A 139,839-nucleotide genomic window follows, 5' to 3' on the forward strand; every position below is an offset into this window, starting at 1 on the left:
GCCAATCAAGAACCTAGATCATCTGACTTGAAACCACCTGTTGTTAACTCTTATACTAGACTTCCTCTAAGGATCCATCTCCTGATCTGCCAACAGATGTTTTGAGTTTCTTACTTCAATCAAGAGCTGAAGTGTAGAACAAAAGTTTAAGCCAACCCTTTCCCTGGATGAGCCTGTGTTCTGTTGGGGGCAAGCGAGCATAAGAGGTGAACAGGGAAATCTGGGAAATCAGAGGGGTTTGGTGAAATGTGGAGGAAACAGGATTAATGATAAGAGATCTGGAGGAGGTAGCCTTGAACTATCTTTTGTTTGAAGAGGCTATAACCAAAGTGCTCTGCAAATTCAGAAGTTATACATGAGTTGCACATCTGAGGATTGGTGAGGTTATGACTTGTAAGAGCTCCATAAAAGTGCAGATTCCTGGGTCCTGCCTGGTAGGTGGTTAAGTGAGTGACAGGATGAGGCAGGTCAGAAGCACTGTCTTAATCTGTGTCCCTGACTCTGAGGAAGTTTAGCAAATTGATGTTTACTAAATCTGAGAGCAAGGGATCAATAGCTTTCCCCTACTGCCATAGTTTACTTGTAGCTTTTACGTTGTGAAGAGAGTGACTTCCCAAAATGTGAGCCTACCTGTGCTAGGTGTTTGTTTTGTTTTCTTAAGGATTTAATTTATTTGTTTCACAGAGAGAGACAGCAAGAGAGGGAACACAAGCAGAGGGAGTGGGAGAGGGAGAAGCAGGCACCCCGCCGAGCAGGGAGCCCGATGTGGGGCTCGATCCCAGGACCCTGGGACCATGACCTGAGCCGAAGGCAGACGCTTAATGACTGAGCCACCCAGGCGCCCCTGTGCTAGGTGTTTAAAGAGGGAAAGAAAGGGGAAGACAGAAGGAGCCTAGATCTGTTCAGGAAGTCAAGGCTCTTACACAGGAGGTTGGTGAACGAAGCAAGAGAATCCGCTATCAAATGCTGGACTGTACAGTCGAGAACATAAGATAAAGTGTTCGGGGTGGGGGGGATAGCATTGTGGGCCAACTCAGGCTTCTTCCTATTTGAGTGCTATTTTTTCACCTAACTTACTGCCTCTAGCATTGGTCCTTCATCCTGACTGTCCCTGTCAGCTGGGATGGGACTCCTGAGGTAAAGTGTGTCCTGACACCCTCAGCTTAGGAGGCCTACCATTGCCAATCTCCATGTCACCACGTGCAGGTAAATGACAGATTGGGACCAGTTCTTGGGAGACTGGACTATTTAGTATTGTAGATTGAGGGAGATGAGACTCCTCTTAAAAGCTTCCCAACTCTAGGGACAAGCAGACACGCATATGGAAACTCACAAATCAGAGACCTGGGGGGAAGTGGGCCAGGAAGAAAGCCTTCCTAGAGTGACTGAGCTCTTTGGTAGTTTTGAGGTCTCACCACTCAACTCAAGCCAACTCCTAGCTTCCTTTTGTGAAAGAAGGGGCTATATTAGATGATACGACCACAGGCCTTCCAACTCGTAAGGGGCTAGTTCTTGTAGAGGAACCATCAGGCCCTTCTCTGGTTGGGTCAGCTCCCACTCCCAGTCCCTAGTTTTAAGCTTGTTTTCAAAGTCTCTTCTTTCAAGCTGCTGCCACTTCCCTATATTGTCTTAGGTCCCTTCCCACTTGGCCCACAACTTGGAAAGCAGGTCAAGTTTCCCCTGTAATCCCCAGGCCAAGGCCTAGGCCTTTAAAGCTTCTGTGCTACTCCATGTGGAGCTGACAGGGTGAGTCAGAGTCAAGGAATGAACCAACCAAGGTCCCAGAGTTCCCTGCTGAGGTTCTTAGATTTCTCTCAGGGCTTGGTCACTACCCACAGACCACCATTCTCTTACCAAGAGCAGGAGCTAAAGCTCCCACTAGGGAGGGAAACATATTTTCTCTTGGGGGGTATCTGCCCTATAGTTACCATCACAACAGTTGTGAATATTAAGTGTTGTGGATTGCTACTCTTAACTGACCACAGAGAAGACTGGGTCTTCACTACAAAAGAAGGATAGCACTCTCAGAAACCTGTTGAAGTGTTTAATCTCCCTCCACCACTTACCATCACTTTTATAAAAATCTATTTAAGCTAAATCTGGCGTGCTGCAGTCTTTTTTTCTTTCTTTCTTTTTTTTTTTTTTTTTGAGCATAGCAGACACATGATGTTGCATTAGTTTCAGGTGTACAACAGTGATTCAACTTCTCTGTAAGTTATGCTGGCAGTCTGCAGTCTTAAATACCCATATTTTTTCCAGCTAAGGCCAAGATGGACATAGCTAGCCACACCAGAATCCTAGCTAGGAGTGTTGGATGGAGATTGGGAGCAGTGATCCCTTTTCAACTGTTCAGGGTTATATGCTCCTGGAGTCAAAAAAGGCACATTGCCCCTCCCAACTCCAGGCTCACTTCCTTCTACCACCACCCCCACCCCCCCATCAGAACCTGGCTACTTCTCTATGCTAATGTAGTTGTCTAAAGCCTCAAAACTGGCCAGATGCTCAGCTGAGCCTAGGTCAGCCATTTCATCCTGTGGGGTCTCCTTTGCTTCCTTGACCTTGAATGAATACCTTATTCTATGGCCAGCAGCCAGTGGATATATGGAGTCTGATGTTGAGGACAGATATTAGGTTGGAGATGTCAACTTAGTTTAGATAAAAACTGGAGGCCTTGGAAGTGGGTGAGAACAGAAGGAGGAGAGCAAGAAGAGAGGAGAGATTTGGAGTTACCAACGTTAGGGAGAGGATAAAAAGCCTGTGAACAATTCTGATTAATAGACTGAAGTAACAGAGGACGTGGCCAGGCTGTATTCTCCCAGCCTGGTCAGTGGAAGGGAGCAGTTAGGATGAATGAACAGGATTCGGAAATGTAGGTTTACTGGTGGTCTCAGGGCAGGGGCTGACAGGGAGGTGGTGTGAATGGCAGGTGAAAGAGTAGAGACTGCAGTGCTTGGGCTGTCTCCAAGCACAGCAAGGCCCACATTTATCTCTTCCACATTAGGGCTCTGAGTAAGATTGCAATAGGACAAAGTAACCTGATGCTTTGAAAAAAAAAGTCACCAAATAACTGACATACAGAAGAAAACATTTTGAAAATGTAAAGCCAGGTAAACTGGGGAACATATTGTTATACTTATTTTTTATTAATGCTCAGTGAAGGGAAGACATTTCATGGCAGTGAGTAGCAATCTTAAAACCCACTAAAAAATTCCAAGCCTCCAAACTACCCAGAAATTAGGAATATGGAATATGTACAACCTAAGCCAGTTGGTTGCCAGAGAAATGGTTTCTTCATATAGTGGGATTGTTGGGTCTTTTAGGCCAGTCCTGGGCTCTTCTCTCAGACTGCAACACCAGGGACTTTGCATGTGAAAGGCCAGGCAGAGAGGGAATGGTGAGGAGTTAAGGGAGAAAAAAGTCTGTGAAGCCCTGACTAAATGCTAGGCATACTTTTTTTTTTTTAAGTAATCTCTATGCCCAGTGTAGGGCTCGATCTCACAACCCCAAGATCAAGAGTCATATGCTCCACAGACTGAGCTAGCCAAACACCCCAGGCATACTTTATTTTTAATTTCACAACAGCCCACTGAAGTGGGTATTCTTTTTTTATTTATTTTTTATTTATTTTTATTTTTTATTTATTTTATTTTATTTATTTATTTGAGAGAGAGAGAAAATGAGAGATAGAGAGCACGAGAGGGAAGAGGGTCAGAGGGAGAAGCAGACTCCCTGCTCAGCAGGGAGCCCGATGTGGGACTCGATCCCGGGACTCCAGGATCATGACCTGAGCCAAAGGCAGTTGCTTAACCAACTGAGCCACCCAGGCACCCGTCTTTTTTTTTTTTTTAAAGATTTTATTTATTTATTTGACAGAGAGACAGCTAGAGAGGGAACACAAGCAGGGGGAGTGGGAGAGGGAGAAGCAGGCTTCCTGCCGAGCAGGGAGCCTGATGCGGGTCTCGATCCCAGGACCCTGGGAGCATGACCTGAGCCAAAGGCAGACGCTTAAGGACTGAGCCACCCAGGTGCCTCTGAAGTGGGTATTCTTATTCTTAGTTTATAGATAAAGGAAATTGAGAAGATAAATAACTTGCAGAAGACCTCCAGCTAGGAGGTGACTAAATTGGGATTCTGACCAATAGTTTGAGCTTTTCCCCCCTGAACCTATAGGGCGGTTTGGATTGGGAGTGAACAAGCCTCAGATGCCCCTCACCTGCATATTCCTAAACTGGCAATGGTCTTCTATAGCTGGCAGAGGTTCTGTCAGCGGGGTACTGGCACTGACACCTTTTTGGCAGAGTCACTAAAGTGCAGGCCCTAAATGTCTCAGTCACCACCTACCATACACACCCTAAAGAACTAAATGAGTCCTTTTTGTGAATGACGGTGTGTGCATGCATGCACATGCATGATGCTTGTGAGACAGGGTGTCAGTGGGTGTGACAGTTTTGAGTGGTGTTGTGAGGTAAGGATGTATGTATGTATGTGGTTGGGAGAAATATCTTGCTTCTTTGAAGATAATTTTTTTGGAAAGGGCCAGAAACCATTTAGAACTATCTGGGGACAAACTGCTCTTGGAATTAGGGAGGTAAGCGGGGTGGGGCAGGAGGGAGGCCGTTTTTCTCCACAAGTCCCAACAGGATCATGGGCCCTAGTGTGTATAGAGACAGCACAGGGGGGAGTGGACAAAGCTCAGGCTTTGGGTCCAGACAGACTTGACTTGGGCAAGTCATTCTACTGCTCAGGTTACTCAACTATAATTAGGATAATAATCCCTAACTCATACAAAAGAGGCCTCCTGGGAATCAGAACCTGGCTTCCCATTGTGACTTCTCAAAGGAAGGCCCTCATCAGTACCCATTCACTGTTTTGTCCTGATAGAGTAGGGGAGGGGGAGGGTGGACGTAACCCATACAGCTGGAGGGTCAGTGTCACCAAAACAAATACTCACTTTCCCAAAGAGTCCGGGACTGGTTCTCCTATGTAGGCATCACTGTACTGAGTCAGAAACAATAATCCCTGGACCCCTTCCAAGGGGCTCCCGTGCCTGATTGCTATGGGCACTGGGTGCTCAGAGTGAATTAGAGTGGCTATCCTCAAGGAGCTCTGTTCAGGAGGGTATTGCCACCAGGCTGATGCACTTTGGAGGGTAGGGAGTGTCAGCAAAATCTGGTTCTCTGAATGGGAATAACTACTCTGGTTGCAAATGTTCCATAATTTCATCCACAGTATACCACTTGCTGTTTAGGACAGTCAAATGCTTGGGCCTTTGGCCTCCACAGAAGCTCAGAACTTTACTAGGTGTATTAAAGTACATTTAATCGTCACATTTGATCTTCAAAACAGGGCAAGGATTGCTGTTACACTCTTGTATAGGACAGGATGCTGATCCATAGACAATAAGAAGAGACTAAGTGAGAACATAGGATTCAACTTCCAGACTAATGTTTTCTGGTCTACTACTATGCCTCATCTCATATTCACACAGTATCTGTTATGCCTTCATCTAGGGCAGAACCTCTTGGAAATAGAGTAGAAATCTGAGATGGGGCTCCAGACATCAGAGGATCTCTGTTCTGAATTAGAAAAACTCGGTTCTCACCCTAGGGACCCCCCCAGTCTGAATATGAACCTCAACCTCCATGGCCCTGCTAGGTGGTGGGCCTCCCACTGAATACACAGTCCCCATCTCCTGGCCTTTCCCACTCCACACCCTCTCCTTCAATGATTCCATCAACCAAGCTACCTCCCAAATTCTAGTCCCCACTTCACATGGGATGACCCACTGCCCTTCCCAAATCAGTATTTCTTCCCACCTGTCCTCTCTCCTTAATGGCAAGCTTCCCTCCCTATTAGAAAACCCCCTTTCCTATGGATCCTGAGTGAGGGAAGGGTCCTTAGAGCCTGTCTTTCTACTCCAATTCCCACCCCCGTTTCACATGAGGGAAACAGGCCCAGGGGAAGAAGTACTTGCCTAAAAATATATCACCAGTCACTGGCCAGGTTAAGTCTAGAACCCAGATTACCCAACCTTTAGCCTCGAACTCCACTACCTCTTCACATACCAGGCCACAGACTTCTTTCCCTCCATCACCCAAACTGAATTAATCACCCAGGCCCCTTGAGTCTTTCTCAAACACATCTCTCCTTTTTAATTTTTTTTTAAAGATTTTATTTATTTGACAGGGCGAGAGAGCACAAGCAGGGGGAACAGTAGAGGGAGAGGGAGAAGCAGGTTCACCACCAAGCAGGGAGCCCGATGCGGGGCTTGATCCCAGGATCCTGGGATCATCACCTGAGCCGAAGGCAGACGCTTAACCATCTAAGCCACCCAGGCGCCCCTCTCCTTTTTAGTTCTTTTTGCTTCCCATTGCCATTGCTCTAGTCAAGTCCTCATTACATCTCACCTGAATTGTTGGGACAGCCTAACTAGCATCAGGCCCCACTCTGCTTACAGGACTCTAAGGCCCTTCACATTCTGCACACCCCACATCCGCCACATGAACTTCCTTTCCTGGATGCCTCAATCAACAGGTCTTTCTTGCTCACTCCGTGTGTTCTGGCCCTAGGCTCAGTTCTGTTGAACACAGGTAGGGTAGCCTCTTTCAACTTCTGGTTGAAAGGACAAACAGCAAATGATTCAGGGAAGGATCTGAGTCAGAGTTTTTGACTTGAGGGCTACTGAAGACTTTCTGGATTGGGTGGCTGGGAGAGAGAAAATAAATTTTCCCTTGGCTCCACCATGTACCCCTCCCACCAGAAGATGTATCTCTGTTGTCTCCAAACCCAGTATTACAATAGCCTTTGTGCCTCACCTTGCTGCCTATAGGCACCCCTCACTTAACCACTCTCAGAACCAACCCAGCTACTGGGATATTGAGCATCTTAAACCATAATTCTGAGCCTGTAGCCTGTGACTATGCTGCTAGCACATTATGTTGTGCGAGTCTAAGAATTTTAACCAGGTATCAAAGTCTTCTGCTATTTGGTTCCATCTTTCCAACCCTGATTTTCATTACTATAGCCACACTAGAAGGTCCTTAAACAATGTTTTCCATTTACCCCTTTGTGCCCTTTGTTAAAAATGACTTGCCCCCTTCATTTCTGCCTGATGAAAGCATTAAGACCCTACTTGAGTGCCAGCCATCTCCTCCATGAAGACTTTCCCAGTTTTCCTCAGCTAGGAAGAATCTCCCTGCTCTGAGCTCCTATTTATATACACATTTCTGCCTTGCCTTACTTAGCTCTTGCTGTAGCATCAACTCGGGTAGGTCTGGAGCCCTTGAAGGGTATAGAGAGAGCATCTCATCCAGCCTCTGTAATCGCACTCAGAAGCAGGTGCAGGATGAATGTGTCTGCCTCACCCACGGTAGGTGCTTAGACAAGCGCCTGTTGCCTGAACACAGGACTCGCCGCTTACACCACTCATGTTTAGGTAGCCACCTAACAGAATGGGCTGGACACGGTTAGGTTACACAGCCTGGGGAATTGGGCCATTCCAGCCAGTCGTTAGGATGTCCCTACCAGCCTCCGCTACCCAGCTCCAAATGGGGTGTGAGTGCTAAGGAAGTGGGGCCGGGTAGCCCCGCTGGCTCCTCCTCCGAGTCCACCCTGCGGATCTCTGAGTCTCAGGTGTCCTTCCAGTCCAAGGATCTCAAGAAAGTCGAAGGGGCGGTACCGGAGAGATAGGGGCCTTTACCACGGATGCGCTTCCCACTCGCGGCTAGTTTAATTTATTTATTTAATGTTTTTTGGAGGGAGGGAGCATTCAATGAAGGGGAAGAGGTGGAGCGAGGGAAGGAGGCGGGCCCAGGCTGACTGACGCTAGCGCCGGGGAGCCAATGGCCGGTGGGGGGCGTTCCCCCCCATTCAGGACTCCTCGCCTGGCTCGGAAGGTATGTTAAACAGCTGCTTTTAATTTGGTCTCCCCAATCTCGGGCGTTTGGGGGGCTAGCTCGCTGGCCAGTGGCTCGGGCCGGTCCGCCACGGTGCGGGCGCCGCGGGCCCCGGGACGGAGCTAGGGGAGGCTCGGAGTCCGGCGGCCGAGGGAGGCACGGGGCAGGCCAGGAAGGAGCGCTCTTGGCGCCGCCCGCTCGCCAGTGTGTGTGTTTTCCAAGCCGGGCCGGATTCGTGGGGAGGGGGTCGGCCCGGCCCGGGGTCGTCAGTGCGCCGGTCGTGCTGCCTAGTTTATTTCACCGAGCAGTCGGTTTCGGTAGGTTTCGGCGGCGGACTGGGTAAGGGGCGGGCAGGGGGAGATTCCCTCCCCCCTCGCTCCTGGAATGCCTTTTAAAAAATTATTGTAAAGAAGAAAATAGGGGATATTCCGTACGCCGACTGGAACCGAGCCTGAGCTGCGGCGCGCGGGCTCGGCAGGGGGCGGCGGCCTGAGCCCGGCGGGCCAGGCCCACTGAGCCCGCGGCTCCCGGAGTTGGTTGAGAGCTGGAGTTAGCGAGCGACCCGGAGCCGGCGGCTTTCCCCGCTAACCATGCTGTGCGAGGGCGGCAGCCACCCGGAGGGTTTTGTTTCGGCCCGCAAACTTGACGGAGGGGGCGGTGGGCGCGATCCGGTGAGGCGCGGGCGCCGTGGGCCGCGGTTGTTACGGACTCTGGGGGCGGGGGCAACGCCGGACTTGCGGGAGGGGCGGCCGGGGGCGGGGGAGGCCACCGGAAAGAGCCCCCAGCGCCTGGCCACTAGCTCCGCGCGCCGGTCTGTGTTCTCCGAACTCCCGGGCCGTGGCAGTAGAGCCAGCATTCGGCGCCGGAACCCGCCAGGCCGCGAGCCCGCGCGGAACTCGGCCTGGGGGTGTGGAAAACCTCCAGGAACTCGGTGGCGGCTTCGACCCGCGGCCCCAGCTGATCCCCTTGCAAACATGGAGCTGCCTCCTTCCCCGCCCACCCCAAGCCAGCCGCAGCGGCGGCGGCTGCTCCCTTCTCCTCCCCCGGCCGTGCGGCTCGCCCGCTGATGGGGCGGGGGCGGGGGCGCGGGCGTGTGAGCGCGCCCACGAGGGGGTGGCCTGAAAGGGGCAGTGAAGGTCGGAAACTGGGAAAACAGTCTCCACGCTAGGAATCGGGAAAAGGAAATGCATCAGCGGGCGGGGAGGGGCGCGGGGGGCGCGCCTGTCAGCCGGGATGGCGGCCGCGGGCTGGAAGGCGGGGCGCCGGCGCTAACCGCCGGGGTCGGGTGGGGCGATGCCGGGAGAGGAGGCGCCGGGGCCCCGGCCCACGGAGTGCCGAGTTGCCCCTGCCTCCACTCCTTGGCCTAGCCTGTTTACTATCTACTCCAGCAGCCGCCGCTTGTGCAACCCGCCCGGAGGGGAGCTGAGGGGCGGGGCCTTTCCCTCTCTCTTCCACCCACCTCGGGCTCCTCCTGAGGGCCCGCCTTCTCTTGTCTTCCACTGGCTGGGCGAGACTCCCTTTTTTCCTTCTCGGTTCTCGACTGGATGACATTCTCTCGAGCTCCGCCTATCGGAGGCCGGGCTGGAGTTTAAGTTGCTAGGATTTTTTTCCGTGAAGGGCGGAGGGAGGATTCCTACGACTTACGTGAGGCGCAAGGTCCCGCCCCCACTCCTGATTGGTGAGATGGTAGTCTCCGCCCCCTCCGCCGGAGCGAGCTAGGATGGGGGGGAAGTTCACCCCCTGTTCTCCGCCCCTTCCCCTAGCCTGTGTGCGCGCTCGGCACATGTGTGAGTCCCGCCTTGCTCCTTCGAACTGTCCTCCCGCCCGGAAGTCCCGGGTTCGGAGTCCTTGGCGCGGGGAGTGGGGGGGGAGGGGGCGAAGAGAGCTGAGAAGGCACACAATGATTCCTCTAAGGCTGGAGATTCTGGTAGCTTTGCGATGAAGTTAGGGGTTAACGGCATGAGTGGATTTCGGGGCCCTCGGCTCCAGGGGTTCTGCAGGGGTGGGGAGGAGGGGTGGGATCTGGCCTTCCGGGCCAACTACTAAAGTTCTGACCCTGCGGCCTGGCTATTCTCGCGCCTCTTGACTTCCCGGAGATCACCCTGAATTTAAGCTTGAGAACGCCGCGGACGCCGGCAGCTTGGCCTTAGGTGGCTTTAACTAAAACTCTGAGCAACCTAAGATTGGCCTGGGTGCCTTAGGCAAGGTACAGGGTGGTTCATCCCCTATTGACAGAGAAGTCGGGGGCGGCCCAACCCTGCTTGGATTCGAAGTGGTTCTTGAGGTCCAGGTGGAGCGTCGTGTGGCACCCAGTCCAGGGAGCCGGGGACGGCCCAGAGTGAAAGGTACCGTCGATAAGTTCTGCAAAAGTGCCGCTTCTTCCTAACCTGGAAGAGATTTGACTCGAGCGTCGCTTTCGTTGGTGTGACCTTTTTTTTAGAGCTCCGTCTTTGGGCAGGGCTTGGCTCTCATCTTTAGCTACTCATGGAGTTCACAGTTCACTGCCTTGTCCTTACGGCTCGAAGCCATCCTTGGAGTCAGGCCCACCTGTTGCCAGCGCTGGTTTCCTTGCCGTCTCCCCTGGATTGCGGAGGGAGGACAAGATAGGACCTGGGAGCGGGTTCCCTGGGGCCTGCCACTTGGGGACTGCCACGGCTCTCGGGGGAGTAGCCTTTTGCTGGAGAGCGGGAAAACTCTAGTCCCGCCCCCTCCTTTCCTGGCGCTCCTTGAGCGCCCCCCAAAGCAGGGCCAGCGTCCGTTCTCCGCCCCATTTGGTGAATAAATAAAAGCAACCTAGGCATTGCAAGCACTTTGTCTCTGTGTGTTTGAAGCACTATAACCTACACAGAGAAGGCCTAGGGACTGCCATTAACACTTGTTGGCCAAAGGAGTAGGTGAACAGCCATTCTTATCTTTTGTCACCAACTGTGGAATTTTTATTCTTTGTATGAAGTGTGGGGTGAAGGTTCATTTATGCTGTGGCCTTTTTGGTCTCCTTATTCAGTTCGAGTCCGAGTATGCCTCCAGATATACCCTGGAGATCGCAAACGCTTTACACCTCACGCTCCGCCTTCCGGAGGCTTGCCAGGGCGGTGGCTGTTAGGGCCCTGCCTTCATTTTGGTTATCTCCGCCCTCTTAGGACTGCATACTCAAGTTTAGGGATTGTCGGTGTTAGAAGTGTGCAGCCAAACCTAGCTGCGGACTGGCAACCACTGGGACTATTTTTCGGCTTGGGTCTCCAGCTCTTAATTCTGTACGTACTGAAAGGAGCTGTACGGATCCGGTTGCTCCGGATATTTGTGTTTACAAGGAGGCAGCGTGCGGAAATGTAAATTGTAGAGAGAACTGGATAGGATGAGGTTCTTTTTCTTTCTTTCTTTCTTTTATTTTTTCTTGTAAGGGGTCCTCCACGGTGGTGTGTTGCTGCCTCTCCCTTTCAAATCCCAAGGCTTCGGATCTCAGCTGCTGAGCTCCGCGCCCCCTCCTGTTTCGGGCCCTGGAACTCTCTGCACTTCAGTCTCTAGTGTAAACATTCCACAAAAGGACTGCTAAGGTTCAGCCTCCTCGCGCGGGGCGGAGTCAGCTCCTTTCTAGACGGGCGTCCTGGCCAATGGAGGCTGCTACCGGCGCCGAGATATCCAATCGGGTGGTTGGGGGCGGGGCCGGCCTCACTTACGGACATTTTACCCCACATCGGTTACTTACCTTCCTGGGGCAGCGAGAGAGCCAGGGGTAGCCTTCCAATGCGATGACCGGCGAGGGCGGGAGCCGACTTGTTGGGCCTGTGGCTGAGACCGCACGGGGCGGGATATGTGGAGTCCTCCAATGAGACGTGAAGAGCTCCCCTGCTTCCTCCAATAGTGTTGAGGCGTGGGGGTGGGATTCAGCAATTCGCCTCCAATAGGCGGGGTTGAGTTAGGGAAGCTCCCCGCCAATAGGGGCGTGGAGAAGGTGAGCGGCTCCCCCTCCCCTCCCAGCCGAGGGGGAAGGGGCGGGCAGCCGGCAGGCAGGGCACAGCGATTGGTTAAACCTTTGACGGGCGGATAATGCGGCCTGTGGTGGAGCGAAGTTGAGTCTTCCCTCTGCGGGGCGGGCCGGGGGAGTGGGCGGGATTTCCCGGGTAACAGAGAAGCGGCCGCGGCGGTAGAGGCGGCGGAGACGGTTTCTCCATCTTTCCCCCCCTCCCCTTCCCCCCTCGGAGTTTCCCTCCCTCCCTCCCTCCCTCCTTCCCAGTCTGGGCACCGGGGCCTGTGACCGTTTCGTTAGCGGAGAGGAGGCTGCCAGTCCGCTTCGGCGGGCCTGTGCCTTCGCCGTTCTCGGGGCCTCCCTGCTGAGCCCGAGGCTCACGCCGAGAGGGACACGCAGTGAGGAGCGGCCGAAGCAGCTTTGCGGTGAGAGCACGCCGGGCCAGGGTCGGGGCGGGGAGCCTGGTGGCGGGTAACGCTGGACTCGAGGGTGTGTATTTTTAGGGGGGCTGACCTCCTCGGCTTCCCGTAGAGCAGGCGGGCGGGAGGTGTGTGGATGTGTGAGGGGGGTGGGGGGCGGAGCGGGGTAGCTCTTCGTGCGGGAGGGGGAGGAGAGCGTAGTCCCGGTGCGCGCGGAGGGGGCGGGCTCTCGCGCCGCCGCTCAGGGGCGGGGCCGGCGCGCGCGTGCGATTGTGGAGAAAGGGGCGGGGCCGGCCCTGGCTAAGTGCTGTTTGCGGTCGACCACCCCTCCTATCTTCCCGAGGTGGGCGGGGCCTCAGCTGGGCAGCCGCGCACTGGCATGCTGGGGTTGGGGGACGGGCGAGGGGTCTCCCGCGTGTGGTTTCGGGGCGCGGCAGGGAGGGGGCGTGAAGTCTGCTTTCCTCCGCCTTCTTGGGATCCGGTTGGCCGGAGGGGCCGTACGGAGCGGCGATGCCACTCCCCCAGGCCGTCCTCCCCCCTCCCCCCGGTTTCCGCCTCCTTGGCAAGTGAGGCGGGGTTCGGGAAAGCCCGCTGTCCGGTCTGGCTTGGAGTCGCGGCGCCCAGATCTGCCCCGCCCTACGTCTCCGTGGGGTGGGAGGGGCTCCCGCCGACTCTGAGCTGCGGAGGTGTCAGGACTTACTCTTATGGCTCGGCCATGCCTTTTGCCTGGGGCAAGAGGGCTGTGTGCCAGAGCTGTTGTCTGTCTTAGCTCCACGCAGCGTAGATGGCACCGTTCAGCCTTGGAGAGTGGGAGCATGGTCACCGCCGCTTGTAATTATTGGGGCGAGGTGCTCAAGGTCCTTTCTTGAGGGTGGCTGCTCAAGTGGCTGCTCGTGCTGTGACCATGCTTCCGCAGCGGTGATTGTGGGGGGAGGGGCGGAGAGTCATCAGAGACTAGAAATGTGGCCGGGGACAACCTTTCTTGGAGTTCCCTTAGGTTCAGTTACTGTGGCTGTACGGGGCGGGGTTTCCTTTGAGCCAATAGGGTGGTGGGTAGTTAGACTTGGCCACTGTTAGGTGCCTTAGGACTTCAAACCCAGTTAGCCAGAAAAAGTCTTTAACTAAGCTGAGATTGAGAAAAGGAAGGGTTGGATTTACATTTTACTATTTAAAACTATATGTTTATAAAAGATGGTGATTTTAAAAAAAACTCAGACTGAATAAAATACTCTGATTTCTTCCGCTCTTGCATTTTTGAATGCTTTCATTGTACATACAGGTGGTTCTGCTATGTAAGCTTAATTTCACAAAGAAGTAAGTTGCAATTTAGGTAATTAGAGGTGTTCTTGAAAAATCTTCTCCTGGTTTTATGTAATTCTGTTAGAACATCTAGACCATTTCTATTTATATTCTATAAAACATAGTGTTCTTGCCCTGTTTTGTTACAGAGAGGGTGAAGTCGAGGACTAATGTAGTTTCGTGTATGTGACTTTCGTAGCATTGCCCTCTGACCTGTATTGGGGAGTTGCCTTAGGACATTTCATGTTTAATGAACTATTTAATTTTTTTAAGTTTTTTTTTTTTTTTAATTTAAGTAATCTCTATACCCAACATGGGGTTCAAGCTCAAGAGATCAAGAGTCACATGGTCTTCTGGCTGAGCCAGCCAGGCGCCCCATAATGAATTATTTTAAATGAGGTTTTTGCTCTGACTTGATATGTTCTCTTTTCTTAAGAGAAATTACATGTTTTTGATATTTTTTCATGAGAATATAAACACGGAGGAATGTATTTATAGACTAATATCTGAGCCATCCCTCTGGCTGATACCTGAAGTTAAATTCTAGATTTGTGCTTTGTTCAGGTGGGACTGAGAGCTTGATGTCCTGCCCTATATTCGTGTGAAGAGAGTAAGTCCCATCTCAGTTAAGGAAGTAGCAGTGGCAAAGGTAGCTTTTTCATTTGAGTGATAGTGACTGTATTAGAATTGGTGTGGAGACAGAAAGCCTGGGTGTTTTTTCTGATGTTATAAACTGCCAAAGATAGTGGAGAGGAAGGTTTGGTCAACACAAAGTTGTTCCCACCATTTCAGTGCTGTCTGCTGGGAAACACGGAAGACCTAAATCATGCACTTAATATGTTGTCTCTTGGGGCACCAGGGTCAGAAGTCCCATATATGCTTTAAGGATTCAAGTAAGAACCTGGATGTACTATATTAGGAAAGTTTTTATAAATGCTTCTTACCTTTCCAAATAGCAGTATGGTATATACTATAGTTTTGTCAGAGTTAAGACCCTAGATAGATTGGCATTTTGTAATTAAGAAGGTTTTACCCTAAGAGTAAGGGGTTTTTGTTTTTTGTTTTTTTTGAGGAAAGAGGTATGTAGTAATTTGATAAGATTCTTGGCAAAGCATAGTCCTGTTTACATCTTAAGTACAGACAAGATAACTGGAGATCTTTTCAAGGCAGATGTTAATGGCTGCGAATTTTAGTCAGAATTAAAAGATTATGTCCATGTCATTCAGTAATCTAGTGAAGTGCTTTAAAAGGCTTTCTCGGGACGCCTGGGTGGCTCAGCTGGTTGGGCGTCTGTCTTTGGCTCAGGTCATGATCCCAGCGTCCTGGGATCGAGTCCCGCATTGGGCTCCTTGCTGGGCAGGGAACCTGCTTCTCCCTCTGCCTGCTGCTCGCTCTCTCTCTCTTGCTCACTCTCTCTGACAAATAAATAAAATCTTAAAAAAATAAAATAAAAGGCTTTCTCCTTCTTCTCATACTACTAAGAGTTGTTAAGCTTTACTTTCTGTAGATTTTCCTAAAAATGATAAGTGATAGTTAACATGCTTTTTATTTTTTAAAAAAAGATTGAGAGAGCATGTGCATGCAAGGTGGGGTGGGGGGAGGCATGGTGGGGGGAGGCGCAGAGGGAGAGAAAGAAAGAATCCTCAAGCAGACTCCCTGCTGAGCACGGAACCCAATGTGGGGGCTCCATCCCAGGACCCTGAGATCATGACCTGAGTCGCAATCAAGAGCCAGCCGCTTAACCAGCTGAGCCACCCAGGCACCCCATTAACATGCTTTTTAAAGCTATACCCTCTGTCTACATGAAAAATAAGAACTTTCATTTTTTTCTAAAGATTTATTTTTTAAAAAATTTAATTTATCCTAGAAAGAGAGAGAGAGCACACACACACATATGAGCTGGAGGGGCAGAGGGAGAGGGAGAGAGAATCTCAAGCAGACTGCGTGCCAGCTCAGGTTGAGATTACGACCTGAGCCAAAACCAAGAGTGGAAGGCTTAACCGACTGCACCACCCACACACCCCAGTAAGAACTTTCATTTATTGAGCCCTTATTATGTCCCAGGCACTGAGTTAGGCACTGTACATTTATTAATCCACTTAATCTTCATGATAACCCTGTCTAGTGGGTACTATGAAGTCCTTGTTTTAAAGATGAGGAAACAGTGACCGAGAGATTAGAACTGTGGTAAGTGGCCATGACAGATGTGAACCCTGGTGTTCTGGTTCCAGAGTCCCTGCTCTTAACTCTACACTTCATTTATGTCTGGTCTAAGGATAGTAAACAGAGAAGGAGCAGTGTGCTGTTAAAAACAATTGAGATAAAACATATATAACAAAATTTACCGTTTTAACTATTTTTAAGCGTACAATTCAGTGGCATTAAGTACACTCACTTTGTTGTGCAACTGTTACAACTATCCATCTCCAGAACTTTTTTCTTTTTTAAGATTTTATTTATTTATTTGAGAGAGAGAGAGAGAGTGAGATAGAGAGAGCCCAAGAGGGGGTAGGGTCAGAGAGAGAAGCAGACTCCCCGCCGAGCAGGGAGCCCGATGTGGGACTCGATCCCGGCACTCCGGGATCATGACCTGAGCCGAAGGCAGTCGCTCAGCCAACTGAGCCACCCAGGCGCCCCTTTCTCCAGAACTTTTTCATCTTCCCCAACTGAAACTGTACACATTAAACAACAGCTCCTTTATCTATCTATCTATCTATCTATCTATCTATCTATCTATCTTTAAACATTTTTGGGGGGCTCCTGCGTGGCTCAGTCGTTAAGCGTCTGCCTTCAGCTCAGGTCATGATCCCAGGGTCCTGGGATTGAACCCCGCATTGGGATTCCTGTTCAGCAGGAAGCCTGCTTCTCCCTCTCCCACTCCCCCTGCTTGTGTTCCTGCTCTCGCTCTCTCTCTCTGTCAAATAAATAAATAAATCTTAAGAAAAAAATTTTTTATTTTAGAGCATGAGTGTGTGCACAGGGGTGGGGGCAGAGGGAGAGGGAGGCAAAGGGAGAGAGAGAAGCAGACTCCCCGCTGAGTGCAGAGCCCCTCGTGGGGCTCGATCTCAGGACCTTGAGATCATGACCTGAGCCGAAATCAAGAGTCGGTCGCTTAATCGACTGAACCACCCAGACGCTCCAACAAACAGCCCCTTTAAATCTCTCCTCAGCCCCTAGCAACAACCATTCTACTTTATGTCTGTGTGAGTTTGACTACTCTAGGTATCTTATATAAGTGGAATCATACAGTATTTGCCCTTTTGTGTCTGGCTTATTTCACTTAGATAATGTTCTCAGGGTTCATCCATGTCGTAGCAAATGTCAGAATTACCTTCCCTTTTTTTTTTTTTTAAAGATTTTATTTATTTATTTATTTGAGAGAGAGAGAGAGAATGAGAGAGAAAGCACATGAGAGGGGGAGGGTCAGAGGGAGAAGCAGACTCCCTGCCAAGCAGGGAGCCCGATGTGGGACTCGATCCAGGGACTCCGGGATCATGACCTGAGCCGAAGGCAGTTGCTTAACCAACTGAGCCACCCAGACACCCCAGAATTACCTTCCTTTTTAATGGTGATTAATATTGCATTATATGTATATATCACCTTTTGTTGATTCATGTATCAGTAGACATTTGGGTTGTTTCCACCTCTTGGCTATTGTGAATAACGCCATAAAGAAAGAACATGGATATATAAATATCTCTTCAAGTACCTGCTTTGAATCCTTTTGGGTATATACCCAGAGGTGGAATTGCTGGATCAAACAGTAAATCTGTGTTTAATTTTTTGAGGACCTAGCAGTGTGCTTTTGAAAGCAGCTTTGAGCGAAAAAATTGGGACTCAGATTCTAAAGGGGAATTGAGTCAACACCCATTTCTTGACCACCTTCTTAAGTAGCCCTGGGCTGACACAGGAAGAGTCTTTGTCCCGGAAAAGTTTACATGCTTAGAAGGAAAGGCAAATATTCACATGATGATTTTACTACACATCAGTGGAGATTGAGTGCCGTAAGAGTGAACTACAGAGAGCTGAAAGGAATTCAGAGGAGGGAGAGCCTACCTTGGCTGGAGGAGGAGAGGACACTGAATGAGCAACAGGAGGGTGAAGCCTGAAATCATAGATCCAGTTGAAGCAGGTTGTTAAATGAATGACCTTAGACATCTGAAAGTACCCCCAGAGAGTGCTTTGGGGTGTTAGAAGGAATGGCATTATGTTGAAATTCGCACATGAATTGTAGTCTCTTCCAGAGTTTGTGAATCCTGTTCTCTTCAGTTTACAGACCTGATTGCTTCTACTGCTTTGGAAGGTGTTTAAGAATCATAGTGAAGAAATAATGGACTTGGCACGTATGTCACTGTTACCCTGTCAAGCTCAAGATATATTAATATGGCCAACTATTGTTTACTAGTACTTCCTTTCCTTCACATGTCTTCCTATTTCTACTTCAGTAAGTGAGTAGAAGAAGTAATATCTTGGGACTTTTATCTTTTTCTGGTTACAGCTTAAGTAAATAATTCTGGATTCTTTTGTTAAGGTTAAGGTTATCCAGCAGCATACCCAGCAGGGTAGTCTGTATTCTGCCATTATTGCATTATATTCTTTACAAATATTTCAAAGAATTTTGGTTTTGTGCCACTTTTTTTTTTTTTAAGTAGGCTTCCTCCAACGTGGGGCCTGAACTCATGACCCAGAGATCAAGACCTGAGCTGAGATCAAGAGTTGGATGTTTAACCGACTGAACCATCCAGGCGCCCCCTGCCACTTTATTTTTTTTTTTTAAGATTTTATTTATTTGAGAGAGAGAGGGCAAGGGGCGGGGAGGGGAGGAGCAGAGGGAGAGGGACAAGCAGACTCTGCTTAGCACAGAGCCCAGTGTGGGGCTTGATCCCATGACCCTGAGATCATGACCTGAGCCAAAATTAAGAGTCGGATGCGTAACCAACTGAGCCACCCAGGTGCCCCTAAATATAAATTCTAATTGTATTTAGACAATTATCTGTCTTAATTGTCTTTTAACAACATATTAAAAATACTGAAAAACCTTGGCTTCCTTTAATTATGTAACTTTCTTTTTGGGTCTCTTTCTTCAAAAGACATGCCTAGTGAGATTTGTTCTCATATATAATCAAACGTATAGAGGTTTTTGTCCCTATGCGTTTGTGGGGCAACTGGTTTTCTTCAGCAAGAGCTGCACCAATGACTTAGTCCATCTAGACTGGGACTTAACTTTAGTGATAGCCTCAGTGCCTAGGATAATATTGGCACATAATAGGTGATAAAAAGTATACAAACTGAACTCAAATTGCAATTTAAAGTTTGTTAACTAGAGGCTACATCTGTTTAGTTGCAATTAGCTTCAAAGTTAGGCATTTATTAGTAGCAGTTTTGAAGGCATACATCTCTTTTTTGACCTTCCCTTCTCTTGCTTTTGTACTACTCACCATCTTTCTGTCTTGTGTGTCTGCATTTTATTTGTACTTAGAGAATCATGGCTGCGGGTGCTTCCTCAGTCCTGCTGATATGATATCTTTGCTGATTTGTGGGCTAATGAAGGATATACAGGTCTATAGTCCCTAATCTGCAGCTCTGAAACACAAGAATTTTTGTTTGTTTGCTTTTTGATAAGTTTGGTTCCACAACTAACTAAGGGCCACCAGCCTGGTCTAGGCTGTCTCACTTGATGCAGAAATGTGAATGTGCTTAATTAAGGAGAGTTACCTCGTATACTCTCTCACCTTTTTCTAAAATCGAAACGATGCTGATAACTTCCAAATTTCTCTAACCGGGGACCTCTCCCCTGTACTATAGACAAACATAACCAGTGGCCCACTTCATATTTTCTCTTGGATATTTATTAGGCATTTGACTTCTTTTTTTCTGTCTTTTTTATATTTGATCTTCAGCAAATCCTATTTGCTCTATATTCAAAATATTACCCGGAATTTGATCACTTAATACCACCACCACCACCCTACTCCCAACTATAGCAGTGATCACAAGTACATCTCTAGCTTGGATTATCAGTTACCTTAACTGTTCCCTCTGCTTTGTTATTCAGCATCTCTTTAGGCTGTTCTTAGCACAGCAGCCAGGTGAGTCTTAAAACTTAACTCAGATCATGTCACTTTTCTGCTTAAAACCCACCAGTGGCTTCCCATTTCAGTCTGATTATTAAGCTTGGGTCCTTATTATGACCTCTGAGAAGAAACACAATATGCTCTTTACCTACTACCCCCAACCCCATTACCTCTCTGATTTCATTTTCTACCAGTCTGTCTTTCCTCCATTCTGTTCCAGTTATACAGCCTTTTTGCTGTTCTTGGAAAATATTAAGCACATATATGCATCAGGGTCTTTGCATTTCCTGTTCCTTCTGCTTGTAATGCTTCCTCACTGATTTCCACATGGTTAGCTCTCTACTATTTTACCCAAAAGTTACCTTATCAGTGAGGTATTCTTTGGTCACTTGTATCTAAAATTTCAAAAACCCTTCTTTTTCTTCTTAGCACTTGTCACTGTCTAGTGTTCTGAACACTTTGTGTACTGTCTTTTTCTCCCTCTTCATGTAAACTTCATGAAGGAGGAGATTTTTGTTTGGTTTACTGCTATATCCCCAGCTCCTAGAAGAATGCCTGGCACATAGTATGTGCTCAATATGTATTAGAGGGTGCGTGCATGAGTGAGTGAATGATTTGAGTTCTACCATAGACAAGACTGTATGCTATGCACAGTGGTGGATACAAAGCTGGTTAAAGGTGTACATGCCCAGGCCTGTGTGGGGGCAGACATATAGCTAATAGGATAAAGACAGGATGAGGTTAAGTGACACATCTACCTATCCCATTAACTGTCTCAAGTCCTATTCTTTTTTGAGAGAGAGGAAGAGAGTGCGAGGCAGGGAGGGACATAGAGAGAGGGCAAGAGAGAGAATTGTAAGCAGGCTCCACACTCAGCACGGAGCCCAAAGGGGGGCTTAATCTCACGGCCCTGCGATCATGACCTGAGCCAAAATTAAGAGTTGGAGGCTTAACTGACTGAGCCACCTAGGCACCCCTCAAGTCCTATTTACAATGCTTTCTTGATAGCTGTAGCTAGCTTATCTTCTGTTATTTATGCTCAGTCTGTTTTATACCATTCTCAGTTAATTTAGAGAAACCTTGTTACGGGGCGCCTGGGTGGCTCAGTCGGTTGGGCATCTGCCTTCAGCTCAGGTGATAATCCTGGGGCCCTGTGTCGGGCTTCCTGCTCAGTGGGGAGTCTGCTTCTCCCTCTGCCTCTCCACCTCCCCCCTGCTCGTGCTCTTTCTCGCTCACTCTCTCTTAAATAAATAAATAAAATCTTAAAAAAAAGAAACCTTGTCACATAAACTAAATGTTCATATCCTTTAGAATAGGACTACAGAATGATTTCCTTCTTTCCTATTCTCATACTATTAATACTTAAATTTTTTTTAACTTTTCATTTTGAAATAATTTTAGACTTCAAAAGAAGTCGCAAAAATACTGTAAAGAATTGTTGTATAACCTTCACCCAGATTTCCCAAATGTGTTTTACAAAACTGTAGTACAGTGATCTAGATCAAAAAGTTAACATTGATACAATTTTTAATACCTTTTGAATTGAACTAAAGTTTCCTGTTCATTTTCTGCCTACAGAATCAGTATCATTAGGACCCAATTTTAGTTTTTGAGTTTCTTTTTGAGCAGTACTAACTACCTGTAAAGATTTATATTTCTTGACTTTATTCTTTATTGTAGGTCTTTAAAAGAACAAAGAGGGCCACCTGGGTGGCTCAGTCTGTTAAGTAGCTCCCCCCGCCCCGCACTCTCTTGCTCTCTCCCCCCCCCAAAGAAAAGGAACAAAGAGAGAATTTACTTATTTTCTTTTTAATGAGATAAACTCATTTTAGCTATTACCATTTATATATCTGAACTATATTCTGGGATCTTAATGATCTTAGTTTTCCTATAGCTTGAAACATTTTGGTATTTCATCATCCTAGGAATTATTTCATCATTGCTCATCAGTTATTCCCTATTATGCTAAAAAAAACTAAAATAATAAGAAAAGGGAAGAATGATGGCATTGCCTAGAAGGATAATGCAGTGGTAAAATAAATCATCATTGTTACACTTCAGTTTTCTTACTGCTTTGCCCGAAGCATTACAGCATCTTCCAAGACAGTGTACAAGTTGGGAGATACCATCTTAAACAATCAGTAAGACATTAGCATCTGGGGAATCTGAGTGAAAATTATATGACCATTTTTTATACTATTTTTACAACCTTTTTAAGCTTTCAGGAAACATATTTGGTAATCCTTAATTTTTTTTTTTTGCTTCCTGTAATGGCAAAAAGAAGAAAACGAACAGAGGAAGACCCCTCACACCAGAGGAGCTAGCAGACAAATGCAGTCCAGCAGACAGAAGCAGGCTAGACGGGGGTGATGATGGTAAAATTGACTGTGAGCCAGTTCATAGACTGTGTAGTCTTTAGATGACAATATGATGAATTTTCTCAGAATGAAGAACTTACACGTGCACCATGTATTTTTGGGGGGCGGGTAAGAAATAATGATATCCTCATCCAGGTAGTCATTCAGCAGGAAGGACTTCAGAATGAAGTATTTCACCATGAATTAAAACCATTTCAATTTGCTAAAAGGGTATACGATTGTATCCTTTCATCTTCTAGGATGTTTATGCACCAAAACTGACTTGTGAGTGGACATTTGCTAAAGGCAGGTGTACAGAGGTGATTGGAAGGAAACAGGACATAGAAATGAAAAAACAACATTGGATCGATTGTTCTAATTGGTGTTTATTAGCCTAAAACTGAGAGTGCTTGCAGTTATGGAGCAAAGAAGGTGATTGTCCTTGCCAATAAAATTAAGAATTAAGTTCTCAAAGTACTGTGTGTGGTGATGCAAAAAAAGAAAAAAAAAATCCCAAAGTGATGATAAGCTAGAACTTTACTAGAGATGTATCTGAAATCAAAATTTACCGAATGCTATGTTCCAACTTCATGTTGTGATAGTTGGTGACTACTCAGTTGCGTTTTAAAGGATATTGCCTATTTTGGGTATTTATATCTTCAAAAGCAGGAAAATAGGAAATAAAAATTAGGATTTGCTATTCAGATTCTTTTTTAAAAAATTCATTTATTTTTATTTTGGAGAGGGAGAGAAAGAATCTCATGCAGACTCCCTGCTGAGTGTGGAGCCCAACCCGGGACTTGATCCTACAACCCTTCATGACCCCAGCTGAAATCAAGAGTCAGATACTTAACTGACTGACCCACCCAGGCACCCTTTTTTTTCCTTAAGATTTATTTATTTAACTTAGAAAGAGTGTGTGTGCACAGGTGCTTGTGGGAGTGGGGGAAGGGATTAGGCAGAAGGGGCAGAGGGAGAGATACCCAAGCAGACTCCACGGGTGGGGAGCCCAAAGAGAGGCTTGATCCCACCACCAGGTGATCACGACCTGAGCGAAAATCCAGAGTCCAACGCCCAACCAACTGAGCCACCTGGGTGCCCCTAGGCGCTCCTTCTATTTAAGTTCTTAAAGTTTCTAATAAAGTTGTTTTTCACCCAAATGGTAAATGATAAGTTTTTCTGATACACCAAGAGTTCAAGGTAAATCACATGAGAGATATTTTGAACCAAGATGACTGTTCTGAGCTACCTTGCTAAAAATTGTTGTCATACCACAGTATGACATAATCCCACCAAAGCTCACAAAAGGTATGTACCAGATGGGGTTAGCATTATATTAGATCCAGGTTTCTCAACCTGACACTATTATATTTTGGCCAAGTAATTCTTTGTTGTGGGGGGTTATCCTGTGCATTTTAGGATGTTTGGGAATTCATGAGATGCCAGTTGCACTCCTGTCCCCTAACTGTGACAACCAGAAAATGGCTTCTGACATTGACAAATGTGCCCGGGAGGGTGGCAAACTATTCTGGTTGAGGCCCACCTTATTAGAAGAATATAAAACTGATTCAGGGAGGCTTGGGTATTAGATCTTGTGTTTTAAGAAGAATGGGTTGTTAATTTTGTTGAGCTATTAGTCTCTGTAAAATGGAAAATCTAAATAGATTGCCTTTTTCATTTATTCTGGGATACTTTTCCTTTTCTAGCAGATCTAAATCCAGAAGTGGATTTTTTTTTTTAAGATTTATTTTTAATTACTTGAGAGAGAGTGTGTGAGGGCACACAGGGGGAGGAGCAGAGGGAGAGGGAGAGAGAGTCTTAAGCAGACTCTCTGCTGAGCTCGGAACCCCATGTAGGGCTTGATCTCACAACCCTGAGATCAGGACCTGAGCTAAAACCAAGAGTTGGATGCTTAACTGACTGTGCCACCCAGGTGCCCCTCCAAAAGTGGATTTTTGGACAGGTTTTGAGGTTGACTATGGTGGGCAATTGCACTGGATTGAAGTACCTAATTACATTTCACTATATGCTTTGATAAAAATCTATTTGCTTTTGAAGAGAAACTTTCCATTTTTCCACAATATTTATTGATGTAAACTGAGCAGGACACATTTTAATATGATTTTATGTGATGCTGACTGCCTATAAGAGAATAATTTCAGAGGATTTTTTTAATTACATAAATAAAGGAATTTAAAAATGTGGCTAATTCAGGGTAACAGTACAAAACTAAGAGGCACTATAAAGGGTCAACCATAAATTAAGTGCATTTCCAAAAGAAAGTTGTATACTTAAAAGCCTTCAGATAGAGCAGTTTAGTTTGTTCCATGCACTCTCTTACTTTGAGCTTATCTTGACTTAAATTAATTCTGTTATCTATATTTAAGCCAATTTATGAATTTATTTGTTATTTATTATTTATTTTTATAAATAAATAAAGCAGGGCTCGATCTCACAACCCTGAGATCAGGACCTGAACTGAGATCAAGAGTCGGATGCTTAACCTGCTGAGCCACCCAGGTGCCCCTGATTTGTAAAATATAATCTAAATGAAAAGATAGATTTTTTAAAGTTGGATTTTTCCATTTGGATTTTAATAAGCATGGAGAACTGTCTGAATTTCTAAGAGGCCAACTTTTCACTGTAATGAAAGACATTTTGGGTTGTAGAACTAGAAAATTGGTTTTTATATTTATCGTTCTGAAAGGGTTAGCTTTTACTTCAGCCCTTCTAAAATTTGTCTGAAATGTGACACAGTGACTTGTCAGTTGTTCTACCCTATTCCAGAAGACTGCCCTGCAATATCAGAATTATCCTGCTCTGCTTGCTTTATTTGGGAATTATGATTTCTTCGCATGATGATTTGGAGCTATCCCCACTTTTTATTATAACACATGGCCAGGTGACTTTTTAATGTTCTGCTGCCATTGTTTGTTCACATTAGTCCTTCTTCACTAGTTTCTGTCCTTCAAAGTGCTTTTTTCCTTGTTTAAATTCTATCTTCATAGACTAGAGTTCTGATAACAGGGTAAGCTCCAAATCTGAAACAGTTGGAGACCATAGTAGCAGATGAAAATCATGTCAGCTGAAGCAGGGCTTGAAAGTAGCTCTGTGTCTGACTCTTGTGGCTCCATTATTTGGCATTCGAATACTTCATAGTCTGGAATTTCACTGTACCTCTCTACAAGCAGGATACTATTGTCTGTCCAGTATTTCTACTCCAGATTGGTCATGCATTCCAAGGAGAAAGAGTCTAGCTCCTTGCCATGTGACCTTGAACAGGTCACTTAATTTCTTTTGAGTATCACTTTCCCTCTAAATAGTGTTCTGGGTGTGCCCATCTGACAGGACTCTTGGGAGGAGCACATTGACTTACAGCAGTCATGTTTGGAAGATTCGTTGTGGCGCAGGAAATCTGTCCTATTCAGTGCTGGTCCCTCACATAAAGCACAGGGTCTGGCATGTGTAGATTCTTGGGAATTATTTGTGGAGTAAATGAATTGGCAAAGACTGTAAATGGCTCGTTATCACCTGTAAGTCCAAAGTTACTGTAATATTTTAATCTCATCCTGTGTACCCCCATGCCCTAATTCATTCCTAATTTTCAAGATAAAACCAAACACTTACCTTCTCTGTAGAGTTTTTTCCAGTATACACATTTCTACTCCTTACCAAATTTTAGTACTTATTATAGTATTGTACCACTCATGAACTGGTTTGTTTTGTTAGCCTTTCCTCCCAACATTTTATTAAGAACAATTTCAAATACACAGCAAAGTTGATAGAATTTTATAGTGAATACCCATATACACACTAGATTTTATATTACCATTTTTATAGTACTTGCTTTGTCATATATGCATTCCTCCATCTATTAATCCAAACTATTTTCTCGATGTGTTTCAAAGTAAATTTCAAACATTAGTACACTTTCACCTAAGTACTTGAGCATGCTATCCTTATCTAGAGTTCAGTATTTGTTTATAGCTTTTTCCTTCTGATGCAAAATTTACAATGAGATGCACAAACCTTAAGAATACATTGTGTGTGGGTGTTGAAATCACACTGTATATATTCTGTAGCTTGTTCTTTTCACTTAATAGTATGTTTTGGAGGACTTTCTTTATATAGGAACCCCAATCTTTCTAATTGCTACGTAGTTTTCCCAATATGGATGTATCAAGTTCAGTTATTGATAGACATTTGGATTTTTCTTACTTTGCTGCAGTAAATATACTTGGCAGATGTATAGGATAGACACCTGGAAGTGAATTGCTAGGTAGAAGGGTATGACCATTTTAAATTTAAAAATTTAATGGATACCACAAGTTGCCAACCACATAGTCCATGCCAATTAAAACTTCTGCCAGTAGTATTTCCCTATACCCTCACCCACACTCGATATCATCATTTTCTTTTAATTTTTGCCTGTTGCTTTGGGGGTAAGTATCATTTTACTTTATATTTCTTTGATTACTAGTGAGGCTGTATATGGTCTTCCCAAGTAGTTTTTAAGCTTTTATAGGACACCTACCACCTTCTTATCTGCTCCCTGAATATTTGCTAATTGAAAGAGTAAATGCTGCCAAAGCCTTCCCACTTTGTTGGGTTGAGGGTGAAAGGATGAATGAGCTAAGTGTGGGAGAGGTTAAAGAAAGCTGAAGTTGCTCAGTGCATGTGTGTCTTAAATAAGTAAAGGGACTCTTCTCCCTTTATTTCTTATTCTGTGAGAGGCAGGAGATACTGAGATGGTTAGGAATTTAGGCTCTGGAGGTAGATTTGGTGGATTGATATTCCAGCTTTGCCTATTAGCTGTGCAGCCTTGGGCAGTTTACTTAATCCTTATATTTCAGTTTCCTCATTTATAAAATAAAGAATAACAGCACCTTACAGGGTTGTTGTGGGGATTATAATAATATTTATAAATTGTGTAGAATGGTCCTTGGGATTCATTATATACTAAATATTATATTAACTGACTCTTGTGGCTCCATTATTTGGCATTCGAATGGGCCAATTAACTCTTTATTAACTCTTATTTTTTTCCCTTCTTCATGGTCAGTATTTGAGTGTGTGACGTGGTAGGACTGTGAGGAATGCAGACAAAGTTGTAAAGGTAGGGACCTTGAAGAAGCTTTGGATGTTGGAAAAGCCCTGAAAAGACCAGACTGGATTCCTAGCCAGAATATTACTAGATTTTTTGTGTCCTGCAGGAAAGAAAGTGTCCCTCTACAGAGGAATATTATTAATAAGGGATTCTGGAATCTCCTTAGTGTTAAGGAATGTTAGAGTCAGAAATAACCTAGAAATGATCTTTTCCAACCATGTCATTTTAGTCTTTTTTTTTTTTTTCTTAAAGATTTTATTTATTTGACAGAGACAAGCGAGAGAGGGAACACAAGCAGGGGGAGTGGGAGAGGGAGAAGCAGGCTTCCCTCTGAGCAGGGAGCCTGATGCGGGGCTCCATCCCAGGACCCTGGGACCATGACCTGAGCTGAAGGCAGATGCTTAACGACTGAGCCACCCAGGCGCCCCCAACCATGTCATTTTATAGTTGGAGAAACAAACTCACACGGAATGAGGAAGTTGTTGAAATGTACATAGCTCCTTAAGTTGGCAAGTCTAGAACCATCATCCTCTTACTCCAGGCCTACTGCTCTTTCATGATAGCATTTAATTGTTGAAACAATTGATATTTTAAAAATTAGACCACAATTATAGTACTAGGTTTTGAGAGGAGTTAGAAAGAAGCACTTGAATGTTTTTGTAGCATGTGAATGTGTCACTGATGTTAGGAATGATGGTATTTGAGAAGAAAACTAGAGAATAAAGAAGGGAAAGGTGTATTTTCGTGTTTTTAAATTGGAGGTTATTTTTCAACTCTGTAGTCCCAGGTTAATTCAGACTATGTTATTATTTAAACTTATGTCTTTGAGTTATGATACACTGTCCACTGTGGGGCCTGTGTGTGCAAGCATGCACTTAAACTAGCCAGTGATCATCTTCAGGATGAAGTAAATAGTTGGTTTTGGGAGTTGAGCTTATAGTAAATTTGGGCGACTGGTCCTAAGTTGTACACATCACATTGGGGTGTGAACTGGTTTGCATATCGATGCTTTTGGTTTCTGCAGGTTTTGTGGTGCATCCCTGAGCATGAGCGCAGAATGAAGCGACGTTTGGATGACCAGGAGTCACCGGTGTATGCGGCCCAGCAGCGTCGGATCCCTGGTAGCACAGAGGCTTTTCCTCACCAGCACCGGGTGCTTGCCCCTGCCCCTCCTGTGTATGAAACAGTGTCCGAGACCATGCAGTCAGCCACGGGAATTCAGTACTCCGTGACACCCAGCTATCAGGTAAGCTGGAACCCAGCAAGGGACTCAGTGTAAGGGAGGGGCATTGGTGATTACATCCAATGAAAAAAAAATTGTATTAAGCATCCAGTTAGATACAAAATTATATTTATGGGGTATCTGTAAGTAAGATATAACAAATAACAAAAACAATGTATACTTGGGTACTCACCACACAGGTTTTTAATTTTTTATTATTTTTTAATTATTTCTATTTTTTAAATGTTTTTAAGTGATCTCTACACCCAGTGTGGGACTCAGACTCACAACCCCGAGATCAAGAGTTGCACGTTCCACTGCCTGAGCCACCAAGGAGCCCCTTAAAGATTTTATTTTTAAGTAATCTTCACACCCAACTTGGGGCTTAAACTTACAACCTTGAGATAAGAGTAACATGCTGTACCCACTGAGCCATCAGGCACCCTTATATTTTTTTCTTTAACTCACTTTTTTTCACTCGGTGCGGTTCCCGAGACTTACCCTTTTTTTGTGTGTAAATAATTGAGTCATTTTCACTCTTTTATGAATTATATGAATATATCCCATCTACTTATCCATTTTTCTTTTGCTGTACTCTCAGGCTGTTACCAGATTTTTACTTGTAAAGGTGCTGTGTGACTTTCTCCTGGTGCAGTGGGGCTCACAGTGGCAATCCATGACAAGATAAGCTTGCACCAGAATTTAAATCAATGTGCTACTTTTTTTTTAATCAAAAAAAAAAAGTGTTGCCATGGGGAAACAAAGGCAGCTGAATTAAATAGTGTGCTTATTAGTGAAGCAGTTGGTTTACATTGTGGTGCAAACTCCTTATCTTCTTGCAGCCCGCTCAGCAGGTTTGAGGGCACATGAAGAAGAGTTTTTCGGGTATCTAGGAGAGGGATTGCTGGGTCATAGGGTGTGCGCGACTTCTCCTTTAGCAGGTAATGTCAAATTGTTTTTCAGAATTGTACCAATTTATATTTCCACCAGCATTGTGTATTCCTATCATTCCATGCCCTGACCAGTGCTGATCTTTCATCTCTTATCTCTTTACTCTGTTTTGTAGAAATGGAAGAAATTTGTTTTTTGCCTTTTTAATTATGAAAGTAAATATCACCATGGTTTTTTTTTTTTTTTTTGAAAAATGATCCAAGATGACTTCCTTCTCTGACCCTTCAGACTTTAAGCCATTCGTGATTTCTTGGGTATCTATAGTCACCTGCTTACCTATCTAGATACATTTCTCTTTTTATGTAATTTGAATGATACAGTATACACTGTTCTGCTATTTGCTCTTTTCACTTAATATATACTGGACAACTTTCCACTTAAATACGTATGTATAGATCTAAGTAGTTTTTAAGAAATCACTGCATTTATAATATTCCATTCTAGGTCAGTCTGAATCATAATTTATTTAACTGGTCTGGAGAGACCTTCTTCAACCTAACATGTTAGTGACTTTTAAAAAGTTATGGCTGCTACTGGGAACATAAATTAGTGTAACCTTCCTTGAAAGCAATTTGACAGTTGTGGCAGATTCTTTACTTTTTGACCTAGCAATTCCATAACTCCATAAATTTCTCAGAATTTATTATAAGAAAACAAGGAAGAGGGGAATCCAGGTGAAGTAGGAGATCGTGATTCCTTAGGTGTCATTCTTTATCAGGAGTCCCCCTTGCAGTAGTACCATGCCCTCCTATGGGACTGAGGGCCACAGTCAGAGGACTGTTGCAAATCGAATCTTTAAGTTAGATCTTGGAAGAAAGAAAGGCTGCTTGTTTTTCTTGGGTGATTACTTTTATCTGAACAGATTGATGACTGTTTCCTATACTTGGGATAGTTGCATCTATTCATATATTAGAAACTATAATGTGCTCATATAAAACTAGTCATCTCAAGTATTTATAAGCTCCAATTAAGCCTTTTAAAAAACTGCTCAAAACGTGTATGTTGGAATATAGAAGCTCAGAATAATAACCCTTCTTGCTAGAGATATATTAGAGCTTTCAGAATTGTCCAAATAGTTTCTTTTTACTCCTAATGTGTAACTATTGTTTGTGGGGATTTGTAAGTAGTTGTCTATTTCCCACCCTCCCCTCTGTCCAGGGGAATCTTTTAAATTTGTGGGGACTTCAAAAAAAAAAATTAATCCTCTCTTACATTGTAGTATACAACTTCCATTGTTTAGATTAAGCCTCATGTTGTTTAGTCTTCTTATTTTGGAGACGTGCAAATCAAGGATATTGTCCTTCCTTAGTTGTCTTCTGTGGTGATTAACAGTTCTGAAACAGGAAAATAAAAAAAGTTTTGGAAATTTTGTGTAGCATTTTTCGCAATAGAAATGGAAGGAAAGGAGCTTGTGCATTATTTCACTCTAAGCTTATAAGAGGATGAGAGAAAGAATAGAAAATAATTACGTTTGAGGCCAAACCGCTAACAATTTGGAAGAAAGTTTTGTTTAGCAAATAAGGATAGGCAAAATAAATAGGGATAGAAGTAGAAAATAAGGATAAGCAAAATAAAGCAAAATAAAAGTCTTATCTAATTCCATCACCACAAGATAAAATGCTAACATTTTGCTATATATTTGTCACCTAAGGTTTAAAATCTTTTTATTGATTTATAGATACTGTTTTCTAAAAAAAATAAAAGTTTAAAACCATATGCAGCACATGAATACATTCAACTCAGAGATTATGAACATTTTATAATGTGAAAATATATGTATCTATATCAGTGCTATTCAAAGTGTGGTCCACAGATGGCTGATGTGCATACTTTCTTATTAGTCTGTAATGACATGTGTATAGAAATTGAGAGTATTTAGGAACTTACAGCGATTTGGACATAGTAATTTTGTAATATATCTGTAAAATGTGGGAATGGAAATTATGGGCTTACCTCTTTTTCATTTCACTTCTCTAGTAATTCATTTTTACCGTATTTTATAAAAGTAGTGGCCCATGATGGATTGGAATTGAAGAAAAAAAACAAACAAAACGGGTCCTTTGCCATAGATAGTTTGAGAAGTATTGAGCCATATAATTTTTTAATAGTGGCAGAGAATTCTGTTGTAATATGGGTGATTTCATTTCACCAGTTCCCTTTTGTGGGAAATTTGGGTTTCTAATTACTGATGGTCCCCGACTTAGGATAGTTTGACTTCCAATTTTTCTTTTCTTTTCTTTTTAAGATTTTATTTATTTATTTGACAGAGAGAGAGACAGCGAGAGAGGGAACACAAGCAGGGGGGAGTGGGAGAGGGAGAAGCAGGCTTCCCGCTGAGCAGGGAGCCCGATGTGGGGCTCGATCCCAGGACCCTGGGATCATGACCTGAGCCGAAGGCAGACGCCCCTCCAATTTTTCAACTTTATGATAATGTGGAAGTGATTTATAGTAGAACCCATACTTGGAATTTTGACTCTGGGTCTTTTCTCAGGCTAGCACTATGAAGTACTGTACCCTCGTCTGATGCTGGGCAGTGGCAGCCTCCGCTCCTGGTCAGCCACGCGATCACGAGGGTAAACAACCGATAACCTCAGGCCATTCCAGTTTTTCTCTCTTAGTATAGTAGTCAACATATTACCTGAGATATTCAACACTGTCTTATAAAATGGGCTTTGTGTGAGATGATTTTGCCCAACTGTGGCTACTGTAAGTGTTCTAAGCACATTTAAGGTAGGCTAGGCTGAGCTGTGATGTTCGATAGGGTAGCTGTATGAAATGCATTTTCGACTTAGGATATTTTTAGCCTAACATGGATTTATCGGGACGTAACCCCATCGTAAGTCAAGGAAGAGCTGTAATTCTGTGTGTGTGTGCAAAGGTACGCATGCATGTCTTCTAGATGCATCTGGGGAAGAATGTAGAAGCCTTGACGTTTCTTGTCTGCCTTTTGTCGCCCCAGGTTTCAGCAGTGCCCCCGAGCTCTGGCGGTCACGGGCCCAGCATCACAGCGGTTCACAGTGGCCACCATCACCCGGCCGCTGTGCAGCCCCATGGAGGCCAGGGGGTCCAGAGTCACGCTCATCCCGCCCCGCCAGTCACACCAGTGCAGGGACAGCAGCAATTTCAGAGGCTTAAGGTGATATTCAGCTCCTCTTCTTCCATTAAGAAGTTCTGTCTCTCAGCAGGAAGCATTGGCTTCGGTCTATTAGTAGTGGCATTATAACTTTTAACATGCCAGACTAGGGGTTGAATCACAAGGAGTTTTACTTTGTTTTTGTTTTGAAACCTACTTAGATTTCCCATTTTACCCTCAGTGCCTGATCCAGAGAATTACATTCAAGAAATGTTTTTGGAATGTATGAAATGCATGCTACTCAGACGTGTCAGGATAGAGGGACTGTTTTCGTACACAATAAACAAGGTCCATGTTTTTGGATACCTCCTTTTGAACTCTTAGTTCTTAGTACGGCAGAAGGTTTTATTGAGTGTGCACATGGTTGGCTATGGTCCTGTACAGTTACTGGGTCCAGTATTACCTTACGATTTAATCTTTTTATCCCTGCTTATAAATAGCTGAATGGGCTGGCATCTTCCAGTCCATCCTTAGTAAAACACATGCTCCTTTTTTGGGAACCTTTATAAAGATTGGGGAAGACTATAATTGTGAATGAAGTGTCAGTGTTTTCATCTGTTCTGCTGAGTATGTGCTGTAGGTTTTCAGTGCTTTTGAAATTCATGAGGCATCTGTGGAGAAGTGAGGCTTGTGTTCCCAGCTAACCCTCTCTCTGCTTACTGGAATGTTACTTTTCAAAATAAGTGATTGTTGGAGTAAGTGTTCCAGATTTCAGTTTTTCTAATTTTACCTTTATATAAAATTTCAAATCAAGTTGCAAGAAATACAAATTAAAGAACTATAAAGAAATGGGATGTTGGGTCTTCATTTGGTCCTATCAGCCTAATTAAATAGTTTCCAGGTAGGAATGAAGAGCATACCCTTGAAGGACACTTCCATGTGTAGCAAACATTTCGGCCCTCTCTTTTCCTTGATACTTAATGTAATTCTCCCTGATCCCTGCCCACATTGGTTTGAGTTCTCAGGGACTTGTTTAATTTTGGCCTAAGGAAACTAAGTGCTACATAAATATAAAGCATACCAAAACTAAACTATATAGAGGGATTTTGTAAAATTTATTTTGTCTATATTAAGTAATTAAGAGTTGACTATACTTAAAAAAAAAAAAAAAAAAGAGTTGACTATACTTAGGCATAGTCTTTAAAGAGAATACAAATTATTTGGGCCTGAAACTTCACTCTGGGCTCTATCTTTGGGAAGATTTGTGTAAGCTATATTGATGTTTTTCTTAAAACATTTTGCCTGTCTGCTTGTAGAGTGATGGCTGTGTACCAAACTGTATTATTGCCATGAACTTAGCATTTCACAAAGTCCTGAAAATATTTTTTAAAGTTGGTCTGGTATGATTTAATTCCATATTAATACGGTATTCAGCAATTAGTTAATACCTTAATGATGCCAAAGAGCTTCTAAACTTGCTGTTAAACTAACAAAAATGTATATTTCTATAGTCTTTTTCAGCCAGTCCTATCAAAGCACAGCACTATTTTACTCGTCTCCCTCACTTGGGTATAAGTGTACAGATGTGCTTTGTTTTACAGAAACTGTCAAGGAAGCAAGAAAGGGTTCTGGAGTTGGGGTTATAGAGTGAGTCATGGGCGGAGTCAGTTGTCTGTTCCTTCTCTTCTCACCCTTGTATATGATTCCTGGATACAATAACGTGTTGAATTCCCATTCTGATGAGGAGGGGTAAAATGCTTTTTTGTGCCTCCATTGTAGCTTCATTCAATGTATTCCCACATTGCCTGCCATTTTTGGATCAGTCTTAAAATGCTTTACAAGCATTTGAATCAACTTCAATAAACCATTTATATTCTATAATGAGGAGTGTTCAGTGAAAATACTTAGGTTATTTCAAGCATCAGCATTGTCTATACTTTCTTTTTTGTCTTTGGCAGATTGATGACAAGAAAGATTTGAATAATTTCAGGCATGTTTGATGTGATTTAGCTACTTGTTGAATGCTAGCAGCATAGATATTTGGCACATCTTTAGCAAGTTCTCTTTACAGTTGTTTGTGTTTGTTTCCCCTACAAGATTGTGAACTTTAAGAGGTTAGGGACCTCAATAATAAATGCCTGTTGAAGTGAGCCAAGAAAATACATCAGCAGACTCAGGGCCTCCCCAAGTGCTTCCCTAGGACTGTAGCTTCAGAAGGACCAGCTCCAAGTTGTTTTCTTCTAAGTTGTGGTTCCTAGAGCCGCATATACTCTTTTATAAAGAGTTGAACTATACTTTAGATAATGAGAGAATTTCCTCACTGTGTTTACATACAGATAGTATATTTGTTTGTTTATTGGGGTGGAGGGGCAGAGGGAGAGAGAAAATTTTAAGCAGGCTCCTAGCCCAGCACGGAGTCCGACATGGGGCTCGATCTCACAATCCTGAGATCATGGCCTGAGACGAAATCAAGAGTCGGACTAAGCCACCCAGGCCCCCAGATATTTCATTTATAATGTGGTTGTCATTCTGGGTATTTTTTAAGCATAGTGTTGGTTTATAACTAATTTAAATAGTAGTTCACTGTGACCAGTACCTTTTTTTCTCTAGACATAAACACATCACATAATTTCTTTGATTCAGGCATCTGCACTTTTTCTCTCTGTAGTAATTATTATTATACCATAGCATGCTTACTTTTTTATTCACAATTTTGTGTTTATTTTTGACAATTCCTCCTTTGTCATGTGGTTGTGAATGCTATTCTTTTTTTTTTTTAAGATTTTATTTATTTATTTTGACAGAGAGAGAGAGAGAGGGAACACAAGCAGGGGGGTTGGGGGAGGGAGAAGCAGGCTTCCCACTGAGCAGAGAGCCCAATGTGGGGCTCGATCCCAGGACCCTGGGATCATGACCTGAGCTGAAGGCAGGCGCTTAATGACTAAGCCACCCAGGCGCCCTGTGAATGCTATTCTTAAATATCTTCCAAAGTCTTTGTTTCTTCTGCAAACTTAGTGAGTTTTATGTTCCATCAGCTTGGTCATTAATGAAACATTTCAGTATGGAAAGTTCTGAATATGAAGGGGGAGGGGCAAAGGGAGAGGGAGAGAGAGAATCTTAAGAAGGCTCCTCTCCCAGCCCAGGGCCCAATGCAGGGCTTGATCTCACCACCCTGAGATCATGACTTGAGCCAAGACCAAGAGTTGGACGCTTAACCTACTGAGCCACCTAGGCACCCCTAAACTGTTTTTTCTTTTTTTTGGTCTTTGTTTTGTTTTTAAAGATTTTATTTTTTTGAGAGAGAGTGGGAGCATGAGTGAGGGGAGGGGCAGGGGGACAAGCAGACTCCCCGCTGAGTGTTGAGCCAGACTAGAGGCTCGATCCCAGGACCTTGAGATCATGACCTGAGCCGGAGTCAGATGCTTAACCGACTGAACCACCTATGCACCCCACCCCTAAACTGCTTCTTAATAAGATTTACAAGGCCTTTTGGGATTTAGATCCTGCTTGCTCTCCTGTCTCTTGTCATTCTTCCTACCACGTTCCTCCTTTTCACCACAGATCCTTCAGCCAAACTAAACTGTTTTCAGTTTTCCCAGTGTACCAGATGGTGTCCTGTCTGGGATTTTGCTCATGATGCTTCCTCTGACTTTCTTTGTAGGTCTGTCTTCGTTTGTGCTAACTTGTACTCATCCTTAGGACTCAGTTTAGATTTAGACGTCACTTCTTGGGGAAGCCCTCCTTTATGTGCCCATGGGGTTTTTTTAGTGCAGAAGTGCCCTTCCCATGTGCTCTCTGGGCATTCGGTGATCCCCCATTTACCCCACTGTATTAGAATTCCCAACTAGATGTGAATGAACTTCTGTAGAGCAGGGGCTGTGGCTTGTTTGTCATTGACTCCTTAGTACCTCATGTTGGGCCTGGTGTAGTGTGTTGTAGCTTAGTAGATATTTGTGAAATGAATAAATGAATGAATAAGTGAATAATATATTAATATGATGATTTTTTCACTAATGATTCTCCCCAAAATTTTCCAAGGCAAGGCTACAAATTTTATGAATTGATTTTTATTTTAAGCTTGAGTCTTATTATTGGCATCCATACTAATTTTTTAATACTCTCATGTATATTTACTATATTTTTTATTTCATTTAGTATGTTAATTTTATTTAGGTATAAATCATTTGTTTTTTAATAATTCTTGGCTTACTTTCTTTTTATAACCTTGAGATTTATCCCTACCTCAGGTGGAAGATGCGCTGTCCTATCTTGACCAGGTGAAGCTGCAATTTGGTAGTCAGCCTCAGGTCTACAATGATTTCCTTGACATCATGAAGGAATTTAAATCTCAGAGGTAAAAGATCTATGTGGTTGTATTCAAGCTTTGTGCTTGAAATGTTGATTTTGGAGGGAGGATATGGCTCATTCTCATGCGCTGAAAGATAAAGGGTGCCGTCTTTTGGGGGGTTTAATTTTTAGGGTCTTGCTTTTATTTTATGTATTGCTTTATTGATGACAGTTACGGGTCCTAGACCTTTGTATTCTCCCTATTGGTTAATTTTTCTTAACTAAAATTTTTCTTAGTACTTCACCTCAATCAGGGAAGTAGACTGGTAATGATGAGGCTACCGGCTCTTTGAGTTGATTTAAGATACACTAATATTCTGGCATGGTTCACTGTTAGAATAATTCGTGAAAAACGTAGACACATAATGATTTATACTGGTGTGTCAGAGGGTGGATCTTGCATGGGAATTGCTGCTTTAGATTAACTCTTGAGTATCTGCTTGTTAGGACTGTTATCATGAATGTAGATTCTGTTCAAAATTGTGACCAAACCTCTTTGAATATGGGGCTAAAATTGCTTTGCAATGTCAGAGTTCTTTATGTTTTGTTGATTTTGTAATAATGCAGGTTGATTTTTACTTGTTTTCCTGTTCAGAGAACCTAGTGGAATGTGTATTTTTTTCTTAATAGGATGTTGTCAAGCTTGCCACTTTAATTTTTGTGTTTGTGTGTGTGTGTGTGTGTGTGTGTGTGTGTGTGTGTTTTGTTTTTTGTTTTAATCAGCATTGACACTCCAGGAGTGATTAGTCGTGTGTCCCAGCTGTTCAAAGGCCACCCTGACCTGATTATGGGCTTCAATACCTTCTTGCCCCCTGGCTACAAGATTGAGGTGCAAACCAATGACATGGTGAACGTGACAACTCCTGGCCAGGTTCATCAGATCCCCACCCATGGCATCCAGCCCCAGCCTCAGCCACCACCCCAACATCCTTCCCAGCCTTCAGCCCAGTCAGCCCCAGCTCCTGCCCAGCCAGCTCCTCAGCCCCCACCTGCCAAAGTCAGCAAGGTGAGCACTTGGAATACTTTGCATCATGTAAAATGCATCCCTAGAGAGCACCCTCCTTTGACATTTCCCCTTTATATAAGACTTAGAGACATCAGTTGTAGTGATTTCATCAGAGAAGATGCCATAGTCACATCCCTATAAGATGGTGTACATTTACCTTCCACATATTTATTTATCTGTTTGAATCAACACATCAGTAACCTATAAGGACTTGTTTTGTCTCCACCTCCTGCCTAGTGAACCCATGAGCACCCCAACAGATGGCCACTTTACTTGTGTACTAGTACTTTGACAGCATAGGCGGAAATGGTCTTCTGATGATCAGATTATGTTACTGCCCACAGGGCCATCATTTTATAAAAGTCATTCCCATTTACCAGATTAGTTCATATCAAGCCAAGCAGAAGACCCTACTGATGGTGGTGATGATGGTGGTGGAATGTTCTTATTCTAGAACGCACTGATACTGTAGCCACTAGCCACATATGGCTGTGTTTAAATTTAAACTAATTAAAATAAATTCAGTTTTTCAGTTGTAATGGCTACATTTCAAGTGCTCAGTAGCCCCGGGTGGCTTAGTGGATGTATTCTATAGGACCGTGCAGTGTGAAAGAACATTGCCATCACCTCAGTTCTATTGGACAGAGGTAGTTTAGAAGATTTTTATGTGGATTTCTGCAACAAGTGTCTTTTGACATTAAAGATCTATGGAGAGTGAGGGTTGGTTGTTTTTTTTCCCCCTCTTCTGTTTGCACCTGTTGAATGAGCTTAAAAATTGCATTAGAAAAATTCTTCCCTGTAATTGGAGATGCAGCCACTTTTTAGGTTGTGTTTAGAAAATTTGAGACTAAAATATCTGTATTAGAATGTGTGAGCCCTTTGCACCCCCTACCCCTGCCCAGTATGATTTGAGTTGGGCTAAAATAGCCTTGCCAGAGTGAATTAAGGATGTTTGTTGATCAGACATCTTGTTTCTCTTTAGTTTGACCTTTTTTCCTATGTCAGACCATCTGTGTTCTTGAAGAGAATAATGACTTTTTTCTTTTTAGCCTTCCCAACTACAAGCACATACTCCAGCCAGTCAGCAGACTCCCCCTCTCCCACCGTATGCATCCCCGCGCTCTCCACCTGTTCAGCCTCATACACCAGTGACAATCTCGTTGGGAACGGCCCCATCCTTGCAGAACAATCAGCCTGTGGAGTTTAATCATGCCATCAACTATGTTAATAAAATCAAGAACAGGTTCCAGGGCCAACCAGACATCTACAAAGCGTTCCTGGAGATTTTGCACACGTATCAGGTAAGAGAGTTGCCCTTTCAGTCTGTCTTAACCAGGTCACACGCTGAGGGCATCTGGTCGGAGAAGAACTTGAATAACCATTATTATGTTCTCTAATTGTTACTGGAAGTCAACAGGTTAAAAACTGTGATGTGTGTTTATAAAGCTAGTTTGATTTGCCTGACTTTAATTGCTTTATAACAATTAGACAGGATTTTTAAGTTACTGCCCTGTGAAGCAGATGCTTATTATCTGGGGGGTTTAGAGGATGGTTTGTGTAGTGTAGTTCATCTACAGTTGAAGGAGGAGACATTTCTCTAATGTCTTGTGTTTTATTGGTTGGTAATGGTCCCCTGGGCATTCACATATACTGTCCTACTTTTATTTATTCTTTTATTTTTTAAAGGTTATTTATTTAACCTCTGTACCCAACGTGGGGCTCGAACTCATGACCCCAAGATCAAGAGTTGCATGCTCTTCCAACTGAGTCAGCCAGGCACCCGTGTCCTAGTTTTAAAAAAATTGTCAGCCACCATCTTCCACTCATTTCTCACCTTAAAAGCTTGCAGTTAAAACAAGCGCTAAGAACAGAGACTTTTCTTCTTAGGTACAGCCCGAGTAGATAACATCCCAGAAAGTGTGCAAAAGGGAGTCATTCAAAACAGTGGCCCTCTAATATGATACCTTCCCATTTGCAATTTCCTGTCAGAAAGAGCAACGAAATGCCAAGGAAGCTGGAGGAAACTACACTCCAGCATTGACTGAGCAGGAGGTCTATGCCCAGGTGGCTCGTCTTTTTAAAAATCAGGAAGATCTGTTGTCAGAGTTTGGACAGTTCCTACCAGATGCCAACAGCTCTGTGGTAAGTTTTACTTAGAAAGAACTACACTATTTAGAATTATTATCTTAAATAAGTTAGGAAGCTGAAAACAGAAGCTGACTTTTTTTAAATGATATAATTTCTTTCATGTGTCTTACTTAGCTTTTAAGCAAAACAACAGCTGAGAAGGTTGATTCCGTGAGAAATGACCATGGAGGCACTGTGAAGAAGCCGCAGCTGAACAACAAGCCACAGAGGCCCAACCAGAATGGCTGCCAGATCCGTCGGCACTCAGGATCGGGAACCACCCCTCCGGTAAAGGTGAGAGTGGGCAGCGGCTGCAGGTGGTTCACGGGTTCTTATCCAAGCGTGTTGAAAGTTGGATCATAGATACTCAGAGTGAATTGGGGTATGTCACAGAAACTCAATGCAAAGCTTCTTATCTGGCTTTGCAAAAGAATGTTAGAATATCACTGATTACACAAATTACTGAAATTTTTGAGTTTTTATTGTTTTCTATTTTCTCTCTTCTTTGCTATTAGCCATCATGTATTTTTTTGTTTGATGCTAAAGGTTTCTGAGACTTACTGATTTTTCCCTTCCTCTGACTTGGTGCCTTCAACCTGCCTTGTGATAATAAGAAGGAAGATTATTAAGCTAATTGTTTCAGAAATAAGTCAAGTGGTCTTTAAAGTCCTCCTGTGAGTAAAGTATGTATACTTTGTGAGACCTCTTTGGTCTAAAGGCCCATCCTGCCCAGGTTTCTTTGTTGGGTTGCAAGATCTTATGTGTATCATTTTAATCTCCAAGGCAGGACCTTTGGGCTGTAGCAGCAGGGGATCTTAAATTTCTGTTAGTGACGTATCACATGATGCGTCTCGTTACAGTAAACATTGGTGGTCTGCCTGCGGAAAGCTAAGCTTGTGCTCTTCCACTTTGATGTGGTGCAGCTGTGTTAGGGACAGAGCTAGGTGTATGTACTGAATGTTGCTTCAGTGAATTCTAAAGCAGTATGTAATGTGGAAGAGATGGACGTGTCTGCAGAATCTAATGAATGAATAATAAAAGTTAGTGGAATTTCTAACAGTAGGAGGTGACTGGTGAACAAGCAGAGGACTACAAAGACTGACATGTTAGGTGTTGCTCACACTTTTGAAATCAGACTATTTTTTTAGTGTTTGTAATGGCTTTTCCTTTTGAAAGCAGATTGAACGTAGAAATAGTTTATATTTCGTCACTTCAGTAAAGAGTGTTATATGGGTAGCAAGAATGAGGTTGGCAGTTAAATTCCACTCTTGCATTGGTCCCCGCCCACACTTGATTACCCTCAGGTGGAAACACTAGAAAGGGGGATTAGAATTCCCTACCTACTTTTCTCCTTAGGCAGCCTGAGCAGCAGAGGCTTTGGCTCTTGAGAGAGTGCACTCTGAGGTGGTCAAGGTAAATGGGCTGCTTCTCCCAAAGTTTGTGCATTTCTTTGCAGGTAGTTGAGAGATGGCTTTTTAAAAGTGAATTCTTGCTTGACAGTTATGTCATGGCCTACTCATTCCCTTTGAAAACGTAATCTTAAATTGGTCCAAGTAGATCTTGCTGACTAGAGAGAGTCATTCCTTCTCTTAGGAAAATAAACTGTGCCTTTTTTCATGAATTTTTAAATTGAATTATAGTTACAGGTTAAAGATTGATTTCTATCCACTTCTGCCAGTGTGCTCCAACTCTTTGCCTCCACCTCTAAGAAGATGAGATAGTGGCACTAGGTTCCAAATAGTTACTTTTGGCTAATGGAAAAAGTAAGGATGTTCTGTTATCACAGTAATGAGGTGACCATTTGTAGAGAGAATATTTGGGAAATAGAATGATCTGTGAACCTCAGGGTGAGATGGAGAAGATGGGTGGAAATCTTTTAGGGGGTAAAGTGAGTGAGTGATTTGAATTCTCTCATTTGTTGCAAATTATTGACAGCAGTGGTCAGTGATGGACCCATTGAACACAGATGAAAATAAAACTCCAAGAACACTACTTGGCTCTTATGTGTTTGTATTTTTCCTTTTTTGCAGAAGAAACCTAAACTGCTCAGCTTAAAGGATTCTTCCATGGCAGATGCCAGCAAGCATGGTGTAGGAACGGAATCATTATTTTTTGATAAGGTGAGTAATGATTGAATTAGATTTAATATAGGCTATTAATGCCAAAAGAAAATCACCCTATCCCCAAGAAGATTTTGTTAAAGAGACTTGAAGCTGATAGGACTTTCTGCCTGTTAACATAGTTTCTAAGTTGTAGGTCCTTTCAGGCTACCGGAACCATTAGCACAGGTAGGGAAATATAGCATTGTCTGTTTTGGTTTTGTGAAGTAGTTTACAGCATTTCCCATGGTGGAAGACCGCTTTTAAAAAATGCGTGATGTTACTCTTGAAAGATGTTTGGAGCTACCCACTGTATATCCAGGTCTGTACCAGTTGTTGAGGACTTCAGATGACTTGTGATCTTCTCACTGCTTGTGGTACTTATACGTGGTATCGCATACAGGGTTTGTGAGATTTCTGATACAACTGTGTGTTTTCAAAGTTCTCTAGGTGATCCTGGTAAGTAGCCAGCGTTGCGATTACTGGTGTAAACAGTGTTGTGTGGTGTATTGGTTTAACTCTCCTCCTATGTCTGACATCCTCCTTGGAGTCAACTTGATGACTACCAGGCTGCTTTCATCAGGGTAATTGGTAACTGTCAGGGTAATTGGTAACTTCTCACTGACAGGAACCAGCCTGGAATGATCTGGTGCAGATTTACCCTGTCTTGCAGCTTTGGGTTTTTTTGCAAAAGGGCAGGTGTTTTAGCATCTCCATGATTGGTGCCTCCTGATCTCTCTCTAGCCTGCTGCGCCTGTGTGAGCTATCCTGCCTAACAGTTGAGTCTTTGGCTCTGATTTGAACCATTCCTGAGGGCTTCCTGGGCATTTAGTGTTTTTAAGGGAAATGTGGAAGCCCAGCTCACAACCAACAAATGACAATGAAAGAGTGGAGGGGTGGGGTGTGAATAAGTTAATTTTTTAAAGAGTGATGGTATTTTTTTGTTTGTCTTTGGAGTACTTATTTCTTAGAGACATGTACTGATACATAGTTGACCCTTGAACAATGCGGGTTGAAAATCTGAGTATAACTTGTGACTCCCCAAAAACTTACTGTTGACCAGAAGCTTTACCGATAATATGTAACAGTTGAGTAACACATATTTTGTATGTTATTTATACAGTATACTGTATAATAAGCTAGAGAAAAGAAAATGTTATTAAAATCATAAGAAAAATACATTTACAGCGCTGTATGTATCAAAATCCACGTGTAAGTGGGACACAGTTCAAACCTATTTTGTTCAAAGGTCAGCTGTAGAGATGAAATGTCTGAAATTTGCTTTAAAATTCAGTGGTGGAGGAAATGGTTATAGATGAAATAGAATTTACTATATATTGATCATTGAGGCTGGGCAAATACATGGGGTTCAGTAGACTATTTAGTCTACTTTTGTGCATGTTTAAAGGCTGATAAAAAAATTAAAAGTCAGTCAGTATTATGTATAGTACAAAAAGGACAGTTCTCTTTCATCTTTGGCTTTGTGAAAAGGCATATTCCATGTAATGTCTACTGACTGATAGTTATAAAAGTATACAGGAGCCTGGAGAAGGGGTTGTTGCTAAACTGCTTGGTTTGGTGAGGATCTGTCTACAGTCCTCACTAAAGGACCACGATACTAAATATTTACTTTCATTTTTTTTTACTTTTTAAACTTTTTTTTTTTTTACAGTTTTTTGTTGTTTTTTTTTAGATTTTATTTATTTATTCGTCAGGGAGAGAGAGTGAGCACAAGCAGGGAGAGCTGCAGGCAGAGGCCGAGGGAGAAGCAGGCTCCCTGCTGAGCAAGGAGCCTGATGTGGGACTCGATCACAGGACCCTGGGATCATGACCTGAGCTGAAGGCAGACGCTTAACGACTGAGCCATCCAGGCGCCCCTAAATATTTACTTTTGAAATTGAAACTCCACATTGGTCATCTAGTCAGGCTAGTTTTACCTTGTGTATGCCATTGAACATTTTTAGGTTTTTGGATGTTAAAGTGCTCAGTATTATAAGTGGAGGAAGGAAAAGGATCAGTTCAGAGGACAGAAGTGTCTTATTTAAAAAATTATTCAAGATTACCAGAGTTTAAAAACAGTGTTGACAAAGATTATTGCTGTAACCATCTGTTAGGAGAAGCAACAAAAACTAGGGTAACTCTGATATGGTTGGAAAATCAAGCATATAAGAACGTAAATGTAATACTCTAGGATCTCATTTATATATTTTTTTATCGTGGAGCATTTTAAACATGTGAAATGAAGGAGCCGAGTGGAATGACTCCTCATGTACCCATCATCCAGCCTCTACAGTTCCCTCCTACTAGCCAGTGTACTTGTTTCATATGTACTCTCACCCACCCCGGCTTACTTGGAGACAAATCCTAGATAGTATGTTATTTCATCCATAAGTATTTAGTAAGTTTCCTTTTAAAGTGACACTTTTCTCAAACATAATCATTATCACATCTAAAAAACTAATATCAGCTCCTTTAGTATCATCAAATAACTATTTAAATTTCCCAATCTTTTAAAAGCAATCTGGGATCTCTTGATTTCCCATCTAACTGTTTCTCTTCTGGTTGTCTCCATAAGGTCCGAAAGGCTCTGCGGAGTGCAGAGGCCTATGAGAATTTCCTGCGCTGTCTTGTTATCTTTAACCAGGAGGTGATCTCTCGGGCTGAGCTTGTACAGCTAGTCTCTCCTTTCCTGGGGTAAGTGGAGTGAAGGGCTCAGCCTTGACGGGTGCTATGGAGGTGAGGGTATGTGATGGGCAAACATGATTTGATCATGGTGAGTCAGTTGACTCATAAAATGTCAGTGTCACAGGAGTCCTCCGGGAATTCTTCTAGTTTAACTCTGCAGATGGAAAAATAGGCAGAGAGGGCATCGGCCAAGATTAGTGGTTTCCCAATGCGCTGAGCAGTGTTGGATGTTTATAGAGACCAATTTCTTCTGGGGTTCTAGAATCTTGACTGTATTTGACAACCTAAGAATGATCTGAGCATTAAAGCGGTCTTCTTGATTAGAAGAACAGCTGGTTATTGCTTAGTTTCGGTGCAACTCTTCCATCAGTACCCTAACTGGTCTTGGAGCGCTCTACAAGAAAAGGGGAAGCCAGATGCTCAGAAGCAGGACTTCTTAGGCAGGAAATAATAATTGTCATTGGAATTTGTCCCTGGTAGCAGAGTTCTGACCCAACACCAAATAGTAGTAGCCATACCTCAGGATAACTGCATCGTGCTTCTAATTGCTCACCAGTTTTTGGTTTGATTCTTTAGGAAATTCCCTGAATTGTTTAATTGGTTTAAAAACTTTCTGGGCTATAAGGAGTCTGTACATCTGGAAACCTTTCCAAAGGAACGAGCCACAGAGGGCATTGCCATGGAGATAGATTATGCCTCTTGTAAACGGTTGGGCTCCAGCTATCGAGCCCTACCAAAGAGTTACCAGCAGCCCAAGTGTACAGGACGGACTCCTCTCTGTAAAGAGGTAAGGCCTTCCCTAGAAAGGATCAGCCCTCAATCTTCTCCTTTCTCCAGAAGGGAGTGACACCAGGGATTGAGAATTTATGTGAATGAGGAAGTCAAGTCCCTTCTTTGTCTTTTCTCAGAAGGAAATGTTTCATACTACCATCCAGAACCTTTCCCATCTTTGCAAACTTGCTAAAGGTGAAAGCTGTAATGTTAGTCATTTCTCCCATCCCCTAGAGTTATGTCTGTCTTTTTACTGAGAATGCTTAATTACCAGAAAGCTTTGTTACACTTTAGCTTCAGTTTCTCTTCTTTTACCCAAAGGTTTTAAATGATACTTGGGTTTCCTTCCCTTCCTGGTCTGAGGACTCCACCTTTGTTAGTTCCAAGAAAACCCAGTATGAGGAACACATCTATCGTTGTGAAGATGAACGCTTTGAGGTACAAGCTCCTTTATCATTTGGAGGTTGTGGAAATGGGAGGCACTAAATGCTAAGATATCTTAAATATCTGTCTGTGAGGCTTGGCTTTTTAAGACCAAAGAGCCAAAGTCTCATGTTCTTCACTAGTAAATGCTTATTGTCCTACTTATAATGCTTTACGAGTTCATCAAATATATTAGTAATATTTTAGGGCAAGTGTGACCTATCTAGGCCACCTTAACCCTTTTGAAGTTATCCATTGATGGCTGAATAATAATCCCTTGAATTTTTAACAACATTTTAAAGTTTATTGTGTTTTACAGGGTATACAAAACATGTATCTTATATCTTAAGGCTGACTGGGCTCTCTTAAAGAGGTTTAATTATTTAAAGTGTGTATTGTCATTCTTAGCAGGTATCTTGACATGGTTAGCAAACCAGCTCTCCTGTGAGAACTGGAATTCTTCTCTCCTATATCTGTTATTTATTTGGCTCCTTGTGAAAGAAAGCGAAATTAGGGCTTTATTTTAAAGTAGTTGGGAAGGGAAGAGCTGGAGTAAATAAGTGAGCTGGGAGAGCCTCTGTACCAGGAGTAGGAGCACTGATAGTGGGCTCAGAATCCCCAGTGTGTTAAAACATCTAGCTCACTGATATCATCAACAAAAAGGGAATGTTCAATGCGTCTGAAGAGGTAGAATGATGTGTATCCTATTTAATGTATTTATTGTATAAAAGTGACTGGCCCTGCTTATTCATATAGGTGGGAGAGATCTTGCTCTTTTTTAAATCCATGCTGATTTAGCTCTGCCAGCCATTCCCCCTTCACACTTGATTCAGCTGTTTCTGGCATGTCTTGAATGAAGAGCCACATGTTGTGGCAGTCACTGGCAGGTGACTGGCCCCAGTGTTCATGAGGAGTTTCAACCATTTGCACAAAACGAAGTCATGACAGATGCTAACTTCCATGGAAAGTTTTATCAGGCTGAAGAAAGCATTTCCTTGTTACCTACGTTTAGTAAGGTTAGATGAGTTAGAAAGCAGAGATTGGCATCTTTTTCTGACAGGATGTTCCTATTCTCAATTGGTATGCCTATAAAAGGCAACATCCGCATTTCCCATCTGTGATTACAGGCATGAGGATGAAGATGTGTGTGCATGTGCTTAGGATTGAGTGGGATGGGCTAGTTTGAAGGAGCATTCCTTTATACCTCAGGATAGGTTAGTGATCCTGCAGTGTGGACAACCCCCAAATTTCAGTGGATTGAAAAAACAGATTTATTTCTTGATCATGCTACATGTGCATTGATGTTTAGTGGGGGATCCTGCTCATCAGAATTACTTTAGGACACTTTTTTTTTTTTTTAAGATTTATTTGCTTGAGAGAGTACACGTGCACACACATGTGCCGGAGCAGGGGAGGGGCAGAGAGAGCCGGTGGGGGGGGGAATCTCAAGCAGACTCCACGCTGAGCACTGAGCCCCCCCCCCCCGAGGGGCTCAGTCTCAGGACCCTGAGATCCTGACCCGAGCCGAAACCATGAGTTGAAAGCTCAACCGACTGTGCCACACTGGGAACACTTCCATAGACATTTGGTCACGGGACCCTGAGACTTCTTGTTTACTTCGTTTTCTGTTTCTCATATGGAGAATTTTGTGTGAAGCCTAGGACAAGAGTTACTCAAAGGTTGCTAGTTATATCCTTAACCAGATCTGGGTAGGCCCTTGCCAAAAAGAAAGTGCCAGGAGTTCTGTGAGAATTTAAAGGAGGGCAAGTGTGATTACTCACAGACACGACATTGAAGTCCTTAAGGAATGATAGTCACTGCTCTTATTATTACTGGATGTAGAACAAGGCTATTAAACATTTAAATATTTCAAGTTACCCTGAAAAACCTTACACATAAGACTGATTTATCATCATTTATCATCTTTTGGGGATTGTTGTGTGTTTTGTTTCATTTTGTTTTGTTTCATTTTATCATTTGTAACAGGTTTTAGCAATCCAGGGAAGTTCAGGGGAAAGTGTCAATAAGGTTGCCTCCTGTGAGGTCCCTGTGGTCTGGGGTCAGTAGTTCTAAGCAAAGCACACTGGTGTTGTTAGAAGTAACAACTACCACTTACCTATCTTTTATTGGATGTTATGTGCCGGGCCTTGCACTAAACCCTTTATTTGGATTATATTGTCTAATCTAGAAAACAGCCTATTGAGAGTAGGTGATGTTATCCCTATTTTATTGATAAGGAAATAGAATTTTGTATGGCTACTGTGGCAGAGCTAGGATTCAAATCCAAGGAATTTGGCTCCCTACTTCATACTTTTGACCGCTCTTCTATTCTGGTTTGGGTTCTGAGCACACTTTGTCTTTTGAATTAGCTTGATGTAGTTTTAGAGACCAATCTGGCAACGATCCGGGTTCTGGAAGCAATACAGAAGAAGCTTTCTCGCTTGTCTGCTGAGGAACAAGCCAAATTTCGCTTGGACAACACCCTTGGGGGCACGTCGGAAGTTATTCATCGAAAAGCACTCCAGAGGATATATGCTGATAAAGCAGCTGACATCATTGATGGTCTGAGGAAGAACCCTTCCATTGCTGTCCCAATTGTCCTTAAAAGGTAACTGACTGAATGTGCCCTTCGTGCTTTAGTGTGCTTCATGACAGATTCAGTGTCCCATTAACTAAGTCCCTCATTTTCAACCTGGTTACTATCCCACGAGACCTCCATTTTGCCCCAACACTGGTTGTTGGAAATTAGGTGCAGCATGGGATAATGGAGCTTCTTGATGGGGTTCTATGTAATCAGCAGTAGAGAACAGACCTTGAAAGTCCATAGTGGAATGCTCTGTGTGTTTAAGGGAATATTTTAAAATATAGAAGAGAACAAAGTAGAACACAACCACCCACATTCCTGCCACTCAATACTAACCATTGTTAACATCTTTGTTTTTTAATAAGGAAAACACTCTTTTTTGTCTTTGTAAAATTGATGTTTATTTAAAAAGGCTAGCTTGCCATTTTTACCAAGAACGTCTTACTTTTTCCTCCTGACAAGCCTTCAGCCTGAGGTGTAGAGGGGCTGTTGTACCCACCCAAGACCAGGCATCAAGGAGGCCAGAGCTACAGCTGAGCCCCAGGCTCCTTCAAGTCCATGGCACTTTGCTGTGAATCCCAGCTAACAGCTGGGTCCTCTCTCAGTATCCCCTGCAGCGGTGGTGTGAAGGAACTCTTGTCTGCTGCACAGCTCACGGATGCCCGGCTTTTCTTGTTCCTCCCTAGTCATTCGCTCAAGAGCTGGCACAGGCTGTCCCTCTTCTTGCCATGCTGGCAGCATTTAACTTTTGGCTTTGAGATGTAGGATACTCTTCAGTTCTAGTGCTTGATTTTACTCTCCTTGATCGGTTGTGCCATCAGAAATTCCCAAACTGTGTGTGCAAAGGAGCATTACTGTGCGAGTTCTCTGCTCTCAGACTTCTGCATTTACATTAGTATAGTGAATGTTCTTAGAAGTCCTGCAGCAAAGAGATGTGCTTTTTTTAGCTGGTCAAGGAAGTGAACCCCCTTTTCAAGGGTATTCTGTGGAATGCTGTTGAGAAATAACTATTCTAGGTAAGATTTCTGACTTTGGGACAAATTACCTCCCCAAAATAAGTCCTGGATGAGTAATTTCCTCATGTAACAAGAGTTCAAGCCTGGATTGAATAACAATATAACAATTTGAATAACAGTATCCCAAGTTGCCAATAATTTTGACCTATTGTATCTTTTGACATGTGAAATAAAGTAAGTCTGACATATTTCTCACTTCTAAACCCTGAGAGAGGGGCGCCTGGGTGGCTCAGTTGGTTAAGCGTCTGCCTTCGGCTCAGGTCATGATCCCAGGACATGGGTCCTGGGTTCGAGCCCCATGTTGTGCTCCCTGCTCAGTGGAGAGTCTGCTTCTGCCCCTCCCCGTCTCCCTGCTGGTGCTTTGTCTCTCACTCACTCTCTCTCAGATAGATAGATAGATAGATAGGTAGATAGATTGATCTATCTTATTATTACTGGATGTGGAACTAGGCTATTAAACATTCAAATATTTCTATCTATCTATTTATCTATCTATCTATCTTTTAAAAAATAAAATAAAAAACCCTTAGAGAGTAGGTGCTGTTATCCCTATTTTCCCGATAAGGAAACCGTCTCATATGGCAGAGCCAGGATTCAAACCCAAGGAGTTTAACTCCCTCCCTTAAAATTCCCACATCTGAATTCCCATGTCTTGTTGTTTCTACTTCCCCCTTCCCCCCCCCCCCCCCCAGGTTGAAGATGAAAGAGGAAGAATGGCGAGAAGCTCAGAGAGGCTTTAACAAGGTGTGGAGAGAGCAAAATGAGAAATACTACCTGAAGTCTCTGGACCACCAGGGCATCAACTTTAAACAGAATGACACCAAGGTCCTGAGGTCAAAGAGCTTACTCAACGAGATTGAGAGTATCTATGATGAGGTGAGCTGGAGGTTTTTATATTTGTGAGAGGACCCCAGGCTTTATGTTCAGCACTGCTTTGATTCTTGGAAATCATCTTTGGTATATGAAAGCAAGACCTTCTGAGACATGTTGATTCTTGCTTCAAAACTGCCACAGACTTCCATTCCTGATTCTGCCATTTTAAATCTAAGCCTCACCTTTATTCCTGAGCTGCTTTACTGGTTTCCCAGTTTACCATGCTGGCTTTGTCTGTGCCTGCTGCCTCCCTCTTCCACTTGTCTTTCCGTCTGTTTCCCTCAAAACGGTACCTCGTCTTCATTCACGTAGCCCCTCTCAACTTCCCACAACTGAAACACTTATCATTAATCCCCAGACACTTTCTAATCCATGTTTATTCAGCATACTTACCAGGAGTGTATACAGTAGTGGAAGGCAGGATACAGTGATGATTAAGAAATTGATCCTGTTTTCTTGGGGCTCACAGTCATGGGGAGTGGATAGAGACATAAATACAGTATGATTGAGAATTCCTAAAAGTTATGTGATCTTGAATTTTTAAAAGCATTTTATCATGAAAATGTCAAACATAGACGGAAGGGGTGAGAGTGGTAAAATGAGCTCTTACATAAACTTAAATAAGCATCCCTGTTTTGCCAGTTTTGTTAGATCCGTCACCTTCCACACACCGCCCCCCCCCCCGCTCAGATTGGAGACCTCAAGTCCTAGACCTCATGTGGTATCCTCCATATCCATAAATACTAATACAGAATTTTGAAAGATGGTCCCAGTTTTGTCCCATTGTCCCCAGTAGGTCTTCACAGTCTAGAAGATACCAGTATGTTGGTGTCAGACCATACCTCCTGCGTTATCTATTTCTGTTTCTGCAAGTTGTGGGTTGGAAGACAGTTGCCACTGTGGTTAATAATGGCATGTACTGCTGGTGCGGTCTCGTAGGTCTTTTTGTTGTTGCTGGACACATGTCACATAATACTTTGCGTCTCTCTCCTGTTAGAGGCAAGAGCAGGCTACAGAAGACAATGCCGGTGTACCTGTTGGCCCACACCTCTCACTTGCCTACGAAGACAAACAGATCCTGGAAGATGCCGCTGCTTTGATTATCCACCACGTGAAAAGGCAGACCGGCATTCAGAAGGAGGACAAGTATAAAATCAAGCAAATCATGCATCATTTCATTCCAGATCTGCTCTTTGCTCAGAGAGGTGATCTCTCAGATGTGGAGGAAGAGGAAGAAGAAGAGATGGATGTAGATGAAGCCACAGGGGCAGCTAAGAAGCACAATGGTGTTGGGGGCAGTCCCCCTAAGTCCAAGTTACTGTTTAGTAACACAGCAGCTCAGAAGTTAAGAGGGATGGATGAAGTATACAACCTCTTCTATGTTAATAACAACTGGTATATCTTTATGCGACTGCACCAGATTCTTTGCTTGCGGCTCCTGCGGATTTGTTCCCAAGCTGAACGGCAAATTGAAGAAGAAAACCGAGAGAGAGAGTGGGAACGGGAAGTGCTGGGCATAAAACGAGACAAGAGCGACAGCCCTGCCATCCAGCTACGTCTCAAAGAACCTAGTGAGTGCTTAGACTGTTGGTGTCTGGACGATGTGAGGGGTTGGGGGGCCTCAGAGCCGAATTAGACTCAAGACTGCTTTCTTTTATGCATAGAGCACAGGCAAGCAGGCCTTAGAGCCTGACCAGGGTTCAGATCCTAGCTCTGGAATTGACTGGTTGTGTGACCTTACCTCAGCTCCCCAAACCTGTGTACCTATGAAATGGAGGTACTCCTTAATTCTTTGTGGGGTTGTTGGGACGATTGGGGAAAGTATGCAAAGCACCCTGTGCGGTGCTAGGATCATGGACATTCAGTGGCTGCTGCTGTGGACACCTGGGTAGTGGGTATCAGTTGCCATCAGTTTCCCAAATGGCAGATCTCGGGGGTATTGCAGAGTGTGTTAAAGGACAGGGTGGGACTAAAATGTCACAGTCCATTCTGCTTCATGACGGAACACAAATTCCTAGTTCATGCCTAAGACAGATGCGAATTTTCTCAGATATGTTTGGGCAGGACTTCTTAGCCAGTGAGGTTCATGGTTCATTCCTTAATAAATAGAAATAGTTTATGGAAAGGAGATTGGAAGTCGAGAGATGGTGTGAGACAGCAGACCAGACAGAACAGAAATGAAGATAGAGAACACAGGAAAACGAAAATAAATGTGGGCTGAGGAAGCCACCATGTGCTTTAAGTAATTCTCTGTTACCGGCTTCTAGAGAACTATTCCGTTCATAAGTTAGGTTTTTGAGCTGTGAACCAAAAACTTTTTCGTGGAGCCTTTCTTCTGTGCCCTTGAAGAAATAGCCGATCTGTGGAGTGAATTATCTTTAAAAAAAAATTTCTAAACTGTTGCTGATGTGAGAAGCCCATGTGTGACCCTAACTCTCTATCTGTTGAAGAGCTAATGACACTGGATATTAATGTTAAAAGCCTTTATCTCGATAATCCTAGCTTGAGAGAGACAACTTTTGGATCTCAGAGCGGTGATTCCATCTGCTTGGGTAGAAATGAGAGAGCAAATGGTCTAATCCTGGCTTGATCACTGACTTAACCTGGTTTGAGGCTTACGTTGTTGGGTCTTGAGCAGTAACGCCAAGCCTCGCACTGATCATAACTCGTGGGCACAAGTCTGACTTGGGCTCCTAGCGTTATTCTGGCGTAAGACCATCTGCCTAGCAGTAGCACAGCCCATGCCTGTGCCGTGGGTCTGAACAAGGTGATATTCTGTGGTGAAAGTTAAGCCAGTTGCTTTTAAACTGTATTCTCTGTTTTGCATGTCTTTGATGAGCCCATCACACTTCAGATAAACGGAGATGGACTTAGCTTTTGCTCCTCAGTCTGTTTTCTCTTTGATAGACTTTACAAATGGGTAACCAGAAGTCAGGGACAAAAGAGTTCTTGTAAATTTTTTTTTTTTTTTTTTTTTTCAGTTTAGTGAACTTTTTATCAAGGTGCAACATACGTATAGAAAAATATACAAATCCAAATTGTGTAGCTCAGTGAATTTTTACGAAGTGAACACACCTGTGTAACCAGCACCTGGATCAAGGAACAGTATAACCTCTAGTTCCATCCACGTCGGTATTATGCTAAGCGAAATAAGTCAATCAAAGAAAGACAATTATCATATGATCTCACTGATATGTGGAATTCGAGAAACAAGGCAGAGGATCATAGGGGAAGGGAAGGAAAAATGAAACAAGACGAAACCAGAGAGGGAGACAAACCATAAGAGACTGTTAATCTCAGGAAACAATCTGAGGGTTGCTGGAATGGAGGCGGGTGGGAAGGATGAGGTGGCTGGGTGATGGACATTGGGGAGGGTATGTGCTATGGTGAGCGCTGTGAATTGTGTAAGACTGATGAATCACAGACTTGTACCCCTGAAACAAATATGTTAATTTAAAAAAGAAAAGAAACAGTATAACCAATACCCCAGTGACCCCCTCATGCCACCGTCTTGATTGCCAGCACTGGATATCAGTAAATAGGTCTTACGTAAGTTAAAGGCAGAGTCCTTTCATGCTTCCTTTTGCACTCTGCTAGTTGCCAAATGAATGTCTCTGTAACAACTGAAAAGATTCTAGCTGCTGGTTGAAGTGATTCATGTGCAGGAAGTACAGATCATTTAATGCAATTTGTGAAGTACAACGTTGGGAATCCATTTTTAAACAGAAGGACTTTGACAAATGCAGATTACTTCATTATTCATAGGGGATTTAATTTGCACTCCTATTTTTCTGTTCCTGAGAGGTTTCCCAGGGCTCGAGTGTGATGCTGTCTGCCTTTTCTCATCTGCACTTTATGCTTCATTGAAATAGCTTTATGAGCAAGTGACCCATGTGAGGAATGCTCTCTGCAGGCTGGGAGGGCAGGTTCCTCTCTCAGCAGGAGAGCCAACAACTTTTTGAAGAAACTTCTTCCCTGGGATATTCTGCTCTCCTGTCAGGCAGCTCTAGTGTAATGAAGTGTCTTTCTGGCATGGACAGAGTGTTAGAGCCCCCGTTAAAGTTGCGGGGTCACTGTCCCCTGATAGCACTGGCCATTGTAGCCACCTGTCAGATGTCACCTCTGGCTATGGCTGATTGAGTGCGTATGTTTGAATACCTAGGGTTCTTTCATCAGAGGCTCTTTAGGCCAGCTGTGGGGTTTCGCCCTGCCCTCTCTCCTGACCTTTTCTTAGCAAGGTAAGGCCTCACCTCTCCCATCTCTCCCACAGTGGATGTTGATGTAGAAGATTATTACCCAGCTTTCCTGGATATGGTGCGGAGCCTGCTGGATGGCAACATAGACTCGTCGCAGTACGAAGATTCACTAAGAGAGATGTTCACCATTCACGCCTACATTGCCTTCACCATGGACAAACTAATCCAGAGCATTGTCAGACAGGTGAGGGCACAGTGGAGGCTAGGTTTGGTGAGGGAAGAAGTCCTTACCTAAAGATGGATGAGGCAAAGAGAAAAGGCAAGATTTCTGTTGGAGAAAAAAGGGCAGTTTGCTCATAGAACGATGTTTATGGACGTATGGCTGTCTAGAGGAAAGGGGGGAGGTTAACATGATGTCGGATCTTTCATGTTAACAAAGTGGGAGTACTTCAGCCGCTAAATGGACCCCTTTGCTCTGCTCGGTATGCCCTCACAGTTGAGTGAGCCTACTGCCGACCCAACGTCTTGCCCCTTTCTCATTGCCTACCTATAGAGCGAGCATTGGTACTGGCCCCGCTCTTATCTAATCGCCCAGTGGGGGGCTTTCAGTGGGTAACGCTTCCACTTCTGTAGGTGTTGGTGATTCTGTGTATTGTCCTCATTTAATATTTGAAGTTCCTTTTGTGGGAATGGTTTCATACAACATCATCTATAATACTATGCCTACCTCCCTATCTGAGGTTCCACTTGACTTAGATTTGTAGTTGGTTTTGTGATTTGTTCCTGTGGCACCTCAGGAGTTTGTAAGTATGTTCTTTACAGCAATGATAATTTATAGCAAAAAGGTTTCCATTTTTGCCTTGAGTTCTGAATTTCTGAAGGGATCAGAATGTCTTGTTGGTGCGTCACTTTCTTTAAAGTGAAAACTTGGGGCCCCTGGGTGGCTCAGTTGGTTAGGCGACTGCCTTCAGCTCAGGTCATGATCCTGGAGTCCCGGGATCGAGTCCCACATCAGGCTTCCTGCTCCTCGAGGGGAGTCTGCTTCTCCCTCTGACCCTCCCCTTTCTCATGCTCTCTCTCTCTCTCTCTCACGCTCTCTCTCTCTCTCTCTCTCAAATAAAAACCTTTAAAAAAATAATAATAAAGTGAAAACTTGACAAAGAAAATTCTAGAGTCCTCACTGCCACTATGGGGAATAAAAGCTTGTTGCTCAGTGTTTTCTTGGAGTAAAATATGGAATTCTTTGCAAAGTACCCAGGTGTTTGCCTTGATTTCGGAAGGATGCATGGCTCTGCGCCCTTTTATAGGATCTCCTCAGAGTCAAGGAAGAACACTTCACATAACTGAATATTGACATCTTCATGAAGGTTGTCAGGTATTCAGTTTTTTCCTGGAAATCGAAGAAGTTAAGAGGCCTTCCTAATTGAAATCATTATATGGGTACAAACATAAACATATGTAAAATCTAAATATATGTAAACTAGAAACTCCAGTTATCATTTGCTTCTGCTTCTAAGTGTGCTGCTGCTACAGCTAGAAGTCTTACACACTGCCAGCCCAGCACCTTTAAATATCCAGTAGAATTAACTTGTATAAACCCGAGGTTGGTTTTTGAAACAATAGATATAATTGTCCACTTATTAGAAGCACCTGGTTATGATTTTGAGTCAGTAATACATAATGTCTGATCTTTTTAAGAAACAGGTTTTGTCCAGAAACCCAAATACAGTGGGTTTTTTTTTAAGATTTCATTTGAGACACACACACACGAGAGACAGAGGGAGAGAATCTCAAGCAGACTCCACACTGAGCACAGAGCGCAGAGCCTAACGTGGGGCTCAGTCCCTCAACTGTGCAATCACAACCTGAGCCAAAATCAAGAGTCAGATGCTTAACCGACTGAGCCACCCAGGCGCCCCCAAATCCAGTGTTTTTAAAACCTGTTCATGCTTCTCATCTTACTCCTCAATTGGAGGCATATCTTCTCTCATTCTCCTCATCCTGTTTGATGTTCTCCCAGAGTTCATTGCTGACTGGAGGTAGAACATATATTTCAAGGTCAAGCCATACATTTACCTTTTCCAGAGTACAGTTGATGCTTGAACAACAGGGCTTTGAACTGTGCTGGTCCACTTACACATGGATTCTTTACAATAAATACAGCATAGCACTGTAAATGCATTTTCTCTTCCTTATGATTTTCTTAATATTTTCTAGGTTTATTGTAAAAATATGGTATATAATACATACAACATACAAAATATTTGTTCATTGACTGTTTATGTTATCAGTAAGGCTTATCGGTCACTAGTAGACTATGACTAGTTAGGTTTTGGGGGAGTCAAAAGTTATATGCAGACTTTCGGCTTTGTGGAGGGTTATTGTCCCTACCCCTCACATTGTTCAAGGATCAGATGTAATTTAATAGGGATTTGTCTTAAGAACACAATAGGCAATCTCACAGATATCTAGTACAGAACTCAGAAAATGGCCAATGTAGGGATTGGACTGGGAAGTTTTGTTTTGTTTTTTCTCTCTCCTGCATGCCTTCTTTCTGGAAATCTGCTTCATTCTCATGCTCCTCTCTGCAGATGGACATTTGGCCACGTACTCAAGCCTTCTCTAGCCCCCTAGGACTTTGGCTTGCCATGGCAGTGCCTCTGGCCCCAGCATTGCTTGACCTTTCCATCTAGATGCTCGTCTGTCTACCAAACACATTCATTATGTCATTTTAAATTAGCAGGAGAGAGAATCTGAGCAGCCTAGCTTGGGAGCGTGAGCTGTCCAGTTGTCCCTGATTTTTTTTTTTTTTTAAGATTTTATTTATGTATTTGACAGAGAGATAGAGAGCACAAGTAGGCAGAGAGGCAGGCAGAGGGAGAGGAAGAAGCAGGCTCCCCACTGAGCAGGGAGCCCGACGTGGGGCTCGGTCCCAGGACCCTGGGATCATGACCTGAGCTGAAGACAGCCGCTTAACCAACTGAGCCACCCAGGCGCCTCAAGTTGTCCCTGATTTTATAGGGCTGCCCTTTTCAAAGATTCTAGGAAGGACCAGATATCCAAGAAGAGGGTGTGGATGGGGAGTCAGTGACATGGTCTGTTTCATCAAGACTGTCTTAACCAGAAGTGTCCACGTGATAGAGACCATGCTTTAGATATACTTTTTTTACACTGCCTTTTTTTCCCCCTTTCTTGAACACTGTATCTTAAGCTTCTCCCTATGTTACCAGGTTATTGTAGGCATTATTTTAATGGCCACGTTAGAACCCATTGTCTGGACTAATTATAATTTAACCATCTCCAGTTGCTGGCCTTTCTACCACTGTCAGATCAGTCACCCTTCTGACCTTGCACTGTGTCCATTTATCTACAAATACACATACTTGTCATTTAAGACTTTTTTAAGTTAAAAATAAGTAGTTGTCATAGTTACTAGCACTTCAAAAAGGATGTATCTTCCTAAAAATAGAATGGCTTAGTGGTTTTTGAGAATTTTAAAGTAAAATAGACAAATTGATATTGCAGTTAACATTTTGCTTTTTTCTTGTGTATGTTTTTCACATTCTCTGGCATTTTTTATGAGTAAAGTTTCATTTGAGGGAATTTTTATTCCTCCATAGAAATATAGTCATAACTATGAGAATGGAAACTCTAAAAGGTTCAACTTCCCAGTCATCAGATAGTTTAAGAACAGAGTCGTGGGACACCTGGGTGACTCCGTTGGTTAACCGTCTACCTTTGGCTCAGGTCGTGATCCCAAGGTCCTGGGATCGAGTCCCACATCAGGCTCCTTGTTCAGCAGGGAGCCTGCTTCTCCCTCTGCCTACCACTCCCCCTGCTTGTGCTCTCTCTCTCTGACAAATAAATAAAATCTTAAAAAAAGAACATAGTCTCAATAATTACCAATAGTCAATGGTGATTGACCTGTGTTGAAATTGAGTCAATTAACATTTACAATTTAAGTACTATATTTTTTATCTGATGTAGAAAAATAAGTAATGTATTAGAAAGAATATCCGCCTAGGGGTCAGGAAGCTTGAATATTAGTCCTAACTCTATTCCTTCAGCTGGGAACCCCTGGGTAAGTGATTCAGCAACCAATTCTTGAACACCTAGTGAGTTTCAGACTTTGTACTCAGGCTGGGAATATAGACAGGGATCTAGCTTTCATGGTGTTCCACAGCCCCTGTCCTCACCTTGGCACACAGTGAGTGTTCTTATCTAAAATGGAAATTTGTCTCCTGTGTAACAGTGCACCCCCTCTTCAGCCTCCTGCCCGGGGTAGTTGTGTAGATCAAATGAGAAAAGGAGTGTGAAAGCAAGTTATAAATGGTAAAGAAACACCATAAAAACAGGAAGCCATGAGAAATTTCTTTCATGTAAAATTTTTTTACAGTTCCTTAGAACTTTAAGCAGCACATTAACATGAGCTGCCTATGCTTTTGTTTGTTTGTTTAAGATTTTATTTATTTGACAGAGCACAAGCAAGGGGAGCTGCAGAGGGAGAGGGAAAAGCAGGCTCCCCACTGAGCAGGGAGCCCCATGTGGGGCTTGATCCTAGGATCCTGAGATCATCACCTGAGCCTGAGACAGACACTTAACTGACTGAGCCACCCAGGCGCCCTAGTTTTGCTTTTAAATAAATAGGAAAGATGGGGCGCCTGGGTGGCTCAGTTGGTTAAGCGACTGCCTTCAGCTCAGGTCATGATCCTGGAGTCCCGGGATCAAGTCCTGCATTGGGCTCCCTGCTCAGCAGGGAGTCTGCTTCTCCCTCTGACCCTTCCCCCCTCATGCTCTCTCTATCTCATTCTCTCTCTCAAATAAATAAATAAAATCTTTAAAAAAAAAAATTATAATAAATAGGAAAGCTTTAGTCATGGACAAGTGATACTGTTGAATATTTAGGCTTAGTTATTCTCCAAGAATATGAAATACTGGTTTTGTGTGATTAATTTTCTAAAGTAACCAACCAAAAAAACTTTTTGAGCTGAGTCACTGGAACTATTAAAGGAAGGTTGACTATATGAAAGGGAGAAATATTTTCTTGGTTCACTGATGACTTGCCTTTGCTTAATTCCAGCTGCAGCACATCGTGAGTGATGAAATCTGTGTGCAGGTGACTGACCTTTACCTGGCAGAAAACAATAATGGAGCCACAGGAGGCCAGTTGAACACGCAGACTTCCAGGAGTCTCCTGGAGTCAACATATCAACGGAAGGCTGAGCAACTCATGTCAGATGAGAATTGCTTTAAGGTGAGAGTTACTCATGTAGTCAAGGACCATGCTGATGTGACAGTATAAGTTGTTGGAACTATGTCCATCAGAAATCAAAGCCATACCAGGATACTTTGATCCAGTGATTCCACTCCTGGAACTCCTTAGAGTTCCTATGAGCTCACTGGAGGGAATAAAAAACCTGGAAATGTGGGAGTAAAAGACCGTCTCCCGTGGACGGTCTGTTACTTTCTTGCCTTTTAAAAAAGTTAGTTGTCAAATATGATTTTTACAATTTTGTATTCTGCCTTTTTCTCTCTGGATGTTTTTTCATAGTATAATGCTTTGTAAATATTATAATGCTTTGTTTAAAAATGTTAATGCAGAGGGGCACCTGGCTGGTGTATTTGGAAGAGCATAAAACTCTTGATCTTGGGATCATGAGTTCAAGCCCCATCACTAAAATAAATAAATAAATAAATAAATATGCTAATACACATAATCCATGATTGTTGTAGAAAAGCTAAAAACTGTCACCTGTAGTGCTTCCCAGAAATAATTACTGATGACATTTCTAGACTTCTCTGTGCTTTTATAGGATTTGAAAGAGGGTATACTGGGCAAAATGGTCTGTAACTTATTTTGCTCAATTAGCAATACCTGGGTCTTCATCTTTTCATGACTGTTTGATATTTTATAGAGAATTATGACTGTCTTGTCATTTAGGTGTTTTCCATTTTCCACCATTACTCCACTGTTGTTGCTAGTTAATAAAACAAGTAGTTGGGAACAACCTAGATGTCCAATCCACTGTGGGAATGGTTAATAGCAGCCTATTGTGTGAATTCCAGGTGGCATATTTTGGAGCCTGTAATAGTGAATCATAAATTATAAAAATACTGAATCAAATAAAAGGGTACAAAGCTATGTGTACTATGATTGCAGCTATGTAACGAACAAAACTTGTATGTATTTACATAAGAAGGGCAGGTTCCTATGGCCCAGAATAAGGTTTGTAGTTGGCCAAGCAGAGAGAGCTAACATATCCTTGTTAGATATGTTCCATGTACTTGAATGATCTGACCCCAGATCGTCCACTTAGTTGTCTGCTTCTACTTTCAGTTATTTCTTTAGTTTCTAATCCATCACCTGTACTCTTCGCAGGACCGAAGACATTTCCTAAGCTTTTCGGGGTTGTTGATTTTTTTCTTCAGGGTTTTAAACCTGTAAATGTTTATTAGAAGTTTACTGTGTGTTTTTCATGGTGAGTGGAATTACGTCCTCACCCACAATGACTTAACAATGGATTACATTGTGTGGTGAAGGCCTGTGAAGGCCTATGAAGGAATGGGTAGACTTACCCTATGGATAAGAATAGTTTTCAGAGTGGCAGACGGAATAGCAGAAACAAAGGCTTAGTAACCAAAAAAATTATGTCAGTGATCCTTTAAAATGTTCATATGGAGAACAAAATTTGATACTATTAACATTAAGCATAAGCAGCCCTTCAGATCCCCTGCCCACCCCTGAGCCCCAGCCTCCTCTCCATTTTGTTTCTGTGTACATCGTACACTGCTTTTTAAAAACTCAGCCACGTTTAGCTCTCTGTGTATCCATTCAGACCCTCTTCTGTGCCTTTACGTACATACATGTGTATATATGGAAATAAATGACATTAGGCTGCACATTCTGCATCATGGTTTTTTTCACTTAGTATGGCTTAGAATTTCTCTGTTTTGATTTATATAGATCCAGCTCATTTTTTCACCTGCTTTGTCATGCTTAAGAGTAAAAATGTACCATAGTTTAAAAATGTACCATAGTTTTAAAAAAAATCATTCCTGGAAAAAAAAAAAATCTTGAAAAAAAGGGGGGCGGCGCCTGGGTGGCTCAGTCATTCAGTCGTTAAGCACCTGCCTTCGGCTCAGGTCATGATCCCAGGGTCCTGGGATCCGAGCCCCACATCAGGCTCCCTGCTCGGCGGGAAGCCTCCTCCTTCTCCCACTCTCCCTGCTTGTGTTCCCTCTCTGTGTCAAAAAAAAAGGCTTTAAAAAATTTTCAGAAAATCATTCCTGGGACACCCGGGTAGCTCAGGACACTCTAAGCATCCAACTCTTCATTTCTGCTCAGGTCATGATCTTGGGGTCGTGAGATTGAGTCCCATGTCTGGCTCACACTCAGTGCGGAGTCTGCTTGAGATTCTCGCCCTCTGCCCCTCCCCCCGCTCACCCTTTTTCTGTCTCTCTCTCTCAAATAAATAGAATCTTAAAAAAATCATTCCGTTCGCGGTGGACATTTAAACAATTTCCATTTTTTACTTTCTCAAATAGTGCTACATCCTAGTGCTTGTATCCTAGTGCACATATGTTAGAATTTGAAGTGGAGACCAAGAAATGAAATCACTGGGTCAAAGAATGTGTGTATTTTACATTTTAAATAAATAAATAAATACATATATACATATATATATGTATATATATTCTTTTAATTTTTGTTTTAAGTAGGCTCCACACCCAACATGGGGCATGAACTCAGGACCCTGAGATCACAAGCCGCACGCTCCACCAACTGAGCCGGCCAAGTGTCCCTGAATGTTACATTTTAATGGAGAATGCCATCTCACTCTCTACAGCCACAGGCTGTATATACTAGAGTACTCTTTTTCTTTCTTTTTTCTTTCCTTTTAAGATTTTTTAATTTTTTTGAGAGAGCACGTGAGCGGGGGCAAGGGCAGAGGGAGAGAGGGATTCTTAAGCAGGCTCCATGCCCAGCCTGAGCCCAGTGCAGGGCTTAATCTCATGACCCTGAGATCATGACCCTGAGCAAAATCCAGAATCTGATACTCAACTGACTGAGCCACCCAGGCTCCCCTAGGGTGCACTTCTATAGGAGCATTTATTTCCCCATCCTTAGTTAACACTGGGTATTATCAAACTTCTTTATTTTGGCCATTTGGGTGGCTAGAAAATTACATTATTCTGATTCATATTTCCCCGTTCTCTATCATTGCCCATTTCTGTTTCCTTTTCTGTGTATTGCTTATTCATATCTTTCACCCTGTGTTTGGGAGGGATGTATAGTTCTTTTTATGTACTTTTAAAAATAGGGTTTTCTCTGGTGTAGTTTCTCTGAAATTGATTGGACTTCCCCTGTATCCTTCAGTGGCCACCTGAGTGTCACTTCAGTGACATGAAATCATTCTCAGCTCACCGAGGAGCAATTGTTTATTCCCGTAGTATACTGCCCATGTCTCTAGAATGTACCTTGGTAGTTACCTTAGTTGTAATGTAAATATAGCTGTTTATATTTCTGTTTCCTTTACTAAATTGGGCTCCTCCGAGCTAGAAACTGTGTTGTCTTCTAAAGGTACCTGATAAATAATAGACATTCAGTGACCATATGTTGAATGAATGAAGTATAGGATATTAGTGAAGGAGATATGTAGAAAGAGGGTCCAAATAGTAGAGGATCCTCAGCCATACTAAGTAAAAGTTTGAACTTTCCGAATGTGGTTGGTGAGTGGTGAAGCATTTTTAAGGACTATCCCACTGGATTTGAGCTTTCAGGAAGATCAGTTTGGTAGCACTGAGTAAGGAGGAGTGGAGGAACCAGAGGTGTGTTTACAACTGGAGGCAGTTACCATTTGGGTGATGGATGTGGGCAGTCAAATAATGAGGCTAGTCAAGACTTGGGGGAGTGGTTGCAGAGATGCGATAACCAGGGTAAACGCATGGTTAAGGGCCTAACAAGACAGGTGACAGGTGAGATTAAGTTCAGTTTTAAGTAGAAAGGAGACGGTCTTCTCAGTATCACTTTAAAGACTGATTTCCTTAAGCAGTAGGATAAATCTTGACACTGTAGGTCATCCTAGATCGGGTGGGGAGGAGCAAACTCCTAGGGACAGTTTTTTAAAGTCTATTTTGGAAGTAACTGTGTTTGTATTTATGTTGTATGTATTATGTTCTTGTCATGTTTTAAATTTTACTAGCAGGTAGGAATTTTTAAAGCTTCTCTGAAAGAACACTTGGAATCAGAACTGGCTTCTGGTCCTGTTTACTTACTGACTCAGTGGACTTGAGAAGTGAGAACTCTGATTTTTAGGTTTTTCCCTGTGTAAAATGAAGAAGGTTGAAATAGATGATTCTCAAGCTTCCTTGTAAAATGATCTTCTCCATGTGATTTGGACAGTGATCTTATCTGCAGTAAGCCATTAGGATAAGGACATTGAAAATCTTGGGATTCCGACAGGGGAGGTCCCATGTGCCACCACCATTTGATAGTTTTTTATGCAAAGCATGACTTGTTTTTTGCCTCTAATCAGTGTATTGCTTTTAAATAGGAATTTTTTAAAAAATCATAACAAATGTTAGAAATCAGAATTTTGAGAACTTCAAATATGGTTGATACCATTACAGCAGATCACTTCGTTAATACGTGGATGCTTTGTGTTCTTTACACCACGGTGTGTATGATGGCTTGGGGTAGTCTTTTTATTTTATTTTAAGATTTTATTTTTAAGTAATCTCTACACCTAATATGAGGCTCAAACTTGCAGTCCAGAGATCGACTATCACATGCTCTACGACTGAGCCAGCCAGGTGCCCCCTTGGGTGGTCATCTTTATGGCGGTAGAATTGATTGCTGCTCTGTGTTGGGTTTGATGTTTTCTGCTTCACTTTAGTATAAGAAGTTCCTTTTCCTTTTCCTTCTTTATTTCCTTTTCTTCTCTTTTTTCTTTCATGCTTAACGTTTTTGTATTAAGTTCCAAAAATGGGATTATTGGGTAAAATGGCATTGACATTTTATGGTTCTGGCTTTATGCTATATTTCTTTCCAATGAACAAAATAAGTTTAAAACACTCTTACATTGATTATTGCTTCAGCTAATACAAGAGGTACGAAACATGAAATGGTACTTTTTGCTCTAACCTTTCATTGTGCTGGTAGCAAGATTGGACTTTTGCCTTTTTTATCACCTGTCTCCTAAACTTTGGAGTACCTGCCTCATCTCTTCAATTAGAGTGAAGTTTTATAACTTTATTGCCTCCCTACCTCCCAACCCTTGAGTAACTAGGTTATAGGTTTGGAAGAGATGGTCTTTTGTTTACATCCTGGTTTCTTATTTGCAGCTTATGTTTATTCAGAGCCAGGGCCAGGTTCAGCTGACCATTGAGCTCCTGGACACGGAAGAGGAGAACTCCGATGACCCTGTAGAAGCAGAGGTATGGACAAGTATATTGCAGAAACTGTGTGCTTAGAGAGCAGTCCTATCCTGAGAATCTGCCTCGTGATAGTCTTCTAGAAGGCCAAGACAGCCTCAGGCATGTTAAGGGTCAGAACCTGATGCTTAAAGTACAGGCCATTCCAGCCATGTGTTCAGCGGAAGGGAAGGGCTGTCTAGTGGTAGATATTTAGGGTTGATGGCAATCTCATTTAGCCGTCAGTAGAGCCATCTCTCAGGACATTTCATGGTTGGCAACTTTCCTGTTTTTCTTCTAAAGTATAAGAAACAACAAATGAGGTACCATCTGCCCGGTATCATCTTGATTTTGTGTCATGTTTACTTTTTATTGGGATAGATGAAGCCAGGAGTTGTCAACCCCACAGAGTGGATAGAGTGAGTTGGTTATCATAGCTAGGCTTAGCAGGTAATGTTAATGAGAGACGCAAGCCATGTGTATGATGTTGAGGGGCTATGGAAGGGAGATTGTTGTTCTGTGGGAATATTGGCTCCTGGTTGCCAAATCTTGGGGAAAAAAATTTATGAGATTCCAGAAATCCAGATTTTAATGTGAAAGATACTGATTTTCACACATTTGCCACTGTATGTTTTCTTCTTTAACAACACCCTCTGTGGGGAAATAAAACTTGTCAGTGAGCCAGTCTCTACCCATTTATGACTTCTGATAACTTTAAAGTATCTCAGACAAACTTAGGGTTTTGTTACCTAACAGGAATTTAAAGCTGTGTGTCAATACCAAGTAACAGCATGTCATTATGGAAAGATATTTTTGATGTTAAAATTTAATAAGAGTTTCTGAAGTTTAGTCCTTGAATTTGCTAGACTACCTGAGAAGGATGGAGTCCAGTTTTTGTACTCTCTCTCCACCCCCGTTTTGTATTTATAATCCTAGCGTTGGTCAGACTATGTGGAACGATACATGAATTCTGATACTACCTCTCCTGAGCTTCGTGAGCACCTGGCACGGAAACCAGTATTTCTCCCAAGGTGAGTGACCTGAGTCACATATTGGCAGTATATACTTGCACAGGGTTGAGGAACAGAAAGTTAAATGACTTTCAGATCCTTGGTTTTCGCTTACTCAGTTCGTTGTTCTGTCTGCTGAAGAGCAAGGACACTGAGGACACTAATTCAAGGTTTCTATGGCTGTTCTACCATGAGCTTACCTGGAACATGTGCCCCAAAGCATCAGAGAAGTGAGAGCTTTAGAGAATCAACAGTAACTTTCCTGTGTTGGAGAGGAGTGTGTGGCGGAGTCTCCAAACCTTGATGATTCATGAGGAAGACTCACAGGACTCAGCATGTAGTCATACTCACAGTGATGATTTACAGTGAAAGAATACAGAGCTAAATCAATATGGGGAGAAGGCGTCTGTGACAAAGTCAGAGGAAACCAGGTGCAAGCTTCCAGGAGTCCTCTTCTATTGCAGCCACATGGGACGCTCTTAATTCCTCCAAGCAACAAATGATGACAGTATGTTTGAAACACTGTCTACCAGGGAAGCTCATTAGGAGACTCAGTGCCAGGGTTTTTTATTGGGTGATAGTCATGTAGGCACTGTCTGCCTAGCATGTAACAAAATTCCAGACTCCCAGAAAGAAAGCAGGTTTTCAGATGAAACCACATATTTGTGTGAACAGTTTAGGTACAGTGAGCCACTTTTATTGCTTAGGGAATGGTGGAAACTCTCCCCAAATCCAAGATTCCAGAACCCAGCCAAGTGACAACCTTGAAAGCAGACCTTTCAAAAGATAGCAGTCTTACCAAAAATAATAAGATACCTAGGAATAAATGTAACCAAAGAGGTGAAAGACCTATACTCTGAAAACTATAAAACATTGATGATGGAAATTGAAGAAGACAACGAAGTAGGAACACATTCCATGCTCATGGATTGTAAGAAGAAATATAATGTCTACACTACCTGATGCAATCTACACATTTAATGCAATCCCTATCAAAATACCACCAGCATTTTTCACAGACCTAGAACAAATAATCCTAAAATTAGTATGGAATCACAAAAGACCCTGATAGCCAAACAATCTTGAAAAAGAAAAGAAAAGCTGGAGGTATCACAACTCCAGACTTGAAGTTATATTACAAAGCTGTAGTAATCAAAACAGTATGGTACTGGCACAAAAACAGACACGTAGATCAATAGAACAGAATAGAAAACCCAGCAATAAACCCATGATTTTATGGTCAAATAATTAAGCAGGAAAGAATATCCAATGGGAAAAAGACAGTCTCTTCAATAAATGGTGTTGGGAAAACTGGTCAGCTACATGCAAAAGAATGAAACTGGACCGCTTTTACACTATATACAAAAGTAAATTCAAAATGGATTTTAAAAGACCTACATGTGAGACCTGAAACCATAAAAATCCTAGAAGAGAACTCAAGCAGTAATTTCTGTGACTCTGCTGTAGCAACATTTTTCTAGATAAGTTTCCTGAGGCAAGGGAAACAAAAACTCTTGGGACTACATCAAAATAAAAAGCTCTGCACAGCAAAGGAAATAATCAAAACTAAAAGGCAACCTACAGAATGGGAGAAGATATTTGCAAATGACATATCTGATAAAGGGTTAGTATCCAAAATATATAAAGTACTTAACACAACTCAACACCCCCCAAAAACAAATAATCCAATTAAAAATGGGCAGGGGGTGCCTGGGTGGCTCAGTCGGTGAAGCGTCTGGCTCTACACTCAGCAGGGAGTCTGCTTGAGATTTTCTCTCTCCTTCTGCCCTTGTGCGCCCCCCCCCCCCCCCGCATGGGTGCACTCGCTTGCTTGCTCGTTTGCTCTTCCTCTCTCTCTCAAATAAATCTTTAAAAAAAACAAAACAAAAACGGGCAGAAGACACGAACACACATTGCTCCAAAGAAGATCTATAGGTTGCTGACAGGTAATAATGAAAAGATGCTTAACATCACTGATCATCAGGGAAATGCAAATCAAAACTACAATGAGATGTTGCCTTACACCTGTCAGAATGGCTAACATTAAAAAAACACAAGAAACATAATGCTGGCAAGGATGTGGGAAAAAAGGCACAACCTCTTGCACTGTTGGTGGGAATGCAAACTGGTGCAGCTACTGCAGAAAACAGTATGGAGGTTTCTCAAAAAGTTAAAAATAGAACTGCCCTGTGATCCAGGAATTGCTCTACTGGGTATTTACCCAAAGAATACAAAAACACTAGGTCAAAGGGATACATGCACCCCTATGTTTAGAGCAGCATTATCTACAGTAGCCAAGATATGGAAGCAGCCTAAGTGTCCACCAATAGATAAATGGATAAAGAAGATGTGGTATACGTATATATACAATGGAATATTATTCAGCCATAAGAAGGAATGAAATCTTGCCATTTGCAACAACATGGGTGGAGCTAGAGGGTATTATAGAGTATAAGCTAAGTGAAATAAGTCAGAGAAAGACAAATACCATATGAATTCACTCATATGTGGAATTTAAGAAATAAACCAGCCACAGGGGGGAAAGAAGAGAGAGACAAACCAAGAAACAGACTCATTTAACTAGAGAACAAACTGATGGTCACCAGAGGAGGTGGGTGGGGGAGGGGGTGACATAGGTGATGGGGATTAAGGAGGACACTTGTCGAGATGAGCACTGGCTGATGTATGGAAGTGTTGAATCACTATATTGTACATCTGCAGCTAATACAACACTGTGTGTTAACTATATTAGAATTACATTTTTAAAAAATAATAAAGTAGAGCTCTCTTTTGAAGATAATAGGAAAAACTCACAAAAGATAGTCTTAGGTCTGCTATATTCACTTCACAGAATTTTTAAAATTTCCTCCCTATTTATGGGCAGTGTGTTGTTGGTCCTGTATCTGAGGATGAAAACGGAGTTTCAAAAGTAGAAAAGAGGTTTTGCTGTAGTAGAGTCGCTTTCTTCCTTCCCAGAAGCTCATATGTGAAATCCCACGTCTTACATTTCTAGAAAGGTATTATCCCAATAAAGATGGTCCCCCACTTAGGATAGTTTGACTATTGATTTTTAGACTTTACAGTGATACAAAAGTAAGAGACACTCACTAGAAACCATTTTGAATTTGGAATTGGGTCTTTTCCCAGGCTAGTGATCTGTGGTATGACCCTCTTGCGATGCTGGGCAGGGGCCCCAACTCCTGGTCAGCCTTATGAGCACAAGGGTCAAGAACTGACACACTTAGCACCGTTCTGTACCCATACGGCCACTTCGTTTTCATTTTCCAGACAGTAGTCAATAAATTATATGACATATGCAACACTTTATTACAAAATAGACTTTGTGTTAGATGATCTTGCCCAGTTGTAGGCTAAAGTGTGTTCTGAGCACTTTAAAGTGGGCTAGACTAAGCTGTGATGTTCATTCAGTAGGTTAGGTTTATAAAATGCACTTTTGACTTACAATATTTTTAACTTCTTATCAGGATGTAACCCCTAAGTCAAGGAAGATCTGTGTTGTTGTTACTATTAGACTGAGTTCTAGTCAGAACATGAAAAGGGGGTGTGTGAGCAGAAGGGTCTTGCCAGCTTCCTCATTCCTTGGTTCATTTGGCAGACTTCGAGCAGCTGCTCTGTGCCAGGCCTCTCTTCAACAAAACAGACTTCGTCTCCAGGTTTATGAACTAGTACAGTAAACGTATCCTGTATTTCTCCCCAGGTTGGCCAAGTTTTTGAAAGATTTATAACCTGTGTTGTAGAGGGTGTGGGCTAGGAAAGCACTTTCATATTCTGTGGGGAAAATATAAATTGATACAATCATTCTGGGGCCAGGGCAATTAAAATGTATGGGAACTTTACCCTACAGCTTTGGTTTCTAATAATTTGCCTTACAGCTATTATAGCTGAGGTTCTCAGTCTTTTTGGCCTTGAGACCCCTTATATTCTTAGAGACTGAATATTTCAAAAAGCTTTTGTTTATGTGGATTATATCAGGTAGCATTTTTTTAAAGATTTATTTGGGGGGGCATGAGTGGGGGAGGGGCAGAGGGAGAGGAAGAGAATCTCAAGCAGACTCCCCGCTGAGCGCAGAGCCCTGGGCCTGGCCTCCCGGGCTCAATCTCATGACCCTGAGATCATGACCTGAGCCAAAACCAAGAGTCCCGACACTCAACCAACTGAGCTACCCAGGCGCCCCTTCATTGTTGGTTTTTTGTTTTTTTTTTAAGATTTTATTTATTTATTTGACAGAGAGAGACACAGAGAGGGAACACAAGCAGGGGGGAGTGGGAGAGGGAGAAGCAGGCTTCCTGCTGAGCAGGGAGCCCGATGTGGGACTCGATCCCAGGACCCTGGGATCATGACCTGAGCCAAAGGCAGACACTTAACAACTGAGCCACCCAGGTGCCCCATTGTTCATTTTTTGAGAAAATAGCTACCAGCACATACTCCAGGATGGCTAGTCCATTGTTCTTTCAGGTAAAAAAAGTGATCCATTTGCCACTCAGGCAGTGCTCGAGTGCTTCCCTTTAAGAATCCTATAGTGTTTTGGCACACGAGGGTGCTGTATGTGTAGTTCCCATTTTCCCACATAGCATATTAAAAGGATGTGAACTAAGGGGCTGGGATTTGAAAAATATGTTACTGCTTCATCAAGGATGTGTGTTTTTTTGTTTTTTTTTTTTAAAGATTTTATTTATTTGACAGAGATAGAGTGAGAACAAGTAGGCAGAGAGGCAGGCAGAGAGAGAGGGAGAAGCAGGCTCCCTGCCGAGCAGGGAGCCTGATGCGGGGCTCGATCCCAGGACCCTGGGATCATGACCTGAGCCAAAGGCAGCTGCTTAACTGACTGAGCCACCCAGGCGCCCCTCAAGGATGTGTGTTTTTGTTGTTGTTGTTTTTAAGTTTTATTTTTTTAGGGATGCTTGGGTGGCTCAGTCAGTTAAGTGTCTGCCTTCAGCCCGGGTTCCTGGGATCGAGTCCCGCATTGGGCTCCCTGCTCAGCGGGGGACCTGCTTCTCCCTCTGCCTGCCACTCCCCCTGCTTGTGTTCTCTCTCTCTGGCAAATAAAATCTTTAAAAAAAAAAAAAAAGATTTTTTTATTTGAGAGAGAGAGAGCATGGGGAGGGGGTGGAAGGAGAGGGAGAGAGAAACTTAGACACTTCGTTGATCACGGAGCCCATCATAGGGCTCAATCTCACAACTCTGAGATCATGACCTGAGCTGAAACCAAGAGTTGGACACTTAACCGACTGCGCCACCCAGACGTCCCCATCATGGACATTCTTAAGTGAAACCAGCTTTTTTTTTTTTTTAAGATTTTACTTATTTATTTGAGAGAGAGAGCATGAGCAGGGGGAGGGGCAGAGGGAGAAGCAGACTCCCCACTGAGCTCGATCCCAGGACCCCGGGATCATGACGTGAGCCAAAGGCAGACACTTAACTGACTGAGCTACACAGGCGTCCCCCAGCTTTCCTCTTTTAATTGCCAGAGCATGGCCAGAGAAGAATATAAAGGTTTCTAAGGACAGTTTGGTGCCACCAGCATTTTTATTCACCATTACTTTTGCACTGCCAGTGTAAATGTTAACATAGGAAAATAAGTTTTCTATATATGTTTCAGTATTACGGTGTTTTAGTATTATTATGAAAATAGTTTTGATCTCACACATCTCCTGAAGAGAGTCTTGGGGGCCCCCAAGGGTCTTTGGACCAAAGAACTGCTGTCCTGAAGAAATACATGTATACAAAGATATTCACTGAAGCAATCTTTTTTCATAGCAAAGTATTAGAAACAATATAATTGTCTGGCTGACAAGCTTTCTTCTAATTGCTTTTGGAGAGAATTCAGCTCTAAATACCTGCCAGGGCATCCATTGATGTGAATTGTCTTCTTAACTGTGTAGGTAGAATACAGGAGTTATGTACCATCTTTGCGGGGGGATTGAAAAAATAGGCAAGGGCGCCTGGGTGGCTCAGTTGGTTAAGCGACTGCCTTCGGCTCAGGTCATGATCCCGGAGTCCCTGGATCGAGTCCCGCATCGGGCTCCCTGCTCGGCAGGGAGTCTGCTTCTCCCTCTGACCCTCCCCCCTCTCATGTGCTCTCTCTCATTCTCTCTCTCTCAAATAAATAAATAAAATCTTTTAAAAAAAGAAAAAGAAAAAATAGGCAAATAATCATCTTTGCTCCGTGGTTCAGGTGAGGAGCCCTGATTGATTCCTATTAAGGAATGGTTCAATTAAGGCATGTTACTCTGCAGCAATTCAAGAGAATGTGACAAGTCTTTGGTGAAATGAAAGAAATCTTCACATTAAGTGAAAAGTGGAGAATAATAAAATCTTTATAGTATGATCCTGTTTTGTCTTTAAAAGCATCCCAAAGCAGAACTATAGTGAGTGATTACGTATGTGAATTCAGAGAGGCTTAGAAGGTTTAAAATCAAAACTATCAGTGGCTACCTCTGCCAAGGCACATGGGATTCGGAGAATCTGGGGTAAGAGATGGTTAAAGATTTCTACTTTATATTCTATGTATTTCTGCATTTGAAACTTTTTTTTTTTTTAACAATGAAACCATTGGAGATATATGTAACTGAAATTGTGGTAACTGCTATAAAGGCATACGAGAAGGAGAACCCCTTTGAGGGGACTCATAGGAATCCGCATCTGGAGGAGCTCTGATCCTGCAGGGCTTCTCTGCTTTGTAGGAATCTGAGGCGGATCCGGAAATGTCAGCGTGGTCGAGAACAGCAGGAAAAGGAAGGGAAGGAAGGAAACAGCAAGAAGACCATGGAGAATGTGGATAGCCTGGATAAACTGGAGTGTAGATTCAAGTTGAATTCCTACAAGATGGTGTATGTGATCAAGTCAGAGGACTACATGTATCGGAGAACTGCCTTGCTCCGGGCTCATCAGGTAAGAACCGGTCACTGGAATTTCTCCATACCTCTCCCTCCCCTGCCAGGCCCAGGCCTACTGCAGAGGTTCCTGACTGTTTCTCTCCCTTTACGAGAACCACCTCTTGGATTTGAGAATTGTTGAGTAAACAGGTGTGTTCTGTTAAAGATGTCAGAACAAAGGTCCACAGACTGTGTGCCTTAAACAACAGAAATTTATTGTCCTACAATTCTGGAGGCTAAAAGTCAAAAATTGAAGTGTGGCAGAGTTGGTTTGAACCAGGGCTGTGAGGGAGAATCTTTTCCATGCCTCTCCTCGCACCTGGTGTTTTGCTGGCAGTCTTTGGCCTTCCTTGGCATGCAGGTCTCCGCCTTCATCTTCTTCACGTTGCGTTTTCCCTGTGTGCCTGCGTCCAGTGTCCCCCTTTTAAAGGGGGGCCGGTCATACCGGACTCTAGGTCCACCCTGCTACAGTCTGACTGCATCTTAATTGATTACATCTGCTACAACTTTATTTCTAAGGTCACATTCTGAGGTACTTGGGGGAGGACTTCAGCACAATGATTTGCAGGGGACACAGTTCAACCCACAAAAGCCATGACACCTCAGCGAAGCTACTCCCAGCTTTTGCATTTCAGGTGGTATTGCTTATGAATTCTCTTTGTTCTCACATGCTGTCTCAACTGTGAAAGCTTCTTGGGGCAGTTTTATAGCAGGATTGTACCAGGCCTTGGGGACAACCAGGAAGGAGAGAAACTAGGTGAAGTGATTGTGGGGAGCTGGCATTCAGGCTCTGTTTGTGTGGTGGGGGAGACCTCCCTTAGGAGGTGACGCTTGAGGTTGGAACAGTGACCAGGATCCAGCCTGGTGAGGAGTTGAGGGTTGGTGCTTTCTAGATGAAGGAAACCAGCAAATGCAATGCCGGAAGGGAGGAAAGGACTCGGCATGTTTGAGAAACTAGAAGCATCAGTGTGGCTTGAGCCAGAGGGAGAGTGGTGTACTTGGAGGGTGGGCAGAGACATCATCACTAGTCTCATAGACCGTGGTTTGGATTTTGTTTGCAGTACATGGGGACATTGTTGACAGGATGGCTTGGACTGCTGTCCATCCCAGTGGGGACGATTTGGGGCATGAAGTTGGAAAGGCAGAGAATGCTCAAAAGATGCTCTTGTCCAAGTGAGATGTGACCGTGACCCAGGCTACCAGGGTGGCAGTGAAATTGTAAGAATTAGATCAAAGGTACAATTTGGAGGTAACAATTGTCAGGATGTGGAAATGATCGGATGTGAGTAGGTAAGAGAAAGTAGAACATCAAGGATGATGCCTGGTCTTTTTGTTTTGTTTTGTTTTTGTTTGTTTCTGCTTGAATAAATGGGCAGTTTAGGGGTATAATCTGTTGATAGGAAGGGGGGTGGGGGCACATCAAGCCTGTGTTTTGAACTGGTGAAGTTTGAAAGGACTAGAGATCATTCAAATAGGAGATGTTGGGTGGGTGGTTTAATAGACTTCTCTCATGATGCTGTGTGTTGTATGTCTGATGCACATTATTTGAGGAGCTGGGTAACACCTAATTCATCTTTGCATCTCCTGCTCTGCCTCACACATAGGCACTGATAAACATTTACTGGATGGGTAGGTGGGAGCATAAACCTCCCCTGAAGGTCTGCCGTGTCCCACGCCCTGCTATGCAGGGTCGGGTAATACCCTGAAGGGAAGGTGGGTTTTGAGCCCTTTGCCTTGATCTGTCTTACTAGGAGTGGATTTCCATGCTGACAGAATGACCTAATAGCTGCAACTCATTGTGTCTCATTCGGGTACATTAGAAGCAGCTGGGCTGCTAGTTTAAAAATGCAGATTGATGAAAACGAGGAAATCTGTATTTTTATCAGGTTCCCTAGTTGATACTAATGAATGCTAAAAATGAGAACTACTAAGCTCGTTCTGCTCAGACCCCATGTTGGCATTTCTTAAGGGGCTTTATGGGTTCCAACTCTACATGCTCTGTGTTCTTAGTCTCTTTCAATTTTCTTCTTTAAACAGAGACTCCTAACTAACCAGTAGTATCAAAGGCTTGACCCCACATCTTTTCCCCTGCTACTTCAGGAGAAAATTAGGCTTTGTATTTGAAGAGGTGTTTTTTGGTTTGTTTTGTTTTGTTCATGGTTGGGTTTTTTTTTCTTGTTCTGTTTTGCAGTCCCATGAACGTGTAAGCAAGCGGCTACATCAGAGGTTCCAGGCCTGGGTAGATAAATGGACCAAGGAGCATGTGCCCCGTGAAATGGCAGCAGAGACCAGCAAGTGGCTCATGGGTGAGGGGCTGGAGGGCCTGGTGCCCTGTACCACCACCTGTGATACAGAGACCCTGCACTTTGTGAGCATTAACAAGTACCGTGTCAAATATGGCACAGTGTTCAAAGCCCCGTAACTGCAAAGCGAGAGCAGATAACTTGAGGGGGGTGTGTGTGGGGAGCGCGTGCACTCACGCACACTGAAGAAACAAGGAAGATGCCTTTCAAGCCTCACTGGGCCTCTCTGGGACATGGCCACCTGATCAGTGTGTGGCTGGTGCAACCTGGCACCAAGTGGGCTACATATAAGGAACGTGGATACCTTACAAAGCCGGAGCTGGAACTTTTCCTAAGGGGTTTGGGGTATTAGCCTGCCCTGGAGGGGAAGGAAATCCATGCAAGCACAGAGACATGCAGCTTGCTTGCACACACCAGCAGAGCCAAGACTGGAGTCTCCTGGGGCCTGACCTTCGATGAAGGAGCCAGATGCTGTTCACACCTTGACTGGATGGGCGTGCACTGACAGACTGGGGAAGGACTCACCGCTCAGATGGATTGTAACTCTGATGGTCACTGCTCCTCTCCTCTCCCCCCAAAAGGAAAAAAAAACTGGATTTGATTTTTTTTTTTTTCTTCCTCCTGGTCACTCGAGCACATCTAGATCACCCATTAGATTTTATCTGGGACCTGCAGTTTGGCTTTGGGATTGATCATCTTGTGGGTTTTTCCTGATGAATCCCTCGCTGCCCACCCTTTACACTCTCCTCTGGTTCTCAGCCTCAGCAAGTTCAAATCCGTCGTCCTTTTTAGCTCCCGTGGAACTGTTTTGTACCTGCTTCTTTACTAGTCTACCCTAGTGCCATCCACCAGCTTTACTCTCTGACACACACACACACACACACACACGCACACACAATTTTAACTTGGTTTTTCTTTTTCTTTTTTTTTGTAAATAATGTACATACTGTCGATTTTTTATTAAAAGAAATATGCTTTGATGTGCTAGCATAACTGCTCTAGCTTCTTGTGTACCATAGTTCTATGTGGCTTCAGATTTAGTACCTATGAACAGATGTACAAGACATTTATTACACTTTTTACCAAAGGGAGTTACCGTTGTAGTACTTTTGTGTAAAACTTGTCTTCCCCCTTGCCCCAACTTTTTTTTTTCCTTTCTTTTTTTCTTTCTCTTTTTCTTCCTTCTTCCTTCTTTCTTTCCTTCTTTCTTCCTTTCTTTTTTTTTGTAAATAAATAAAGCTTGGTTCTTACTTAAGGAATGAACTCTCAACCCAAGTCCCTTGTCCTCACCAGAGAACTATTGTGGAGCAGGGATTTGGGCCACAGTTCCTTACCCTCGGCACAAACAAGAATTTGTTTTAAATAGTTAGCAGCTCATTGCACTTGTCCAAATCAAAATACTCCACAAATTTTTAAAATAGAATACTTGATTCTTTTAGTACATGTTTTTCCCCTTATTTCAACTGTTTGGAAATATTTTCTCTTTGGGTAGTTGTCTGGCTCTTCGGTTTGCATTTCTCTGTGTTGTTTTTCTTATCCTTAACTGGAAATGGGGGTGAACAACTTAAGTACCAAACCAGTATTTGAAAGAAATGTGTACAAGGTGTGTAGTATAAATGGGGTTGGGAGAGAGAAGATTTGCTACATTATTAGCAACTGCAAATGGAATATATATTTTTTTAATTATGTAAATTTAGACCGGCAGACCAGACATTTAAACTGAGTGATTAGGAGTTTTGTATGTCTTCACCCTGGAGTTTCTGAACAAAGACCAACAACCCCTCCCAGTACTCTGGTAGATTTATTCTCCATCAACCATTGCCCTAGTCTCAGTTGTAAAGTAACCAACAGTGTTTGTGTGGTTTTGTTCACTTAAAAACCCCCAACGCTGCCACCAAAGACTACAAATTTGGGGGCTTCTGAAATTTAAAAACACATGGTATAGACTTCTCCAATTTTAGACCTTTTTGTTGCAGGGGGAAAGGAGACTCTGAGCCCCAAAGCGTAGGGGGTGGTAAAAGGGCCTTGTGGGAGGAGATTGTAGGGTGAAGGTGGGGCAGTGCCTGACTTGGAGGTACAGTGATACATATTGAGGGGAAAGATCTTCGGGTTTTCCCAGCAATAGCTCACCTATCCCCCTCTGCTCACTCAAGAAAGGTCATGTTGATTTGGAATTATGGGAGAAATTGATGGGGTCTGGCCAGGGGCAGCCCCAGCTGTTGGCTGTCCTTGCACTGTTACGTCCAGACCTACCTGCCTGCAGGTCAGGATCTGGTTTCAGGGCCAAGTTCAGGAGAAAATGCAACCCATCAGGGCAACCAAAAGAAGAGGGAGCTTCACCTACTGCCAGGGTTTTCACAAGCACCATCTTGATGCCTCCTGCCTTCTGAAAACTGAACTCCCAACTCTAAACTCAACCTGTGTTATAGCAGCGAGTTATCTTTAGTTTAAATCACGTTTGGTATTCTGTACTTAGGTCACCTTTCCCTGTGATTTGCACTTGAAATGTGAACTTGGTCAGTATTTCCATTAAAATACCAGGGCTAATGTGTATATACTTTTCTTAGTAATGATTTTATAGACAAGCACTGCTTGGCAATCCTAGAAGGGGGAAAAAGAAACTGCCAATGGACTACTAGGGTAAGGATGAAATTGGAGGTGTTCTGGCATTGTGGCTTTTATGAACTCTCCAGTCCTGTGTGGTGAAATGTTATTCAAGTGGGATCTTGAATGCTATGACTGTGATTGCCATCACATCAAAATATTCTCAGGGTTTCTGGTGATGACAGCTATATACACAAAATATGTAGGAGGAAGCTCTGGTTATTGGGGTGCAAAGCCCTCCCTATTTAACACATGTCTGCCGATCAGCTTCAAAGCACAGGTCCTGGCTCCTAGCTCTTCCCACGTTAAGCAGGTTTTCGAGATAGCTAGCACCAGAGGTCTGGCTGGACCTGGAGAACTAGCCGGTGCCCGCATGTGGCTTCTGAGCCCTGGTGACCTGCGTCTGCAACAGCTGGGACTCCCGCCCGTCCTGCCAAAAGTCCCCGGTCTCTGTCAGGACTTCCGGAGAATCTAAGCGTCAAACTTGCCGTTCTACTTAGGGATTTGCCCGGTGGCCTGCCGGTTCGGAAGAGCTAGAGGAGAGCCTCGGAAGCCGCATTCTTGGCTCTCAGCTGCCCGCTCAAAGTTCAGCGCGGCGGGGCTTCCGAGAGCCGCCAGTGTTCCAAGAAAAGCTGCCCGGGGCTGAAAGGCGCCCTTCGGACGCCGGAACCTTTGGTTCCCGGCCGTGGGCCGCGCCGGCAGCGGCAGGGGCCTTCCGGGGAGAGGAGCGGGCGCGCGGCGATGGCGGCGGCGCCGGCCCTGAAGCACTGGCGCACTACGCTGGAGCGGGTGGAGAAATTCGTGTCGCCGCTCTACTTTACGGACTGTAACCTCCGCGGCAGGTGGGGGCCCCCTCGCCCAAGGCGCCGGCCCGCCGCGTCCGCGCGCCCCAGCCTTCCCTTCCGGGGGGAAACCCAAGCCGCGGCGACCCGGGCCGAGGGACGAAGTGCCCGCCGCGGACAGGGCACAGGGCAGGGGCCTGGGAGGAGGGGTGGGGAGAGGCTGTGCTGGGGGGCAGCCTTCTCGGCGGTGGATCGAGGGAACGCGCATCCCCATTGCCGACTGGCCCGCGGGCGGAACGGGGGCGGCCTCGAGCGCGCGCCTACCGGCTCCTCCCGCCCAGGCTCTTCGGGGACAGCTGCCCGGTGGCCGCGCTCTCCAGCTTCCAGACGCCCGAGAGGCTTCCCTACCAGGAGGCGGTGCAGCAGGAGTTCCGCCCCGCGCAGATCGGCGACAGCTTCGGCCCCACGTGGGTAACGCCCGGAGGGAAGGCGGGGCCCGCGGGCAGCCCTCTCCCTCGCTCACTGGCTCGAAGGGCCACACCTCCACGGTCGCCCACGGTCCTAGACAGCCACTCGGGACAGAGCAGCACCCTCTGCTGGAAGCAGCTCCCTGGTCCCTCAGTTTTCATGGAAGAGTTTTCATCCCCCCGCCCCTGCCTTCTCCCAGCACCTAGACACCCCTCAGGAAGACACTCTAGGACGGATCACAGACCCCTGACTTGTCTGCCTTTTCCCCTCACCTTGCTGCACACCTTGTTGCTCCTTTCTTGTGGAACCAAGATGAATACCTTGTGATGGTGTGGATGCTTGGAGAAAGTCTCAAGTCTCCACTGACCCTTAATCCAAGGAAGTCTGGCAAAAGGAAAAGGGCTTCGACCCCTAGGCCCATCCCATTGGCTGTCTTGCAGGTGGTGGACCTGCTGGTTTCGGGTAGAGCTGACCATCCCGGAGGCATGGGTGGGTCAGGAAGTTCACCTTCGCTGGGAAAGTGATGGAGAAGGCCTGGTGTGGCGAGATGGAGAACCGGTCCAGGTGAGTAGCCCTAGAGATAGGTTTGGCCCCCTTTCAACCCAGGTCTGTGAAGAAGGCACAGCTTAGTGGCCCTGCCTGCAGGGTATCAGAATTTCAGGACTGGGGAAGTTGCCAGTTGGGCCCTCGTGTGATAGGTCCCTCTCATATTGGAAAGTTGAATGGATGGCTTATGGGTCTTAACATAATCATAGTGCTAAACCAACCCTGCCACTGACTGGCCACTTTCCCATTCTGTCCTGAAAATAGTTGCTAACCGAGTACAATAATAATAGATACAGCACATCCATTTATTAACCCTCTACTAGGTGCCAGGTGCCAGACTAGTGGCTTTGCAGACTTTTTAGTTGGTTTTTGTTGTTGTTGTTTTGTTTTTTAGAGGGGGGAGGGGTAGAGGGAGAGAGAGAATCTTAAGCAGGCTCCACACCCAGCACAGAGCCCAACGCAGGGCTCGATCTCACGACCCTGAGATCATGACCTGAGCTGAAATCAAGAGTCGGACGCTTAACTGACTGAACCACCCAGGCGCCCCTATTTTTAGTTTTTAATAAACCAGTCTTTATTATATATAGCATATACTTATGGGGGGAAACTTTCAAACAGTTCTGGATGGTATAAAGTAAAAATTCAAGTCCTCTTCCCCTGAAGTAATGGATCTCTCCCTATCACAGCATCCCCAGTTCCCCAGATATAACAACAATTAAGTGTCTTGTTTATGAATCCACCCATATCAGGTTTAATCTTTATAATCATATGTGGTGGGTCTTTATGCCCATTTACAGATAAAGAAACTAAAATATACAGAGGTCAGTTCATTTGCTCAGCTTCCATTCCAGTTAGACTAACTTCCCTCTCAGGGTAGGACTGTTGTTCTTTTGGTATGGAAAGATGGTAAACCCCTCCCTCCCCCTCTCTCCTGTTATTGGCTCAGCAGATGTCTCCTGAGTGCCCTCTCTGGGCCAGGCCCTATGGTAAGCACTTGGGATATAGCAAGGAATGAGGCAACCCTGCATCTGACTTCATAGAGTTCCCCTTCAGATACTTACTCAGTGGTACAGGGGCCACCAGAAGCCAAACCCATGCTTCATGGTACCTGCCGAGACCCTTCCCATAAGATCAGGGGCTTTTGTGAAAGCTGGCAAACAGGTGCCATTTGGGATCATGGCACTCGGGCTGCCGTGGGGGTTGGGCACGGGCTACCAGAGGTCCCTGATTTGCCAATCTTGGCCTTGAGTAGGAGAGAGGAGCCAGGCTGGGGACTAGGCGGAGAGACCTGGCCTCTCTCGGCTTATATATTTCACCTCAACTGTCCAAAAGCCTCAGGCCCTATCTCTTTCATTCCACTCCCCACCAGGGTTTGACCACAGAGGGGGAGAAAACCAGCTACATCCTGACTGACAGGCTGGAGGAAGGAGACTCCCGGAGGTGAGGGAGTCCCCGTGCCCTGGTTGACCATGCTGGGGGGCAGGGGCCCCAGTGGGTAAGGAGGAGCTGAGGCCCAGAGTGACCCAAAACGCCCACCTCCAACACAGGCATCCTCAAATCTCACAGTTTGTTTTTAAAGAGTAGGGTTGTTTTGTTTTTTTTCCCTGACTAGAAAGATACTGTCTGCCTTCTTGTGGTAAATACAAGAAAGCACAAAGAAGTAAATGACTCCCATTATCCCACCACCTAGAGGTGAGCATTAACATTTCAGCACTCACCGTAGTTCTTACCAGTTAAGGTTGTATTTCTTTGATAATTTGCATCCTGATTTTTTCGTCCCATATTATAACATGGGCATTTTATGACACCATTCAGAACTCAGACATAGTATTACTGTATTTCTAATATTTATTGAACACTGTAGCTGGTGCTTCCAGATACTAGCGCTGTGGTAGTGAGTAATGTAGTCCTTGACAGCAAGGGGGACTCACAGAACTTATATAATTACAAAACCGATGAGGACTCTGAAAGCAGACACCAGGAGCTCAGTATGGGTGGCTGTCCCTGACTTAGGAGAGGGCTGGCAGGAGGGTCAGGGAAGGCTTCTCCCAGGAAGTTCCGTTTGCTCTCCGAAGACTGAGTAGAACAACACAGGCTACTGTGTGGCTCCAGAGAATGGCCCGCCCCGTGCTGGCTGCTGGATCTTTGCTCTCTTGAAACACTGGACCTGGGGGATCCAAACATGTTTTTTGTATGTGAAGAGGGTTCTGAGACCAAGGCAGTGCTTCGTAAAGACAGTTGTGGAAATGGAAATAAAAGGCTGGGCAGCAGCATAATTCACACAGTTCCCAACTTGGCTACTTATTGCCCCTGCCCGAGGCAGAACGCTCATCAGCAGAACAGGACCCTCTTGCACAGACCCCTGACATACTGTGGGATCTTCTGGGGTGTGGACCCTGCAGGCGAACTGGGACGGGTCAGTGGATGCCTCCTTGGTCCTCCCTCCCCAAGCCCCCCCTGCCAATCTCTTGGCCTGAGCCTGCCTCCCCACATTTGTAGCCTGACCGTCTATGTGGAAGTAGCCTGCAATGGGCTCCTGGGGGCCGGGAAGGGAACCATGATCGCAGCCCCTGACCCAGAGAAGATGTTCCAAGTGAGCCGGGCTGAGCTGGCTGTGTTCTGCCGGGATGTCCACAGACTCCTGGTGGATCTGGAGCTGCTGCTGGGCATAGCCAAGGTAATCGACACCCCTTCCCCACCTGCTCGCTCTAGAGCCCTTCCCAGCGCCTGCCCCACCCCCACCCCCACCCCCCGTCCCCAGGGGAGGGGTTGTATCTTGGGTTGGAGAGTTGGGAGTCTGGGAATCCAGAAGAGGGAGAGTATTTCTGCCTGCTTGAGTATTGAAAGGATTTCCCTTTGTAAAGGGGAGAAGGAAGACAGTACTAAGCAGGGGGAACCAGAAGGAGCAAAGAGTTGGAGGTAGGGAAGAGCTCTGCTGAGGACCATTGAGATGTCAGCTGGGGCCGAGTTCTGGAGACTCCCCTTGCTCCAGATGGAGATTAAGGGGCAGAACCCTGCTGCAGGGCCTTGGGGAAGACAACCAGCGCAGCTTCCAGGCCTTGTACACAGCCAACCAGATGGTGAACGTGTGTGACCCTGCCCAGCCCGAGACCTTCCTGGTGGCCCAGGCCCTGGCCTCCAGGTTCTTTGGCCAACGTGGAGGAGAAAGTCAGCATACCGTCCATGCCATGGGGCACTGCCACATTGATACAGGTAGGGCGGTGGCTGGCCGGGTTGGCTGAGCAAGCAGGAGTGCCCTTGAAGCCCTGGCTATGGCCCTGGAAGCACTGCGTCGTCCCCAGCAAGCTCTTGCCCCTCCGGGACCTCAGTTTTCCCCATTTATAAAATGGGCTTCACTAGGTGTGGCTTCATTTATTCTTTCAACAAAATCTGAGGCCCCACGTGGCCCTTGCTAGATACTGGGAGGTAGGACTATAGAGACTGATGGCTGTAAAATAGGTAGACAGGGTTGGGGCCATGATGGAGACACTTAACCCTAATGGGTCAGGAGGACTCAGAGAGGCTTCATGGAGGAGGTGACCTTTGAACCGAGTGAGAATGAGTAAGAGTTTGACAGGGGTGTCCCAGTCCTCAGAGAGGAGTAATGTAGAAGTAATGGAGATGGGGCTCATGTGCAGGGGCAGGTTTCCTGGGCATGGGGGTGGGAGGGTCATGAGTTCAGCTTTGAACTTGATGAGTTTGCAGCATCTGTGAGGCTTATGGGAAATCTGCATTTTTTTTTTTTAAGATTTCTTATTTTATTATTTGAGAGAGATAGAGCACGAGCGGCAGAAGGGGCAGAGGGAGAGGGAGAAGCAGACTCCCCGCTGAGCAGGGAGCCCCACAAGGGCTCGATCCCGGGACCCTGGGATCCTGACCCAAGTTAAAGGCAGGCACTTAACCGACTGAGCCACCCAGGCGCCTCGGGAAATCTGCATTTTTAACAAGCTCCCCAAGGTACTGATTCTGATGCAGCTAACATCTCTGAACCACAGAACAAGGCTTTCTGTGCTGTGCCATGGTTTGCAGTGGAGTGTGGGAGTTCTGGGCTGGTGAGGAAGGAACCGGGGCCTAGCGGCCAGGAGGGGCTGTAGGGCCTCACACAGGACGGCGGGCCCAGGCAGATCCGTCTCGAGATGCCATGCCCCCTCTTCTGCAGTATCCACCCATGTGTTAGCTCCTGCCACCTTTTATAGGATCCTTTCAGGGGTGGGGGGGCCTCAGTCTCAGAGTGAGGCTATTCCAGGGCATGGGGCCTCCATTTCCCGACTTGTAAAACTGACAGCCTCCTTTCCCCAGCCCCTACTCCCACCTTGCAAGAGTGTCTTGAAGTGAAAGCTCAGGAGGGATGCCAAAGGGCCTTGCAGGGAAAGGGGCCTGGGATGGAGGGAGGACAGCCCTTTGGAGGCCCAGGCTAGGTGGGCAGGGTGCTGGGGGGGCAGGGGTGAGGCTGGAGATCTGTGGGGAGCTGGGGACCTTGCTGTTCTCCCTCCACCTCCGACCCCCTCCCGTCCAGCCTGGCTTTGGCCCTTCAAGGAGACTGTGCGAAAATGTGCCCGGAGCTGGGCGTCAGCCGTGCAGCTCATGGAGCAGAACCCGGACTTCATCTTTGCCTGCTCCCAGGTCAGAGGGACAGCCATTGTGGGGCAGTCCGAGGCTGAGGTCCTGGGGGCTTCTCACGCCTGAGGAGGAGGGCTCTTCCCCACCCTCAGCCGCCCACTGGCCCCAGATGCTCAGGCCTGGGTGCGGTCCTTGTCACTCCTGCCCCAGCATGGGCCCCATCTGCCCCACAGGCACAGCAGCTCGAGTGGGTAAAGAGCCACTACCCTGGCCTATATGCCCGGCTCCAGGAGTTCGCCTGCCGAGGGCAGTTTGTGCCTGTGGGGGGCACCTGGGTGGAGATGGTAAGTGCCATCTGCAACCCCTCAGCCTCAGGCCACGCTGTTCTGGCCACCCCTCCTTGGCTTTGCCGGTAGGTGACTTTCTGCAGGCCCTTCATCCCCCTTCTGTGGAGGGGGGCCTGGAATGCCAAGGCCCGGGACCCCCAGGGGGAGGAGGGGCTCAAGCACGGTGGCAGGGTGCCCGACCCCTGCCCTGGGAAACCTCCCCTCCAGCAGGTAGAGCCCTGGGCCCGAAGCGAAGAGATGGACAGCCCTGGGCACTGGCTGCGAGCCTCTGTCAGGGCCCTGGCTCCTCCTGCGTGGGCTGGGGGTGGCCCGAGCTCCTGCCTGGTCCCCGTCAGTGCTGATGCCGCCTGCCTCCGTCTTCACACACTGGCAGGATGGGAACCTTCCCAGCGGAGAGGCCATGGTGAGGCAGTTCCTGCAGGGCCAGAGCTTCTTCCTGCAGGAGTTTGGGAAAATGTGCTCCGAGGTAGGCTGCAAGCTGCTGCGGGCAGGTGGGCTGGAGCTTGACCTTGAGCCGGGAGAGGCTGAGAGGCTGGGGCTGCTTCACCAAGAGCCCCAGCTCCTGCGTCCCAGAGCCCCTTTTCCCCCGCAGTTCTGGCTCCCAGACACGTTTGGCTACTCAGCACAGCTCCCCCAGATCATGCGCAGCTGCGGCATCAGGCACTTCCTGACCCAAAAACTGAGCTGGAACTTGGTGAACTCCTTCCCGGTGAGCAGACCTCAGGGGGCCAGGGTCCCCACCTGGCCCATTCATCTCCCACCCAGCTTACTAAGGGGTCCTGGACCGACCACCCAACCCCCACCCGGAGAGGCTGTGCCCCCCTCCCCCACCAGGGTTACACAACAGGCCTCAGCCCTGACTGGTCCCTCTCCTGTCTCCCTACCCATAGCACCATACTTTTTTCTGGGAGGGGCTGGATGGCTCCCGTGTGCTGGCCCACTTCCCACCTGGCGACTCATATGGGATGCAGGGCAGTGTGGAGGAGGTGAGGGGGCACCCGGTGGCTGAGGTGGGGGTGGAGCACGCTGTAGAGGGCTCGGTGTCCTGTCCTAGGCTGACCCGGGTTGCCCTGCCCCGCCTGTCCAGGTGCTGAAGACCGTGGTCAAAAACCGGGATAAGGGGCGGAGCAACCACAGTGCCTTCCTCTTCGGCTTTGGGGACGGGGGCGGGGGCCCCACCCAGACCATGGTGGACCGCCTGAAGCGGCTGCACAATACGGACGGGCTACCCAGGTCCGCCCTGGCCCTCCAGCAGCCCTCGGACCTCACTGTGCCCTGGCCTGCAGCCCTGCTCTCCGCTCAAACATTCGGTCCAGCTCCCCCGCCGGACCTTGCCCCACTCCAGTCCCGCACCATTGGCTCTTCCCAGCTTCCACCCTGGGGGCGGGGTGGGGGGGAAAGCTGCCTGTGGGAAGGGGCTTAAATCTACTGGAGACAGAACTCTCCCAGTGTGTCCGGAACTGGCTTTGCGTGGACAGGGAGCATTCTGGAGGGGGGCGGGGTGCTCCTTTCTGTCGGGGCTGGATCTCTCGTCCACTCTGGCATGGAGGAAGGGTGGGCCACACGGTACCCCCAAGGCTGGGCGACCCAGGCTGTGGTCTCCCTCAGGGTGCAGCTGTCTTCTCCGGGGCGACTCTTCTCCGCACTGGAGAGCGGCTCAGGGCAGCTGTGCACGTGGGTTGGGGAGCTCTTCCTGGAGCTACACAATGGCACCTACACCACGCATGCCCAGGTCAGGAGCTGCTCCCTGAGCCCAGCAGGGAGCGTGTGCCCTGGCTCTGCGGGGGCCAGAGTTCAGTCCAGACCTGGGGGGGAGAGGCTTGTGTTCCGGGGCGGCACCAAGAGGAGAGAAGTACCAGAGCCGGGCGGCCTGGGGGCCTGGAGGAGGCAGGGCTGAGTGTCCCTGAAGAAGGCGGGCCACGGGCTGGGGGGGGGGGGCAGGTCAGCCACCAGAGGCCTTATCTGGGAGGCCCTGGGGAGCCTCAGGGGTTCTGAGCATGGGAGGGCCTTGGAAGGTGGCCTGGGACTGATCCCACCAACCCCCCAACCCTGCTCAGATCAAGAAGGGGAACCGGGAGTGTGAGCGGATCCTGCACGACGTGGAGCTGCTCAGCAGCCTGGCCGTGGCCCGCAGCGCCCAGTTCCTGTACCCGGCAGCCCAGCTGCAGCACCTCTGGAGGTCAGCCGGCTTCTGCCCGCACCCCCCGACCCCGAACCCACCCCGAGCTCACCGCGGACAGCTTCCCCATCCTCACCCTTGGCTTCCGCAGGCTCCTGCTCCTGAACCAGTTCCATGACGTGGTGACCGGAAGCTGCATCCAGCTGGTGGCAGAGGAGGCCATGTGCCACTACGAAGGTGAGGTTGATGACCTGCGTGCCGCTGTCGCCGACGTCTGGGGCGTAGCCCAGAGTGTGTCCTGTGGGATACTCGGGGCCCATCCCAAACCCGCCGCCCACCCATGAGCAGCCGGTCTCCCCACAGATATCCGTTCGCACGGCAACACGCTGCTCAGTGCCGCAGCTGCAGCCCTGTGCGCCGGGGAGCCGGGGCCCGAGGGCCTCCTCATCGTCAACACACTGCCTTGGAAGCGCACTGAAGTGTTGGCCCTGCCCAGGCCTGGTGGGGCCCATAGCCTAGGTAGGAGTTGGGGGGAAAGGCTGCTGCTGCAGTAGGAGGGACCGAGCCAGACCCGGGGTGGGGACACTGCCTCGGGGCTCACTGCCCTGGGATGCCCCAGGCTGGAGGGGAGGAGGGGGAGGATCCACCCACCCCTCAAGCAAGGCTCTTGGAGGGTCAGGGAGGCTGCACTGATGCCCAGGCTTCATCCCCAGCCCTGGTGACAGTGCCCAGCATGGGCTATGCTCCTGCTGCTGCCCCCACCTCACTGCAGCCCCTGCAGACCCAGCAACCTGTGTTCGTGGTGCAGGAGGTGAGTGTGGGCACGTGCTGCTGGGCGGGGCCCCTCCTGGGCCATCCCTGCCAACGTGGGGATTCTGAGCTCCCCAACTGGAGCAAGTGGTGAGGTGGGGCTGGGCTGGGGGTGCTGTTGGTGGTGGGAAGTCCCCACAGACTCAGCTTCAAGGACCCCTCCCGCCAAGACCGACGGTTCTGTGACTCTGGACAATGGCATCATCCGGGTGAGGCTGGACCCAACCGGCTGCCTGACGTCCCTGGTGCTGGTTGCCTCTGGCAGGTGCCAACTCCTCATTGCCCTCTTCCAGTACCTGGCAGGTGGATCCCAGACCCCCTTCCCTCTGTCCCCTGGCCCCAGTACTGCCCATGGCAGCCCACCTGTGGCTCTGGACCCACACAGGGCAGGGCAGGCTGGGCTAGGAAGGAGTCCCCTTGTCCCCTGGGCCTACTCTCCCTGCCCCCACCCCAACTCAGGGTCATAAAGTTCTAAAGCACCAATCTCTGCATCCTTCCAGGGAGGCCATTGCTGAGGGCACCGTGGGGAACCAGTTTGTGCTGTTCGATGATGTCCCTCTGTACTGGGACGCATGGGACGTCATGGACTACCATTTGGAGACACGGTTCGGTGTGGGCAGGACCGGGGTGGTGGTGGGCCCCCTCCATCAGCTTGCCCTGGCTCAGCTCCGCCACCCCATCCCACAGGAAGCCAGTGCTGGGCCAGGCAGGGACCTTGGCAGTGGGCACTGAGGGTGGCCTGCGGGGCAGCGCCTGGTTCCTGCTGCAGATCAGCCCCAACAGTCGGCTCAGCCAGGAGGTCGTGCTGGACGTTGGCTGCCCCTATGTCCGCTTCCACACCGAGGTAGCAGAAAGCAGGGTGGTGGGCATCTATCCCCGGGTGTGGCTGGGGAGGAGGGAGTGGCCCAGGCCTGTGTGTGTCTGTTCTTCCACCTCAGGTGCACTGGCATGAGGCCCACAAGTTCCTGAAGGTGGAGTTCCCCGCCCGCGTGCGGAGCCCCCAGGCCACCTATGAGGTCCAGTTCGGGCATCTGCAGCGGCCCACACACCACAACACCTCTTGGGACTGGGCTCGATTTGAGGTCTGACATGGGGTGGGGTGGGGTTTGGATCCTGCCCTGCTGGGAAGAGACTGGTGTGGGCTGGGGTCAGGAGGAGGACGCTGATCAATATTTGCTGGCTCCTGTGTGCTAGGCCTTGTGCTAAATGCTGTGTTTGGTTTTTGACACTCATGCCCATTTGGTGGGGGTGAATTCTATTATCCCCATTTCACAGATGAGGAACTGAGGCCTAGATGGGTTGGATGGTGTGCCCAGCGCCTCCTGTGGTGAGAGCTGGAGCTCCATGTGCGGTCCCAGAGCTGGCCCTCACTGTGGCGACAGGAGCGCGGGAGCCCAGGGAGGGGGCGGGGCCACCAAGCGGCTCTGGGATCTGCCCCCCAGGTGTGGGCCCACCGCTGGATGGACCTGTCAGAGCACGGCTTTGGGCTGGCTCTGCTCAACGACTGCAAGTACGGCGCGTCGGTCCGAGGCAACGTCCTCAGCCTCTCGCTGTGAGTAGAGGGCCCGCCAGGCCCCGGGGGAGGGGGGGGGCTGGCATGGGGGCGCGGGTCCTCCGGGGCCGGAGCCTCCGCAGTTCCAGCCCGGCCCATCCCCACCCTCCCCACCCCAGCTTGCGGGCACCGAAGGCCCCCGACGCCACTGCCGACATGGGACGCCACGAGTTCACCTACGCGCTGATGCCGCACAAGGGTGGGTGCTGCGGCCCGGGCCGCCTCTCTGCCCTGCTCTGAGCCTCAGTTTCTCCCAGCGGCCTGTGGGCAAAACGCCAGCACGCCCACGGCCCCACCCCCCCCATTTCCAGGCTCCTTCCAGGACGCTGGCGTTATCCGCGCTGCCTACAGCCTCAACTTCCCCCTGTTGGCACTGCCTGCCCCGGGCCCGGCGCCCGCCGCCTCCTGGAGCGCCTTCTCCGTGTCCTCGCCCGCGGTCGTGCTGGAGACTGTCAAGCAGGCAAGGGGCGGGGCGGCAGGGGGCGGGGGCGGGGCGGCAGGGGCGGGGCCCCATCTGGGCCCGCCCCAGCCCCGCACACACCCCGCCTCCCTCCGCAGGCGGAGACCAGCCGGCAGGGCCGCACGCTGGTCCTCAGGCTGTACGAGGCCCACGGCAGCCACGTCGACTGCTGGCTGCACACGTCGCTGCCGGTTCAGGAGGCCGTCCTGTGAGTGGGGGCGCGGGGTAGGGGTGGGCGTCCTGCCCTCGCGGGGCCCTCATGACCCCCCCTCCTGTTCTCCAGCTGTGACCTCCTGGAGCAGCGCGACCCTGCCGGCCACCTGCCCCTTCGGGACTCCCGCCTGAAGCTCACTTTTTCTCCCTTCCAAGTGCGGTCCTTGTTGCTGCTGCTGCAGCCCCCTCCAAACTGAGCCCCTGACGGTGGGGTTTTACGTGTGGAAGGCTTCGGGGGCTCCTCACTTCTGCCTCCCCAGCCTGAAACAAGGATCAGTCACCTCTTGAACAATAAACCCTTGACTCAGGAACCCTGCTAGCAGTAGTCCCTGCTCACTCCCCTCGGGGCCTGTCCTCAGGGAGGAAGGCTTTTCCCCAGGCGTTTGGGGGCAGGGGCAAGATCCGAACTTACCGGTGTGTGCAGGGTCTGGGTTGCAGCATCTCCCCCCCCCCCGCGCCCCCCCCACCCCGAGATGTGGGATATCAGTGACCACAAGCTGGCAAAGAGACCAGGGAGGGGAGGAAGCCAAGAGGGTGGATTCCGGCTGGCTGCCCACTAGGAGAGGAGCACTGGCCGGCGGCAGTGCTGGGAATTCTGGACTGGAGGAGCTGTGGGCCGCCCCCACCCCCCCACCCCCCCTCCCCCGCTGCCCGGGCCGGGGTCTCTACACCACCTCTGAGAGGCTGTACTTGCAGAGGCAGGCCATCCTCTGAGAGCCAGGGCCTGGAGGACTGGGATGGGGCTCAGTCAGCCTTGCCCAGGTGGCTCTCCAGTCTCCAAGGTCAGGCAGCAGGTTCTCCCAGGTTGGCCTTCCCAGACCTTCTGCAGCCAGCCCAAGAAGTGCCAAGAAATTCAAGTGTATTAGTTTATTAAAAATGACAGCATTTTTCATGTGGGCTTAGAAAATGGGGAAGGTGGGGTACAATTAAAAACATCAGAGGTGTGCAGGGAACAGCCACAGGGCCAGGGGCACCTGGCCCCCAGCAGCTCCAGCCTGCTTCCGGTGAGCCGCCCAGGCCCCGAAGGGCTCAGCAGAGGACGCGGGTGGACGCGAGCAAGGACGCCCTCCAGCTAGGAGGCTGCCGTCCCCTCATTCTCCAAGGATGGGGTGTCAGCTTTGATCCTTCGGGGTCTGCGGTGGCCCGGGAGGAGGGCAGGTGAGGCGGCAGCTCAGACCCCAGGCTGAGGGCTGCCCCAGCGGCCTGCCCCCGCCCCCCTCCCCCCGCCTCCGTCCACAGTCCTCCCGCCTGCGCTGCCATCCCTTCCCCCTGCAGAGCCTTCTCTCCCCAGAGCAGCATGCTGAGCAAGGCGCACCTGAGCTTCTCAGGAACTCGGGGGGCCTCTGGGTCCTGCTGGAGGCTGGTGCCCTCAGGCTGCTCTACTCTACTTTGCTCAGGAGGGCCTCTGTGTGCCCCACGTGTCCTGGGAGGGGCCGTGCTTGGAAGGAGAGGGTCCTGAGGAGATACAGGTCCCCAAGGGGCTCCGTGAGCAGTTCAGAGGTTGGTGAGGACCCACCGTTGCCCCCCATTGTCAAGGGAGGGCACCTGGGAGGTGCAGCTGGCGGGGCAGGGGAGAATGCAGGGAGGAGCCATACCTCCATTCTGTGCTCAGGCCCCTGCTGTGCTCCCTTGGATTTCTTCTTGCGGGACTTGCCTCCTGCAGGACACGGACACTGGGGCGGGAGGGTCCTATGCCCTCAGCCCCCTTTCTGCAGACTCCTGCTCTGGGGTGACTCCCAGGGGTGGAGTGGGGACTGGGATGGAGAAGGGTGATGTAACTCTTGCAAGCAACTAGTCCTTCCTGCTCTCCCAGCTTATTACATTAAGAGTAGCTTACCTTTGGGTGCCAGGGGTCCAGGATCCCCCTAAAATAGAATGAGGAGAATTCAGGAATCAACCTGGCTGGGGCAGGGGGAGTTTTCCTTGGAGAGGCAGAGCTCACAGCTATCCTTCCAAATCAGTGGAGCTACTCCCCTAAGAAGCCCCTCTGACCGCCCCGTCCTCCACAGGTGGGAGCCCACATCAACAAGGCCACCCTGCCGTGGGCTACTCTACTGGCTGGGACCCTGGGGCTGAAGAGAGGAGGGGTAAAGCATGGGGGACAGTGTGACCCCTGGGGGCAACAGCAGGCCCTGGACATCTGCTCCTGGGAGACCCCAGCTCCTGTCCTGCTGTGACCCCAGGTCTGTCCACCCCACTAGCTTCCTCGGGATCTCCATTTGCCTATGTGAGATTAGGGCCCAAACCTGGAACCAGATGGTCCGGCCACGCCGGTCCCGCAGGGAGCTCATGCCGGGCATGCCGTAGCACTGAAGCCATGCTCGAAAGGCGGCAAAGTCGTCCTCCCCACTCTCCGGCCCGTAACCTTTGCCCCCTGTGGGACAGAGGAACCAGGCCGAAGTCAGGGCGGACTCAGGCTGGGAGGAGGGGGAGCCTGGTCGGCCTGGCCCAGACCTCAGCTACTAGCTGACGGACTGAGTCAGGGGGCCGAGGCTCTCCATCCTCCAGCTGTGTGCCTTCAGGCTGGTGGCTTCCCCACTCTGGGCCATGGCTTTCCCATCCTGGTATGGGGTGAATAATCCTTGTCCGGCCTGCCTTCTGGGCTGCTCAGAGGACATAGATACCTAACAAGTGAGGAGGCTTGTTGCTTGTAGCAACAACTAGATCTACAGACATCCATACCCCAGGTAGGGCAGGAAGTGCCCTGGGGTTACACAGTTTACTGAAGCAGAGGTAGAGCCATCTTTGGCTCCCAGGCCTCACCCAGCTGGACCACTTCCTTGGGCACGGAGTGACACAGTTCCAGCAGGTCTGGGTTCTGCAGCTTAGCCCTGATCTTCTGGCTCAGAGTCAGCTCCGGGCTCTGGAGAAGGGGCAGAGGCAGGAACTGGCTGTCAGCATGAGGCAGGGCCACTCAGAAGGCAGCTGAGCAACGGGGAGCAGAACCCCAGGAGCTTGGCAGGACTCAGAGACAATCCATCTGCCCCCGACCCCTGACACTGCAGAGAAAGGGAAATGGGCCCAAAGCTGGAGACCTAACCCAGCCTACACACTTGTCGGCCTGCTCTGCTGAGTCTGTCCGCTTTCCTCCCCGCACCCTCACCGGCCTGCGCTGCTGCAGCGCCTCCAGAACCTCGCGGGCCTTCTCGAAGGGGGGTATCCTCAGCCTGCAGTGGGGTGGAGAGAGGGAGCCATGCTAAGCAGTGGAGAATGTGGGTGCGCCCAGCCCTCCCTAGTCCTCATGGCCGTCCCGCTGACCGGTACAGGATCTCTGCCCGAAGATAGTTGCCGATGCCATTGAAGAACCTCTGGTCCAAGAGGGCCTCGCAGATGGGCTGGTCAAAGACCTTGTCCGCTAGGTTTCGTAACACGTTCTCCCTGGAGGAACACAGCCAGCCCGGGCACATGAGACCCCATCTCTGCCCCCATCCCTGAGGCCTTGCCACAGGATAGAGAGGGGCTAAGGGTACCTGGGTGCAAGGGGAAGGAACGTGGGAGTCCCAGTTCCCGCTTTCCCAGCCTCAGTGCTATTTTGGCAGCGGGAACCTCCATTTTCCTTTTTTTTTTTTTCCTTTTTTAAAGATTTTGTTTATTCATTTGAGAGAGAGGCAGAGGAGAGGCAAAGAAGCAGACTCCCTGCTGAGCTGGCGCCCTCCATTTTCCTATTTATTGGAAATAATTTCCTATTTATTGGAAACACCAGTATGAGATTTGAATTCATTATGAAAAGTGAAAAATACCAATCAAAAGCAATGTGTTTGGGGCGCCTGCGTGGCTCAGTTGGTTAAGCGTCTTCCTTCGGCTCGGGTCATGATCCTGGGGTCCTGGGATCCAGCCCTGCGTGGTCGGGCTCCCTGCTTCTCCCTCTCCCACTGCGCCTCCCACTGCTTGTGCTCACTCTCAAATAAATAGTCTTTTTTTTAATAAAGATTTTATTTATTTGACAGAGAGAGACACAGCGAGAGAGGGGACACAAGCAGGGGGAGTGGGAGAGGGAGAAGCAGGCTTCCCGCCGAGCAGGGAGCCCGATGCGGGGCTCGATCCCAGGACCCCGGGATCACGACCTGAGCCGAAGGCAGACGCTGAACCGACTGAGCCACCCAGGCGCCCCATCAAATAAAGTCTTAAAAAAAGAATGCGGGGCACCTGGGTGGCTCAGTCGTTAAGCGTCTGCCTTCGGCTCAGGTCATGGTCCCAGGGTCCTGGGATCGAGCCCCACATCGGGCTCCCTGCTCGGCGGGAAGCCTGCATCTCCCTCTCCCACTCCCCCTGCTTGTGTCGCCTCTCTTGCTGTGTCTCTGTCAAATAAATCAAATCTTAAAAAAGAAAAAGGAACGTGTTCAAGGAAACACATGAGTCTGTAGATGTTGTGTGTCTATCACCAAAGAGCCTCAGGTTCAAGGGTCTTGGGTAGAGAACAAGGTGACCCCAGGAGCTCAGGTGCGCATGCAGACTGGAGCTCCCTGTCTTCAAGGAAGCTGGTGCTGGCTCTGTGTAGCAGGTGTGTGGTGACAAGTCCTGGCTAGCGAGTGTCCCAGCAGCCCCCACCCCACCTCCAGGGGTCCCCGATCCCTCCTCACCCCCACAAAGAGGAAATGCACCTCGTTTCTTTGTGGGAAAGGTTCCTGGCGAGACTGACTCAGTAACGGGCACGAGGAGCATATGAAGTAGGGGCCAGAAGACAGAGTTTGGGGTAAAGGGAAGTGTGGAGCATTAGCCTAGGTGGTCAGAGCACTAAGGGGAGCAGACCCCTGCAAGCTCCCCAGCTGTGAGACCAAGAAAACAGCCGAAATTCGCAGGTGAGAGAAACCTGAGAGCCAGGTGGCAGAGAGTGAACTTGTGCCATGACTTCCCAGGAAAGTTGGATGGGAGGACTCCAGGACGGTGACAGACACTTCCCTGGGGTGCACTCAGGGTCGAGCCTGGGAAGGCCAGGAGTCAAGTGCTCAAGACGCCCTGACCCACCCGGGACAACCAAGTCTCAGGCCCAACGGAAAGCACGCCAGCCCCAAGGAAGGGAGGACTGGCTAAGTCCACTGCAGGCCTTGAGTCTGTGATTCTGTCCCTTACAGTGCTTTTCCTCTAGGGCTTTGCAAAGGCTGGCTCCTTTTCATCGGGCAGGCCTTGGCTCAAATGTCACCTAGAGTGGTCTTTTCCTAATCCTCCCCCCACCCCACCCCCGCCCAACCCGGCCAAGAGTCATTCTCCACTTCTTGGATTTTTCTTCAGGCATGTGTCTATTTAAATTCATCCACTTTGTTCCTTGTTCCCCCTGACTTATCTGAACTGCAGCTCTGTGGGAGAGGGACCACATCCATCTTGCTCACTGCGGTACCCCCGACACCTGGCGGAGGGCTTGGCACGAAATAGAAACCCATTCATGTTTCACCTTTAGAAGAAGGGAAGTGGCCGGCAGCGTGCCATCCTCTGTGACACGCATCACATCCCAGGTGGGGTGGCGACCCCTCTGGCAGAGACCATGGGACAGTCACAGACCAGTGGGCAGGCAGAATGTGGGAGACCGCAAGCCCGATTCAGAAACCGTGTCATGAGGCAGTCCCCCGGCCACCGCTTTGAAGCAGTTCCTTCCTGCTCAGCCACCTTTCTTACCAGGCTGTTAAAGCCCCTTCACCTTTCTTCTTAGCCTCCGAGAAGCAGAGTGGGATGCTGAGCCCCAGCTCTGACACGAACTGGCCATGTGTCCTCAGGGCAGGCTGCCCATCCTCCTCTTGCCCCCCCCAACATCAGTTGCGGGGTTCCACATCCATTAGCTCAGAGAGCTGTCCCCGGGAAAGGACACTGTCCTGGTCGACACACAAAGGGACTGAGGACCAGAGGGGACTAGATTTGCCCCTCACTGGCCAGCGAGGCACTCACAGAGCCAGGCCCGGAGCCCAAGACTCTGTTCCTCACGCCTGGTGCTGGGCCTACCTGAACTGCTCATACTCCAGCAAGACACAAGGCCCGCGGCCGGGCTGCCACTCGCCCCCGAGGTCCCAGTGGCCGAAGCGGCGGATGTCCACGAAGCAGAGGGCGAGTGGGGGGCCGGGGGGAGCTGTGTAAAAGCGCAGGTGGGCGTGGGCCGGCAGCGCATCCCGGGGCGCCAGCTGGAAGGAGCCAGACATGCCGAATCGGAAGACCAGGGCCAGTGGCCCCCGTGGGGGCTCGGCCCCAGGCAGGGGGCTCAGGGTCAGGCGCAGCTCCTTGCCACGGGCCGAGGATGAGATGCAGTAGGCACTGCTCTCAAAGGGCACCTCAGGGTTGCGGCTGACGGGTGACTTCTCCACACACCCGCCAAACACCAACCCCCTGCACGCCTCGTTCACGAAGCGGCTGGCCAGATGCAGCTCGGGGCCCTCAGGCATTCTGTGCGCGGGTGGCCGGGCCCTGTGGGGGGAGGATGACAGCGGGTGGGGCCAAGGGGCACCTTGTGAGGTAGAAATTATCCCCCCATTTTATAAAGGAGAACCCTGAGGGCCACAGGGGGCCACTACCAGCTGGGATCGGCGGACAAGTCAACTGGCCCGGTCACAGGTCCTGGTCCCCACCTGAAAGTGCTGAGAAAGCCCACGGCACTATGGAGCTCAGGCTGGGGAAGCGAGACTCTGCCTTATTTAACACCTTCCATGGGGCTTTCATGAGCCCCCACTGCTTTTAGAATCAAGTCCAGATCCTTCCTGGGCCCACACAGTCCTCTCATTCCTCCCACACTCCCCCTCACTCACTGGCTCCAAGCACCGTCCTCCCAGCCCCACGTCTTTGCCCCTGCTGTCCCTTCAGTCTGGGACACTTGAGAGAGGCCCTCCCCGACCACCCTCTGGAGGCAGCATCCCCCCGCCCACGAGTTTTCTTTTCATGGCACCCCCAGAATCGGAAATGATCTTGTTTGTTGTCTGCCTCTACCTCCACTCCCACCCCAGAGTACAAGCTCTGCTTGCTCACGACTCCGCTTCTTGGGACCCGGCCTGCACCTGCTCCACAACAACTGAGGGAGGGAACCCGATCCCGCCGGGGGGACGAGAACTGGGCGAACGCTGCTAGGGACTCCGCCCGCGGCGGGGACCGGCCTGCCACGACGCACTGCTCGGGACCAGAGCGAGGACGAGGAGGAGGGAAGGCAGGTGCGCTGGAACCAGGTGCCCACGGCTCGGAGGGAGGAGGACAGGGGTCACAGGAAGGGCTCCGGAGCTCCGGGTCAAGGTCCGGGGGCGCACAGGAAACGCCCACATCAGCGTCGGGGCCGAGGGAAGCGAACTCCGTCCCGCCCGCCGCCCCCCACGCCTGGCTGCGGGAGGGGAGTTTCCACCCTCCTTTTTCCGCGACCTGCCCAGATCAAGGCCAGGTTTTGTGTGGGGCAGAGAGGGGCATTTAGCCAGGGAGGGCAGACTGCCTTACCCCTGTCCCCCTCCTCAGCGCCGTCCGGGCTCTGGCACCCGAAAGGCTTCGTTTTTCGGGAAAAGGTGAACGTCCAGATTCCTAACTTCCGCAGGGCGGGCACCCTAGTGCTCACCTCCCCTTCACCACCCCGCCCCGCTGCCCGTCCTCGGCTAACCCCAGCTCCCCAAGGTCCCCGAACCCCATCCCCTCCTCAGCTCTGCAGCACCGCCGCCCCCGGGTAACCTGCTCCCCGCGCGGCTCCCCGCCAGCCTGCAGCCACTGAGGGGTTAACGCAGGGGAGGGGGGGAGGGGAGTCGGGCCGCGCCCAAGAGCACGCTGGGAGCTGAGGTCGCCGCTCCGGCGCCTGCTGGGAAGTGTAGTTTCTCGGGCAGGTGGCAGAGGCTGGCCGGGATGGGCTGGGGGCCCCGAGTGTGGGAAAGGCTTTGGGGCTGTCACCTGGCCGGGAGGTGGCGGAGGAACCTGGCTTCCCGCTGCTCCGCGCCGGCGGGATCGGGTCAGGTCTGAGGTCCCGAATTGCAGCTGTCTCCGTGGCTGGGGGCAAGTCACCCGGCTAGTCCCGACAGGGTCGGCCCTCCCAGCAGGAAACAGCAAGCAACAAGGTCCCGAGGCCGAGGCGCCTGCAGCTGTGCGTAGGGCGCGCAGGTGCTTGATAAACGCAGGCCCTGGGGACCCGATGGTGGCCCCTAAGAATCCAGGCACAGTCAGACGTAACACATAAACAGAAGCACCATCACCACCTGCCGGGTGGCAAGTGCAGCCAAGCAACAAAAAACGGGCGGAGAAGCAGAACCCACTTCAGATGGTCAGGTCTGGTCTAAAGAGGCCTCTGTAAGGAGCTTGCATTCCATCTTAAGTGTGGTCGGCACAGGTGCCTGGTCCATAGCCGGGATCTGCCCCTTCATATAACTTCTGCTTCCTCCTCATTTGGGCGGAAGGATTCTGAAATAAACTATGCGAACTGCGACATTGCATCCCTAATACTTCAACATGCATCTCTAAAAAGCAATATCCTACAAAGCTGCATTTATCATACCTAATAAAATCAATACCATCTAATACCTAGTCCACATTCAAATTTCCCTAATTGTCCCCAAAATGTCTTTTATAGCTGATCTGTTCAAAGCAGAGTCCAATCAAGGGTTATAGGTCTCTTTAATCATTTTTTATTTAGATGGAACCACCCTCTCCATCTCCCACTCACCCCACCCTTTTTTTTTTTTTCTTGGTTTTCATGATACTGACCTTTCTGGAGTCCAAGCCAGTTGTTTTTTGAGCTGCCCCATCACATTCTGGATTTGTCTGAATGTTTCCTTAGATACATCTCTCTCTTTCCTGGGTGCTCTGTACTCCAAGTTGCATCACATTAGGAGACACCCAACATCTGGTTGTCCAACATCAGTGAGGCTGAAATTGATCATGGGTGAGGTTGTGGCAGCCAGTCTCTGCTTTGTAAAGATACGTTTCACACCTTGTGACCACTAAGTAATCGATGGGGTGATTTCTTTGTAGGTTGGTCTCTTTTTGTTTTGTTTAAATTAAGGTATAATTTATATACAGTAATATACACCATTTGTAGAGTCTGAGTTGTTTTTTTTTTTTTTTTAGAGTGTGAGTTTTGACAAATATATACACTCACATTGACTATGGCCACAATCAAAGAATACATTCCCCCCCACCCCTGTAATTTGCCTACGCCCCGGGTAGTCAACACATCCCCCCTCCCCCGCTGGCAAGCACTGATCTGCTTCCTGTCCCTATCCTTTTGGTCTTCTCCATAATATCTCATGAATGGAACCTTCAGTATGTAGCCTTCTGAGTCTGGCTTCTTAGCATAATGCATTGAGATCCATCCATGTTGTTATGCGTATTAGAGGTTTTCTTTTGATTGCTGAGTAGTATTCCACTGTGTAGCGAGCCACCGTGTTTATCCAGTTACCAGCTGGGGGGCGCTGGACTGTTTGTGTGAGGGGATTCTTTAGCAAATATCATTTCACATCATGTAAACTTTTCACCTAATGGCTCTATCATCCTCGATGATCCTTGCCTCAATCAAGTATTTAACTGGGAATTACAAAGTGGTGGTTTTCTCTCATTCCATGTACCTTAGCTGGAATTCTTCTGTAAAGAAGAGCTTTACCTCTTTGACTAAGGCCATTTAGTTGTCCTGAAATGTTAAAAAGATAGGATAAATTCTGAATTCCTTCCCTCTAATGATCAATTTTCAGACTAAGAATTTGGTGCAGTAAGTTCCAATGGTGACAAATTAGGGGTCATTTGGGGTTTTTTTGGGGGGAGGGACTTTGTCTTTTATAGACTCTTTTCTATTACCAATTCATGGATTTTTTTTTTTTTACATTCAACACCAGGAAACCCATTGCCGCCCCTCTCTGACCCCCCACGGACTGAAGGAGTACCTATCAGGCACTGGGACTACACACACACAGGAACACAATTCCCATCCTTAAGAGATTCAGAAGGGTAAAAGAGGCAAATGAGTAAACACAAAATGACAATGCCATATTACAACCTGTGGGAGTCTGTGACAGCACAGAAGAGGGAATGCAACCTGGGAAATCAAGCTAATGTGAAACGTTTGAAGACACTTAGAATTTTCTGTGATCTTTTGTCTGCCACTTTATTTTTGTTTATTCCACTTCTCTTTTGTTTTCTTCTTGCCCTCCTGTGGGCTACCTGAATTTTTAGAACTCCAGTTTGACTTACCAGTTTTGGTTTTGAGTGTAGTACATTGCACAGCCTTTGAGGTAGTTGTTCTAGATACTCTACACACGTACTCGTCACAGTCCGCTGGTGTTGACATTCTAAGTGTAGAAACCTTGCCCCCTCTACTCTTTCCTGTTTATAATAACCTGTTTATAATAACCTTACATATTTCCTCTACATACTTTAAGAACCACATCCAACAATGTTTTATGTTTTGCTCCAACTGTTGAACATAATTTAAAATGCTCAAGGAAAGTCTAACTGTATCCAAAACTTCACTCCTTCCATTGTTCTTCCTCCCTGATGTTCCAAGATTCCTTATCATTTCCTTTCTGTTCAGAGGTCCTCCTTTCACCTTTTTTAGGTTAGGTCAGCTGGTGACAAACTATTAGTTATCCTTCATCTGAGAATATCTTGAGTTCCCCCTTTACTCTTGAGGTAATTTTCGCTGAATACAGAATTCTCAGTTGACGTTTTTCTTTCAGACCTGAAAAATGTGCTTCTTCCTTTGGGCCTCCATGGTTTCTGACAAGAAATCCACTCATTTGCTTTCCCCCCATAAGGTAAAGTGTCATTTCACTCTTGCTACTTTCAAGATTTTTTTTTCTTTAGTTTTCAGAAGTTTGTTGTATGATGCACCTTGGCATGGATTTCTTTGGGTTTAACCCAAATGGGATTCATTCAGCTTCTTGACTCTGCAGGCTTAGGTCTTTGGCCATACGGGGGAAATTTGTAGCCATGATTTCTTTGCATGTTTTTTCTGTTCCACCCTCTTTCTCCTCACCTTCTGGGACTCTGATGACATGAATATTAGATCTTATGTTACAGTCCTGCAGGCTCCGAGGCTCTGTTTGTTTTCTGTGTGTTTATTTTCCAAACTATTTTCTGTTGATCAGATTGGGTAATTTCTATGATTATCTTCAAATTTATGGATTCTTTCTTCTGTTGTTCAGTCCAGTTCATTTTTACTTTATTACAGATTTCAGTTCTAAAACTTCTATCTCGGGGCACCTGGGTGGCTCAGTCATTAAGCGTCTGCCTTTGGCTCAGGTCATGATCCCGGGGTCCTGGGATTGAGCCCCACATCGGGCTCCCTGCTCCGCGGGAAGCCTGCTTCTCCCTCTCCCACTCCCCTTGCTTGTGTTCCCTCTCTGTCTCTGTCAAAAAATAAATAAAATCTTTAAAAAATAAAAAAAAAATAAAACTTCTATCTCATTCTTTGTATCTTCTATTTCTTTGTTAAGACTTGAGGCATTTTTATGATGGCTACTTTAAAATCCTTGCCATACAAGTCAGAGTTATCTTAGTGTTAGCATCTGTTGTGTTTTCTCATTCAAGTTGAGATTTTCTTAACTCTCAGTTTGTTAGTTTGAATCCTGGACATTTGGGGTTTTGAGACACTGGATCTTATCTAAATCTTCTTGGAGCACTTGGGTGGCTCAATTGGTCAAACACCTGAGTCTCCATTTCGACCCAGGTCATGATCTCAGGGTCATGAGATCGAGCCCCATGTCAGACTCTGTGCTGAGCGTGGAGCCTGCTTAAGATTCTCTCCCTCCCTTTTCCCCTCCCCTGCTCACACACTCTCTTAAAAATATATATATATCTATACACACACACACACACACACACACATATATATAATATATGTATGTATGTGCCGGGGGTGGGGTGGGGTGGAAGAGGGGCTGCAGTTTCTTTGTGGTGTGACCGGAGGAGAGCAGTTATCGTCAGTAAGTCTCCTGTCTTGCCAGATGGCCCCTTTCCTGATCCCCTGGCTCAAGAGAGCATGCTTTAGTCGAGCTTCCAGTCTGTGTGCTGGTGTTTCTCAGGTTGCCAGTCTCCAGCACCCAGCCCAGGACACAGGGAGCAAAAAGGAAGCCTAAGGACTGCTCTGCTCTGCTGTTCTTCAGTTCCTCAGGATCTCAGCGAATCTGCCTTCTCTTCACCTTTCAGAGTCTCCTGTTTGTTTTATATGTAATGTCCAAGGTTTTCAGCTGTACTTGGTGAGAGGAATGGGGGAAGTGCATCTGTTCCATTTTTCCAGAAGCAGAGGTCAGGACGAGTAAGTCCTTAACTTTTTGATGCTTAAAACTGTCGCATCTTTGGCCAGTGGGACAAGCTGGCTCCTCCTGACAGCACTCGTTATTGTCTGGTAGCTTCCCTGCACCCCAAGATGTTCTAGGCCACTTGTCTTAGTTCAGGGTCCTGTCCCAAAATACCAGAGACTGGGTGGCTTCGACAACAGACATTTATTTCTCAGAGTTCCAGAGGCTGGGAAGTCCAAGATCAAGGAGCTGGCAGATTTGGTTCTTAGTGAGGGCCTTCTCCTGCTTTGCTGTTCTCATGTGGCCTTTTCTCGGTACAGGTTCTGGACAGAGTCTGTCTTTCTCTTCTTATAAGGGCCTAACCCCTTCATGAAGGTCCCACTCTCATGACCTCATCTAAACCTAATTACTAGCCAAAGCCCCATCTCCTAAGACCATCTCATTGAGGGGTCAGGGCTTCCGCATAGGAATTTGGGGGTGGACACAAACATTCAGTCCCTAACCCCACTCCTCTTGCCAATGAGCGGTTCAGACAGGGACCCTCCTCTCTCTATCAAACGAAGATGGCAGGAAGAGCAGGGCTCTCTCCTTTCTCTACTCGGGGCATCTGGCACTGGGGCCACGTGCTTACTGCCCGCCTGCAGACAAGGCCAGCACAGGACTGCGAGCTAGAACCCCAATTCTCCTCTCCCCACACAAGCTGTGTCATTGTGGTCTTTGTTCTGCCTCACCCTGGACCTGCCTCAACCAGTAGTTGAAAAGGGAAATGAGTAATGGGTCAGGGAGGTCTGTATGTCACTTGGTTTCTCTCACAAAAACCTTTCATCTGAACCCACAAAGAAACCTGTGCACACACTCCTTTACACTTCTGTTTATTCTTCCTGCTCATGAAAACTGTTGACAAGTGACTGTCATGGGGGAGGGAAGGCAATGCTGGAAAAGTCCTCAGAATCCTTACGCTGAATTCTCAAGTGGGAACCTAGCAAGCCAGAGATCTGGGAGGCCAGGCCTCCAGGGTCCTGGAGCTGGGGCCACCCACGAAGAGGAGTTCGGAGCGCAGCAACTCAACATGGGCCCCAAACACCCTTCTCCTCAGCCCAGGGAGCTCATCAGGGTCTGAGCCTGCTTCAGTTCTGCAAAGGGAAGAGGTGAGCAGGTGGGTGGCAGTCAGGTGGGATCTGGGAGGGCCCCTCCCCCCTCCAGGTACAGCAGAGTCTCACCTGCCAGGAGGACCTGGAACTTGTCTGCTGAGAGAGACATGGCCAGAGGCCGGGCTGGGGCACCTGAGGCAGCTGCCACCTCCAGCCTCAGGTGCACCATCGGCTCTTCCACGGACCGAAGCAGGCTGGAGCTCAGGGTGTAGTCCACCCGCCAGCCCACACCTGCCAGCCTATTCACTGTGAAACGGGGGGCCCTCAGGATCACAGGCTGGTAAGCCACACTGCCCTCAGCCCACACCTGGCTCCACTCTCGACCCTTCAAGGCTGTGGGACCTTTGAGAACCTCTCATCCCTCTGACCCAGGGAAGGTGCTCAATAATCAGTAGTGAGATTATCCACAGCAGATCTCAGAGGAAAGAAATCTGGGCTGGAGTCAGGAGTCCTGGCTCCGTGACTGCTTGACATGTGACCAGGGTTAAGTCTTCTGAGAACAAGCACCTCCCATGAAGCATGTACCTTCTAGAATGGAGCCCAAAGCCCACCCCGGCCCCCTCCCACACTCACCACGCAGGCTGCAGGCCCGCAGGTGCTCCTGTAGGGGGCTTTGCTTCTCCTCATAGCAGCGACACAGGCTGGCCGCGTGCTCTGGGGACAGAATGGAGGGCCCCTGATGTAGCAGGTGGGGGCTCAGACTGCTCGCAGGGCAGGTCTCAGGCTCCTGGCCCAGAGGGCCTGGCACACATGCCTGCCTGCACACCCGTACCTTTGGGGAGCCCCAGCTGCTGCAGTTCACTGGACAAGGACTCGCCATCCACACTATGCTTGGCCGCACTGGAGAGGATGAAACTCAGCACTGCCACCGTGGCCTTGACATCGCCCGACTCTGGGGGGGGGGAGGGGTAACCCGTGGGTGGGGGAGGGGGTGTCACTGTGGCCTCAGCCAACTTCTTGTTGCCCCACTATCTTCAGCTCACAGCACAGCAGTGAGCACTGCTACTGCCCCCCACCCCCGGAACTGGCAGAGGCCGGGACTGGCGACACCGTTCTTCCCCCTCTGCTGAGGCAAGTGCGGCAGGACAGGCTGCTGGGAGGAGGGGCCTCTGTGCTAAGCCCCAGGCCAAGTACCCGCGGGGGCCCAAAGGTCTGCGGACTCAGCAGGGCACTCACCAAACCTGGCATCAGCGGTGAGCTTCAGGATCTTCTCGTACTACGGGGAGAGGAGGCCCTCAGGGGGTGCCAGGCCCCTGCTCACCAGCCACTTGCACCCCAGCCTGCATCCTAATCGCCCACCTCCCTGGGTCTGGTGCACTTTCAGGGCAGTAGGGATCACAGGGTCATGGGGCAGTGGGGTGCTGGGCCCCGCACTCACATCAATCCCCTGTCCCAGAAGTTCCTTCAGCACTTGGCTACACAGCAGCCTCAGCTTCACGGAGGACTGGAGGGGAAGGCCTTGCATGAGCCCAACTGGCCCACCCACCCCTCCATGCTGCGGGGCTGGCCACAGGACTAGAATCACACAGCAGGCTAGGACAAGCTGAGGGCACTGAGGCCCCAACCTCAGAGTGACCTCACACCCTCCATCCCCAAAGCCCTCATCCCCAATCCCTGCCTCCTCCCCCCCAGAAGACCCCGTGCACTCAACAATCTTGGCCAGCGTGCTGATCTCCGCCAGGACCCAGTCAGGACAGTCCAGATCACCACAGAACCGGAACCTCTGCACAGGAGTGAGGCAGCCGGTCAGGATGGAGGCCTGAGGTGCGGCCAGGTGTCTCCCCCATTATTGCTCTTCGGGGATCCCTGCTCCCTGTCCAACATGGATGCCCTCTGGCCACTTGTTCTCTCCTATCACCAGGCCGTTTAGAGAACCCTCTCACGGACCCACCTGCCGCCGAACCTTGCTCTGCTGCCTATCCTAGGCATTCATGTGTTCGGGAAACATTGACTGTGGCAGACCCCAATCTAAGTGTTGGGGGTACAGCACAGAACAGAACAACGTCCTTGTCATGACGTCAGTGACCTCTCACTTCCTCCTCCTTCTCCTCCCTAGCTCCAGCCACACTGGCCTCCTGCCACTCCTGTCACACCAGGCGCTCTCCCACCTTGTCCTCGCTGCCCCTGCACACCCTGTTCGCAGCCTCATGCTGGCCTTTGCCCAAACGGGTCTTCTCTGGCCATGCCTCCTTCCTCCCTCCCTCTTTCCTTCCTTCTTCCCTCCCTCAATCCCTTTTTTTTTTTTTTTAAGATTTACTTATTTGAGAGAGAGCACGAGAAAACGAGAGGGAGGGGCAGAGGGAGAGGGAGAGAGAATCTCAAGCAGACTCCGCACGGCGCGCAGAGCCTGACCCAGGGCTCCGTCCCAGGACCCTGAAGATCACGACCTCAGCTGAAACCGAGAGTCAGACACTTCACCAACTGAGCCACCAGGTGCCCCGACCATACTTTCTAAAACAGCCCCTTGCACAAGGAAAGTTCAGAGGCCAGTGGGTATGTTCATTATCTTGATCGTGGGAACATATACATTTCAGAACTTATTGAACCGTACATTTATATGTGTTATTGTTGATTTTATCTCAGTAAAGCTGTTAAAAAAATAAAATAGCTCTTCTCCATCATGCTCTAGCCCCTATCCTTCTTTCTTGATCTCCACAGCAGACATCACATTTATTATTTACTCAAGGTCTGTCTCCTGTTAGAATGCAAACCCACCCTGTCGGCCACATCTTGTCAATATCCTCCATTCCCTGGATCAATTGTCCTTTGTCCGGTCTGCCCGACAAAGCTCTAGGGCACAGCAATATACATGTCCAGCTTTCCACACCTCTTACATGTGGGCTGCTTACAGATGCTGGGAACAAAACCCCGCAAACTGAGGACACCTCACACCCACGTTCTCCTGATTCTGCTGGGCCCTCGCTGCAGCCGGGCAACACCATGTCCTCTACGTGGCCCTACCAGTCATCTTCTCAGCCACTTCAGACCTGCTTCACAATCCTTCAACCACCAACCCTCTTGCTCTTATTCACCTGACCCCACGGCACTGGTGCTTCTTTGTGGGCCTCCCATGAAGTCCTCTAGCCATGGTCACAAATGACTGTCACTAAATCTGGCCTTCCTCTTACCCAACTCCTGCACAGGAGTGAGGAAGCCGGTCAGGACGGAGGGCAGCATCTCACATGAACCCGTCCTCCCTGGTGAAGCAGCATATTCTCCTGGATTTCTCCCTGTCCTGACCTCGGTCTCATTTGCTGGCTCACCCTCCTTCCCCCAATCCCCAAAAGGTGATCTCCGCACACGGCCTGCATCATTACTCTGGGGCAGGGGCCTGGGACAACTGGTGAGGAGATCGGGTATTAAGGACAGTCTTGCACTTCTGTCTCTATTTCAGGAGTTTTTAACCTTTTTCTGCCATAGCCTCATCTGGCATCTGGTGAAGCCTATAGGCCTTTCTCAAAACCATGTTTTTAAGTGCATAAAATACATAGGATTGCAAAGGAAACTAAGTTATCAAAATAGTCAAACAAATTGGTGATGTGATGTTGCAAGTCTAATACCCATCATAACTTAAAAACGATCTGCATAAATACGTGAACAATGTCACCAGCTGTAATATGATACGAAAGTATCTCGAATTCCTATTGGTCACGAAGTCAGACGTGCTGCTGATACTGGGGCTGGTTGCCAATATTCACAATCGAAGGAAATGCTAAATTTCAGTGAAGTTAGTAAAAATTAAGATGTGAGATTTTTCCTAAGTTCACGGGCCCCTGACTTCAACCCACAGAAGTCTTTTACCATCTCTGTATTATTTACATTTTTTACAAGAATGTGTTCCTTGTGTCATTTCTTAAAATGCTGGCATTTCTCTAGGTTCTGCCCTAGGTCCTCTCTTCCCAACTCACATCACTGAGATGTTACATGTTTTTAGACTTACAATGACCACCTCTGTGCTGATGACTCCCCAGGTTATAAATGCATTGTAGCTTCTCTTCTGAGCCTTAGACCCTTAAATCTAGACTGTCTTCTAGCCAGCTGCACCTGGTGGCTCGCAGAAACCTCACACAGCGCCACCTATCAAAGTTAATGTTTGCTCTTTGCCCGGAAACCTGCTCCACGTCCTGTGTTTCCCACCCCACTGAGCACCACCACCTGGGAGCCAAGCCGACACCCCGCTCTCCCTTTTCCCTCATGCATTTCCCCACTTCTAGCTCCACTCTCTCCGCCCTAACTCAGGTCACCACCATCCCCTGGGGGTCTGCTGCCCCAGCTTGGGCTCTCTGCTCCCCTCCTGCTCCCTCCACAAGTCAGCCGAAAGGATTTTCCTAGCTTCCTAGTGCCCTCTTCTTAAAGTCTAAACTCCTTTCCGTGCTCTCAAGACACAGCAGGATTTGGTCTCTGTTACCTGTTGAGCCTCGTATTTCACTACCCTTCAGCTGATACCCTTCCAGCTAGGTGAAGTGCACCCACTGCTAGCGAGCCATGCTCTCTCTCACCTGAAGCCTTTGAACATGCTGTTCTGTCTGAAGATAGAGCCCCCCCCCCAAGCCTCCTCACCCCTGGGACACAAACTGCACTGCAGCCAGCCAGTTTTCTTCCCTGCCCCCAGGCCCTCCGGTGGCTGTCACCCTCAGGAAGCCTTCCTAACGCTACTCACAAGGCACAGTTAGGTCCCTTCCCCTCAAGTCTTAACTATGACTGCCAAGTCAAGCCTCTTGCAGTTTAAGCCCCAATGCCTGGCACACTGCATGGTGTAGAGTCGGCACGCAAAGCCTGTTGAAGGAATGAATGGACGGAGGAGTTGAGAAGCCCCAGCCCCACGTCTACTCCTTTCTGGCTCTGGGAAGGGTGAAAGGACTTCCGAACAGGGCGGAGACTGAGCCTCATTCTATGCAAGTTCTTCTCCAGGTCGCACAGGAGGGCCGGGAAGAGGGCACCTCTGGGAGGTCGTCCGGGGGCCGAGGAAGGCCTGGAAGCGCTCCCGCCCCGGGCAAGCTCCACTTCCTGCCCTGGGGGGTGCGGGCCCTTCCTTCCCGCCGAGGAAGCACCGGGACTCCAAGCCCGCGGCCCGCCCGCCCTGCCAGCCGACGCTCGGCCCTCACGACCGCACCCAGGTGTCTGCCGAGGGGCCGGGGCTGCCTCCACCTCCCCGCCCCGGCGCCCACCCGCCCGCGGCCGCATAGGCGAGGGTCGGGGCCTCCCTGCCCGCCCCGGCGCCCCGGCGCCCCGGCTCCGGTCACCCCGCGGCCCTCACCATCGCGCCTGGAAGCCGGCCCTCCTCCTGCGGGTGCGCCCGGTCAGCTGACGCGGCGGTCACGTGGTGTGGGCGGTGCCTCCAGGGCGGGGCGGGGCGGGGCCCGGGCGAGCGCCGAGGGCCGCTCTGGGAGCTCCCGGGGGAGAGTGGTGAGCTCGCTGTCTGTCTCCCCAGAACCCCTTCCCGGAAGTGACCGGCGCCACCCCCGCCTCACGACGCGGTTTAGCTAGAAAGAGAGAGTGGGAGCCATAGAATGTGTTCGACTTAAGGGAGCAGGAGTCCGGAGCCCTTTCTGGATCTTGGAATGATGCCCTTGTGAAGGAGGGTTCAGGTCGTTCCCTGTTGCCCGCCAGTTAGCCGTGCCCTTATAGATAGCTATAGGCTGTGCTGTGGCTAAAGGCATTTAAAAAGTTTACTGAAATATGATACACGTAGAGAAAAATGTACATGTTGTAAGTATAAAGCTTAAATGAATTTTCATAAACTGTACAGCCTACGTCCCCAGCACCCATATAAGGAAACATTACCAGTGACCCGCATAGCTCCTTCGAGTGCCTGAGTATTTTATTTCATTTTGATGAATTCCTCTTAGTTGCCTTAGTTACAATTGGCTGTAACAATTGACATGCTCAGAACTCTCCCTGTGGCTTCACCAACATTAGATGTTTATCTTAGTTTTTCTCAATCGAATGGGAGAAAAATAGGTTGTTTTAAGTCGCATTAGTCTGCTTACTGGTGAGTTTGAGCAAAGGATGGACTAGGAAAACTAAGTTTCCAATATTCACTTAAAGAGGTAAAAACAAAACAAAACAAAAAACAGCAACAGCACCAAAAATATCCTAGAGAATAGACTGATAACCAGAGAAGAAATTGAACAATTTGAGATCTCTTTTCGATTACATATCCCACCCCCCATAAACCAGGCCCAGCTGGTTTTATTGTTGCAGCCTTTCAAGCTTTCAAAGGACAGAACCCATCGCAATTAAACTGCTCCATAAATAGAAAAAGATAGAAAGCTTCCCAATTCATGCTAAAATCGATCTCATTTATAAAGAGCTTTTTAAAAATCATAAACATCAGCATGTTGAAGTCAACAGTGTGTTAACATACTACACTATGTCAAAGAAAAACTTCATCTTAAGAATTATAAGACTGGTTCAACTTCTGTTTCATCATATTAATAGGTTAAAGAAGAAAACATTGTTGATAGACTTGGAAAACCATTTTTGATTCAAAAGGAGAAAAAAGAAAAATTGGGAATAGGTGGAAACTGCCTTAAATTGATAGAGTATCTGAAAAAGGAAAGAGCAAACATGAGACTTAACATCAGACGAAGTATTTAAATCTGGAAACAAGGCCAAAAGGTGGGTGGTGTGTCCTTTTAATGTCATACTGGAGCATTGTCTCACAGATTTGTTTCATAAATAGAGATTATTTGACTATTTAGAGCAGTGGTTCCCAGACTTTACAGTGCATCTGTATCACCCACAATGCGTGGGGAGACAGAGGTGCTTCCCACCCTCGAAGTTTCTAATTAAATAGATCTGGGATAGGAAAGGAAAATGTGCAATTCCCTTAAGTTCCCAGGTGATGCTGATGCTTCCGCTTTGAGGACTACACTTTGAAAACAATTAATGTAGGAAAATGTACCTGATAAGTTATATGTTAGCTTATAGATTTCTGTCTAGTAGAAAAGATAACCCCAAAGATTACAGTTTTATCGCCCTGTAAGACATCAACAGGCTTCCTCTCTAATTCAACACACACTAGAAATGCTTCTTCTCAAAATGTTACTTGAACTTGCTTTACCATCTTACTGATTCCCTCATTGATTAAATATTTGACACGCATTCTTTCATTACTTGTATGACAGTCATGTTTTTTACTCTTTGCAAATTAAACTCTGATACAGTACACTAGCCCTGAGCAGGAGCTACTCAGGTACTTCAATCCTAGATGATTCCCATTAAAGTCAGTAGCAGTCATATGCCAGCATTGCTATGATCCAACATTATTCTAGATGCTTAGGCCAGTGGTTCTCAGCTGGGGGTGATTTTGCCTCTCAGGGGTATTTGGTAATGTCTGGAGATATTTTTAGTTGTTACAACTAGGGAGTGCTGCTGGCATCCAGAAGACAGAGGCCAGAGATGCTGCTAAACATCCTACAAGGCACAGGACAGTCCCCCATAACAAAGAATTATCTAGCCAAAAATGCCAATCGTGCTGGTGTTGAGAAACTCTAATTCTAGATAAATAAAACATGGGAAAACCATTAGCATAAATGTTGGAAAAGAAAAAACTCGTATTTGCAGATGACAGTCTATCTTGAAAATTCAAGAGAAGCACCTGAAGAAAAACTAGAAGTCACAGAATGCCAGCGGGTGGCGGAGGGTGGGGGGCTGCGGGGGTGGTAGAGCATTGTGTGAGGCTCTCCTGGCCTACCTGGGGCAGAGGAGTCAGAACCCCACAGGTGGAGAGCTGGAGGCAAGCAGGGGAGCCCAGGCCACATCTGTCTGACCTCCTGTCAGCCTGAGAGAAAGCCAGAGGTCCCAACTGGAAGGTCTTGAAAGCCCTGGCCTGGCCTGGGGCAGAGGCTGGGGGAGGGGCAGGGTGAGCCCAAGCCACTGAGCCCATAAGGGGAGGACCCCAACCAGAACCCAGGAACACTGGGACTTGCTGAAGACCCTATTCATTTGCTTCACAGACGGCAGTGGAGAACCAGTCCAGCCTCTGGCCAGGATGTCTTTTTGGCTTCTAACACCAAGGCCCACCTTACCTTTCCCTCTCATCTGCAGCTGGCTGCCACAGTTGAACAGCCCCACATCAAAGGTGAGTGTCTCCCTTAGGAGGTCCGAGGGACTGGGGACACAGGCACCAGGGTCAGCTCCTTGGGCTGGACCAGGTGGCCAGTCACAGACAAGCCCCAGTGGACCTTCACCATCAGCTGGGCCCTCCTGGACCACATAGCTGTGACTGGGGGCAAGGGCACTCTAGGGCCCTGGGGGATCCTAGAGGGATTTCAGGAATGAGCTCTTCCTGAGACTGACCCTCGTTGCAGCACCCACAGCAGCCTGATCACCCCCAGACACACTGCAAGCCCCAGTGTGAAAACACTGAGCTTTTTACCCACCCCACCTCTTACACTTGGGTCCCTGCCCAGGGGGCTGCTAAAAGGGGAAATGGTTCCACCTGTTGGGGAAAGGTCTTAGGAAGTCACCTTTTTTAGGATTGGCCCTTCGTTCCTTCCTTCCTTCCTTCCTTCGTCCTTCCTTCTTTCCTTCCTTCCTTCCTTCACTCACTGACCACATACCCACTGTCCACTTCTCTAAGACAGGCTCTGGGATGATAGGTCAAGCAGAGCGTCTGTCCTGAGGAGTTCCCCTCTCTGAGACCATGATGTCCTCCGGTGGGCACCCAGGGCTGGGGGAAAGGGGAGGCCTCACTCATAGGAGGTGATGGTGGGTGTGAATGTGGAGGGGGCAGTGGGAGCAAACTTAGGGTGAGGGTGTCCAGGCAGAGGGCTTGTGCATGGAGGGCTTCCTGATTCTGCCAACTATAGTCAACCCTGGCTAGATCACAAGGAAAGTCTTCATGTTTCTTAAAAATGATATTTAATACATTAAAATTATATAACTAGGGGTGCCTGGCTGGCTTAGTCAGTAGAGCATGTGACTCTTGATCTCAGATTTGTGAGTTCAAGCCCCACATTGGGTATAGAGATTATTTAAAAATAAAATCTTAAAAAAAAAAAAAAGTTATATAACTAAAAATGATTATCGTAATAAAAATCACAAAATACAACTAAAAGTCAACCTACAGTATGGGAGAAGATATTTGCAAATGACATAACTAGTAAAGGGTTAGTATCCAAAATATGTAAAGAACTCATACATCTCAACACCCAAAAAACAAATAATCCAATTAAAAATGGGCAGAAGACATAAACAGACATTTCTCCAATGAAGACATACAGATGGCCAACAGATACATGAAGAGATGTTCATCATCACTTATCATCAGGGAAATGAAAATCAAATACACAGTGGGATATCACCTTACATCTGTCAGAATGGCTAAAATCAAAAACACCAGAAACAACAAGTGTTGGTGAGGATGTAGAAAAAGGATCCCTCTTACACTGTTGGTGGGAATGCAAGCTGGTGCAGCCACTCTGGAAAATAGTATGGAGGTTCCTCTAAAAGTTAAAAATAGAACTATCCTATGATCTAGCAATTGCACTACTGGGTATTTACCCAAAGAATACAAAAACACTAATTCAAAGGGATACATGCACTCCTATATTTATAGCAGCATTATTTATAATAGCCAAATTATCGAAACAGCCCAAATGTCCATTGATTAATGAATGGATAAAGAAGATTAGGAGGGGTAAATGGCCAAATAGACACATGAAAAAGTGCTCAACATCACTCGGCATCAGGGAAATACAAATCAAAACCTCAATGAGATACCACCTCACACCAGTCAGAATGGCTAAAATTAACAAGTCAGGAAACGACAGATGTTGGCAGGGATGCGGAGAAAGGGGAACCCTCCTACACTGTTGGTGGGAATGCAAGCTGGTGCAGCCACTCTGGAAAACAGTATGGAGGTTCCTCAAAAAGTTGAAAATAGAGCTACCCTATGACCCAGCAATTGCACTACTGGGTATTTACCCCAAAGATACAAACGTAGTGATCCGAAGGGGCACGTGCCCTCCAATGTTTATAGCAGCAATGTCCACAATAGCCAAACTATGGAAAGAGCCTATATGTCCATCAGCAGATGAATGGATAAAGAAGATGTGGTATATATATACAATGGAATATTATGCAGCCATCAAAAAGAATGAGATCTTGCCATTTGCAATGATGTGGATAGAACTGGAGGGTGTTATGCTGAGCGAAATAAGTCAATCAGAGAAAGACAAGTATCGCATGATCTCACTGATATGAGGAATTTGAGAAACAAGATAGAGGATCATAGGGAAAGGGAGGGGAAAATGAAACAAGATGAAACCAGAGAGGGAGACAAACCATAAGAGACTCTTAATCTCAGGAAACAAACTGAGGGTTGCTGGAATGGAGGGGGTGGGAGGGATGAGGGGGCTGGGTGATGGACGTTGGGGAGAGTATGTACTATGTGAGCCCTGTGAATTGTGTAAGACTGATGAATCACAGACCTGTACCCCTGAGACAAATAATACATTATATATTAATAAAAAATTTTTTAAAAAGCGGGGGAGATGAGGAGGGGTGCCTGGCTGGTTCAGTCAGTGAAGCATGCGACTCTTGATCTTGGGTTGTGAGTTCAAGACCCACTTTGGATGTAGAGATTACTTAAAAATAAAATATTGGGAAAAAAAAAGATGTGATATATATACACACATACACATACATACAATGGAATATTACTTAGCCATAAAAAAGAACGAATCTTGCCATTTGCAATGACATGGATAGAGCTAGAGAGTATAATGCTAAGTGAAATAAGTCAGTCAGAGGAAGACAAATACCATATGATTTCACGCATATGTGGAATTTAGGAAATAAAACAAGTGAGCAAAGGGAAAAAAAGAGACAAACCAAGAAACAGACTCTTAACTATAGAGAACAAACTGATGGTTACCAGAGGGGAAGTTGGGGGGGGTAAAAAAGGTAATGGGGATTAAGGAGTGCACTTGTTGTGATGAGCAGTGGGTAATTAAAATAAAAACCTAAAAAATTTTCATTTTGAAATAAACAAAAAGGCATGAAAAAAATCACAAAATATAGAAAAGTTAAAGAAACAAACAAAAAATTAGTAAACTCCATCTCTCCCTAAATAACTGCTCTAACAGCCCTTTCTGATTTTTTTCCATGCACATGCAAATGTGACATAATAAGAAATATGTATTTGGTCTCTGCTCTCAGTTCCTGACAGCAACTAAATCCCTTGGAGTTTCCTAGGTAATAGGAGCCTCTTTTGTTTTAATGAGGTGACTCTTGATGGGTTCCTGGATAGTTTTGGGATGGGGGCTGGTCACCAGGAATACCAAGCCATGACTAGAAGCTTGGAGAGGGGCTAGAGATTGAGTTAATGATTGATCATGCTTTCATGACGAAGCTTCCATAAAAATCTCTGAGCCACAGAGAGCTTCCAGATGCTGGGGGGTAGCATATCTCAACTCAGTGGAGACAGAAGCTCCTGCTCTCAGGACCCTTCCACATCTCATCCTATGTATCTCTTCATTGGGCTGTTCATTTATACCCTTTATAATATAGTAAACGAGTGAGTATGTTTCCCCTAATTCCTGTCATCTGTTGTAGCAAATTAACTTGAAGGGGTTGTGAAAACCTTGATTTGTAGCTAACCAGACAGGAGTGCAGGTAACTGGGGAACCCCCTACTTCAATTGCTGTCTGAAGTGGGGGCAGTCTTGTGGGACTGACTGGGACTAAGTGTTAAGAACCCTTAACCTATGGGTTCTGATGCTAACTCTGAGTAGACAGTGTCAGAATTTAATTGAATTATAGGACACTCAGATTTTTATGGGTCTGCTTGTGTTGACTAGTTTTTATCTTAATTTTTGGATATACTTTCTTCATCACATGTCTAGTAAATATTTTTTGATATGTTGACCATTGTAAATATACATTGTAGAAATTTGGATTATGTTATCTTACTCTAAATAGTGTTGAATTTTGTTCCAGAAGGCAATTAAATTACTGATGGATTAACTTGATCATGTATATCAAGGCTTGGTTTTAGGTTTTGTTAGGGTGTGTCTTTTTCCATTTTGCCCTTATTCCTAGGGAATCTTCCTTACTCCAAAAGCATAGCCTTCTAGACCCTCATGTGAATGTCTGCGATGTTCACCAAGATCTCTCCACTCTGGCTGGGTCAGAATTCCAATGTCTCTCCAGTATCCTGTGACCTTTGAAATATCTGTTTCACTCTCAGCTCCCTGGGAGCTGTTTTCTGCTAGGCTTTGCAGAGTCTCAGTTCACATATTCCACCAGTTTAGAATTTGACCAAGGGGCTGAGGAGAATCTCTGTAAGATTTCTGGGGCTCCTTCTTTGTAACTCCTTTCTGGTACTCTACCATACACATTTTAGCAGCCCTGAACTCCAATCTGTATTTCTTCTACCAAGCAGGACTAATGCTGTCTACTGAACTCCACTTCCTTGTGCCATCATTTAGGGCTTGGAAACGTCTTCCAGGCAGAAAGATGTGGAACCCACTTCACATTATTACCTTCTCTCAGAGATTGTAACCTTGCACTGTCTATTGCCCAATGCCTGAAGAAAATTTCTTTATACATTTTGTTTAGCTTTTTAGTCTTATGGTGGGAGGCTATAATCAATACTCCATCATGGTCACAATCCCGAGAAGTGCTATTATTCATTCCGTTCTAAAAATTGTTGACCAACAATTCTAAGAAAAATGGGAAAGACATATAAAAGTTCAAAGGAAAAAAATGCAGATTCTCCTGACACATGCAAAAAGATGCTCAATCTCACTGATAAGAAAGATACAGATTAAGACTAAATGTAGAAACTTCTACTTATGGCCATTATGGAGTAATAATGAGTAGATTTACCTCCCCATTTGAACAACTAGAAAAACTGGACAAAATACAACAGCCCTCAGACATTAGACAATAGGTAGAGCAGAATTATGATTTCTAAAAGAAGGTGAACCTTACATCTTCCTCATTTTACTGCTGGAAGCAAATAACAGGCTGCAACCCAGGGAGGGGGAATCCAAATAAAGCCCAGCTCTCTTGCTGAGTTGAGATGGGAGACTGGAGTTTAGGAAGATCAAGGCAGATAGAGTCTGTGAGCAGAATACCAGAGAGGAGGGTGCTTCAGAGAGAGAGCATGAGTGAGCACATTCTGGAAAAATACAGAAGATGCCTGAAGTATTTGGCTCGGTACTGACATATACACACGTGAGAGAAAACAAGTGTGGGGGGTGAAAACTGGAAAGTGGAAGACCAAACAATTCCCAGAGCTTATAAGAGACTAGAAATAATTCCTATTTTCACTAGCCAGAATAGGAACACCTCCTAATACACAGGACATTGAACAGAATCCTTAAAAAAAAGTTTTGTCTTAACAGGGGTGCTCAAATAGCACTGGGATAAAGGCTGCTCTGAGATTGTCCTAACAAAGCTTGAAAGCAAGCCTTGAATAGATCTAATTTTTTTTAAGTAACTTAAACGATGTGGGAAGAAAGTCCAAAACTATTTGAAAGAAAATGACTAAATTCAGCATCTACATCAAAATCACAGCGTCTATCACCTAGTTAAAAATTACCAGGAATGCAAAGAAGGAAGAAAATAGGAGCTATAACAAGGGGAAAAATCAATCCATGGAAATAGACCCTGAAATGATAGAGAATATGTAATTAGCAGACAGAGACATTTAAAAACAGTGGTTATAAATATGTTCCATGTGTTCAAGAAGGTAGAGAAAAATCTGAACATGATGAGAAGAGATAAATGAAAGATCTTAAAAAAGGAATCTCTAGAGACAAAAAAGGTTGACAAATGCATGGGATTAACAGATTAGTCATTGCAGAAAAAAGATCAGTGAACCTGAAGGCAGTGAACTTAAATAGAAGCTATCCAAAATGAAAGCTAGAAAAAGAGACTGAAAATGATAAAGAGAACATCAGTGGTTTGGGAGACAGTATCAAGAGGTCTAACATACATGTAATTGGAATCCAAGAAAGAAAGAGGAAGCAGACAGAAGAATATTTGAAGAAATGGCCAAAATTTTCTGAAGTTGATGAAAACTGTAATCACACAGATCCAAGATCCTCAGTAAACCCCAAGGAGAAGGAAACTACACCAAGGCATATCATAGTAAAATTGCTTAGAAAAAAGTGATAAATCTCTTTAAAGAAGGTAGAGAGTAAAGGCTTATTATGCAGAGAGGAATGAAAATGACATCAAACTTCCTGTCAGAAATTATGTAAATTAAAAGATAATTGAGGGATGCCTAGGTAGCTCAGTTGTTAAGCATCTGACTTCTGCTCAGAGTCCTGGGATTGAGCCCCAAATCAGGCTTGGCGCTCAGTAGAGAGTCTGCTTGTCCCTCCCTCTCCCTATGTCCCTCCCCCCACTCGTGCTTGCTCTCTCTCTCTCTCAAATAAATAAATAAAATCCTTTTAAAAAAGATAGTTGAATGCTATCTTTAATACGCTGCAAGAAAAAAAAAAGCCATCCCCCTAGAATTCTATATTCAGAAAAAAAAACTTTTATTTTATTATTATTTTTTTAAAGATTTTATTTATTTTTTGACAGAGAGAGACAGCGAGAGAGGGAACACAAGCAAGGGGAGTGGAAGGGGAGAAGCAGGCTTCCCGCGGAGCAAGGAGCCCGATGCGGGGCTCGATCCCAGGACCCTGGGATCATGACCTGAGCCGAAGGCAGACGTTTAACGACTGAGCCACCCAGGCGCCCCAGAAAAAAAAAAAAACTTTTAAAAATGAAGGCAAAATTTGTTAAATTCTCAGCACCCAAAAGAATTAAGAGAAAAATGGACTGGCATTATATAAAACAAGCAATCTTTTTTAAAAATTCTGTTATATCTCAATACAACAATGTAGTAAAAGAAGTATCATAGAACATAAAAATAAAAATGAAGGCAAAATAAAGAGTTTCACACAAACAAAAGTGGAGATAATCACCAACAGACCTGCATACAAAAAATGTTAAAAGAAAATCATTGTCAGAAGATAAATGATACCAGATGGAAATGGAATGAAGAACATTGAAATTATAAATATGTGGAAGAATATACAAGATGATATTTTCTCATTTTTGGTCTCTAAAAAAACATTGACAGTTTAGAGCAAAAGTTACAACAATATGTTATGGGTTTTACATTTACATAACAAATGTAGAAGTAAAACAATTACAAGGATAGCATAAAGGACAGGATGGGGGGGTTGGGGAATGGAAGTATAATGCTGTAAGGTGGTGATCCCTGCTGAGGGTGGTCCCACCTGGAATATTGTATTGCTCCTGGCAGTGGGGAGGGGGCAAGTTCCCAGATTTCAACTTGACCCTTCCTACTATAATGATTCCTATCCACAGGTCAGAGAATAAATGTGAGCACTCTGTTAGTTCTACCCATACTTATCTCAATTGTTTAGAAAGAAGAGAAGTAACAATAAGGTGGGGCTATGGTCTCATTGGATTCACCATGAGATTGACCTCATCCAGGGCTCCATTCATTACCAGCCCTCCACATGTCCACTCTTAATGGATGGCATTGTGAGTCTCATGGTGCTAGTGCCAACTTCAGTCTTGTATTAACAACCCTCAAAAGATCTAGGTATTCCCTTTTCACCAGATATAGTTACTTTGGTAAATGACCATGGATCCCATTGGGAAAGGATTGAGGTAATATTTATTGAATATACATGTGGTAATTTTGCAGGATCTTTTCTCAAGAATACCCAGCCTCCCCTATGTTCAATGGGCTATTGGCCTCAATTGTCTCAGTCTGGAAACTGGGCAAGGGATTGCAATTTTTTGTTGTTGCCTTCTGCTTGCCAGCTCTTGGTTTGGTTGGAATGGTTTGGCATTATATAATTGAACATGATGAGAAGAGATAAATGGTTTGGTTTATCAAGTCAAGCAATATTCTAGCCAACTGCCCATATAACCTGACTCAGGAATATCATCAGTAACACCACCACAGATTCCTGAAGATCAAGGGCACTGTGGTTCTCACACCAGCCTTGCTGTCAATCAAGTTAATTACATCCACCTTTTTGTTAATGGTTAAGTGCCATTACCTGGCCTCTGCTGTTCTGGCATCCCACCAATCCCAATGACACTTAAAAAGACTGGTTTCATGGCAGCATCTTCTACTGTCAAGCCTGACCTACAAAGACTCAGATTTATTGAGTCTCAAAGACTTAGGTACCCCCCTCACTGGTGCCCTCCTTATTAATTAGAGAAGCGTATTCCTTTGAGCCTTCTAAAGGAACATAGTCAAATGGTGGATTGTCTGCTTGCATATATTAAAACCATTCTAACATTCCCACCTCCCTGAACCTTCTGACTCCTTCCTTTGGGATACTTTGGGAAAGCTGTTATAAAATCTCCACCTAATTTACTGCAGTAGCCATCATGTCTATGCTTCAAGGAATCATTCCAGCAGTGTATTAGAGCTCCAGGTGTCCCAGCCAGGACATTAAATCCTTAGACACAGGAGAATGCTCCCAGGTCAATAAATTCTCATGTATATACCTGTTATTCTACCCTTGATCCAGCACCCTCATCTTCTCTTACACCCGCCCCCCTCATATTCTTCCAGTACATATTAGACAGCTCATGCAACTCTTTTGGTGAGTAAGTTGTTTCACCCAGAGCAGGACTGTACTTGTGATCTTGAGTCATGATGAGGACTGACCCTAGGTATTGGTCTGGTAGCAATATGGGGAGGCAATGAGGAGGACACACTTCATCATTCTGTAAGGCATTCAACTCAGGGAAGGTTTTTGCCTGGTCTCCAGACAGAGGGAGGCTGCTCTTTTCTAGCAAGAAGCAGGGCAGCTTCTAGCCCAGAGCATTCAGAGTAAACTGGAAGTTCAAGATTCTCAGGTGTACCCACTCAAATCTCCCCATACCTATAACTTTTCTATCGGGGGCCTGAATTTAGTTTCTGTTGCAGTTCTGCCATACTTATGATTCATTTCCATGTCTAATTTCCTGCCCATTCTACTCTCCAGGGGCAGGAGAAGAGAGTTTCTTTAAATCCTGTCTTTGGCTTTGAATAGCCTCTCACTAGCAAAAGAGAGAATATTTCAAGCATCAAAAAGAACTGCAATGAATTGAAACACATAAAATACGTCAAGAATCTATGACTGCTCTGAGTTGATAGCTGACTAAGTCAAGTCTGCCATTCTATTTATTTAGAAAAAAATAAGTTGGTTGACTTTGGAGTATTCTAGTGAACCAACTTTTATTGTAAAAACTGGTAAGTAAAATGGAAAGAATCACGTATTTTTTTTTCTGCTTCTCTTATATAAATTATACTTTAGGGTTACCAAATATGAGAACTGAAGAGGGAAAATTCTTTCTTTTTTATTGTGATGAAATACACATATAATTTACCATCTTAACCATTTTTATGTGTATGGTATTAATACATTCACACTGTTGTTCAGCCATCACCACCGTCTCCACAACTTTCCATCTTGTAATACTGAAAGTCTGTATCCAGTAAACAATAACTCCCTGTTCTCCCCTCTCCCCAGCCCTTGGCAGCCCCCATTCTGCTTTCCATCTTTATAATTTTGATGACATTCAGTCCATCATATGAGTGGAATCATACAGTGTTTATCTTTTGTGACTGGCTTAATGTTACTTAGCCTCATGCCCTTAAGGTTCACACGTGTTATAGCATATTGCAGAATTCCATTCCTTTTTAAGGCTGTGTAATATTCCATTGTATGTATATGCTACATTTTCTTATCCATTCATCTGTCCATGGACACTTGAATTGCTTCCACATTTTAGCTACTGGGAATAATGCTGCTACAAACATGGAGTACAACTGTCTATTCAAGATCCTGCTTTGAATTCTTTTGAATATATACCTTGAAGTGGAATTGCTGGATCATATGATAATTCTATTTTTAATTTTTTGAGACTCCTCATACTGTTTTCCACACCAATGGTACCACTTTACACTCCCACCAACAGTTCACAATGGCTCCAATTCCTTCACATCTTTGCCAACACTTGTTTTCTGTTTGTTTGTTTTTCTATAGTAGCCATCCTAATAAGTATACCTTATATACCTCATTGTAGTTTAGATTTGCATTTTCCCTAATGGCTAGTGATGTTGAGCATCTTTTCATGTGTTTATTGGCCATTTTATATGTTCTTTGGAGAAATGTCTATTCAAGTCCTTTGCCCACTTCTGAATCAGGTTGTTTTGTTGTTGAGTTTTAGGAGTTCTCTATTCTAGATATTAATCCCTTGTCAGATGTATGATTTGCAAATCTTTTCTCTCATTCTGTGGGTTGAATTTTTACTCTGTGGATAGTGTCTTTTGAAGCATAAAATCTCTTAATTTTCATGAATCCAATTTGTCTATTTTTTTTTTCTTTTGGTTACTTGTACTTTAGTGTCATAGCCAAGAAATTTTAAAAAAATCTAATGTCATGAAACTTTTGTCCTGTGTTTTCTTCTGAAAATTTTATTATCTTAGGTCCTACATTTAGGTTCTTGATCCATTTTGAGGTAATTTTTGTAGATGTGTTAGATCTTATTCAACTTCATTCTTTGGTATGTGGATACCCAATTTTCCCAACACCATTTGTGGAAAAAACTATCCTTTCCCCATTGAATGGTCCTGGCACCCTTGTCAAAAATCATTTGACCATATATGTGAGGGTGTATTTCTGGGATCTCTCTTCTATTACATTGGTTTATATGTCTGTCTTTATGCCAGTACCACAGTGTTTTGATTATTATAGCTTTATAGTAGGTTTTGAAATCAAGAAGTATGAGTTCTTTAATGTTGTTCTTTTTGAAAATTGTTTTGGCTACCAATCTCACTTCCTTGAGATTCCAGATGAATTTTATATATTTTATATATTTTGGATATTAACTCTTTATCACATATATGATTTGCAAATATTCTCCCATTTAGTAGGTTGCTTTTTCATTTTGCTGATGGTTTCCTTTGCCATGCAGGTGCTTTTTAGATATAGTCACACTTGTTTCTTTTTGCTTTGTTGCCTCTGCTTTTGGTGTCAAGAGTTTTTCTATTTCTGCAAAAAATATCAATGGTATTTTGATAGGGATTGCATTGAATCTGTAGATTGTTTTGGGTGGTATTGACATTTTAACAGTATTAAGTCCTCTAACCCATGATCATGAGATGTGTTGTCATTTATCCATGTCTTCTTTGTTCTTTCTGCAATGTTTTGTAGTTTTCATTGTACAAGTCTTTCACCTCCTTTGTTAAATCAATTCCTAATTATTTTATTCTTTTTGATGCTATTTTAAATGAAATTGCTTTTGCAAATTCATTTTTAGATTGTTCATTGTGTATAGACATATAGCTGAATTTTTTGTGCTGATTTTGTATCTTGCTATTTTGCTAAATACATTTATTCTAACAGGTCTTTTTGTATGTGGAATCTTCAGGGTTTTTCAATCTTCCTTTCCAGTTTTTATGTCTTTTATTTCTTTTTCTTGTCTGATTGCTGTGGCTAGGACTTTCCAGTATTATGTTGAATACAAGTGAAAGAGGGAATACTTGTCTTGTTCCTGATCTTAGAGGAAAAGCTGTTAGTCTCTCACCATTGAGTATTATGTTTGCTGTGGGTTTTTAATATATGGCTTTTATTATGTAGAGGGAATTTCCTTTAATTCCTGTTTTGTTGAGTGTTTTTTATAATGAAAAGGTGTTGAATTTTCTCAAATGCTTTTTCTGCATCAATTGAAATAATCATGTGTTTTTCCCCCTTTCATTTTGTTGATGTGGCCTGTTGATCAATTTTCATGTATTTAACCATCCTTGCATTCCAGGAATAAATCCCACTTGGTCTTGGGGGTATATCCTTTTAATATGCTTCTGAATTCTGCTTGTTAGTATTTTGCTGAGGATTTTTGCATCAGTGTTTGTAAGGGATGTTGCTCTGTAGTTTTCTTGCAGTGTCTTTGTCTGGCTTTAGTGCCAGGGTTATGCTGGCCTCATAGAACGAGTTAGGAGGGCGCCTGGGTGGCTCAGTTGGTTAAGCGACTGCTTTCGGCTCAGGTCATGATCCTGGAGTCCTGGGATCGAGTCCCGCATCGGGCTCCCTGCTCAGCAGGGGGTCTGCTTCTCCCTCTGACCCTCTTCCCTCTCGTGCTCTCTGTCTCTCATTCTCTCTCTAATAAATAAATAAAATCTTGAAAAAAAAAAAAAAAGAACGAGTTAGGAAGTGTCTCTCCTTTTCAAATTTTTGGGAAGTGTTTGAGAAGGATTGATATTAGTTCTTATTTAAGGTTTAGGTTGAATTCACCAGTGAAGCCATCAGGTCTGGGACTTTTCTTTGATGGGAGATTTTTGACTCCTGATTCAATATCCTTACTATTTATAGGTCTATTCAGATTTTCTGTTTCTTCATTAATTAGTCTTGGTAGGTTTTGTGTTTCTAGGAATTCTTCCATTTCATCAAGGTTTATCCAATTTGTTAGCATACAATTGTTCACCATACTCTTACAAACCTCTTTATTTCTGTAGAATCAGTAGTAATGTCCCCGTTTACATTTCTTTTTTTTTAAGATTTTTATTTATTTATTTGAGAGAGAGAGAGAGCACAAGTGGGGGAGGAACAAGGGGAGAGGGAGAAGCAGGCTCCCCCTGAGCAGGGAGCCCAACAAGGGGCTGGATCCCAGGACCCCGAGATCATGACCTGAGCCAAAGGCAGATGCTTAACCGACTGAGCTGCCCAGGCATCCCCGCCATTTACATTTCTGATTTTAGTAATTTGAGTCTTATTTCTTTTTTTCTTAGTCTATCTAGTTAAAGTTTGTCAACTTTTTTAAAAAGACCTATTTATTTATTTGAGAGAGAGAGAGAGCACGTGCCCATGCATGTGAGTGGGGGGAGGATCAGAGGGAGAAGGAGAGAAGCAGACTCCCTGTTGAGCATGGAGCCCAATGCAGGGCTCTATCTCACAACCCTGAAATCACAACCTGAACCAAAATCAAGAGGTGAACACTTAACCGACTGTGCAACCCAGCGTCCCTCAACTTTCTTGATTTTTATGAAGAACCACCTTTTGGTTTCATTAATATTTTTGTTTTCTATTGTCCGTTTCATTTTTCTTAGCTCTAATCTTTATTCTTTCTCCCTTGTACTAGTTTTGGGCTTAGTTCATTTGTTTGTTATTAGGTTGTTGATTTGAGATCTTTCTTGTTGTTTAATGTAAGTATTTATAGCTACAGATTCCCCCTTAGCTCCACTTTTGCTTCATCTGATAAGTTTGGGTATTCAGTTTCATTCACTTCTAATTATCTTCTAATTTCCATTATGATTTCTTCTTTGATCTATTGGTTGTTTAAAAGTGTCTTGTTGGGGCACCTGGGTGGCTTAGTCGTTAAGCATCTGCCTTCGGCTCAGGTCATGGTCCCGGGGTCCTGGGATCCAGCCCTGCATCGGGCTCCCCGCTCCATGGGAAGCCTGCTTCTCCCTCTCCCACTCCCCCTGCTTGTGTTCCCTCTCTCACTGTGTCTCTCTCTGTCAAATAAATAAATAAAATCTTTTTTTAAAAAAAGAAGTGTCTTGTTTAGTGGCGCCTGGGTGGCTCAGTCAGTTGGACATCTGCCTTAGGCTCAGGTCATGATCCCAGGGTCCTGGGATCGAGCCTCGCATTGGGCTCCCTGCTCAGTGGGGAGCCTGCTTCTCCCACTCCTGCTCCCCTTGCTCTTGTGCTCTCTCTTTCTCTGTCAAATAAATGAATACAATCTTTTTTAAAAAGAAAAATAAAGGGCCGCCTGGGTGGCTCAGTCGTTAAGCATCTGCCTTCGGCTCAGGTCATGATCCCAGGGTCCTGGGATTGAGCCCCACATCGGGCTCCCTGATCGGCGGGAAGCCTGCTTCTCCCTCTCCCACTTCCCCTGCTTGTGTCCCCTCTCTCGCTGTGTCTCTCTCTGTCCTATAAATAAATAAATAAAATCTTTAAAAAAAATAAAAATAAAAATAAAAAATAAAAGTGTTTTGTTTAATTTCTGCAATTTTATGAATTTTCCAGTTTTCCTTTTGTTATTGATTTCTAACTTCATCCCGTTGAGAAGTTAGAGAAGATACTTCAGGTCAGAGAAGATACTTCATTTGATACCTATCTTTCAAAATCTATTAAGACTTAGTCTGTAGCCTAACATATGATCTATCCCGGAAAATGTGCCATGTGCATTTGAGAAGAATGTGTATTCTGTTGTTGGATAGAGTGTTCTGTATCTCGGTTAGGTCTAGTTAGTATATTATGTTGTTTAATCCTCTATTTCCTAACTTATGTAGTTGTTCTATCCATTATTGTTAGTGCAGTACTGAAGCTTCCAATTGTTATTGTAGAACTGTTTTTCTCTTCAATTCTGTCAGTTTTTGATGATCTGCCATTAGGTGCATAAATGTTTATAATTGTTCTATCTTCTTGCTGTATTGAACCTTTTTTTAAATAAAGACTTTATGTATTTATTTGAGAGAGAGAGAGGGAGAGAGAGCACAAGCAAGGGGAGGGGAAGAGGCAGAAGGAGAAGCAGACTCCCCCGCTGAACAGGGAGTCTGACACAGGGCTAGATCCCAAGACCCTGAGATCATGACCTGAGCCAAAGGCAGACGCTTAACCAACTGAGCCACCCAGGTACCCCAGTATTGAAACCTTTATTAATACATAATGTCCTTCTTTGTTTCTTGTAAATTTTTTAAATTTAAAATCTATTTGTCTGATATTAGTATAGCCACCCCTTTTCTCTTTTGGTTACTATTTGCTTGGAATATCTTTTCCTATCCCTTTACTTTCAACCTGTTTGTGTCTTTCGGTTTCAAGGGAGTCTCTTGTAGGCAGCATATAGTTAGATTATGTGTTTTTATCCATTCTGACAATATCTGTCTTTTAATTGAAGAATCTAATCCGTTTACATTTGAAGTAATTACTGATAAGTAAGGACTTATGTCTGTCATTGTGCTATTTGTTTTCTGTATGTTTTATAGCTTTTTTGTCCCCCATTTCCTGCATTCACGTCTTCTTTTGTATTAAGTTGATTTTCTTTTTATAGTGAAATGTTTAAATTCCTTTCTCATTTCCTTTTGTGTATATTTTATAGCTATTTTCTTTGTGGTTACTGTGGGAATTATATTTGACATCTTAAAGTCAGGAGTCTCTAATTTGAATTTATACCAGCCTAACTTTAATAACACACAAAAACTGTTTGGGTGTCTGGTTAGCTCAGTTGGTAAAGCATGCAACTCTCAATCCTGAGGTCGTGAGTTCAAGCCCCATGTTGGACATGGAGCCTACTTACAAACAAACAAGCAAACAAAAAACCTCTGTTCCTTTACAGCTTCATCCTCACCCTTTTTGGTTGTTGATGCCACAAAATTACATCTTTATACATTATGTGTCCAAAACTATAAATTAATAATTCTTTTAAATGCATTAGTCTCATAAATTATGTAGAAAAAAGACTTGGAATTACCCACCAAAGTTATAGTATACTAGCTCTTACACTAATAATTGTGTTTTTTCATAAATGTAATGGTCTCTTAAAGTGGGTAGAAAACAAAAAGTACAGTTGCAAATCAAGATTCTTAAAATATCCTTTTATACAATAAAAGGATAGACTGAGTAATATTCAGTATATTATATTGAGACTGAGTAATATTCAGTATAGTATATTATATTAAGTCCTCTATTTCCTAACTTATGTAGTTGTTCTATCCGTTATTGTTAGTGCAGTATTGAAGCTTCCAATTGTTATTGTAGAACTATTTTTCTCTTCAATTCTGTCAGTTTTGTTTTTGTTTTTGTTTTTTTTTAAAGATTTATTTATTTGAGGGAGCGAGAATGAGAGAGAGAGAGAGGACATGAGAGGGGGGAGGGTCAGAGGGAGAAGCAGGCTCCTCGCTGAGCAGGGAGCCTGATGCGGAACTCGATCCCGGGACTCCGGGATCATGACCTGAGCCGAAGGCAGTTGCTTAACCAACTGAGCCACCCAGGCGCCCACCATTCTCTCAGTTTTTGATGATCTGCCATTAGGTCATAGGTCATATAAATACATATATCATTATATATATTTATACAATAAAAGGATATTTTAAGAATCTTGATTTGCATTTTCATCTGGGGAAAAAAGAGACAAAAATTAGGAACTTTGAATGATGGACTTACTGGACATTTGATAATTTTAAGGAATTGTTAATATTACCTTTTAGGTCTAATAGTCATATGCTTTTGTTTAAAAAGAATCATTATTGGGGCGCCTGGGTGTCTCAGTCGGTTAAGCGTCTGCCTTCGGCTCAGGTCATGATCCCAGGGTCCTGGGATCGAGGCCCGCATCGGGCTCCCTGCTCTGCGGGAAGCCTGCTTCTCCCTCTCCCACTCCCCCTGCTTGTGTTCCCTCTCTCGCTGTGTCTCTTCTCTGTCAAATAAATAAATAAAATCTTTTTAAAAAAATTACAGTCGACATACAATGTTACATTAGATTCAGGTGTATGACATAGTGATTCACAACCATATGTTATGCTATGCCCACGGCAAATTTAGCTACCATCTGTCACCATACACTATCCCTCATAGTATCCCTGACTATATTCGTTATGCTGTACCTTTCATCCCCATGACTTATATATTCCACCACTGGAAGCCTGTATCTCCCACTCTCCCGCACCCATTTTGCCCATCCCCCCAACCCATCTGGCAACTACCAGTTTGTTCTCTGTATTTATGGGTCTGTTCCTGCTTTCTTTGTTTGTTTTTTAGATTTCACACATAAGTGAAGTCATAGGGTCTGGTTTTGTCTTTATCTGACTTTTTTTGCTTAGTATAATGCCCTCTAGGTTCATCAATGTTGTCACAAATGGCATGATCTCATTCGTTTCATGGCTGAGTAATATTCCATTGTATATATACACCACATCTTTATCCATTCACTTACCAATGGACACAGGTTGCTTCCATATCTTGGCTATTGTAATTAGTGCTGCAATAAACATAGGGGTGCATATATCTTTTCAAATTAGTGTTTTCATTTTCTTTTTTTAAAGATTTATTTATTTGAGAGTGAAAGAGAGAGCGCACAAGCAGGAGGGAGGGGTAGAGGGAGAGGAAGAAGCAAACCCCCTGCTGAGCAGGGAGCCCCATGCAGGGCTTGATCCCAGAACCCTGGGATCATGACCTGAGCTGAAGGCAGACGCTTAATCGACTGAGCCACCCAGGTGCCCATGTTTTCATTTTCTTTGGGTAAATACCCAGTAGTGGAATTATGGGATCATATAATATTTCTATTTTTAAATTTTTGAGGAACCTCCATACTGTTTTCCACAGTAACTGCATTCCCACCAACAGTGCATGATGGTTCCTTTTTCTCCACATCCTCACCAACACTTGTTATTTCTGGGGGTTTTTTTGGTACTAGCCATTCTAACTGGTGTGAAGTGACATCTCATGTGCCTGTTGCTATCTGTATGTCTTCTTTGGAAAAATGTCTATTCAGATCCTCTGCCTGTTTTTTAAATTGAACTGTTTTTTGTTTGTTTGCTTTGTTTTGATTTGTAGAAGTTCTTTATATATTTTAGATACATCATTTACAAATATATTTTCCCATTCAGTAGGTTGCCTTTTCGTTTTGTTAATGGTTTTCTTCACTGTGCAAGCTTTTAATTTTAGTCCCAATAATTTTTGCTTTTGTTTCCCTTGCCTGGGGAAACATATCTAGAAAAATGTTGCTAAGACCAATGTCAAATAGATTACTGCTAATGTTTTCTTCTAAGAGTTTTATTGTTTTAGGTCTCACATTTAGGTATTTATTTTATTTTTGTGTGGGGTGCAAGAAAGTGGTCCAGCTTCACTCTTTTGCATATAGCTGTCCAGTTTTCCCAGCACCTCTTATTAAATTGTCTTTTCTCCATTGTATATTCTTGCCTTCTTTGTCATAGATTAATTGACCATATAATTGTGGGTTGTTTTTTTTTTAAAGATTTTATTTATTTATTTGAGACAGAGAGAATGAGAGAGAGAGAGCACATGAGAGGGGGAGGGTCAGAGGGAGAAGCAGGCTCCCTGCCGAGCAGGGAGCCCGATGCGGGACTCGATCCAGGGTCTCCAGGATCATGACCTGAGCCGAAGGCAGTCGCTTAACCAACTGAGCCACCCAGGCGCCCTAATTGTGGGTTTATTTATGGGCTGTCCATCCTGTTCCATTAATCTGTATGTCTATTCTTGTGCCAGTACCATGCTGTTTTGATTATTATAGCTTTGTAGTATATCTTACAATGTGGAATTGTGATACTTCCCACTTTGTTCTTTCTCAAGATTGCTTTGGCTATTCAGGGTCTTTTGTGGTTCCATACAAATTTTGTTAGTATTACTTGTTCTAGTTCTGTGGAAAATGCTATTGGTATTTTGATAGGGATTGCATTGAATCTATAGATTGCTTTGGGTAGTATGGACATTTTAACGATATTATTCCAATCAGGAGCATGGTGTATCTTCCTATTTGTGTCATCTTCAATTTCTTTCATCAATGTCTTATGGTTTTCAGATACAGGTCTTTCACCTCCTTGGTTAAGTTTATTCCCAGGTATTTTATTCTTTTTGGTGCAATCATAAATGGAATTGTTTTCTTAATTTCTCTTTCTGCTACTTCATTATTAGTGTATAGAAATGCAGCAGATGTCTGTATATTAATTTTGTATCCTGCAACTTTATGGAATTCATTTATTCTAATAGTTTTTTGGTGGTGTCTTTATGGTTTCCTGTGTATAGCATCATGTCACCTGCAGGCAGGTTTAGTGATCTCTGGGTGACACCCACGTGGGAAAAGGCCTTGATTCACAAAAGTCCAACAGCTCCTGGGCCTATTGGGGCATGAGAGAGATTTTGTAGCACAGAGGAGATGGTCTTTGAACTCATGACCTGGAAAGAAATGGGGACTCAAATGTAGTCCTACTTTAGGCTCCTCCACCGACAGAAGAGCCAACAGGCCCCATGAGGTGCCCCAGGGCCCAGCCAAAGATGGCAACCAGCACCAAGATGCCAGAGAGAGTCAGCAAGAAGGTCACCACACAGGGATTGACTGCTAGTGTGTTCTTCTACTTCATTCATACCTCTGAGGGGCCCCTGCCCCCAAGGTTCCACCCCAGCACCTCAAAGACCAGCCTGATATATGCACATACCCTGGGTCAGCCCTCACTTTCCATGTACCCACAACTTCTGACTAAAGGGCCAGGACAGGCCAGGGTGTCAGAGGGGCCCCTGGAGGATGCTCCCCCAACTATTAGGATGTCTAAAACATCCCCATTAGAGATTGTCTTAGGGAGGGAAGATTATGCCAGCCTTGTTCTCTTGAGCCACCTCCATTACCATGGGAGTCCTCATAGATGACCTGGGAGCAAAGGAGTGGGATAGAGAGGGACAGAGCCTGAGTGGGAGCTGACCCCTCCCCTCTTTGGGCTTTGGTTTCCTAGCCCTCCCCAGACCAGGCTGTGTCAAGTCTCATGTGAGGCCTTGCATGAAGATATAGTTCAGATGCATCCAGTGAACATTGTAGGTTTGGGGGGGTGGCACACACCCCAGGAGGGGGGCAAAGGGAAGAGAACCCATGCACCTGGCCTGGCCTCTCGGGAGGTGACATGATAGTACCTGCAACACGTAAGGAGGAAGGGCCCACCTGGAGAGGTGAGTCAGCCAGATGGCCATCAGGCAGGACAGCCACCACAAGGTCAGCAGGATGGTGGAGGGGTTCAGCCTGGGGCTGGGAATACCAGCTCCCCCACACAGACGAGGAGTCTTTCCTAAGTGGGTCTTCCCTGTGGGCAGGATGGGGCTGCAGGCTCACTTACCAGGGCCCACTGCCAGAAGCATGCAGACCATTCTCGCAGCAACCCTGGCGCCGTGTAACCCCATTCTGCAGATGGGTAAGAGGCTCAGTCACTCCGCCTGCCCCCTCCTCAGAACTCCATTCCTGCCGACAACCTAATGCTCATCAAGTACCTGTGAAACAGGTGCTAATGTCCCCACAGAATGGCTGAAGGACGGGAGGCATTAGAGGTAAGTGACCTGCCCAAGGTCACAAAGTGACAGGGGTGGGCTCAAACCCCAACTGTCTGAATGCCTCCAGAGCCTGCATTCTTAACCACCACGTCCCCATGGCAGGGACTTTACTAGGATCTGAACCTGGAAGGTAGGAACTCTGCCTCTTCCTTCTGCCCACCCAGAGGACAAAGCATGCAGGCCAGGTACTGGGAGTTGGAAGTGTGGGAAAGAAGCTGGCCAAGGCTCTCTTGGACCAGTGGTTGCCCAGGCCCAGAAGGTCACAGGGAATGCTGAGGTCCAGCACCACCCTCCCCCCACTTCTGACACTCACTGGGAACCTCCAAATGGAACCTACAGGAGGTCAGGGAGGGAGAGGCAGGCAGGGATGGACACCTCACCTCCAACGAACCTTAAACGGGGGAGGCAGGAACAGAGCTCTTGCTTGACCTTCCTCCTCACTGTCCTGCCCCTGTGAGGTGCCCTGCACTGGAGAAGGGGCAGCTGCCCATCAAGCCATTGCTCAGATGGAGAAAGGTCTATGGGAGCCACTGGGACTAGGTCCCAGAAGGAGAACATGACCTCTGGGTACCTCAATCCTGGCCCCAGGCCTACTGAGGTGGTCATGTCTCTGGCAAGGGCCTGGTAGACAAAGGACATGATGTCTGAGTGGCTCTATACATTTCCTGTTGAGGATAGTCAAGGAAATAGGCAGGACAGTTGCATTCAGCTGAGAGCCTGGCAGGCAGAGGAGAGGCTAGAAGCAGACAAAGGTCAGGTGGGCCACGCCTGGTCCCCCAGAGGGACAGCAGGCTGCGGAAGGGCAGTGGGTGTCACTCACCAGCCACAGCAAGGGAGCTTGGGCCCATGGCTGGTTGGCCAGGGCCGTCAGCACCTGGGGACCATTCACCAGGCCTGGCTCTGCCCTTGGGTTTCTGCCTGGAACCGCAGGTGCGCTGACACTGGCCTGAGGTAGGGAGGGCGGTAGGAGAGGCTCTTGTGGCCCATATGCAGGAACCTACACATGATAAGGTATCATGCCCCAAAGAGACCACAGGGGCCAAGAACTTAAGCAGATGTCCTGGGACATCTTGTCACTTACGTCAGATCCCATCCCCCTCCCCAGCTCAGAGCCTGCTGGAGCCTCAATGACTAGATCCGCTGCTGTGGGGAGGGGCCTAGCTCAGCCTAGGACATCCAGCAAAGCTGTGTCCGATATGCCAAGATGACTCATCTGGGACAGAAGAACCCACAGGTCTGGTCCAGGGACCAGGAGCTATAGGCTGAGTGTCCCTCCAGGGGCTGGAAGGTGGCAGGGCAATGGCCTGAGGCTCCAGGGGCAAACTGCAATGACCAAAACCTGTCTTGGTGTGGCAGCCAGGGGGATGGCTATGCCCTGGGTTCCTCCAGGGCTGAGAGTGGAGAATGCCCCGGGGCTGGGGGCCTGAGGACCTCTAGTGAGACAGACTCAAGGTCCTGGACACCTGGATCAAGAAGCACCTGGGAGTGGGGGCACCTGGGTGGCTCAGTCATTAAGCGTCTGCCTTCGGCTTGGGTCATGATCCCAGGGTCCTGGGATCGAGCCCTGCATTGGGCTCCCTTCTCAGCGGGAAGCCTGCTTCTCCCTCTCCCACTATCCCCCTGCTTGTGTTCCGTCTCTCACTGTGTCTCTCTCTCTGTCAAATAAATAAAATCTTAAAAAACAAAAAAGAAGCACCTGGGAGCACTCTACCCAAGGCCCAGTGATGAGCCTGGGGGATGCCTTTTGTAGTCTAAGCCACTCATGCTACAGCCCAGATGACATCTGTCCCCAGTGGGAGAAGAGGTGGCAGGGAAGGCAGGGCTGGGAACTCCCAGCCCCCTATTCCTTCCCACCCCTTCCAGATGTAAATGACAGGCTGCCCAGGTTATTGCTACCTGGAGAGGGAGGGGACAGAAAGCTGTATCTGAGTGAGGAAGAGCCAGTGTCCCACTCTGCCCCTCCCTCCAGGGTGACCTTGGACAAGCACTCTTTTTTTTTTGGAGCCAGGAGACTCACAGGGGAAGGGCCAGGTTCAGAGGTCCCGCCCCTGGAGCCCAGAGCTTCCCCTGGGGAGGACAGCCTATGGAGGCTTGGTGTTGAGATGCCCTGGCCTCCCTATCTGCTCCCATCCCCTATGCCTCTAGGAACATCCTCCCAACTCAAAGGCTGTGGAAGGTGGAGGGGCTGCACCTGCTTTCAGGGCTCAGCAGGTTCAGCCTTCCTCATGAGCTGGGCGTGGATCCCAGGATCACCAAGGTGATGGGCAGCTTCTCTGGCTCCAGGTGCTCCAGATAGACCCTGCAGGGCACAAAACTAGAAGGGCATTAGGACCTTGAACAGAGACCCCCGGCCACCTTGTGCCAAGACCCAGGCGCTGCTGTGGTGACCCTGACCTGGTCAGGACCCTGTGGTGACTTGGGATAACCCCAGCTAGGCCAGTCTTCCCTTCTGTCTCATGGAGATGTCAGTATTGCCTTGGAAGCCAAATCAAGCAAGGACAACCATAGCTCCCAGCAGGCCCGAGACCAAAGGAAGCAGGGCACTGGGCTGTCCAAGCAGAGGAGGGCCTGGCCCTGTAGGAATTACAGCTATCTGCGCCCTCCTCTGGACCCTTATAGGCCATCCCCTATGTCCAACCCTAACAAGAACCCCCACCAAAAGCCCTGAAGTGAGGGGGTGTACGGATGGGGGATAACCCTTCAGGAAAAGGTTCTTGTGGGCAGGGAAGGTTTGAGCTGGGCCTCAGGGCAGGCAGAGGGGTAGGTAACAGGTCTACCAGGGAATCCAGGAGGTATAAAGTGTGGTGGGCATGTTCTAGCAGATAGCATCTGACTCACCACTGGGGCTGAGCGGGGCCAGGTCCGGGAGCTGGTGGGCAGACTGCCCCTAGACCTCCACCCAGCTCTGCACCTAGCGCGAGCTCTGGCTGCAGGGAGCTGGTTGGAGAGGAGGCAGCTAGTGGGCATCAGTGGCATCGGGTATCCCCCTAGTCTGAAAGGGGCTTGAGAGGCAGACAGGGCAGGGCCTAGAGCCTAGAGCCCCAGCCACCCCATGGAGCCAAGAAGACTTAACTAGAAACAGACTCTGGCTTTTAGGAAGCTGGGCGTGAGGACAGCACATGCCTAAGGAGAAGGCTACTAAGAGGGAGGCCCCTAAGCTTGGCACCCACTAGACATGACCACCCAGAGAAGGCCTGGTTCCATGGGGGAGCCATTCCACCTCTCCACCTCAGCTGACCCTCTTTGATGAGGAAAGCAGGGATAACCACATTTCACATGGACCCCAGGGCAAAACAAAGCTGTCAGTCCCACAGGGAAGTGGATGATACGTTCTAGGGAGGGAAAAGACCGGGGGCAGTGTTGTGTGTGCTAGGGGACATGGAGAAAACTGCCTTGAGGGCCAAGGAGAAAGGAAGGTAAGCAGAGAGGAGCTCCCAGACATTCTGCTTCGAGGCCCTCTTCCCCTCACCCCCAAACCAGGCTTCTCCCTTCCTGACCAACAGCTCAGATGGTACTATCCTCCTACTGTCAGTGTGACTTCCAGCTGAGCCAGGGGACGCCGGCGGAGTCTGGCTTCGTCAGGAGTGGTGCACAGGTGACGTGCATGACATGGACAAGCCCGGGCCTGCGCATGGTAACTACCCTGGCCACGGCAGTCTGTCCTGGGACCTGCCAGATGCGGCCTCCAACTCAAAGGTATCCAAATTCTAGGCCACAACTGGAGCCAGACCCCTCTCAGGGGCAAGGGACACAGTGGGAGGGGACACAGGCCGCCCAGACATCACTGGGACTTTGGGTCTGCTGACCAGCTGGAAAAACAAACAGAAGGGCTCTGCTTGAGGGGAGGGCTGGGCCTGGATGACTCGGATCTGCCTCTAGGGACGGCAGACAGTCCCATCCTCTGGGGCAGCCTTCTGAGCTGGGAGCCCACCCACCCACAGGTTGGCAAAGGAGGACCTATAGTCTCCCCACAGAACCCAAAGCCCCTTCTGCCCAGTGGGCACCATAAAAAGGGGGTGCAAACACTGGACACTCCTCCCAGTTGGCTGTGGCTTCCTGGGGTGGTCTCTCCATGACCCCTGGGTGAGTTGGGTTGGGGACCCAGCAGCCAAGGTAAGAGAGCTGGGTCCCTGAGGTGGGATATCTGATAGGAACATGGCAGGAATTGTGAGTACTGGTTGCTCAGGGCTGAGTCCCTCTGACCAGGTGGCCTCGGAGACGCTCCCACTGCCCAGCTCAGCCCAAAGAGCCAGGGCCTGGTGCCAAGTAGCTTTTCTGCTTGACAGGAACGTCCTGGGAGTCATTAAACCTCTGCTCAGAGGCTCAAATGTCCAGGCTGTGGAAGGACCAGCAGTCAGAAAGGGGGCTGTGCGTCTGGGCTGGTCTGAAGCCTTCGTGTGGGTCCCTCAGCAGTCAGGGGCCCTGATGGACACAGAGCCCCTGATGGGTGAGGAGGAAGGCGGCCTGGGCTGTGTCAGGTCCATGGCACCAGGCTCTAGAGGGGTCCGTGGTGGGGAGCCCAGCATGAGAGGAAGTGTTGCAGAAGCCTCAGCACCTCCTCTGCAGGGGTGGGCCCAGCTGCAGGTTTAGAGCCCACATGGCAGGGGTCTGGGGGCCCCAAGGGAATGGGGCTACCTGCTGCCTGGTGTATGGGGCATGGCATCGGCTGAGCTGGGAGAGGCCTCCTCACCAGTCCTGGCAGACCAGGCGCTTGGGATCAGAGGCGCCAACGAGACCAGAAGGGTCTAAGCTAACTCCAGATGGAACAGCACTCACGGGTCCAGAAGGCAGCTCCAAGCTGGCAACAACTGGAAAGGACTGGGCTACCAGAAGCTGGGGGCCTGGGACACCCGCTGAGCTGCAAGGCATAGTTAGGGAAGCACCGGGCAGATCTGGTGAGGACCAGCCCTTTAGTGGCTGGGGACCCTTGCCGTTGTTGATGTGGTGACGCCAGGGTGGTAGCGGACAGCACTGGGGAGAGCTGGTGTGTCCTCAGCACCAGCAGGTGGCAAGCTAAGGGGTGGCAGTGAAGGCTGGACAGGGCGACACTGGCTCTCCCACACCAGCGAGGTGCTAAGCCTCACAGAAGGGCAGGCAGGGCCCAGGTCTGTTGGGGGGACCCAGGCCTCTTTGAGTAGGGGCTTTCTCCAGAGATCTCTTGCCCACTCACACTGGACGGGAGCCCAGGCATAAGGACGCTTTGGGAGGAAGGGCGGAGGCTGACAGAAGCCCCTAGCGTCTGTGCCCAGGGGCCCCAGGCCAGGGCTCCCATTCTGCTGACAGGGTGCTCGGGTCTGAGAGGTTTATAGAGTTTGAGAAGCAGCCGCCCAGCTTGGAGTCCCAGGCTCTGAACTATAGGTAGGAGAGGAGCCTGCTGTCCCCATCACCATCTGAGAAGTGGTCTGTAGATGATTTTATCTGCTGGCTAGCGGAGAAAGAAGCAAGGGACCCCCTGCGAGGGCTAGTAATCGTAGTAGGGGCCTCTTGAGGTTCTTTCAAGGGACTCAGGGGCTCGGCACCCTCTTCCCAGGAGCCCAGGCTCTCACGGCCCCAAGAAGACACAGAGGCCTGGGAGTTGGGCCGCTCCGAGACCGAGGCAGAGGTGCTGGAGGCTGGGGGTGGGGTGGGAGCGTTGGATGGGGTGGGTAGCTCTACTGATGTAGCAGCCTCTGAGGGGGGAGCCGCTAGGACACCCAGGCTCAGGAGCCCCACAGAAGCAACAATGTATCTAGAATCCACCTGCCTGCCAGCCTCAGTCCAGTCCAGCGGCTTCTGTCCAGCTAGAGGCGGGACAGGAGGGGGTCTGCAACACCTACCCCTGCCCTGCGGCCTGGAGGGGCTGCCCTAGGCTGGGCTGGGAGAGGTACCAGCAAAGGGGTCTGGAGAGCACACGGCAAGAGCCAGCAGCAGGGCTCCGTGCCCCCCGACTGGGGTGTCCCTGTGGCCTTTCTCAGCTGGGGCTGGGGCAGAAGGAGCAGCAGGCTGGGCTGGGGGGTGGCCCAGGGGCTGGAGACACTACCCCTACCTCTAGCCGGAGGACCTTGGGGTCCGAAGAGGCACGTTCAGGCAGGTGGGTTGGGCCCTGCTCCATTTCCTCTGGGGGGGTTTAGGGAGACCCAGCCCATTCACCCCAACCCCCTTAGTGAGAACTAGGCAGGGCAGGAAGCACCTGGAGGTTACCAAGGGGGTCTTCATAATCCCCTCATCAGGCAGAGCCCTGTGCTCTTCCTCCCCCTGTGACACAGGCTCAAGGGACAAAGCTGCCCCGTCACTTACCTTGCAGGCCTGAGGCTTAACTCCTGGTGGCAAAGCTAGTGGGTTGGACTCCTCGGCCTTTTGTACTGGGTCAGAGAGCCAAGTAGGGCAGCCGGGGAGCAGGGCCTCATTCGGGCCACGGGCTCACCTGAGTGCTATCCTCCTTTTATCACCTTAGGCCAGAGACTCTCATGTCCCCTAGTGAGGCCACCTGAGGCGGAGAGAAGCCTGGCAAGCAGGTCTGGCCTCGGCCGTTGTGGTGAAGCAGCGGCGGGTACAGAAGATTCCGGCCTCCCGGCTGGCCCACAACCCCCAGCACTGGATCCGCGTCCTGACACAGCCCCCAACTTGATGTAACCGGCAGCAAGTGCCGGGACCCATTTCCTCATCTGTAACCGGAAGGGAATTGTCTGTGTTACTCAAAAGGATCCCTGAACACCTGACCCAGAATCACTGTGGGAGCTGGATTCAAACCCAGCTTTCTGGGCTCCGCCAAGGGCCATTCTTGGTGGGGCCTGGGCAAACATTTTCCAGATGATTCTGTGTGAGAAGTTACCTGAGCTCAGCCCAGCCCAGAAGCCTTGGACGGTTACAGGGGACTGTGGGGCCCGAAGAGCCACATTCAGCCAAGGCAGAGTGAGCCTGCTCTGGCTTCCCTGAGAGGTGGGGGCTGCCGACACCCTCAGCTCTCGACACCCTGACTGAAGCATGGAACAGGCCTTGTGAAAACCCCTGTGAGGGGCAATAGCACAGTCTCCCTCAGACGGGAGTCCTGGGCAGTTCCATCCCTGCCCCACCCGAGGGCTCCCAGGCCAGAGTTGTCCCCTGGGAGCAGCCACCTCCCCCAGCAAGATCCAGGTCCAGGCCAGTGAAACCCAGCCTCTGCACCATGGAGGCCCTGTAGGGCCCCAGCAGACAGACAGATGCCCCAGCAGACAGACAGATGCCCCTGGGTGCTGGGCAGCTCTGCCTGTGCCGAGGCCTCGGCGCCCACCCGGGACTGCTGGTAAGTGGCAATGAAGTGTAGGAAGATGGCAGGGAGGGAAGAGGGAAAGGAAGCGAAAAAAAGAAGAAACAGAGCCAAATCCCGAAGGTCCTGGCAATGAGGTGGATGAAGTCGACGGGGTGGCAGAGGGCCTGGGGGGTTCGGCGACTCCACCCATGTTGCCCCCCACTCAGGTAGCCTCAAGTGAAGCAGACTGGCCGCGCTTTAGCTCTCTGGGAAACGTGCACCACAGCCCCTCTCCTCCAGCCTGGTGGGCTAGAAGCTTGCTGCACTCCCACCCATGTTTCCCGGCACTCCAGCCACACCTGTTTCCCTTCTCCAGATATTCCTCTAGGCCTCCTCACACGCTGTTCACCGGACTGCACTTCACCCTTGCCTTTACCTTCTTCTTCCCTGCCTCCAAGGGCCACTTCCGGCAGCATCTCTTCTGGGATCCAAGGACGCCTCCTTGTCCCCAGGCTAGGACTGGCCCCTCCCAAGCTTCCAAAGCACGCTTGCCCGGGTTCTGCCACTGTGGTGACCACATGTCGGAGTTGCCGGGGAACTCCTCAGGCCTGGATAGGCAGCAGCAGGAGCAATGGCGGCTGCCGTCCCACATCCTGGCCTAGTGCAAAGCCAGGCTCCAGCTGTTGGCAGGCCCAGGAGGGATACTGTAGCTGGACTCAGGGAAGGCTCACGAAGACTAGGGTTGACACCAGCAGGTCTGACCAGTCCTAGTGGACTGACCCTCTGTCTGGATGGGAGTGGGAAACCAGGACGCCCCCTCAGCAGCCCTGAGAACAAACCTCTTGCAGGAAGAGCCCAGCAGAGGCAGGGTCTCTGGAGGGTGTGCTGTGTCTCCCCATACCAGCTAAGGGGTGAGGAGCTGTCCCTCCGTGGGATGGAGTCACCAGCATGGGAACAGGGTGACAGCACTGTTCTAGGTACATGTAGGTGGGCATGTCCTTGGTGCTGGGAGACGGGCATGTGCTCGGGCTGGTGACCAGCAGTTCTCACTGGGGCAGTGCGCTACAGACCCAACCACCACCAGGACCCACAAAGGTCTCGGGAGGGAAAGGACTTTCCCTGAGCAGGGCAGTGGCTGCCCAGTGGATGGGTGACCAGGACCCACGTGGCCAGAGCTAGCTAGCACACTGGTGCCAGAGAGCCTCGGCACCTTCTGGGCTGGGAGCAGGGAGAACTGCTAAGGACTACGTGATGGCCTATTAAACCTGTGCCCCCCCCCCAAAAAAAAACACAGCCAGGCTTCAGGTCCAAAAACAACCCAAATGCTTTAATGTTTAATGGCCTGCCTCCAGGGCCCACAGCCTTCTTACAAACCTTAGCTAGGTCAAGGGCCCAGCTCACCAGCCTCTGGCTCAGTTTAGCACTCTGCAAGGAGGTAACTCATAGCAGGCCTGACTGACGGGGGCTCTGGCTTAGGGAGTGCCAGGGTCCCTAGTCCACATCTTCGGAGACCTCCCAGGATTGAGCTGTCATTCAGCCTGTCTTGTCTAGTCCCTGAGTCCCTGCAGCTGCTCGGCTTCTAGCAAACATACAACTTTCTCGGGAAGATACACCGGGTGGAGGTGGCAGCTCAGGGAAGTCCCTGGTGTCAATTCAGGACAGGCCTGGGGCCTCCCAGAGGTGAGAGCAGCAGGCCCAGAACAAGGA

General features: G+C 46.8%; 5 protein-coding genes and 1 long non-coding RNA gene across 19 annotated transcripts in view; 3 read left to right on the forward strand and 3 right to left on the reverse strand.

Annotated features, from left to right (window-relative positions):
• The first annotated feature begins 7,877 nt into the window (after window positions 1–7,877).
• SIN3A (SIN3 transcription regulator family member A) lies at window positions 7,878–76,106 on the forward strand. 5 transcript variants are annotated; one of them, XM_078079064.1, is made up of 21 exons: window positions 7,878–7,895; window positions 28,143–28,364; window positions 32,251–32,427; window positions 36,612–36,718; window positions 37,435–37,717; window positions 38,767–39,018; window positions 39,707–39,859; window positions 39,980–40,138; window positions 41,875–41,964; window positions 44,519–44,637; window positions 45,205–45,415; window positions 45,721–45,837; window positions 48,192–48,430; window positions 50,115–50,298; window positions 51,293–51,866; window positions 54,566–54,735; window positions 59,572–59,745; window positions 64,836–64,928; window positions 65,841–65,935; window positions 72,619–72,826; window positions 75,002–76,106. In XM_078079064.1, exons 2-21 carry the CDS (start codon window positions 28,176–28,178, stop codon window positions 75,230–75,232), a joined length of 3,825 nt encoding a protein of 1,274 aa, XP_077935190.1. In that variant the 5' UTR covers window positions 7,878–7,895; window positions 28,143–28,175; the 3' UTR covers window positions 75,233–76,106. The 5 variants fall into 5 exon arrangements, with proteins under 5 accessions (XP_077935190.1, XP_035936949.1, XP_077935192.1 ...); XM_036081056.2 differs by lacking the exon at window positions 7,878–7,895 and adding an exon at window positions 8,192–8,212; XM_036081054.2 differs by lacking the exon at window positions 7,878–7,895 and adding an exon at window positions 12,033–12,287.
• A 2,293-nt stretch (window positions 76,107–78,399) lies between these two features.
• MAN2C1 (mannosidase alpha class 2C member 1) lies at window positions 78,400–89,885 on the forward strand. 4 transcript variants are annotated; one of them, XM_036081062.2, is made up of 26 exons: window positions 78,400–78,559; window positions 78,841–78,966; window positions 79,408–79,531; window positions 80,883–80,953; window positions 82,013–82,190; window positions 82,537–82,726; window positions 84,030–84,136; window positions 84,307–84,417; window positions 84,794–84,886; window positions 85,013–85,129; window positions 85,311–85,406; window positions 85,508–85,653; window positions 86,029–86,152; window positions 86,478–86,599; window positions 86,691–86,776; window positions 86,903–87,058; window positions 87,240–87,350; window positions 87,482–87,614; window positions 87,850–87,954; window positions 88,037–88,193; window positions 88,288–88,431; window positions 88,792–88,901; window positions 89,021–89,100; window positions 89,213–89,361; window positions 89,460–89,569; window positions 89,645–89,885. In XM_036081062.2, the coding sequence occupies exons 1-26, from the start codon at window positions 78,459–78,461 to the stop codon at window positions 89,769–89,771; spliced, it is 3,174 nt and encodes a 1,057-aa protein (XP_035936955.1). In that variant the 5' UTR covers window positions 78,400–78,458; the 3' UTR covers window positions 89,772–89,885. The 4 variants fall into 4 exon arrangements, with proteins under 4 accessions (XP_035936955.1, XP_035936952.1, XP_077935195.1 ...); XM_036081059.2 differs by having other exon boundaries at window positions 87,253–87,350; window positions 87,520–87,614; XM_078079067.1 differs by lacking the exons at window positions 78,400–78,559; window positions 78,841–78,966; window positions 80,883–80,953 and having other exon boundaries at window positions 79,415–79,531; window positions 87,253–87,350; window positions 87,520–87,614.
• Window positions 89,886–90,426: 541 nt separating this feature from the next.
• NEIL1 (nei like DNA glycosylase 1) lies at window positions 90,427–97,213 on the reverse strand. 6 transcript variants are annotated; one of them, XM_078079071.1, is made up of 10 exons: window positions 97,195–97,213; window positions 95,506–95,961; window positions 92,833–92,952; window positions 92,678–92,741; window positions 92,338–92,437; window positions 91,821–91,948; window positions 91,412–91,439; window positions 91,170–91,231; window positions 90,890–91,029; window positions 90,427–90,707 (listed from the first exon to the last, which is right to left on the reverse strand). In XM_078079071.1, the coding sequence occupies exons 2-10, from the start codon at window positions 95,937–95,939 to the stop codon at window positions 90,647–90,649; spliced, it is 1,137 nt and encodes a 378-aa protein (XP_077935197.1). In that variant the 5' UTR covers window positions 95,940–95,961; window positions 97,195–97,213; the 3' UTR covers window positions 90,427–90,646. The 6 variants fall into 6 exon arrangements, 5 of the variants coding, with proteins under 5 accessions (XP_077935197.1, XP_035936961.1, XP_035936962.1 ...); XM_036081068.2 differs by lacking the exon at window positions 97,195–97,213 and adding an exon at window positions 96,970–97,137; XM_036081069.2 differs by lacking the exon at window positions 97,195–97,213 and adding an exon at window positions 96,546–96,962.
• Window positions 96,602–100,798, forward strand: LOC144382867 (uncharacterized). The gene is made up of 3 exons (XR_013450393.1): window positions 96,602–96,695; window positions 100,179–100,256; window positions 100,673–100,798. It is a non-coding gene; the product is annotated as an uncharacterized LOC144382867 (long non-coding RNA).
• Window positions 100,799–102,597: 1,799 nt separating this feature from the next.
• COMMD4 (COMM domain containing 4) lies at window positions 102,598–108,229 on the reverse strand. The gene is made up of 8 exons (XM_036081081.2): window positions 108,150–108,229; window positions 104,544–104,615; window positions 104,271–104,336; window positions 104,069–104,108; window positions 103,665–103,784; window positions 103,466–103,546; window positions 102,962–103,138; window positions 102,598–102,874 (listed from the first exon to the last, which is right to left on the reverse strand). Exons 1-8 carry the CDS (start codon window positions 108,150–108,152, stop codon window positions 102,834–102,836), a joined length of 600 nt encoding a protein of 199 aa, XP_035936974.1. The 5' UTR covers window positions 108,153–108,229; the 3' UTR covers window positions 102,598–102,833.
• A 31,209-nt stretch (window positions 108,230–139,438) lies between these two features.
• C8H15orf39 (chromosome 8 C15orf39 homolog) overlaps window positions 139,439–139,839 on the reverse strand; it is a 9,654-nt gene continuing 9,253 nt past the window's right edge. For both annotated transcript variants that reach the window (XM_036081064.2, XM_036081065.2), the window contains exon 3: window positions 139,439–139,839. This exon is cut by the window's right edge and continues 1,014 nt beyond it. The gene's annotated coding sequence lies outside the window, so the exon portion shown is untranslated.

Source organism: Halichoerus grypus, chromosome 8 (assembly GCF_964656455.1).
Source record: "Halichoerus grypus chromosome 8, mHalGry1.hap1.1, whole genome shotgun sequence".
NCBI lineage: Eukaryota > Metazoa > Chordata > Mammalia > Carnivora > Phocidae > Halichoerus > Halichoerus grypus.

Coding starts and splice junctions, on each gene's coding strand:
- MAN2C1 (XM_036081062.2), top strand. CDS start 78,459: ATGGCGGCGGCGCCGGCCCTGAAGCACTGGCGCACTACGCTGGAGCGG. Junction 85,407..85,507: donor TGCAGGGCAGTGTGGAGGAG/GTGAGGGGGCAC, acceptor CCGCCTGTCCAG/GTGCTGAAGACCGTGGTCAA. Junction 89,570..89,644: donor CCGGTTCAGGAGGCCGTCCT/GTGAGTGGGGGC, acceptor CCTGTTCTCCAG/CTGTGACCTCCTGGAGCAGC.
- COMMD4 (XM_036081081.2), bottom strand. Junction 104,337..104,543: donor TCAGCACGCTGGCCAAGATT/GTTGAGTGCACG, acceptor CTTCCCCTCCAG/TCCTCCGTGAAGCTGAGGCT. Junction 102,875..102,961: donor GTTCCAGGTCCTCCTGGCAG/GTGAGACTCTGC, acceptor TTCCCTTTGCAG/AACTGAAGCAGGCTCAGACC.
- NEIL1 (XM_078079071.1), bottom strand. CDS start 95,939: ATGCCTGAGGGCCCCGAGCTGCATCTGGCCAGCCGCTTCGTGAACGAG. Junction 92,742..92,832: donor CGGGCAGAGATCCTGTACCG/GTCAGCGGGACG, acceptor ACCCCACTGCAG/GCTGAGGATACCCCCCTTCG. Junction 91,949..92,337: donor CAAGGAAGTGGTCCAGCTGG/GTGAGGCCTGGG, acceptor TCTGTCCCACAG/GGGGCAAAGGTTACGGGCCG.
- SIN3A (XM_078079064.1), top strand. CDS start 28,176: ATGAAGCGACGTTTGGATGACCAGGAGTCACCGGTGTATGCGGCCCAG. Junction 40,139..41,874: donor GAACCACCCCTCCGGTAAAG/GTGAGAGTGGGC, acceptor CCTTTTTTGCAG/AAGAAACCTAAACTGCTCAG. Junction 45,416..45,720: donor GGACTCCTCTCTGTAAAGAG/GTAAGGCCTTCC, acceptor TTTTACCCAAAG/GTTTTAAATGATACTTGGGT.